Source organism: Apus apus, chromosome 1 (genome assembly GCF_020740795.1).
Source record: "Apus apus isolate bApuApu2 chromosome 1, bApuApu2.pri.cur, whole genome shotgun sequence".
NCBI classification, from domain to species: Eukaryota; Metazoa; Chordata; class Aves; order Apodiformes; family Apodidae; genus Apus; species Apus apus.
Window position 1 is genome coordinate 152,540,326 of NC_067282.1, and position 136,153 is coordinate 152,676,478.

Here is a 136,153-nt window from a genome sequence, read left to right on the forward strand (position 1 = left end):
CGGGGCTCGGAGGGACGCCCGGCGCTCACCTGCCCCGTCCCATTGGCCCACACACCTGTCCGTGAAAAATCTGCTCGTTCTCATTGGCCAGTCTGAACGGGTACCCGCCCACCAGGGCCGGCCTTGCCGGTTCCTGGCACGGCTTGGTCCCACCCCCTGGCTTAAGTCCTGTTGTTCGATTGGCCCTGAGGGCTGCCTGTCACAAATGCCAGCTCTCCTATTGGGCAGGGAGCGCGGGACACGTCGGACGGGCTCTGTTGTCTGTATATATAGAAAACAAGTCGAGCTGGCAGCCCTTCTCCCATTGGCTTCGCGGTCTCCGCGGGGGCGTGGCCCTGCCTCATGAATAACAATGACCCCGCCCGCCGTTGTCATGGCTACATGCTAATCGCCCGGCTCCCCCGCCGGCGATTGGCTGGCACCGCCTTGGCGGGCGGGGGGCGGGGCCGCCCCTGCCTCCCCGGGCGAAGGGGCGGGGGGGAGGCCGGGGCAGGGAAGATGGCGGCGGCGGAGCGGAGCCGATCCCCGGTGGGGGGCTCCCCCGTGCCGGCCTGCATGTTCGCCCCGGAGCCGGGCTCCCCGGGGGGCGGGCCTCGGGTAGCGGCGGCCGCCAGTCCCCTCCGCGCCGCCTTCGACGCCGAGGACGGCGAGGCGCTCAACGGAGAGCCCGAGATCGACCTCACCAGTAAGGTAGGCCTGGCCGGGGGGCGGGCGCCATCGCCCCGCCGGGATCTGCGCTGCCCTTTCCCCTCCGGCCGCCTTGCCCGCAGGGCTGCCCCCCGGCCCGGCCGGAGCGGGGCGGCCTGTCAGCCGGGTCAGCCCCGCAGCCGCTGCCAGCCCCTCTCCTCGCCGCCCCCCTCGTCTCCGGAGGGCGAGGGGCTGGGGGCCCTTCTGCTTCTGCCGAGGTGAGGGTCACCCTGCGGCTTCCCCGCGGGCTGGAGCTGGGGCCCGGGGGTTCCCTCTTTCCCCGCCCCAACACCCGCTGGCTGGGCGCGGAGGGCCGGGCGAGGCACAGTAAAGTTGGGCTGCAAAGAGGTGAGAGCGATCTGGTGTCCCTGCCCATGGCAGGGGGGTTGGAGCTGGGTGATCTCTATGGTCCCTTCCAACCCAAGCCGTTCTGTGACCTGCGCCCTGGGCAGGACAGGGGGGTGCTGGCAGGCCTGTCCTCCCTGCTCCTTCCCTGCCCTGTGTCCGTCCTCTCGGGGTTTGAGGCTGACAGCTGTCTTCATGGTCTCGCTGATGTTTTTCCTCTGCGCTGGTTCTCCGAAGTTATCTCTGCTATCAGTCGTATGTGTTCCTGGGGCTTTCTTCACAATCTGAAAAGCAGGTCAGAGCTTGTAACTTCTGAGCACAAGGGTTCGGCAACAAGGGTGACTTGCGCTTGCAAACCAGGTTGCGGCGGCTTAAAAAGGTTTGTTCGCGTTATTCGGTTCCTTGCTAGGATCCAAGTGACAGAACTGTGTGGTGGTCTTATTTCTGTCAAAATCCGTTCTCACTTCCATCTTGCAGGAAGATACTTGGTAGTAATATGTGTCTGCCAGAACCCAGCACAGACTACACTAGTTGCCTTTCCACGCTGCCTTCTATTTTGCCCTAGTTGGCTGGTGTCTCTAACACTGTACCTTTTGCTGCCAAGGGTTCAATATATCATGATGCCATCTCCCACTCTACAGTCTCCTGAAACTTGGTTCTGTCCATTTATAATTATGTGATCCAGAAATCAGCATAGCTGGTGTTTCCTCCTGGTTTTCTGCCATCCCTGTTCTTCATGCTTCCAGCTGGAGTCGTTCCAAAGTCTTGGATATTCTTGCCCTCTGTGGAAATAGAGGGAGAGGAATTGTCGTGTGTGGATGTGGAAATGTTAATTTGTATGGGGATGACCGGATATTTTACAAGGTGATTCTGTATTAAAACAAATGTTACGAAGATGTCTTATAAGAAAGTAAAGAAAATAAATCAAACCTGCAGTGTTTATTGAGCCACCTGTTCATGCCTTAATGAGCTGGACAAGATTTTAATACAGGATGCCAATATTGATCTGTGCTCTTGGATGTGGCTGGTGTAGAAGAGGGTGCAGGAGGACGCCGAGGGCTGTGTCTCTAATTCTTGACAGCCAGGAACCTGACCAAAACTCTGGTGAAGAGAGAGGAATGCTTTTCTCCCAGAGCCTCCATTTGTGTTATGAGCCTGTCTTCCACTCCTAGAAATCTGCAGGCGCTATGGAGGTGATAGGTAAGCAATTCTTGACATTTATTACAAGTTACTTTTCCATACAGCAGTGTACACCTGCTGTCTTTTCCCTGGACCTTTCATTTATCCCCGTGTTGGATGAGAGCGAAGACTATTCTGCCCCATCTTTCCAAGTTAGTTTCCCTCTCTGTGCTCAAAACAGCAGTCCCATTTGATGAGAATGCAGGAGCTAACCTGCCCCCATGCTCATTGATCCCCCATCTTTTCTGTCTTCCCAGTTGAGTTGCTGCCCTCTAATTCCTGTTTAAAATGGTGATTCCCACTGCAGTTAGTTTATTTGCGAGCTGCTTCTTCTGTCCTGGCCTGACCTACCCCCTCACTGTGTTATACACTTTTCTCCCAGTTCTCCTCCAGTGTGTTCATTTTGAGGTGTGTTCTTTTTAGAGAGGAAAACTTTGGTATTCAGTTATCAAATCACCGTGTCAGGTGATCAAGGATACAGTTCCATTCATCCACACAAATTCATTGTCATATCAATCTCAATGGGTGTTTTTTTCCCCTTCAGTACTAACGCACTGCAGGAGTAATAAATTTTCAGGTCAAAACCATATCACACAAGGCTGTTGGGGAAGCAGATACTTGTATCTACGTTGACAACAGAACCTTAATAGCACTTGAACTGTGTATATCCACAGGAAACAGGAAGTAACATATGACATTACAGAAGGTGTTAAAGTGAGACTGAAATATTGCAAGGCTGGATTGTCCTTCCCTGACTTCCCAGTGGCTGGTGGTGGCTTTCCAGCCATATAAAATGCCAGCCTGTGTTGTTCCAATAACGAGCAGCACTAGGTACCGCATAGTGTCTGGTGTGCCCTTGGTCTTTATAGTTTGTATGCCTCACAGATATGTGAAGCTTCTTTTGTAAGGAGTGTGGGTACTGCTGATACAACCTTAGCTCAATCTGTCTGGTGTCTTGAAATTGTTGTTGATTAATGCTATAGCCTCTTGCTTGTTGTTGGGCAGTGCAGAATGGCACAGACCAGCTTGTCCCCCTGGAGTAAGCTCAGACAGCTGGAGCTATTGCCCACTTCTGGTGTCTCATAACCCCAAAACTGATCAGAAGAAAGATGAGAAAAGCCATTTCCCCAGAGTCTGTGAAGGGACTTTAGAGATGGTATCTCTAACTTGTAAGATACCTTTCCTTCTGCTGTCATGAGAATAAAACAATAACTGGTTGTTACTTTTTTTGCCCAATAGTAAATCTGAGGTTGCTAGACTCACGTGGCTCCTACTCTTAACTGCTCAGTGCCTGGTGAAGTGGAAATAACATAAGTGAAAATTTTTTACTTTGGGAAAACCTCTGAAAAACCAGAATAGTGCAAGTGTGGAGGGGATAGCTCAAAGGTGAAAAGCAGAGCGGCCAAGATGGGTGTTTTTTTCTTTTCTTCCACCAAGGAGATGGCAAAGAACAGGCTCACTCTGTCCAGGACTCTAGCTAAAGGGATCTTCAAAACAGCAAGTAAAGTCTTGCAGTGACCAGTGAAACTGCAGGACTGGCTGAAGCAGCTGTTAAAAATACTGAAGGGCATTGGAAGGTGTGATCCATGAAAGCTGCTATTTGTTCTACACGTCCTTCTCTTGACATCCTGCTAAATCATATCAGCTGCAAGCTTCATCAGCTCCAGGGTGGTCTTTGGAGGACTTCTGCTGTTTTGGGGCAGCACTGGAACACCCTTCAACATCACCATTGCACAGCAGTGAAAGCAGCAGGAGTGGGGAGCAGCATTTTGATATATGCAGCCTGAATGTGGACAGGTACTGTGCTGTTTGAGCCCCCAGCCCTCCTGCCTGGCACCAAGAGGAAAGGCTTTAGCGAGCTGCTTGGCTGAAATAATCCCCTGGTACTTTCTTTAGTCAATGTCCACTCACCCTGCTGAAGGATTTGAACTGGAAGAAAAATGAAGACAGTGACAAGACTCAAAGACACTGCAGTTAGGGAGCCTCTACACTGGTGGCCCTGTTATTTTATCAATCTTTATGTGTATGACAGCATATTTAATAGAACTTCCTGAATCTCTGACCTCTGCTGGTGCACTAGCCAAAACAGTGAGCCTGTCTGCTGTGCTTCCAGGAGTTCCTGAAAGTGCTTGTTGGGCAAAACAAGCCGTAGTCATCAACACACAGCCTTCCGTTCTCCCAGTTCACCATATGAACAGTTGCCAGTTTCCCTCTCAAGGCGTTTACATCCCATGGTCTTCCTTAAGAAGAAAACGAAACCAAAATAACAACTAACAAAGGCAAAACCCAATTCTTTGTAGCACAAAGTAGGAAGACTGTCTGGCCTTCCAGATCAGAGTGCTTTGCTACCCTTTGCAGACAATGCCAAGTAGTTCAAAGCCTTAGGTAGGGCACACATCTGAAGTAGGCACATGAAGGTGATTGTCTCTCTCATAGCTGTCTGGCCCTTGCAGACACATATGTTCACTGTGTGACCCTAAACATCCGAGGAAAGTGTTGCTTTGACTGCCTTAAACCTTCTAACAAGCACTTGCTGTCTGTGCTTCAGTCTTCCAGGTGTATGCATCACTAGAGTTCTGAAAGATGCTTAAATTCGTGGAGGTTTTGGTTCCCTTGCACTCTTCATTTCTAGTAAAGGTCTTCCTCACCTGTGTAGTAGTAGTGGGTGGTGAAGGTGGCTCCTCCTTGAATGCACATTGTGTTAGCTGTGCCAGTGAGTCAGGCTCCTTAGATCTTTTAGGCATCTTTCTGTGCATGACTGTAACACTGAAGTGAGGAGAGCTAATGGAAGTGTGATTTCAGTGAGTGTTGTAGTGTGGCACAGGCCTGCCTGCCCAAAGGGCTGTTGGTGGGCAGCAGGCTTTACAACTCTTACTAAAAGTTCACTTTTCACAGCAATGCCTATCTCAGTTGCAACAGCTCTTGATCCACTGTAAAAGAATGTTCAGCAGATGTGTAACCATGGAGGCAGCCAGAAAGCAAGTAGTCCATCAGTCCTGAACAGGTGATTAAGGTCTCCTTGGTCTGCCACTGTCATGACACCACTGCGGTCACTTTGTATGAGTGTCTTCAGCTTCAATTCATTCAGTACAATTATGAGTGACACAGGTTTTTTCCAGAAATGGTGCTACACCATTTTGTTCTAAGAAAAATCCTTCCTGAAGCACTGCCTTGTCCTCGTTTTCCTCTGTTCACTTTTTTGATGCCTCTGCAGGGAAGGGCAAATGAAGCTGTGGTTGTTGCAGTAGCTGCAGTCAAAGCTCGTTGGTAACACAGTTGCTGGCTTTCAAAACTGCAGCTCTCTGCTGGTGAAACGTTCAAATATGCTTGTACAAATTGCTTTGTGTTACTGCCTCTCAGCACTGCGGCTTAAACTACCTGAAGTTTTGTTAAGACTTTGAAAATAATGCTTATTCATGTTTTCTCTTTCCCCTTTGCCCCCTCAGAAGACAAAAGGGGAGATCACAGAATCATTCTGGTTGGAAAAGCCCTTTAGGATTGTCAAGTCCAACCAGACCAAGTATGTGAAAGAGTTACGAGATGCTCTAGGTTTTGGTGCCTAGAGGTGCTCTGCAGTGAGGTCTGACAGGCTTCCTCTGACTGCCCTGTCGTACTTTGGGGGAGCAGCAGCTGTCTGTTTAGTGGTGGCTGTGGAATACCCATCTGAGGAATATCTTTGGAGAAAATGTCTACTCCCCTTTCTGTTTTCCTTTCATGGAAACACGTATTACACAGAGGTAGAAGTGGCATGTTGACTTACATGTGGCTTTTAAACATTGGTTACTTCTTAATGAGTTGCTTGGTGTTCTTACTTGCTTTGAAGTATATCTTCCAACATAAATTAACTGGGAGCTCAGGCTAATAACCTTATGTGGCGTCAGAAGGAAATAGCTGTCACCAAAGCTGGGGGGAAAAAAACAACAACAAACAAAACCAAAAACAGAGCACCAGAAAGTGGTCCTTGAAAAAAAGCCTTTCTCTTTCAATAAAGCACATGGATTGATTGTCCTTGTAACTGAAGCTGGTTTTGGAATTGCTTGCTTGACATCTGCAAATAGATATTTAAACTTTTTTCCAGCTGGTGATGGTGAGTCCGACTTCAGAGCAGTATGACAGTTTGCTCCGTCAGATGTCAGAGAGAATTGATGAGGGATGTGGGGAGACCATCTATGTCATTGGTCAAGGATCAGGTGAGTATAGCTTCCTCAGTTAAAAAACAAACACTAACATTGTAAGAAAAACCTAGTTCACCTAACTGGGCTGCTGCTGAAGGTAGTACTTACTTCTCCAGAATAACTTGGAAACCTCCAAAAAGTTTAGCAGAACATGTGGGACAGGTTCTTTTATTCTGTCCCATGCCAGCAAGATATGTGTAGCAGAGCTAAACATATTTTTTGTATAAATCATCTATAAAGTTCTTTTTGGATATAAGGCATAAGTTGTCTAGGCACACCAGGAAAAGAGGAAGGATCTGAAATTATGGTAACAGTTTGAGTACAGACATCCTGAATGTCTGATGGAGGTCTCATTCTGTCAGCTTTTGTTCACTTCTCCATTGTAAATAGCAATATTTACACAGGAATGTATTTGAGATATTTCAGATAGCCAAAATATATGCTGCTGACTTTCTTTGTTAATGTGTGTGTCTGTACTATAGAGAGACAGGCTTTCTTTTTCCCAACATGAGGCTGTCATAAAACTAAAGGCATGCTGCAAAGAGATATCTGCTGGATATCAAATCAGACATTCTACTAGTTACTACATTTGAGGAAGAGTACAAATGCCATGTCATCAGTGCCAGGGCTGGCTGAGATAATGGAGAGAGGGAGTTGTGGTACCTCAGAACAGTGTGCTTTAGGTTGGGGTTTTTTGGTATCTTGTGAAGCAGCCAACATAGAGGAGAAGCTGGGATTAGATGACCAATTGTTGTGCAGCCAGTATCACAGGGGTAGTGCCCTTGTGTCCAAGAGAGCATCCCATGTGTAGTCTGAATCCTTGATGTATGGGATAACCACGCATGCAGGGGACATCTAGCTGGTTGGGCTAGTGACTCCTTTCTCTCCTGGAATACCTTATGAGGGTGTTAACTGGTGGTTGTTAGGATGATGTACTCAGAAGTAGGCATTTGTTTCTTAAAACATGAGCTAAAACTTCTGACTTCATTTCAGCTTATTGCATAGTTGAGGAAGATGGTGATCTCTTCTATAAATTGGAAACAATAGCCAACTGAAATAAATCTTGATATCCCTGCCACCATCCCTCCTTCTCATTCACTTGGAGTGGCTGTGATTCTGATCATCAAGGATTCCCACCTGAGATGACAGAGAGTGAGCAAAGGCTGCCAGGAGGCTGGCTCTGTGCTGCATCAGCAGTGACCCTGCCCTTTCTGCCTTGGCTCCTACCCTCTCCTATTCTCTACTACTGTGTAGTAGAGCTGTGCACTAATTAAAAAGCTGATTAGTTCATGAAAACTGCAGTTACTGCTTACCAGCTGATGAGTCAGCCATGCATATGAATGCACACGCAGCAATGGCTTGTGTCATCCAGGTACTATGTGGTGTCCACCTTTGTTCTTGTGGATTTTTTTTACCCAAGAGATGATTCTGGCCTGAAATCTACCAGCTTCTCAGCACCTGCATTAGGAGAGAAGCTGAGAGCTGTGATGGCCTTTAAACGGTCTAGGTAGTTGCCATGGACTTGCTCTGACTGTCAGCTCTTTGCTTGGGAGGTCTGTTCAGAGGCCACAGTGCCTCCTTGGGTTTTTCTGGCCTCCTGTGCTGTCAGCATGTCTTCCCAGGGCCAGGATGAAGGCAGCGAAAGATGCCAAAAACATTGTTTCAACTGTAGTGCATGGAGGCTAGAGAAATTGCTGCGCAGGCCAGACTTGCAGCAAACAGGCACTTGGGATGTTGTTTTATAAAATAAGCTGATTTTTTAAGTTAGTTCCTCATTCACTGGTTAATTGTGGTGATATTTCAGTCAGAGCTCTCTTGCTAATGCTTTATTGCAATGTGAGAGGAGATGTTTCATCTGACTGAAGGAAGTCGCACGCAAGGTACCTTCAGCTTGCGAAGTAAGGGAATTAGACAGGAATGTGTCTTTCTTGTCAATCCCTAAGTATTTGCTTTTAGAAATCATGAAGAAAACTCCTAGATGTAAGATGGTGCTTTTCTAGTATCTTTTAACACTCTAGAGTGAAGACTACCTTTTTTTCTTTTTGGACTTACTCTGTGTAGATGGCTGACACCTCCAGTGCACAGATAAATCCCGATCGGTGTCCAGGTCCCAGGCAGAATGACATTGCCACTGGCCATTGCCAGGTGGTCCTCACTGACTGTCCTTTGTCTCCTCAACCTCACACTAGACGGGACTGAGTACGGTCTGAGCGAGGCAGACATGGAAGCATCCTATGCCACCTTGAAGAGCATGGCAGAGCAGATTGAGGCAGACGTGATCCTCCTGCGGGAGCACCAGGAGGCAGGGGGCAAGGTGCGCGACTACCTTGTTCGGAAACGTGTGGGTGACAACGACTTCCTGGAGGTCAGGTGAGGAGCTGGGGTGGAGGTAGGGTTAGTCAGCAGCCCAGCTGCATTTTTACCCTGTGAGCAGTCTGTTGTGCTGAGCTAGCAGCTCCAATTCAAGTCTGGGTGTTGCAGCCACCCAGCAGAGGCAATTGGGCTTGACCGCTCCTTGCTAACGAAATTGCCTTTTTGTTGTTGTTGCTGTCTCTACTGTGAACAAACTGACTGTGGAGATTTGCCTGTGTTTAGCTAAGGGCTGTTGCTCTCTGGGTGACAGCTTTTCAGTTTGGGCATCTTTTGTGAGCTGGAATCCCAGCAGGGAGTCACACGTGCACGTGGGTCTGTATGTGGGTGCACATGTGCACACTGCTGGTATACAATATTTTTGTACTAAGGGTTCAGCTCTATTCCAAGATTCTACTGATCCAGGTCACCTTTTAATGGACATATAATAGCCTGTGTAATACAACTTGAGAGACTGCCCAGTCCTGGACAGAATGAATTTCCAACATTTGCCAAAGCCGTCATAGCCGCCTTTATCAGAGACAAGGAAGGAGATTGCTCTAGGAACCGGTTTTCCCCTAAAACATTTTATTGTTGTTTGAGCTTTTCTGGTAACAGCAATATAAATTTCTGTGCTCTCTCTCTAGCAGCTGATGCTGTTGCAGTGGGACAAATACAAAAAAGGCAGAGCTATTCTAGAACAAGTTGGGATAATTTTATTTTTAGTTGCCACAGTATAAGTTGGATTGCAGAGACTGGAGGTTTGACGAGAGAGATTCTGTATGGCATCAAGCAAAGTCGGGTTCAGCTGACTGTGGTCTGGACACCAGTGACATTTACACAGCCTTCTACATCCCAGTCCCCAGAGCCTGGGATCTCCCCTGTAACCTAATCACTGTGAAAAGATCTTTGCTCTGCTTGTGAAGGTCTGACATATTTTCCAATTTCTCTTTGAAGGCTAGGGAGAAAAAGCTAGTTGTTTGCAGGAGCAGCAAGGTTTTTCTCAGTGTTTGTTTGTTTATTTCTTCAGGTATCAGATTTTACCAGGTTCCTACTTTCTTTCCCCTCCAGGGTAGCAGTGGTTGGCAATGTGGACGCAGGAAAGAGCACACTGCTGGGTGTCTTGACACACGGTGAGCTAGACAACGGCCGAGGCTTTGCTCGGCAGAAGCTTTTCCGCCACAAGCACGAGATTGAGTCAGGCCGCACCAGCAGCGTGGGCAATGACATCCTGGGCTTTGACAGCGAGGGCAACGTGGTGAACAAGCCCGACAGCCACGGTGGCAGCTTGGAGTGGACAAAGATCTGTGAGAAATCCACCAAGGTCATTACTTTCATTGACCTAGCTGGCCACGAAAAGTACCTGAAAACCACTGTCTTCGGCATGACTGGGCATTTACCTGACTTCTGCATGCTTATGGTAGGTAGTGAGAAAGAAGTACAGTACCAGCAGGAGTGGGGCTGTTCAAATCTATAACAGCCTCAGCTTCTTTCCTATGGCACAGTTGCTGTGGGGTTGTGGAGGGAGGCAGCATCTCCCAGAGGTGGAGAACAGCAGCCGCTGTGGGTATCTCATCAGGCCTGGGAGGCAAGTGCCCCAGGACTGCCAGTCCCAGACTGGCCCCAGATGTCTGGTTCTTGAAAACTGAAAGATTTTTAAACTCTACAAAACCTTGTTAAAATGGAGGAGAAATGAGTCCTCAGCCAATGTTCAAGAGCATTTGAAATTAGCTATGTCTGCTTATTCAGTCCCAATGAAGCATCTACAACCTAATCACAGCCTACTGCATGTCTGATGCAAGGCCTTCTCTGTAACCTAGCTCAGAGCAGGAGAAACATCTCCATGTCTTGTATCCCTGGTGTAGGTTGGCAGTAACGCTGGGATTGTTGGAATGACCAAGGAGCACTTGGGCCTGGCACTTGCACTTAACGTTCCCGTCTTTGTTGTGGTGACCAAGATTGACATGTGCCCTGCCAACATCTTGCAAGGTGAGTCCTACAAGCTCTCTTCAGGGCTGTTGTTCTCTGCTTGGGTTGAGGAATTACTAATGGAGGAAAGCTGCTTTATCTGGTTTTGATTGGATCTTAAATGCCTTCCAGAAATCTATCCTTTTCCCTTGCCCATTTTGCAGGCAGTTCATTCGTAGTCACTATTTCAAAATTACATGAGTTGGGGGACTCAGCAACTGGCTGAGTATCAAGTATCAACCCAAAAATGCTTGATACATTATTTTGCTTAATCAAACTCTGAGGGGAGAAACATACAGCTGTTGTGCCTTTGCTTTCTCTCTGTGTATTTAAATGTGGAGGGAAGGTCTGGAAGTTATTTTGAAAGCTTTTTTCCTCCTTGCCCACAGTTGGAATGTGATCTTAAGCTGTGATCAAACTTGTTCTCCAGCAGCCATTAGGTGAAGGCTCACCTGGGCACTTCTCAGATAGGCTGGCATAACTACAATAGCTCCTTCCTCTGTCTGAACACCCAAACAACAAACACTTAATAAATCATGGTTCAAAGCAGCTGCATATGTGCAGTGTGGCAGCAGGACTGGACTAGACACAAAGCAGGGATGGCAGTGACCAGCAGGGGCTAGCAAATTTTTTTGCTCAGCAGCAGTTAAAGGAGCACCTCTAACCCCAGCAGTGTCCCATTAACCTATGCTTGACATTTTTTCAGGCTGTGACCAACTCTCACCTTTAAAATTCTCTTGATGCTTTTCTCACACCTTCAGGAACATGCTGTGGTTAATTGGAGCAATGATTGTTTTGATAATCAGTCTTAAGGATCAGGAAAGTGAATGCTCCCTGTACTGTCTGTGGTTAGTTCATTATTGTAAAAATCCTAACTATGTTTCAGGTAAACAGATGCATGTGATCAGAAGATAATCTAAATGTCTCTGTAATAGATGTTTGGCACATACATGTAAGGCCCGACCATAACATAGTAACTGGGAAGGAAAGAGAACATTTGGCTTAGGGTGAGGAGAGAAGAGCTGCTCTTGGGGGAAGCCACTCCTGTGTCATGTTTGTTTACATTAAACAGACACAAGATCTGGCTCAAGTGTATCTGTGAAGAGCAGATGGCATGATAAGATGTTTGGGTTTCTGTATCCAAAACATCGCTTTCCCATAGGCAATAATTTGTTCACAAAAAACAGCTAATTGGATGACAATTACAGGATATTGATTTGCTCTTTAAAGCCTGTACTAGCCTTTTTTTTTTTTTTCCCCCTCATTTATTGTAAGGCACTTTGCAGGAGGCTGGTGCTAGTGTATCCAGTAATGCTACTGCTGGCTGACAGATATAAGACTTAGAAAATAAATTAAAAAGAGGCAAAAGATCAAAGCTGGGAGCCACAAGATTTGTCCCAAAATACTTCTTTCCAGATCTGGCCATCTACACTGTCCTAGTCTGTAATGGTGATCTTTACATCTTTCATGCTTCTCTAAACCTTCTAGGCCAGGTTGATTGCCGGGGAAAGTGTGTTGAGGTTGGTTTGGTCAAAATTTCTTGCTAATTCACATATTCCCAAATATTTCAATTCCCAAGTGCTGCTGATTTTCATTGAATTCAATACAAAAAATCCTTTCTAGGAAGAGGAAACACCTTGTAACCGCTTAAAGCTACTTAATAGAAAGCTATAAGATGTCTGCTTCCCAGCAATGCACTTGCAGATGCAAACATGTATGTCTGTTCACGTGTGGTATCGCTTGGCAGCAGGCTAGCTGGCAAGAAATGGAAGATGGAATGACTCCTCAGTCCCACCTGGGCTGTAGCAAACTCAGTCTCACTCACGCACCTTTAGCCATCTTCTCCTGTCTATTTGTGGCAAAAGCACCAGTCTCCCTTTTGGGGAAAGACCCCACAAAAGCAGTTTGTAAAGGCAGGAGATGCTGCCCTAACAATATTCATTTCACCCTTTAAGAAACCCTGAAGCTGTTACAGCGACTGCTGAAGTCCCCAGGGTGCAGGAAGATTCCCGTGCTGGTTCAGAGCAAGGATGATGTCATTGTAACAGCCTCCAACTTCAGCTCAGAGAGGTAACGGGAGTAGAGGAGAGTCTTTTCTCTTTTAATCCTATTTGGAGACCGGGTGAGAAGATTCAGAAAGAGAGTCCCTTTGTCTAGATGTGTGAAGGTTGCATCTGTCATGTGGTGTGTTGATTCCATTAAGAATGCGTTGATTCTGAGATTGACCTGCTTGTGTTCCCCTCTCTGAGGCAGAAATGAGAGGGTGCTTCTGGGCAGTCTGCAGAAGATGGCAGGGTTTTCGGCTTCCTTCAGCCCTGGAACCTTACACCTATTCCTGAATGTCATTAAAAGACAGAGGCAGTGTTGCAGGTTTTCAAACATGGGGTATTGTGCATCTGACTGCTTGCCAGGCTCTCCCTTCATAGTACTGTGTATTTAATTCAGTCCCAAGATTTCCCTACACGTGGAATTCCAGGCAGGGAGGTGAGCTAACTTCATTTTCATCATTTTTCCTTTACAGGATGTGCCCAATTTTCCAGATTTCAAATGTCACTGGGGAGAACCTAGATTTGCTGAAGATGTTTCTTAATCTCTTGTCTCCACGGACCAGTTACAGGGAGGAAGAGCCAGCAGAATTCCAGATAGATGATACTTACTCAGTCCCGGTAAGGGGCCTGGTATTTTCTACTCCCTCTTGCAGATTGAAGAGGCATCTTCCCTAGAGGAGGGAGTTCTAGAGTTCTTCTGCTAGCTTGGTCAGATAACCCCAATTACCTTTTTTTCTTTTTGGCATAGGGTGTAGGAACAGTGGTGTCTGGGACGACACTGAGAGGCCTAATCAAGCTAAATGACACCCTGCTGCTGGGCCCAGATCCCCTTGGCAACTTCCTGCCTATTGCTGTCAAGTCCATCCACCGCAAGAGAATGCCCGTCAAAGAAGTGCGGGGAGGCCAGACTGCCTCCTTTGCTTTGAAAAAGGTGAGCTGATCTGCTCTAGGCTCTCAGAACAGGAGCCACCCTCCCTATTTCAGAGTGCTCTTGGAGTTCAGCTGCAATCAGACTGCTTCTGCAAGCCTCGGCTGCATTCAGATCCCACAGAACCTCTGTGGGTCCTGTGTCCCTGTTGCTCCACCTGGCAGCTGCCAGGTAATAGCAGTGGGACCCCAGGCAATGAGGAACAGGGTTGAGGAGATGTGTTATGAAGCAGAGGCACTGCTAGAAAAGTCTCCTCTTGTGCTACAACTGCATTAGTAGCCTAGGCAGGGTATTTATACTCTTCCTCTAAACTTGTAGAACCAGCTGCATGATTTGGGGTTTGAAAATTAGCAAAATTTGATGCAATTCCCCTAGTGAAAGTTTTCTGTCAATAGAACCTGCATGGATTTTAAGGGGCTATAGTTTAAGCTCTACCAAACTTCCTGTGTTCAGTCTTAAAATTTTGTGTTAACAGACATCATCATGCTTTACCCATCTGTTTGGGTAAAGTGCAGTCAGGATAGATGTTTTGCTTTTAAAGGATTAGTGAGTTAAAACTTCTTTGTCAGTGTCCAGCATTCCCAGCACTCCAATTAAAGCTTCCTTAGAAACTTCAGCCAAACTTGCTTTTTGCAACCTTTGCAGAACATCAGTACATACTGCTAAACAGCTCTGGCTTTGCCTTTTGGTGAGCACGAGCTAGTGTCTGTGAAATCCCTTAGCATCCTTCTGGATGCAGTCAGCCACAGAAGCAGATTTCTTCCCTGGAGAATCACAGTAAGGTTTTTTGCTTCTCTGCTTTTCAGATCAAGCGTTCTTCCATCCGGAAAGGCATGGTAATGGTGTCACCCCGCCTGAATCCACAAGCATCGTGGGAGTTTGAAGCAGAGATTCTGGTGCTCCATCACCCCACCACCATCAGCCCACGATATCAGGCCATGGGTATGTGTCTCACTGTTGTCCCATCTTTGTTTCCCAGTGGTAGCAGTTTATATCAGCTGTAGCCTGAGATAGTTTTTCTCCTGATGGCTCTTGTCAGCCTGAATATAAGCCATAGTTCCTGGCTTGAGCTTTCCCAGCAATGTATTGGAGAGAAGAGTGGGAGCTGATAGAGGAGCAAAGGCTGAAGGTAAAAAGATGAGTGACTCCAAGTGTACTTGGAGCCTGTTTGAGCTGGATCTCCACGGTGCAAAGATTCCTCAGCTTCAGATTCTGACTGAGAGACTCAGTCTAGGTCCTGCCCTCTAGCCTGACTGCTTGGCTTGTAGGATTCTGTTGAAGATGCTTTCAAGATAGTCTATATTCCAAGGCAACTGTTGTAGCTCGTAGGTGTTTTCTTCCCGAGAACTGAACAAAGGCAGCCGTGTGACCCCTGGAGTCTTTGGTGCACAGCAGAGTTTTCCGTTCCAAACTCAGCACTGTTTGCCGCAGGGTAGCGAGAGCTGCCTTAGGTGTGCCTGAAGCTTGTTCCCCGGGTGGCACTGGCCCTTGACAGCCTCTGCGTGTTACATCCACAGTGCATTGTGGCAGCATCCGTCAGACGGCCACGATTCTCAGCATGGACAAGGACTGCCTGCGGACGGGGGACAAAGCCACCGTGCACTTCCGCTTCATCAAAACCCCGGAATATTTGCATATAGACCAGCGTCTGGTCTTCCGTGAAGGCCGCACCAAAGCTGTGGGCACCATCACTAAGGTAAAGGCTGAAGAGTCCAACTTTTTCTTTTTTTTGGCTACTTTTGGCACTGAGAAAGCCAGCAGGGGAATTCACGTAGCTCCTCCGGAAAATCGAGGGAAGAGAGTGTCCTTCAATCACAAATGTCAGCCCTGACGTGGGTTGCAGATGACTGGTGTGCTTTGTTGTGTGGTGGGCCTTAGCTGGTGGGAATGAAGGGATGTGAAGGTGGGGGTGAGCCTGATGCCTCTGGTTCTTGTGCCTCAGTCTCTTTCTGACAGCTTGTAGCTGGTCCCTTTGAGTCATATTGAGGTGGGCTTAGTGCCACCTCAGCCAAATGGCCCTTTCCACTCTGTAGAACTTCCTGATGGCAGCTCAGGAGCCTAGATTTCAACAGCTGCTGCTGCATGCTTCTCAATGGCTTTTGGTATCAGTTTTCCCAAAGTTTTTTGTTAAAAAGCAGCATTGAACCTTGCCATATTGGCCTGTTTTTTTTAATGCTGATTTTGGCTTCTCCCTTTGTAATCTGCAGTTACTCCAGACCACCAATAACTCGCCAATGAATTCCAAGCCACAGCAGATCAAGATGCAGTCAACCAAGAAGGGAGCTGTTACAAAACGAGAGGATGGTGTTCCCCCAACTGGGACAGCAGCTGGAGGTCAAACAGCTGGGGATGAGGCCCCCTCAACAGCCGCAGCACCGCTCACACCTACTGCCCTGCAACCGTTGGTAAGTGAGGAAAACACCATGTCTGTCCTGGACTCTTCTGTTGGAGGAAGGGTACTATAAAGTACAAGCATTATCCCCTCATACCCTTGAACTTGCCTTCAGGCTCCAGATGCAACAGAAACACATAGAAGTGTAACTAGTCTCACAGCAGAAATCAGAATTCTCTGGTGACTGGTTGACTCCTCGTGGCTGGTATTCCAGCACTTTAATGTCCTGGGACAATTCAGATTGGACTTCAGTAAGTGTCTAGTCTAACCTCCTGCTCTAAGTGGGATTAGCTGCGAGGTCAGACCAGGTTGCTCCGGGTTTTATCCAGTCATGACTTGAAAAGCTCCAAGGAGGAAGGCTGCACAACCTCCCTTGGCAACCTGTTTCACTACTTAACTGTGCTCACGGTGAGGAAGCATCCCCATATACTCAGTAGCTGAACTAGTGAAGCATCTAACAGCCAGTCACAGAATGGTTCTCTGCTGTCTGAGAGAGAGGTGGAACAACCCTACACTAGAGAAATTGCAACCTAATTAGTAGTATCAGTAGGTTGTCTATCAAGGAGGGAGGATAGAGATGTTGAAGGAGGAGGAGAGGCTTAGCTCTTTTGATAGAAATTTATCCAGGTTGTTTTGTTGGTTAGAACTTCTCAGCTCATCTTGTCCCAGACTGGTGTCTAACCTTTCTGCTCCGAAAGGAATGGAAACTGTTCTAACTGCAGTCTTTGGGAGCTATTTATCAGCTTTAGTACATGTACTTACCTAGTAAGTGAAAGGTTCAGGAACTGACTCTGTCAAGAGACTTTGTCACTGTTCCCTGTCATAGTTTTAGCTATTTTAGTTGTCATTGGTCAAATCTCACCCTCTTGAGCCAGGCTGGCTTCTGAAAGAGGACACTCTGACAGGGGTTCTCTCCTTTTGCATATGCCTGTGGCTTATTACTGATCCCCCATGTCCTTCTTGTTGTAGCATCACTTGTGGTTGTAAGTAGTGCTCCCAGCTTGCTTTTTGTTCTGTGTCCCCTCCCCAAGAGTCTGTGTTGCTTTTGTTCTTGCTTACCTCTCCCTCTCTCTCCTTGCTGCTTCCCTTCAGCCTGCGCTGGATGAAGAGCCCCACATCCGTGAGGGCAATAAGGTATTTGGCTGCTTTAAAAGAAATGGGTGGGCTGGCAGGCCTGAGGCTGGGAACAGAGTGAGGTTATCCAAAAAGCCCTGGTAGGGAGGTGGGGGGCTCCCCTTTCATTCTCCACAAAGCCAAGGGTGCTTGAGGCCTTGGTTTCCCAGATGCTGACCCCATAGCACCTGCTGATTCTCCTGGGAGAGCAAAGCATTCCGAAAAATTGGGAAATTGGGTCCTCCCCAGCTTGAAGGGCTGAACTTCATGGTGTACCTGTCTCTCCTCCTTCCTTCATGGTGTCTATCGGCCTTATCTCCTTCCTGCGGCGGTAGGAAGCTGATCAGTCACAACTGTGCTCCTGCTGTCTGGGTGTCTCTGTAATCCATCTGGACTCCTGCTGTGCTTGATGCTCTGATTCAGAGATTCCAGTGCCCTGAAGTGTGTCTTCTTGTTTTTCAGTCAAAAGTTGGAGGAGGAGGCCGGCGACGTGGGGGTCAGCGCCATAAAGTGAAGTCTCAGGGAGCCTGTGTGACTCCTGCCAGTGGCTGCTGAATTTCTTACTCCTCCTCCCTCTGAGGAATTCCTTCCCTTCCCTTCATTTGTTATCCAAAAGATCCAGAGCAGCTTGAACCAAAACCCATCCCAGCTGATTGGCTGCAGAAGAATCATCCCTCCTCCCTGAAGGAAGCGATGGAGAGGAGCATAATTTATAAGCTAATGAAGGTGATAAGACACCCAGAACTGAGTAACTGACACCTTCCTCCTTCCCCTGTTGACACATTTTTGTACATCATGGGCTTAGTTTTTATTCTTACTAGTTTTTATTATATTTTGTGTGCATGAAGATGAGAGGAGAGTCTGAATAGAACTGCGAAGAGCCAGTTAGCTGCCTCCCTCCTCCCTCCCCCCATTCTGTCTACAGGACTTGCTGCTCTCCTCCTATTTGCTATCTCAGATCCAGGGGTTAGCAAACACCTGGAATTCCAGATTTGCAAAGGTTAAAACACGTTGCTTAGGATGGCTCCATAGGGCATTGTTTCCTCACCACTGTTGCCCCGTGCCAAATATGTTTCTGGATTCCCTCCATCTTAAACTATTTCTAAGTGGGTTTCATTTAACCTAGTGACTGAAGTTTGAAAGAGATGGTAAGAAAGTTCATTAGCTGGAGATCTAAGAGGTAAACAAACTGGAAGGCAGTTCTTGATGCTAAGGTGAGGAATCCTATACTAAATATCCTTGTCAAATACATTGATAGCACTTAGTATTTTAATTAGAGATGGAATTAAGTGGGCAGTCATTTGTCCATCCTGTCCCCTCTTCCCATCATGCTGCTTTTCCTGTTGTTTGTGCAGTGCATGTTGGAGCAAATTGAACCTGTCCCTCAACGTGCAGCAGCTCCACTGACAGTGTTAGGAATATAGTGCAGGAACACTGGGTCTGTCCCTCGAGTCAGGCAAAGCCACCTCACCTCGACAGACAGAGACCACAGGTGGTGTAATATACCTTTGGAACAGAGACACTGGTCAAACATGACCTTCCCTTGATTTTTGTTTACTCCAAGAGTTCCCAGACTTCCTCTGGAATTTGCTGCCTAAACTTTGCCAGGGCAGAGGTAGGATTTGTCTTCTCCCTTCTTGTCCAAAGAGGGCAATGATGATTTGGTACCAAACGTGATGAAGGGCTTTCAGGTTTTGAAGTACATGGTAATTTTTCTGAGTTTTTAAGATGATTTTTTTTAAAAGATTTTTTTTTTTTTTTTAAATGGCAAATTCTGGCTTCTTCAGGAAGGCCCTGCAAAGATGGTCTATGAATTAACTTGATAAGTTATCATGTTTTTTTAACCCTGGGTTGTGCAAGTTCTCGATTCCCTGAGTATTTTGATCTCTCTTCTAACCCTGCCTCTTTGCTTGGCTCCGGTGAGGACAAGAGTCATCCTCTGCTGGCTTGTGGTGAGCTGTGGGAACGTGGTGGTGTTTTGAGGGAGGAGGTGGCAGCCTCAGCAAATCATGGCTCTCCCCAGCAGGTGTGGTCAGCCTTGGTTTCTTTGAGGGCTTCCTCCTCCAATGAAGGACTTTTAATTTTAGTGAGAGGGAGACTGAAAAGTTTCTGTCCCTCCTTAGTGGGCTGTTCCTGTTTCTTGCTCTGTGGCTCCTGTGTGGAATTCATTCCAGTTCACCTTGTGCTTCAAGGTAGGCTTTCAAGCTGACTGACTGATAGCAGGCTCAGGGGAGGAAGGCACATCTCCCAACGCCGGCACCAGCACTCCAAGAGCATTAAGCGGCATGGGAGAGGTGAGGAAATGGGGTTTGGAGTCGAGGGTACTTTGCCTTAGAGACTGCAGTGGCCTGAGCATGGGTGGAAGCAGGGAGGCCAGACAGTCCTTTCCAAGCTATGTGCCTAAATACCAGCACTCTCCTGGTGAGGGAGGAACTATAGGCAGCTACAACACTAATAGCACCCACATTGTGAGGGGGTGTGAAGTGTGGCTGAGCAGGGCACAAGGGCCTGGTTCCGTTGTCTTCTGGCCCTGGAGCAGCATTAACCTGCATCTGATTTCACTGCTTCCAAGGGGAGCAGGGAGCTCCAGGCAGTTTTCTCTTTCTCCATTCCTTGTGCTCCAAATGAAGGAGACTGCCAAGACTGGAAGAGGGTTTACTTCAGTTTGTGCAAAGGAGGTGGTGTGATCTCTCTCTTTTGTGACCAGCATTCAAAGATCACTCAAGCTGGTGTGATCTATAAAATAAATTTTAAAAAAGTTTGTTCCAAGTTAAAGGATGTCTTGTTGCTTTTTGTTCCTCAGGAAAAACAGCAGTTGCTGCTTTCACACCAGGCCAAGCAGGTTTGCCTGGCACCATTCTCCTTTGTTGGCCACCAGAGGAGAGCTGTGGCTGAGCCTCTGCACAGCCCCAACAGCTTTTACTTTGCCCAAGTTGCCGTGCTTCTTAAGCTTAAGGTGGGTGTGGGTGAAGAGGTTCTAGAGCAATTTGGGTCCAAGGCTATCAGAGATACTTTGCTAGAGGTTGTTGCAGTTTTACCACAGCACTTTTACTGCCTGAACCAACTTGTGCTTCCCCCTGCCCTTGCAGTGTATTGGAACTCACAGTGGGACTCTGCAGGGCTTGGAATGGGCCCTGTGTCCTCAGTTGATTTGAAAGGTGTACCAAGGCTTCTCCTGCCCTGCATAGCCCTTTCACATATTAAGTCTTGGGCTGAGAGCTGGGGCATACACCCATGCAGCCCCTCTCCTCCTCTTGGAGATGGCTGATCCAGCCTTTCCCTACGATGGCCTTCTGGAGGGAGCTGCAAGGGCAGTCCTCCACACAGGCCTGCTTCCAGTGCATCCTGGTTAAGCAGACACCAGTGTGACCTTCCTCACATTCAAGCCAGTTAATTTTCCCCTTTTGCAGCTTTTTTTTTTTTATGTTCCAGAGTAACCTCCTCCTGGTGAGAGCATTTCCTTTCTACTTGCTCTTAGCTGCCTGCTAAGTAATTTATAGCCCATGTTCAGAAAAAAAGAGCAACACACAACTACCCTTAATTAATCACTCCTCAGGGCCAAGCTGGGCTCTGCTCACAGCCATGATAAGGCAGAGGACAGACTGAAGCACAGAGATGCTTCAAGGTCATTGCAGAATGGACTGAGAACAGCCATGGTCTCACAGACCTGTAAGTCATAAAAAACTGACATATTTTGGTTATAAGTATCCTAGCAAGTTTCTAAGAGTAGGGCTTGTTTTAGTCATTGCTCTAAGCAGCTTTTGCATCCCAGAACCTGCTTGATGACAAGGTGAAAGCTGTTGGCTCTAGTCAGGTTGGAAAATAACTTGCCATGAGCTCCATAAGAAAGCATCAAGTAGCTCTGCATCATTCCCACCAGCAGATTCACCTGCAAAATACTCAAAAAGCTCACAGCAGTTTTAATGTAATTTATTTGTCTTGGTCTTTTTTTTTTCTTGCATAGGCATAAATTACAATCTGTTGATTAAAAAATAAAATGAACAAAACAGTGCAGCATTTGCAACAGGCTACAGCATCAAATACAAACTCATCTCCCACCCATAACCATCTGCTTCTGCAGGGCTAATTCACAACAGGTGTGTGGGGCAAAGCAAGGAGGGAGAATAGAGGAGGGAAATGGAGAAAATAAGAGAAATCTGCTCTGACAGCTGTTCCACATTTCTCCTGCTTCACCAGGCTCATCTGCATCAGCACAAGGATTAAATACCCTGGGCAGAGATGCACCATGCTGAAGGAGCAGTTTTAGGTGCCCTCTTTTCCTCTACAGCTCAGGAGAGCAGCACAGCAACACTGCAGCTCAGTACTGCTGTCCACTTGGGGAGCTGAAAAACTACACATGACCTCAACACTGCCTTCCTGGGGTTCCTCGTGCAGTCAGCACAGTGAAGCCTCCAAAACCACTGCTGTCCTCTAGAGAAGAGCATAAGACCCCAGGGTGACCTCTTACTTGTATCTCCAGGGGATTTGACCCCAGACCAGCAAAGACTTCCATCTCCAAAGGACAGAGCAAGCTCACAGTCTAAAGCCAAAAGCTCCATAGCTAGTGGTTAACACCCCCACAGAAGGAGCAGGGACCCCACTCCAATTCCTTTCTTGGGGAAAGAGGTCCCCCTTTCCCACCTCTCACTGGCATGCCTCATGTACCAAGTGATGATGCACTGATGGCCCAACCCCCCAGGCCAGGGAGACAAATGAAGTAAGAAAAGGGGTTTTCCAGCCTCATGGCAATGGCATTTGTTCCAGCAGCCAGAGAACCCCTAGGAAAGGGGGTGAGCTTCATCTTCTCTCTCTTCTTATCATTCATTTAAACACAGGAGCTGCTCAGCCGAGCCCAGAACAGGTCTAGACACTCATAAAAGCACAGCTCCGTGCATGCAGGGCACTCACGGACGTGACTGCAAGGCAAGCAGGCAGCTGTAGGCAAGTTTAAAATAACTTTGGCTGTGGATGCCAAGAATTAAGACTACACTCAATATAGGAGAGAATTTATCCTCACTGGATCTGGCTGTGGGACTGCCTTCTCCCAGCAGCAGGGCCTCCCAGCTCTGCAGGAGGCTCCAGGGTAATTTTAACCTGTTGGAGATGGGGTTGTGCCCTTTGGGCTTGCTTCCTTGCTCACTTGGAGCAAGGAGACCCCTCCAGAAGTGATGTGCTGTCATCAGCCTTGTCTATTCCAGCTGGCATGGAGAGAATCAGGGCTCAGTGTCTCTGCCCAACACACAATGTCTGAAGGGGGCCTACAGGAAACCTGGGACAGGGCTTTTTACATGGGTGAGTAGTGAGAGGACAAGGAGCAATAGCTGGAAGCTTGAAGAGGGGAAATTCAGGTTGGACATTAGGAAGAAGTTCTTTCCTGGGAGGGTGTTGAGACACTGGCACAGGTTACCCAAAGAAGCTGTGGATGCCCCCTCCCTGGAAGTGTTCAAGGGCAGGTTGGATGGAGCCTTGAGCAACCTGGTCTAGCAGGAGGTGTCCCTGCCCATGCAGAGGGGATGGAACTAGATGGTCTTTAAGGTCCCTTCCAACCCAAACCATTCTATGATTCTACAACAAGGCATGCTGAAGGGAGACATTTCTTCAGCCCCTCCTCTCTAGACCCCTCACCCTACAGCGCTTCAAGCACAGGCCAGAGCAGGAAGCAGTTTGTGGTGCTAGGGAAAGATGATGCCAGCATCAGACAATGTTGAAAGGCTAAACACGAGCCCTTTAGCTTTTCTTTCAACAAAATGCAAGAAAAATGTGGAGGTTCTAAACACCATCCAAGAACATAAGCCAAACTGATTTCTGGAGGCAGCCAGAAGGTGCAGTGGCCAGATGGCCCTGGCACTCCTCAGACAGGGAAGGTCCCTGTGCATCCTTCCTGCAGTTCCCTGCCATGGTTCCCCCCCATCACATGATGGGTACGTGCCCAATGCAGGCAGGACTCCCCATCCTGCTCCAGTATGGTCCTCAGCAGCCAGGGCTGGGGAGCAGAGAGATGCCAGTGAGGAAAAGGCAGGAGGGAAAGGGAGCCCTTCCAAGAGAAAGGAGGTCAGCCCATGCCAGCCATCTGCCATCAAGGACCAGAAGGTGACAGGGCTGCCACAGGTGCAGGGAAGCCCTGTTGCCCCCCCCAGGGAAAGCAGCAGCAACCCCTGGGGAAGGCAGCCTCCCCTCCACCCCATCTCCCACCCAAGAGCCTGCCAAGGCACGGAGAGAGTGGTGCAGAGCACCAGAGCAGCAGCTCCTGCTCACTGCCACCAGTCACCTATATACAGATGCAGCCTTGGGCAAGAGGCCACAGCCGCGCCTTGCGGTCTCAGAGGCACCTCTGGAGCAAGGACAGCAGGAGTGCACCCGGCACCCCACCGAGCCCACAGAGGACCTTGTCTCCCAGGTCCAACTACCAAGCTGCCAATTACACTTATTTTAAACAGCTCTGCTTACCTTGTTCTAGCTTATCCTACCGCACACACTATTCTCCTACTAAACGCAAGTTCTAGACCTCTCTGCATCTAAGCTGCTCTTTTGAGCAGCACCACATAAGCTTTCTCTGGTTAAGTAGAAAATGCATGGAAACAGTCTTTTTTTCCTTTGTTACTAAAAAAAAAAAAAACAAACAACAAACCACAACAAACAAACAAAAAAATCCACAAACAAAACCCAATACCCCAACTGGAAAATAACCCTCCCTCCCTGCCCCCCTTATTTAAAAAAACAAAAAAAGCCCCAACAAAACACAGAACAAAACCCAGAACAAAACCCAAAAGGGGAAGCAGGCAACAGGAGTTTTCAATAGCATCATGAAGCTTAACACTGGAGAGCCAGCCCAGAAGGGGGGGCCAATAGCATCACCAAGACCCAACACAGCCACCAGCAGCAGGAGGGCTCACAAGGACAGCCACCAGCGCCGGGGCAGGCCCCACCACCACCACGTGCCGAACTTCTCCCCTCCTGCTGCCCCGAACCATTAAGTTTTATGTTAATACTTCATTAATACTGTCTTATTTCCCCTTTACCAGCCAAGCGTCGGAGGTCTGGAGAGTTTTACCTAAACCAACAGCAAGGCAGGAGAAATGACCCCACAAGAAGGGGAGAGACTTGACCACAACTGGTGGCTCCCACCTACTCGGGCAGCACCGAGCCGGTCACCGCGGTCCCGTACGCCACAACGTGCCCAAGCCCACGTGAAGCACATGGCAAAGTTACATACCCCTTTCCCAAGCCCCGGCACCATCAGAAAGGAGCAGGACAACGGGGAGGACAAGGGGCTGCGCAGACCCGATAAAAAAGTTAGCTTAAAAAGTTAAAACGTCCGACAGGTGCTGAAGACAAGCCAGGCTGCGCTAGGACCCACGTGGATGCTCTTGCCTTGCCACCCTGGTCCATGGAAGAGTGAAAGCCTCACCCCTTAAACACCAGCTCTTCTCCTCCCCAGAGGGGAGCAGCTTCCCAGGGAGGCTGCTGGCACATCCCAGGATTTCTACGTGCGAAGCGGCAAACCGGATGAATCCCCCCCTCCTGCTGTCGGCACCGGCAGCATCCTCATCCCATGTGGGAGCTGGGGGTCAGTGTGCTGGCTCCCCGTGCACACGGAAACGGTAGATGCAGGTGTACTCAGGGTGACCCCAATTGCTCAGCACCCGGAGCTCCACCAGCTGGTATGTGTCCACTGCATCACCCTTGAGGAGAGGAGGAAGGAAAAACTTGAGCTTCTGAGAGCTCACGAGGGCTCGGAGACCCCAGGAGTCCCGTTATTCCTCTCTGGGTCAGGTGCTTCAAAAGCGAAGCACTTACCTCCAAGGAGAATGTTTGGATGGGGTTACCATCATGGCTGTAGGTGAACTGTCCAAGGAGATGCCCCTCCTCTTCACTCTCCTCTTTCAAGCCCTATGGGAGGGTCAGGGAGGCAGAAAGGGAGAACCAGGGGTGGTCAAAGAGGGAGAACCAGAGGCAATGAGCACACCCAGGGTGGAAGGAGACACATGCACACTTGGCCCCTGCTCCTGCTCTTCCAGGCCAAAAAGGACAAGTGGGAATGGGAGCCAGTGGGGAAGGATGTGATGGAAGACCAGGAGTTACGCCTACTCCCAGTGTGCCCCAAAACCCTGGTACTCCCCCCGAGTACTGCTTCTTCCTCCTCTTCCAGGTAACACCCACCCCCAGAGCACCCCACAGCCAGGCAGGGGGCTTGCTAGCCCTCCCTCCAACACAGCAACCTCCAACCATGTCCCCCCCCACTTCTCCCTTAGGTCCTGATGAGGGCACTCACGTAGACAGCGAAGTCCTTGGGGGCACTGGGGATGGCCCCTTGGGGTGAGAGAGCTTTCGGGATGTGCTCCAGTGTCACGGCCGTTGGGCGGATGATGGCAGAGAGGCGGATGACGACAAAGCCCTGGGACCCACGAAACGCCCAGCAGTTCCCAGGGTTGACGTCTGGCTACAAGTGTAGGAGCAAGACGCCAAAGTTTATCACCAGCACTGCCGTTTCTGCACGCACCACACACACACACACCCCCCACCCCCCCCAAACCTCAACAGCCCAAGAAAAGCCACCAAGCCCACGTGAGAACAAGCCCAGCCCCCTAAGGGGGGCGTGTCACCCCAAGCGTGCCCACCTGCAGGATGACACGGGGGGACTGTGACTGGTACCACAGGGGGATGCCAAACAAGCTCAGCAGCGCCGTCCGTGTCTCGTAAGTCTCAGAGCAGCGGGTGTTGATGACACTGGCCCCTGAGGTGGAGAGGGGACAGCAGAGGGTCAGCCCCATGGCAACCCTCCATAGGATGGCTGGCTCGTCCCAAGGAGACAAAGAGCTGCCCCCCACCTACCTGCTGATTCCAAGGCATAGTCAACCATCCCCACACGGTCCTCACTGTAGCGCTTCAGGGCTTGATCAACGATAAGGTGGACTTGCTGTGGTGGGAGCAAAGAGCCTGAGAGGGGTGAAGGGACAGGGCGGGTGTCCTGCTCCCCACCTGCCTCCAGTCTCTGGGGACAGGGAGGACTCAAAGACCTTCCCAAAGAACAGTCAGGGGATGAATCATCATGGCAAAAATGAGAGCACACGCACTTGGCTGGGAAGCCTCGTTAGAGGTTGCTAAAAATACAAAGCGCTGTGCAGTGAAGGGGCAGCACCCAGGCTCTCTGGGCTCGCCCATCCCAAAGGGCAGCCCAGCCCCAGATCTGCTGGTGGGTACCAGACAACCCAACAGCCCACCCCTATCCTCCCAGGCATCATCATCTGCTTGTCCCACCCTATCCCATGGGATCCCCATGTCAAACTGACACGGCAGTGGGAGCCAACCAGAGCATATCCAGGAGCTGGGACCCTGCAGCACTGCTCTGGGTCTAAACTTTACAGCATGCACAAAGCCTGCACAGGCTGCAAGGACTGCTAATCCTGCCTGATCCCTCCCTCCATAGGGAATTGCCAAACAACTCTTTCCAAAGCGAGCAGGCTCATTTTTTCCCCCTGGTGTCATTCTGTTTTTAAATGCTTTGTCCCACATGACTGCACAGCACTGCTGAAGGAGGGAGGTAAGCAAGATGCTCAACTCAAGGATGCCTTGCTGGCACCTGCCCCACTTCTGGGTGAAAGATGCACAAGCAGAAGACTGGATTTTAAGACAGCAGGAGCCTTGCAGACATGTGGATATAGCCACCTACGATCCCTTCCAGGGCAGGGTGCAGGGACAGCCCAGGAGAGACTAGTGGCAAAGAAGGGATAGAGGAGTTTCAGGGCTGTTCTTGCCAGATAGGACGTGAGCCCTGGATCAACGTCCCAAGCTGTAAGGGCTGCCCCCATGGCTCAGCCATTTGTGCCAGTTCCCCACCACCCCACCCCACACCTGTGGCTGCCACCATGTCCCCAGGGCTCAGCCCAGACCTCACCTCCTCTGTCACCCCTGCAGTCCCCCCTTGCTGCAGGGCCACTCCAATGCCACCCTGAGCATCCCGTGCCGACAGCCTCCGGTCCTCCAGGACTTTGGCCAGGATCTTGTGCTCCAGGGCCTGGAGCTCTGCTTGCAAATCTTCCCGCTGGAAGACAAAGCTGGCAGCACCATCCCGCTGGGGCTGCAACAGGAACCGGCTGATCCACGCCGGGAACTGTGCTTCCACCTGAAACAGTGGGGAGGGAGCTGAGCCCCGGGGCAGGGACCCTCGAGCCTCCCTCTGCCAGGGGAACAGGTTGGGGATCGAGGACTCACGTCAGCCCGCACCACCTTCAGCTGCTCCAGCATCCCCTCCACGTGCTTCCCCATCACCTCCTGGTCTGACTTGAGGCCAGCCAACTCTCTCCTCAGTGCTGCCACCTCCTGCTCCAGCTTGCCCACCTCCTGCTGGAAGCTGCCTTGCAGGCCCTCCTGCACCGAGCTGGACCAGGAGAAAGACAACAAAAGAGTGCACCAATAGCTCAGCTTCCCTCTGCAAACACGAGGGGAAAGCTTCATGCCCCATCACCTAGGCTCAAGCCTCTCTCCAGCCTCAAATGCTTTTACTTCCTGTGGCAATGGCCTCTTCTACTGCATCCCATGGGAGAGCATCCCCAGCTCACCCCTCGGCTGAAGGGCCACACTCCCCAGGGTGATGCAAATGTTGGTGGTGAATGTCATTTGCTGTGATGGCCCTTTGAGCCCTGCTACCAGCCAGGACACTTTCTTGCCGACATTCCCACATATCCATCCCTCTCTTTCCACCCACGACTGCACCTCTCAACCTCTCCTTTGCCCCGAGCAAACCAGACTTGGCAACCCCTCCCTAACCCTCGACCTGTCTCCGCCTGCACCCAACCGAGCCGTGGCTCTGCCCAGCCAGCCAGTGTTACCTCTGCCATTCTGAGTTCAGCTTCAGCACGCGCGCCTCCATCTCCTGCCAGAAGAAGGGACAGAAGGTGAGATCTGTGATGCCAGTGGCGAGGATGCCCTTCCCGCACGCTCAGCCCCTTACCTGAGAGGCTTGTGCCATCTTCCCCAGGCGCCCGTCTAAATCCCTCTGCACCTGGGCTCGGAGGGCATCCAGCTCACCCTGCAGGGTGAAGAACAGGAAGGGAGAACATCAGATGCTGACCCTGCATGCCCCCATCTCCCCACATGCCCCCCACGCTCCTCACCTGGATGAGGCTGGTCACATCAGCACGGAGATGCTCCTTCAGCCCCACGTGCCGGCGGCTCACCAGCCCCTCCAGCAGTGTCAGGATGTCCCCCGGCGGGGGCTCTCCCCCTGCCGACACTGCTGCTGCCCCCTGCCGCAGCTCCCACCGCGAGACCTCGGCCTCCAGTGCCTCAAAGCGCTTCTCCAGGGCCTGGAAGCGAACCCAGAGCCGGTGCTCCCCCTGCAGTGGCAAAGGCAGGGCATGATGCAAATCCCCAGGGAGCTGTGGAACCCCAGGGGGCTGCCTGCTCCACTGGTATCCCTGCAAAGGTGACCCAGGCCACACAGTCCCCAGGGTGAGTGGCACCTTATTAATCTGCTGCTTCTCGGGAGAGGGCAGATGTTGCCCCTGCTCCAGCCCTGGGACACCCTGAGAGTGAGATGGTCAAAAGGGGATCCATTTCCACCAGCATGCAGCCACTATCTGTACTGTCCTCCACCACTTGCCCATCCCCTGGAAGGGCTCCTTCAGCCATGGACCACGCTGTCCTGGCTCTCCACATGCAGTGCCCACCCCACCTGGGCCACCACCACCCCTTTGCTGAGACTTACCTGGTCCAACACAGTCAGGTCCCCTCCTGCAGGCACATCAGTGGAGGAAAGTTTTCCAGCTCCCCACCATGGGAACACAGGGAGGCTGAGTGTTGACAGCCCATACGGGTAGAAGTACCAAGCCCCTGGGCACACAGGGAGACAAGATGGTTAAACAGCAGGCCAGTAATGGATCATACCAGGGGAGAGGGCAGACTGCCAAGGCTCAGCCATCAGCATCACTTGGAGTCACCAGTAGGCCCCAGCACAGGAGTGCAGATGCACCAGGGTATCACGAGTCATGAGCACTTGAGTGCAGAGCCCTCCCATCCCCCCAGTATGGCACTGGGATGCTCTGCACTGCCCCCGACCTCAGGGCAACAGATTGAGCTGGGCCCACTCACCGTAGGCAGCAGCAGCAAGGAGCAGGAGGAGCAGCAGCAGCAGCAGCAGCAGCAGCGACCTCTTCAGCCACGGGTAGCGCCTGGAGTGAGAAGAAAGAGATGTCTGTAGGACAGCAGCCGACTTCCCCCACCACAGCACTCCCCGGGATGGGGGCCAGAGGGAAAGCAAAGCCCAGCTGGGCTTTGGCACAAGACACCCAACCCACATGTGCTGGGCTCTGCAGGGCACTCCCTTCCTAGAGTCCTGCAGGTTTTCCCCACACCTCCCCCATCCTGGTGTTCTGCCACCACACTCACCTGGAGAAGGGGACACTGCCAAGGCGGGGAGCTGTGCCGGTGAGGCGGTGCCAGGCAGCTGCCAGCCCCGAGAAGAGCCACCCCACGAATCGCACTGCCAGGAGAGAAAGCAAGCCTCAGGAGGGGTCCCAGTAGAGATCATAGAACGGTTTGGGTTGGGAGGGACCTTAAAGATCATCTAGTTCCATCCCCCCTGCATGGGCAGGGACACCTCCCACTAGACCAGGTTGCTCCAAGCCCCATCCAACATGGCCTTGAACACTTCCAGGGAGGGGGCACCCACAGCTTCTCCGGGCAACCTGTGCCAGTGTCTCACCACACTTGCAATCAAAAATTTCTTCCTCAAATCTCATATAAATCTATCCTCTTTCAGTTTGAAACTGTTCTCCCCTGTCCTGTCACTAAATGCCCTTGTAAAAATTCCCCTCCCCAGCTTTCCTGTAGGCCTCCTTCAGGTACTGGAAGGCCACTATAAGGTCTGCCTGGAGCCTTCTCTTCTCCAGGTTCAACAAACCCAACTCTCTCAGCCTGTCTCCATAGCAAGGGTGCTCCAGCCCTCTGATCATCCTTGTGGATGATCCTCCTCTGGACCTGCTCCAACAGCTCCATGTCCTTCTTATGTCCCCTTCATCCCCAAGGATGATCAAGCAGGGAGATAAAACACCTCCACCCAATTAGGGAACAGCACATGAGGGAAGATGCTGGCAAGGAAGAAAGGTGCTGCTAGAAACACCCCCACCAGCCCCCTCACCTGGGGAGGTGAGCACCTGCCAGAGGAAGGAGCCCACACGGGAGGCTGCAGTCCTCAGCCGTGACCCAGAGCTGCTCTGGCCTGAGTAAAAGTGACCTGGAAAGGAAGAAGCAAGGCAGTAAGTCACCAAACAAAGACTGCACACCTGTGCGTTGCACAGGGTGAAGGCTTTGCATGGTGGGTGGCACGCCAGGAGGGGAACTGGAAGCAACCCGGGGACATTCAAACCCCAGACTAGCCTCCCTGAGGACATGCCCCCCAGCATCCCTGCCACCACAGAGGGGCTAGTGCATCCCTACCAGCGTAGTCATCTTCTGAGGAGTACCCAGACGAAGAGGCGTATGTGTCGTACGTCTTGCTCTCCAGCAGCCCGTTAATCTTACTGGACTCAGTGTCTCCTGTGCCTCTTCTCCTCCTGGTGGAGAGCTCCCCACCTGTCCCCAAAACACAAGAGTCCTGCTGAGACACCACCCACTGTCAACCCTATGTGGGGCAACCTGGTCAACCAGAACAGGGAGCTGCCTCAGAACCCATCCTGTGCCCAGAAAGGTCCCCAGCTGCTGCGGGAGGGAGGGCTCACCCCAGTAGGTGCTGCTGTCCATGTCATCATCCAGCACAGAGTTGCCCAGGGCAGCGAGGCCCCGGCTGCCCCCCAGGTAGGACTCACTCATCACGGACTCGCTGTAGTAGGAGGTCTGGGTGCTGGGGGCAGGCGAGAGGCGCTTCGTGCTGCTCGATTTCCTCCTGATCGTCCTGCCAGGGGTGAGAACAGGTTCATCAACCACGCGTGGTTATGTGGTGGGGTGGGTGCACAGGGGTGCCACGGTGTACCCGTAGGGCAGAGATGGGGAACTCACCTCAATCCCTCAGTCAGCATCACTTCCCCCTGCCCTCCCTATCCCCCCACTGTACCGGAGGGTGGTGTGCTTTGGGGGGTGCAACCACTGCTTTGCGAAAGGCCCTGCCGCCCATCCCCGGGCAGCTGCCGGTACCGTTTCCGCCCGCACTGCTGCGGTTTTCCGGCCCGGCACTTGCAGCACACCTCCCTCCCACCATCAAGCCGGAGGCAGCCACAGCTGGGAGGAGGCAAGCAGCCACCCCAAGCCACCCACGGCAGCCAACTGTGCCAGGGCAGGGGGATACAGAGGTGCTGGGGGTAGGGAGCACAAGGCTTTTGCCAGAGCTGGGGCAGCCAGTGCCATGCTGCCCAGCAGCCATGCCAGACCCATCATGCTCCCTTCTGCAAACCACCCTTGTGCCCCCGCCCTCCAGGAAGGTGCCTGATCCATGGTGTGGGATGGAGGACCCTGGCTGCTTTTGGAAGGGGGGGATCCCCTGCACCCCACTAACCTGCCGGTGCTCTCTTTGAAGGGATGCTGCTGGCTCCCCAGCAGGGAGCTGCTGCTGGTCGGGGGATCATCGTCCCCGGGGTAATAGCGTGTGGTGACGAGACGCTGGCTGCGACGGGACATGGCAGCGGCGAGGGGGGCTCAGGGTTCACCTGGGGGGGCGTGGAGAGAGGAAGGGATCAGTGGCAGGGGACTCACCTGGAGGAACGCCACTCGCGGAGGACTCCACCCCTGCAGCAGGGATCCCGACACACACAGAACCCCCCCCCCTCCGGTGCATGCGGCCTCTGGGGTGCACGGTGAGGCTGGGTGTGCTCCGAGCCCGCCCACGGGTATCTACCGTCCCGGGGCAGCCGCCAGAACCGGGTCGGGATGGGGCTGCCCGCCCCGCCGCCAGCGCGGGCGCCTCCCTTATAGGGATATAAAGCCTTTTCCTTTCCCTTCCTTTCCCTTCCCACGGGACACGCACCCGCGCTGCCTCGCCTCGGCACCCCCCCCCCCCGCCCGCCCCGGCCCGGCCCACCTCATCTCCCCCCGGCCCCGGTACAAGCCGACCCGCCCGCAACTCCACCCCCTACCCCCCAACAAAAAAAACCCAACAACAACAACAAAACCAACCGAAAACCAAACCAAACCCCACCGTGACCCCCTCCCTCCCGCTGACCCCCACGCAAACCCACCGGCGAGACGCAGCACATACAGCAAGAAGAGAAGAGCCTCCCCCGTCCTGCCCGGCTGCTGCAGCCGCTCCGCTCCCTTTTGTTTTGCAGGGGAGGCGGCCCCCGCCCCACCCCCCCCCCCCCCCCCACTTCCCTGCCCCCCCCCCGCCCCGCCCCGCCCCGCCGCACCGCGCGCGCGCGCCCGCCGCCACCGCGGGGGGGCGTGGGGGGGGCAGCACCGCCCCCCCCGGCCTCTGGGGCCTCGTCGGTGCCGCCTTCCTTATTCTTACTCTTATGCTATTATTATTTTAATCATCATCATCTTCCTTGCTGTTTCGGGGGGGCGGTGATGTGGGCACCTGTCCCCCCACTCCCCGGCTGCTCACGGGGTCCCCAAACGCCTCGGCCCCTGGGGCACCTCTTCCCTTTGCCCCCCACGCCTACCGAGGGCTGCGGGCAGCCCACGCTGCCAGGCAAGGGCAGGTCCCACGGGTGACGTCCGCCCAAAATGGGGCCTCCCAGGTGCAGGGCTGCACCCTGGCCCCTTCTGGGCTTTTCTTGGGTGGCTGCTTTGCCCGCCCTGCTGGGGTGGGAGATGCCCAGCACCCCCTCCCACCACCACCACCACGAACTACCCGGCACAGCCAAACCCGTCCCCGCGGCGTGGGCAGCCCCCGCTCGACGCCCGGGTGCCCACGCTGCCTCGACTGGGCAGGCGGGTTCTGCTGCTCCCGGGGCCCGTGGCCTCAGACGGCCCGTGACCACCCCTCTCCCCCCGCGGATGGCTGAGCCGGCTCGGCGAGGGGGGGTGAGAGCCAAATCCGGCTGCTCCCGTGGGACCTTGAACGCGCGACGGCGCAGCCGGGACCGTTCGCAAACCCGCCGGGCTGAGCAAACAGGCGCCCTCCCACGCCGCGGTTCCCGAGTGCCGTGGCGCCTGGGAAAAAGAGATCTGCCCGGGGGAGCCTGGGGAAGGGAGGGAACCGGCCACCTGCGTCTGGACGCTGTCGTCTGTGGGGCACGGGGTGGCAGACGGCCCCGCCAGCTTTGGGTATGGCGACAAAGAGGCACTTGTAGAAAGGGTTAAAAAAAACACGAAGTCAGCAGAAGGGGAGGAACCGGTTGCAAAACAGCCGCGAAACCTTTTCCTTTCCCTCTGTGCCGGGGTTTGGTGGCCAAGCGGGGCAGCGGCAGGAGGGGGGGGGCACACTGCAACAAACCCCGATTCAGAGTCCCCAGCCACGTTGTGTAACGCAGACAGATCCTCTTTGTCTTCCTTTTTCTTTTCTTTCTTTTTTTTTTTTTTTTCCCCTCCCTTTGAGCCCATTTTTAATTCTGGCCTAAATCTCTGCCTGGCTTTTCCAGGGCAGCTCCATCTTCTGCTGTGCCAGCCACCCTTTTCCACCCTTTCCTGCAGCTTCCCATAGCTCCTCTGGTGACTAGCCAGGCCAGAGGACAACTCTCCTCCTTATCTCTGGCCATGCTGATGCCAACCCTGATGCGCCCAATCCTACAGACATCCGAGGTGGCCATAGGAGGGCACCTGCCCTGGCTGATGTAACTGCTGTGGATTAACCCCCCCGGGGAGGCTCAGGGGGATAAGCTGGGTGCTGAGCCACTGGGCACTAAGTAGGGTGCATGGCCCAAGATCAATCCATCCTCTCCCAAGAGCCACTTTTTAGGGCAGGGAGGAAGTTGGCAGTGGCTCCAGGGGGATTTTGGGGGATGCTGAGAGGCAGGGGGAAGTAGTAGGGTTTGGTCCCCCCCTTGCTGCACCCATGGTGCTGCAGTGGAGGCAGCCATGCTGGAGCTGCTGGGGTTTTGGGGTGGACATGGGAGGAGCAGGGCAGGGATAACCAGAAAGTTGCTAGGAGCTCGTGTCTCAGTTTCCCCACACCAGTAGTGGGGAGCCTCAGCTCTCTTTTTGGGGTGTCACCAGGGCATCACTATACTGGGTAGGGAGCTGCCAACTCGTCCAGTTTGGCAGCTTTTGCTGCTGACAAATGCTTTGGAAAAGCAGGAAAAAATTCTACCCTTTCCTCAAAGGGTTTGGAGGGGTGAAACATGTCCAGGCACATGAGGACAGGCCAGGGCTGGAAAAGCAGCCCCAGTGTGGGAGATTCCAGATCATGTGTGCTCCACTAGACCAACCTTTTTATTTAAATACCCTTCTTGTCCCGACTACCCTTAGATCCCACTTTCCTGGTGCATGGCACCACCAGCTCCGGTGCTGCTGACGCTGTGTGGAGTCAGGAGCTGCACACCCATCGGTCCCAGTATCGTGCCAAAACACTTCAACCCAGCGGGGTACCAAGCACGCCCATCACACCCGTGAGCCCAAGTCATGCACCAGCACCTCGTCCGGGCGGGTGGCCCTGGCCAGACAGTTTCCCACCACTGCCAGCACCTTCCCCAGGCGCCGGTCCAGCGCCCGCAGGTGGGGCTCAGCCAGGACGGGGGCCAGGGGGTCGGTGGCCAGTGCCTCCCGCAGCAGGTCGCTCAGGCGGTAGGGCTGGGTGGCCAGCAGCTGCAGCCTCAGGTAGGTGGACTTCTTGATGCTGCCAAAGGTGTGGAGGGAGAGGTCTCGGCCTGGAGAGCCTCTTCCCCCCACAGTGCCAGCTCCTGGGGTGGGTGGTGGGAGCCCCTTACCTGCAGCACTGCTGGAGGGGGGCCAGGATGGATGGTTCATCGCGCGAGTGCCTGCCAAATCTGGGGGGGAGAAGTCCTGTGGCTCAGAGCTCGGCCTGGAGCGTGTTTCAGCAAGACCCACGGTCTCCCCCCCACCCCTTTGCCAGGATTGCTTCCCTCCCACCCGGCTTTACCCACGACCGTTGTCTAGGTGGAGCAGAAAAGTGTCATTCCCAAATTTCTCAAAGGTCTCATAGTGATGCCGGTCCATGTTGCCTGCAACAAATTAGCCATTGGTTGGTGGGCCAGGAGGCAGGAATGAGGATGTGGAGGACCCTCCTGGTGTGAGACCAAAACCCTGAGGCTGGGGAAAAGGGCTGGGGCCACCTCTATGGTGCCCATCTGGTGGCCGTGGCAGTGGGGGGGACCTGACTTGAGGCCCCAGGGCTTCCAGGTCCCTTTTCATCCTGGCAACCCCCTGGAGGGACAACAGTAGCAAATGGAGCAGAAGTAACAGCAGAGGCATGGCTGGGTGGCTGGGGATGAGGAGATGGAAAGCTCTCCAAGTCATATGATGTCAGGGGACAGTGCAGGGAGGAAGGAGTGGCCCTGGACACGGGAGAAGCAGTGTGAGCCCCAGGCAGCACCACTGCTAGCCCTAGCTCTCTGGGGGCTACCCATGGGAGCTTGCAGGAGGTGCTTCCCATGCCTAGGGTGTTCAGATGGGATCTCCCTGGCATCTGTCACCCCTTGCCTTCTCCCCAGGATGTGTCCTAACAGCACAGCCCTTTGCTCTTGTTTTGGGTTACAGCACACAGCTCTCTGCAGCCTCAGCAATGGTCTGGCCAACAAACCTTGCAGGGTGTGTTACCACAGGACACAGAGCCGTGTGGGCCTCTCGGTCCCAAGGGGCCCCCACAGCCCCCAGGGCCAGCACGGTGGGACTCACCCATAAGGAAATCAAGGACTGTCATATCTATGAGGTCGAGGAGGCGATGGCCCCTGTTGTAGGGTGGTGTCTCTCGCACCTGAGCACAGTAGTTGGGGTTCAGCTCCCACCTGTGGGCAGAGGCCAGGAAAGAGGCTGGGGCCGTGAGAGCAGCTGTGGGACAGCCCCCTCCCATACCATGGCTCTTCTCCCCCATGCCCCCCATGCCCTTGCTCACTCAGCCTTCTTGCTCTTGTGGTAGGAACGGCGCCAGGGGCTGCGCCAGGAGCGGCGCTTGGCCAAGGTCTTGTCTGGCAGCAGGGCAGCCATGGAGCCCTCCAGCCGGTCCGGTTTGCCACAGAGGGCATGCTCAGTGGAGCAGTAGTAGGAGCACTCTCCGTAGAAGCAGACGTTTCCCGCTGGCCATGGGGACAAAGCAAAGGTTGAGGAAGGAAGGCAACAAGCCTGCTTCCCCCATGCAGGGTGGTCTGGCAGCCAGCTGAGTAAGGATGCTCCATGCACTGTGGCCATGTGCCACCAGCAAAGCAATGGCAAGGAAGGGCTTGAGGAGCAGAGCCCTGCAGCAGGAGACCTGGAGGGAGCTGGAACAGTTCCCAAGGGACAGTTTGCTCCAGGGCAGGAGCAGCTGGCTCCAGGAGAGCTCCACTTGGGCAGCCATGAAAGAGGATGGATGGCAGTGAGAGCTCACCTGGGGACATGAAGAAAGTCTTGGCCAGTTTCTTGTCCGTGGTGATATCACGAATCTCCTTTGTTATATTGACCAAACGGCCAGAAACTGGGGGGATTCGCCGGAAATCCAGGATCCTGAAACACAGAACTTGGAACCACTTCTTGCTGACCCTGGCTGGTTTTCACACCAAATTATTAAAACCACTATGAGATGCAGGTGCCCCTTGCAACAGGGAGGAAGAGGTGGGATGAAGGAGCACAGTCTGTGCCACTTTGCTGCCATGGGAGGGCAGAGTTGGACGCAAAGCTTGCACTAACCTGTCCAGGTGGAAGGCTGCAATCTCTGCATTGTGCCGCTCAAAGTCTGAGAAGTAGAAGAAGTCAATGGGGGTCTCCTGGTCCCGGGTCTGCCTGCGTGGAGAAGGGAGGGTGCAGGGGATGGCCATGGTCATCCTTGTCTCCAAACCACCCTCACCTTGTGTCCCTGGTGCCACTGGACACGCAGCCAGATCCAGTCTCCTCCAATCTCTCCCTGCAGGGTGGTGTGGCCCCAGGATCCCCAGCCAGGCCCCCATGCATCTCCTGCTCCCAACCCAAGGGCTGGAAAGCCCTCATTGGGGGTCCTGGATGGTCCTCATGAGCCATCTACTTCTTTCCACCACTGGAGGTCACTACCACATCACAAGCTGCACCCAGCCTGCTGCAAGCACCACCAGGGAAGGGGAGGGGAAGGGGACCATCGTGCTTGCCCTAGTCTTGGGGTGGGAGAGCTGAAGCGAGGCAGTGCATGAAGCATTTCTCCATTTCTCCCTCCATGGTCTCCTCTGGCCACTCCTCCCCACCTACAGGGACTGTACGGGTGAGGTATGGGGTTGTCCCCAGTTCTACTCACTTCATGGGCTTGAAGAGGGCCTGCCCATAATTCGGGAATGTCATGATGAGCTTGAGCTGGGTCCCGCCAGACTTCTGGACTGAAAGGGGGCACACAGGGGTGAGGGAGGTGGGCAGCAGGCAGCAGGGTAGGGGTGCAGGCAGGGGTGCAGGCAGGGAGGTGGTACCCGAGCTAACGATCCTCTGCGTGGCCAAGTCCCGGAGAAGGGTGGGCATTAGTGGGTCCTGGCGGGGGTACAGCTCGTAGCGGTTGATGCCAATGTGGAATTTGAGCCAGGCAGGGTAGGTGTCATAGGCTGTCTTCCCTGTCGGGAGGAGCGTCTCGGCTTTACTGCTGCTGACCCTGCAGCCCATCAGCCACCGCCACCCCAACAACAACAACAGCATTTAGTTGGTATGGGACCAGTCCTGCATCCCGAGGCCCTTCCCAGGAGCCAGCATATGGAGGGTGAGGTTGGGGGCAGGCCCAGCACAAGCCCTGCATAGGGGTGAAACTCCCTGCCCCATGGGCTCTCCTTGCAGCTCCTGGCACCTGGGCAGATCCCACCCATGGCTCATGGTCAAGGAGACCCACTGGCATGGCCAGAGGGGGCTCAGTGTCTTCCCTCACATCCCCTGTGAGAAGTCCCTAGGCTAATCCTGCTCCTCTCACCTGTGCCTTTATTTCCCTGCTGGAGCAGCTCATCTCATTTTTATTCCCCAAGGGATTGGCTCCTAGGAATACAACTGGCTGCACTCTGCCTCTTGCTTGCTGGGGACATACATGCATCCAGAAAACAGGGGTGGAGGATCCAGCCATCCCAGCTGGCTGGTTATCCCTTCCCAGCCATTCCCAACACAGACCTGAACTCCCACCCTCAAATGTCTAGCCCCCCTTGGATGGTTTATCACACACCCCTGATTTCCTCAGGGAGATAAGTTTGGATTAGCACTATCTCTGTCTCTGTGCTTCCTGCAGTTTGCAGGCATTCAAGAGGGGGGTCCTGCAGATACCTTCTCCCCCCCTCTGCACCAGCACCTGCTGGCATTGCAATGGGACAGTCTGGACCAGGGCATCTATAACCCAAATCCATGTCTCTCTAGGAAAATGCAAACTGTGCCCCAATTTCCTCAAACCAGACCCATCTCCCACAGTTATCTGTAGATGAGGTGGTCCTCAGAGACAAGGCAAGTTCCCATTTGTGGAAACGAGCTCTTAAACCAGCTTTTATTCTCTCCCAATTTTAGCAGCAACCACATTTGGAAGGTGTGCTTTCCATAAGGAAGCTGCTACGTGTTATCGACGCTGAAGCTTTTAATATCTTCCCTCCTAATTAGAGGTTAGTAGTCCAGTGATAAAAATAGGCAGCTGGCAGCCATGAGCTCATCGTGCTGCCAAGCCTAAAGAGGTCAGATGATGTCCTGCAAAATGCAGGACGGGCATGGTCTCATGGTTAGAGGTAAGCCACACTGCAGGCTTTACATCTCCAAAGTGTTGGGAGAGGGGGATAAAACTGGTTAGAAATCTACAGTGGGGACTTCCTCACAGACAGACAGAGAGAGACCAAAGGCTAGTCTGCACTGGGGAAGGAAAGGATGAGGAGATGACCTAAAAGATACCCTACATAATACTATTAATAATTCCAGTCTCCTTTGGCTTCACTATATGCTACAGAGTAGCAGCCCAGAATTCTGAGCTAAGTGATGATCTGAGGCACAAGAAGAGCGTGCTCAGCAGTTGGGGCCCCTCCACAGTAGGATGCTGACCTACACAGGGAAACAACGTGCTTGCTCCCTGCCACCTGTCCCCTCAAAACCACATATCCCCCAAAAGCAAGCCAGGGCTGAGCTTGTTCCTCACCATTCATCACTCCCGCTGCTGTGCAGGCTGAACTTCTCCATGGGGTTGACAACAAACAGCTTGTCTTTCTCTGTCACCTCCGGGATTGGAATGTTGTAAAGAGGATGCTGGAAGAGCCTTGCCAGCTTTGATCCCTCAGTCAGTCCTGCATTCTCCATTCCGTGCTGGTGCTGGATGCCCAGCTCTCCAGCCCTTGCAGGCAGCCCTGCTCCCTGTGGCTGGGAGCTTTTCTCCAAAGAGCCGTTGCTGCCACTGAAATCCTGAAGGATTCGCAGGCTTAGTTTTTTGGGGCTGGCCAGCACAGGGCTGCCTGATGGCACCCCAGAGGCTTTTGCATTGCAGCCGCAGGGCCTGCAGTCTGTGGGGAGAGCCAGATCCATCACCAGATGCACCAGGAGGGTCAAGAGCAGGAGAAAGAGGAGGCCTATCTTAAATTTCCTTTGGAAAAGTGTTTGCAGCCGGCGCCGCATCCTTCCTCGCCTGAGACACTCAGCAAGGGGTGAGCACCCACCTGAGGCTGAAAGAGCGTTGGTGCAGCTGCAGCCTCGGTGCAAAAGTAGGAGTGAGGTGTCCTGGGTTCAGAGCATCACAGCAGAAGAGCAGCTGGTGCAAGGGCAGAGTTGCAGGAAAGATTTGTCACCTCGGGGTGATGCCACCAGGCCAAGGTGGGAGGTTGTGGCAGGGCTTATCAGCACTGATACGGGGCGAGCTGGCACCACCAAGGTTAGCGTGAACAGGGCAAGTTCCAAATCAACAGCCACAAGGCTGGCTCGAGGACAGCAATGGTTGCAGATAACCCTTGCACCATCCCGTCCCTCTGGGCTGTCACCTGCACAAGGCAGCAGGACATTTCTGAGTGTACAGGGCACTAAAGTGGTTCTGGCCCTCTGCAGCACCCACCCTGCCCAGCACTACGCAGCCCCATTCCCAGTGTCTGTCAGATCTGCACACTTGTAATCTGGGAGAGTTGTTCTCCTGTTGCTCAGACAGAGCAATTTTATCACCCTTTCCATCTATTCAAAACCATTTGTATTCAAACCCCCTTACAAAAAAACCAGACAAATTAGGTAAAATGAAGATGTGTCAGCATCCTTGGGAGGGGAAAAGCAGGGCTGGCAGTGTAAGGAAGGGCTACCAGGCAGGTGAGGTTCATGGGCAGGGATGCTCCCAGGGCCTCTGAAGCAGGTAGGAAAGCTGGACAGGCAGGGATGCTGCCTGCTGCTCAGGCATCAGCACAGAGGGGCAGCAGGACCCACTGAGTGCCAGGAAGGACTGGCAGCTTGTGAAACGGCAGCCCATTTTTATGAGAAATTCATCTGTCCACTGACACCTGGATTCCACTTACACTGGGATTCGCTTTCCATCCCAGGCAAGGATACAGAGCTGTGCTGCCTGGGCAGTCACCAGTTGGTGACTTGTAGGGACGGAACTTCGGATTTGTTAAGGGACAAGGGAACATGGGACCACCTTCAACAAGCCTGGGGGCTTGGGTCCAGAGTCCAGAGTGATGTTCTTCCTCTTTTTGATTTCCCAAAGGATGCAGATGGCATATGAAATCCTGTACATCATGCAGTCCTACCCAAGCACAGCAGGGTAGGATGAGAGGTGGGAAGGAGGGGCTATGGAGGAGACCCCTTCCCTCCTCTGCCGCATCCCAGCACTACCCTCTCGCTCTCACTGCCCTCTCCACACCATCCCATGCCGGCTCAGTCCGTGCTGGGCTTGGCCCCTTCCCAGGTGGTGTGGCGGGAACGCAATGTTCCTGGTGTTCTCAGCTTGCCGTGTCCCACGGTATGACAGTTGCCTGGAAACCGCCTTCGGCTGACACCATCAGCCGCCCCAGATCCAGCCAGCTCCGCGTTCCCTTCCCCGTGCCTTGTGCTCACAAGATGGCCGAGGGGAGCCAGGGCTCGTGGGGAGGAGGAGGAGGAGGTGAGCTTTTCAGCCCGGCTGGTGAGCTCAAAGCTCTGCAGAAGGAACCGAGCAGAGGGGAGCAGATGGCTTCCCCGGGGAAGGGAACACAGCGTCTTGCTCTGGAAGGTTTGCTGGATCCAGTCCGGACGTACGGTTTGGAAAGAAGGCACCTAGGAGGGGTTGTAGCTGGAACACAGGATCGTTAGGTCATTGCTTAGCAGAAAAAAACACCAACAAAAACCACATGCTAAGTGCTCGCATCAAAGAAACTGGGCTCTGCTTCCACAGCAGGGCCACAGATTCCTTTAATCCAGAGCCAGTCCTGGGCAAGCGAGGGGAGAGGGAAACCCTCCCTCCTTCTAGTGCCCCAAACCAGCTCCACATTGGACTGGGGGAAATAGAAACCTTCCTCCCACACCCTCAAGCTAGGTGGCGACGGGGACCCTATGGGCTGAAGCCCCTCTTCTGACCAGGAGCCCCATCCTGAAGCTAGGGGAGTTTGCAGTCCCCCCTCCATCCTCATTTAGCTTCCCATTGGAAAGCAGAGGTGGGGGATTAGGTGGAGTGCTCGCCACCCATAGCACTTCGATTACGGCATTAAATATTAACCAAAAGATTTTTCAGGGACTCAAACATGAGCCCACAATAATGGGGAAGAGCTGGAGAGATTCAAAGCCTGCCCCGACTATGGAAGTACCTTGTTGCCATGACATCATGGCAGAGAAGCAGTTGAGCTTGCGCCTCTTTCTTTCCATCTCCCCCCCACACCAGCTCTGCCACCATTTTCTGAGCACCTTCCCTCCTTCCCAGCAGGCTCGAGTCACCCTTGGGGCGGAGGAGGAGCTGTACATCCGAGGACATTTCCATGGCTGGCATGGAGTCAGGACTCCCCGGCAGCTGATAATGATGTTGCCTATCTCCCCTCAGCAGGGAGGGATGAAGTCATGAAGCACAGCCCTCTGAGCTGCTATGGCAGCTTTCTGGGACAGGTGGGTTAGAAAGGGTCATTTTGGATGGCACCACTGCATCACCCTGCTCTTTTCATCTCCTTTTCTACATCTGACTCACCCTGATGCTTTGATGGTTAATGGTAGTCATAAGCAGGGGGCAAGAAATGAGAGGGAGAGGAGAACACAATAGCAAGCCACCTGTTGCCAAGTTCCCCAGCTTTCTGCTGAAAATTCATAAAGTAGAAACCTTCAGCAAGACTGCAGTTTTATAGGCAAATAAGACAGGCCCTCGGTATCTCCGAAGCATCAGCTGCAGAGAAATCTCCTGTGGGAAAACACAGGACCAGGGACCATCTCTGATCCATGAACCATACTCCCCTGAGAATTACAGGCATGCTCAAAAGCGTGCTGGTTTCATGGCAAGAGGATAGCCAAGGTCTTTCTTCTAACATACAGGGGCTGGCACAGCACGGCTCAACGTGCAATAGGCACGAAAATGGATCTGTCCTAGTGAACACTTGCCTGACGTGCACAGCTGAATTTTGGGAATCTGAGGTTTGAGCTTTCATGATGACAGGCAGGCAAACCAGTTAAGATGGTTGCTTCTTTGTGGCAACTTCTTGTGGAGAAGCTGTTACCCATGGAAACAAAAATAGCCTGCAGCTCTCCTGTGAGCCACCTTGCACTTGCCTTGGGGGAGTCACAGTGTGGGAGCTGCACATTCACACCTAGCTCACCTCCATCTGCCTGCACACTCATGCTTTGGGAAAGCTGGGGAGTGGTCAACAGCTGCCTATTGCCAAAGCAGGTCACGGAGACATTAGTTTTGGTCAGCTGGTGGCCAAGCTGATAACAGACCAGCAGTGAGGCCAAAAGATCGTGTGCTGAGGTAAGCAGCTCCCTATGATCACCTGCAGGTCAGCATGACCCTGCAGAGATGCCTGTGACCGGCGTGTCTGTGCATGTGCAGACAGCAGTTAATTATTCATTAGTCTGAAAGACGCATGATTAAAGAGAGTATGGTATGGCTGAAGGTATCAACGAGCTCCAACACGGAGCATTCCGAAGACACCGGCTTTACCTTTTCCTCTGAACCTAGAACAGCTTTTCCACCTGCCAGCTGCAGAAAGCACCAGTGAACAGTGCTGTCGTCACTTACAGGCAGCCAGCTGGTACAAGACAGAGTTCACCACACCAAGAGACAGCTCAAAGGATTTGGACTCTTCTGCACTGCACAATCCTCCTGCCACTGTGGACGACCATGCAGGGCAAGTATCATGGTACCAACTACCTTATGGTACCACTTACATGTCCCCCCACCTTGAAAGTCCCTTCTACCTGATCAGTAAGGAATTATGCGAGACAATGTGGGGCTCAGCCAGCACAGATGGTCCAAATTTGAAATAACTTCTAATAGTCTTCACATTACTGTAATTCCTTATCAAACAGCTCCTGACATGATGAAATGGAGGAAGGACATCTCTAGCATCACACTAAGGGTAAGAGCAGGAACAAGTTCGCTCCACTGTGGGCATTGATTCAGAAAGGTCCTTTGGAATTTGGACTAGAGTGTGGCCTCTCATAAAACATGAGGTGTCAGTGGTACTGCTGGCAATATTCTGAGAGTCTGAAAATCAAGGAAGTCACTAATGGGAGACACCAGAGGCCAGAGCAGAGGCATGCAGGCTGGGCAGAGGACACGGGCACATTCCCTTGTGTCTACTTGGACAACTGTGTGGACTGAGGAATTTGGCTGGCAGTACTGCAGGCCTGGCAACCTTCCTCAGCACCGTGGCTTGCAGTGGTGAAAGGAACTGAACAGGGAAGATGAGAGCACATCTCTGGAACCTACAAGTCACTCAGGAAATAGGCAGGATGGACACTTGTCACTGTCCTCTGCCTGAGCTACTGCATTGCTTGCTTACTTCCATGTGTCCTGAACTAGTTTTGCTTCTCATCCTCCACTTCAGGGTTTTCATTTTAGGACACACAAAAAAGGACATTTTACTTAACTTTTATTGTAAAAACACAGTTCCCCAGATTTATATAAATAAACCATATACGCAACATATAATTATGTTCATTTTATCCTCCAACACTGACAGCTTTAAAAAGAATGAAACAGGCTAAAAGAAGGCAAGTCCAAGAAGACGTTAGGTTTCTGATGACCAAGTGATATCTCACATGGAGCCTCCTTCCTCTACCAGCCTCCAAACAAGATGCTGAAAGTACACAGCACTTGCAACACCCCCGAGGACTGACAGGGAGGCATTCGAGCCTTATGAAGAGCTTTCACCCACTCCCCAGGCGTCGTCAGCCACCCGTGTTTTCATGCTATCTCAGTGTGTGGTGGGTGAGAAAGGAGGGGGCAGTTTGAATAGCAACCTCCTACACCCAGGCAGCTCAGCTGTTGCACCCTCCCAAAAGAAGCAGGGAAGGACAAGCTGAGCCTGCTTCCCTGTGGCTAACACCACCATGGGCAGGGAGACCCTTGGCACTGCCAGTTCTGTAGGGACATTTTAGAAAGGGAAAGAGAAGGTATTCAGAGAGAGGAGAGACAGGTGCTGGTCAGAGCTATACCACATGGTGGGGAGATGGCAGAGAAGAAAACACGATGTGGAACAAGTGGGAGGAGAAAAACCATAGGACTAGATAGCACCTCTTCTCTTCCTCTTCCCCCTCCTCATGCTGCTGTATGGACCTGCAGTGTGCCGTGAGATCACCTGCTCCCCACCTCCTTCCTGTTTCGGCTCAGGCGCCAAGGAAAGAGCCAGACAGATGAGAAATCCCACAAGCAAGGACAGGACAGCTTAGCAAGTTTACACACACACATACACACACACCCCCCCCAACTATATCTATCCCATGGAACTGTTACAACAGCATGAAAAAAAAAAAATCAATCTTGATGTTTAACTATTAAAAATAAAGCCCCACTTCCAGATTGTACAAAACCTGTTAAGAGAAGGAAGAAATCTCTTCTACGCAGCAAGTCTGGGACCCAGCCAGATGTCAGGAACATTTCCAGACACACACAGCCAGGCTGCCACCAAAGAACATGTACAGCAGATTCTTCACCTCGTGAGTGATCTCAAAGCCAAAACCTTCCCCAATCACCACATGCCAGGAGGACCCAAATTTCTTGTCCATCACCTCTTTGATCATCTTGGCAGCGCTCTGGAGAATGTTAAGAAGGAGAGCATGGGGTGAGATAGAGTAAGCACTGAGTTTTCATGCAAACATCCCCCATGTCTTCTCCTCCTCCTTTTAACAGATCACTCAAGCCATAGGCAACAGGCACAACAGCTGCACAGCAGGAACTGGGAGCTCCCCAGAGCTGCACCCAAGGGCAAACCTCTGTGCTTTCAGGAACCTCCAACACAGCAGTTAGGAGAAAGCAAAGAACTGCATCTAGCAATCACTTCTCTTGCTCACACAGTCTGGAGCAAGAGTTCTGGTTTAGATGCTGCTGGAGTTATGATGGGTGTAGTGAGCATGAGAGGAGATTCAGGTCACTAAGCTGTGCCTATTTTTACAGGAGTCCATTTTTTCTTCTCCAGCTAATTACCAAAACACTGAAACTAGGCTGACTTTTAAAAAGCTTGCTTCTCCCACATCACACCCTGCTTGATCTAAAAAAAGGAGAAGGGAAGATTTTGCAATGACATGCATTGTCTCAGGCAGGGGGGGACAGAAGGAATCTCTGCCTTCATTTCTCCTTGCTCCAACATAAAACTGCTCTGGCAACAAGCAGTATGTGCCCTGCTCACAGAACAAGGTGTGTTCACCTTTATCTTTGGCTCTCAAAGTTAAGAGCAACCTTTCCAAACACTCTAACTTCTGCATCACCCCCCATTTTTACCATCTCCATAACTTCATGCAAGATGCTGAAAGCCAAAGGGGAAGACTTAACAGGCTGTGCCTAAAGGTTCAAAGACTTTCATGTGCTCAGCCTTAAAACAAGTCTCTTCCCCACTCTAACAGGGATGGCCTAGCTCAGCACCGAAGAGATGAGAAGGGCCTGTCTCCACACAGCTCTGAACCAAGCCCTCAGGACACAAAGTGTTTCATGAACAGAAAGGAAGCATGTCACAGGCCAGGCAGGACCAGGAAGGAGATAAGGTTTAGAAGGCAGCATTGCAACCAATCTCTGCTTCCTGCAGGAAAGCAAAGTGCTATTAGGGATCTTGCTGACAAAGGGAACTGATTCTGAGATCTAGCCAAGCTCCTACCTTTCTTCTACCTTTGCTCAGTAAAGAAATAGAGTAATAGGATGTCAGGATCTGACTCCTCTCTGCCCCGCAGCCCTAGCCCTGCTCCTGCACGTTCCTTGAGCTGCAGTAACTGAAGGCTGGTCATTTTGGGATTTGGCTAGTACCTCGTTGTTGGTTGCATATTTCTCACACGCTGTGACACAGAGCTCCATGGCCTCCACACGCATCTCCTCCGGCATGTCGGAGTGCTGGAAAGAGCAAACAAGAGGAATGCAGCAGAAAATCCAAGAGCTAATCACAAGACAACAGTGAGTATCCCTTTTGTGCAGGCTATAGCAGGATCCTAGGCTGTGGGGCATAGGCAAAAGGCAGGTATTCCATCGGACTTTCAATGCTTGCTTCAAGGTGAGAAGCACCACCAGCCATGCAGGCTGGTCAGCACCCTGAGCACTTGCGCTGTTGCAGAGAACGGAAAATATGAAAACAGGGTATTGCATCACAAGTGATCCATTCAGTCCTTTGTCCCAGCCAATGCAGAATTCTCTACCTAACATTAAGACTAGCACTAAGTAAGCATAGCTTAAAGGAGGAGATAAATATATTTTGTTTTTCTAAGATGAAGAGAAAGCATGTTAATGCTGCTCCAACCACAGTCCTTAATTATTGCTATAAGCATAACAAAGGAGACTAAGTTACACTTCTTCCTCTTCTCATCTGGTTGGCTAGCGAGATCTTCTACTTCAGCTCCTCTAGGTAAAAAAACAAGCTGCACCTAGAACACAGAAGAGGGCTCCAAAGGCAGCATGATTAATCTATTGGATGGATCACTTTTTGCCCTAGGCTTTCCCTGGCTGATGGGGGGAACAACGATGTTATTCATAAAACAGTTTGGGTTGGAAAGGACCTTAAAAATCATCAGTTTCCCTGAGAGAGGTCAAGGACAGGGAGAAAGCAGTGGTAACAACTTAGATCACTCTACAGCACCATTAGTCTACACGTTCTCACAGCAGCTATTCAGTGGGGGAAATTCTAATTTGAAAGGTTAGTATAAATGAAGGTGACACTGGTAAACCTGTAGTCCATCCCTCTTCTTACCCTAATCAGTGGAAAGCTGTGAAGTCTTTTATAATCAGCCTCTTCCTTTTTCCCCTCCCCGGTGTCTGCCATGGTCCTTCCACAGTGACCCCGGGAAGGGGCAGAGGGGCTGCCTGGAGCTCAGCAAGGTGCTGTGGCACAGACAGCCAGGAGGAACACAGCTCTGTGAACACAGGCAGGGCAGCCTCAGCAGGAGGGGTAACTGATGGGCACAGAGAACACTGCTTGAACAAAAACAAACACGGGAAACAGAAAGAAAGCTGTGAATTAAAGCAGAGGAGAAATAAAACTATTACGAGAATATCGCCCCATCCCAGTCATCTTGCTGTTTCTCAGCACCATCTTCAGACACCACGCACTTAAGAGTGTTATCTCACAGACCATTAAGGCAAACAGATTTCAAAAAAACCATATAATTTTCCATAAACGATGCCTCAAGAGCACAGCACTTCCCAGAAGCACCAACGAAGCTTGAGGGAAGAGGCAAGTCAGGGCACAGCTTCTGACAAGGGAGGAGAGAACAATACATCAGCTGTCTATTGATTAATTCCAAAAGGATTTTTCCACAATGCTATTATCCACGAGGGTTTCAAACCCTGCATGACAAGCAAAGGGTAAGAATATTTTAGGAACAAGATCAGTGCACATGTCTGGACGGAAATGTTTAACAGGAACATTTGGTCTGGTGTTAAGCACTTGATCTTCACATCCCTGAGCATTTGTCAGCCAGGAAGGACCATATGGGAAAATGTTGGACCGTGCCTCTGGGCCTAATTACCAACCAGGCTCCTCTTGGGCAACGCAGAGCCACAGCTCAGTCCGACTGGCAGATTCAGAACATTTCACTGTGGACTTCCCCCTGGTTCTCTCATCCGGAACAAAGCACCTTCCTCTCCTACCCAGAGGAAGCAAGGGTGACCCCATATTGAGGGGAAAACAACACTACACAGACCAAACCCTTATGCCAAGTCTGCAGAGTTAGTGGCTAAAGGACCAACTCTGACCGACTCTGTCCTCACGCAGGGGACCTGCAGACGTCCCCTCCACAGGACACAACCGCCGCCTGGTTGGCGCCGGCCCCGTGCAGTGGGGCAAACCCCGGAGGCAACTTCAACAGCCAGCTTCTCCCAGAGACCGGCTCGGGACCACAGACGGGGGCTGGCCCACGGGCCGGCGGCGGTTTCCCCGGGAAGGAGCCACCGACGGGCGGCTGCGCCGGTGAAAAGACAGGTCAGGGAGCTGGTCTGGGGGCAGCCCGCCAGCCCCGAGTCCGGAACGGCACCTCACAGCCCCGGCAGCGGGCTAAGAGCCACCAGGGGGGAGGAGCTGCCTCCTCCGCCCCTGGCGCCGCTCCATGGGGCAGGGGGATGGGGGAGGAGCGGCGGAACACGGTCAAGTGTGCAGGCCGCACACTCCAAGTACCCCCTCACACCGGGCCGCCGCCCTTCGGCTCCGCGGGAGGTGCGAGGGGAAGAGGAGGATGAAAAGAAGGGCTCAACAAGCAGCCCCAACCGAAGCAGGGAGAAGGAAAGGGACGAGGGGGCTCGGGGCGCAGCCTCACCTCCCGCCGCCGCGGCCCGCACCGCCGCCCCAGCGCCGGTTGCTAAGGAAGAGCCGTGGCTGTCGTAGCAACCGCTGCAGGAAGTCCCGCCCACCTCGCTCTCCATTGGCTGCGAGCCCGCCGAGCGGCGCGTCTGACTGGCTGCGCGCCTTGTCGGCCGCCGGGCGGGGCCTTGCGGCGGCGGGTGGCTGCGGAGCGCCTGCCTCGCAGCGGCTGTGCCCTGTGTCCCTGGCGGGAGGCGAGGGGGAGGGAAGGAGGGAAGGGAGGAACGAAGGCAGGAAGGCAAAGGAAGGCAGGAAGGCAGGGAAAGAAAGAAAGGAAGGAAGGAAGGAAGGAAGGAAGGAAGGAAGGAAGGAAGGAAGGAAGGAAGGAAGGAAGGAAGGAAGGAAGGAAGGAAGGAAGGAAGGAAGGAAGGAAGGAAGGAAGGAAGGAAGGAAGGAAGGAAGGAGAAAAGAAAGGAAGAAAGGAAGAAAGAAAGAAAGAAGAAAAGAAAGGAAGAAAGGAAGGAAGAAAAAGAAAGAAAAGAAAGAAAGAAAGAAAGAAAGAAAGAAAGAAAGAAAGAAAGAAAGAAAGAAAGAAAGAAAGAAAGAAAGAAAGAAAGAAAGAAAGAAAGAAAAAGAAAGAAAGAAGAAAAGAAAGGAAGAAAGAAAGAAGAAAAGAAAGGAAGACAGAAAGAAAGAAAGGAAAGAAAGAAAGAAAGAAAAGAAAGGAAGACAGAAAGAAAGAAAGGAAAGAAAGAAAGAAAGAAAGAAAGAAAGAAAGAAAGAAAGAAAGAAAGAAAGAAAGAAAGAAAGAAAGAAAGAAAGAAAGAAGAAAAGAAAGGAAAGAAAGAAAGAAAGAAAAGAAAGGAAGACAGAAAGAAAGAAAGGAAAGAAAGAAAGAAAGAAAGAAAGAAAGAAAGAAAGAAAGAAAGAAAGAAAGAAAGAAAGAAAGAAAGAAAGAAAGAAAGAAGAAAAGAAAGGAAGACAGAAAGAAAGAAAGAAAGAAAGGAGAAAAGAAAAGAAAAGAAAGACAGAAAGACAGAAAGAAAGAAAGAAAGGAGAAAAGAAAAGAAAGACAGAAAGAAAGAAAGAAAGGAGAAAAGAAAAGAAAAGAAAGACAGAAAGACAGAAAGAAAGAAAGAGGAAGGAAGGAAGGGAGGAAGGAAGGAAGGAAGGAAGGAAGGAAGGAAGGAAGGAAGGAAGGAAGGAAGGAAGGAAGGAAGGAAGGAAGGAAGGAAGGAAGGAAGGAAGGAAGGAAGGAAGGAAGGAAGGAAGGAAGGAAGGAAGGAAGGAAGGAAGGAAGGAAGGAAGGAAGGAAGGAAGGAAGGAAGGAAGGAAAAATGGTGCTGTGAGGGTGAGGATGGGTCATGAGTTTGTGAGCAGCTCCTGTAACACGAACCCCCACCCCTTGGTGGCCTTCTGTGACAGGCTTGCCACCAGAGCTGGTGGGTAAGGGAAGAGCAACATCTGTCTGGAGTTGTGCAAAGCGTTTGCCACCGTCCCACCTGGCATCCTTGTCTCTTAAGCTGGAGACACATGGATTCAGTGGATGGACCTCCCAGTGGAGAAGGAACTGGCTGGGTGGTGGCACTTGAAGAGCTGCAGTCAATGGCTCAATGTCCAAATAGAGACCAGGGGCAGGCGGTGTTCCTCAAGGGTCAGTGCTGAAACAGGTGCTGTTGGATATCTTTGTGGGCACCATGGACAGTGGGATGGAGCACCATCAGCAAGGTTGCTGACCACACCAAGCTGTGTGGTGTGGCTGACATGCTGGAGGAAGGGAGGCTATCCAGAGGGACCTTGACAGGCTTGAGAGGTGGGCCCATGCCAACCTCATGAAGTTCCAACAAGGCCAGGTGCAGGGTCCTGCACTGGGCTGGAGCAATCCCAAACACAAATACAAGCTGGATGGAGAATGCATTGAGAACAGCCCTGAGGAGACAGGGTGATGTTGGGCAAGAAGCTCAACATGAGCCAGCAATGTGCACTTGCAGCCCAGAAAGCCAAACACATCCTGAGCTGCATCTAAAGAAGCATGGGCAGCAGGTCAAGGGAGGTGATTCTCCCCCTCTACTCCACTCTGGTGTGACCCCACCTGCAGTACTGTGTCCAATTCTGGAGCCCTCAGCGAAAGAAGGACATGGAGCTCTTGGAGCAAGTCCAGAGGAGGGCCACAAAGATGATCAGAGGGCTGGAGCACCTCTGCTATGAGTACAGGCTGAGAGAGTTGGGTTTTTTTTTAGCCTGAAGAAGAGAAGGCTCCAGGGAGACCTCACAGAAGCCTTCCAGTACCTGAAGGGGCTACAGGAAAGCTGGGAAGGGGCCTTTTACAAGGGCATGTAGTGATAGGATGAAGGGTAATGGTTTTAAACTGGAAGAGAGTAGATTTAGGTTAGACATTAGGAAGAAATTATTGATTGTGAGGGTGGTGAGACACTCAAACAGGTTGCCCAGAGAAGCTGTGGATGCCCCTTCCTTGGAAGTGTTCAAGGCCAGGTTGGGTGGGGCTTGGAGTAACCTGGTCTGGTGATGTGTCCCTGCCCATGCAGAGGGGCCTGGAACTAGATGCTCTCCCAAGCCAAACCATTCTGTGATTCCATGATCCCCACTGGACTCATTGTCCCCCTGCTGCCCTCCATGGCTTCATAACATCTGTTTGCTTTGAGGTTTTCCTTGTCTCTCAGCTTTCTAGGAAACCTGTTGTCTCTGTATCCTGCTACCCAAACACCACTTGCTTTTACACCGAGGCTTAAACAGTTTCCTGGGGGTCTAGGATTGTATTTGTAATTAATATAGGTGGAGAACAGCAAGCTGCAGGACTGTACTGCGGGGAACGACTTCTCCTTGGCCAAGCCCTGGCTGGGGGGCGTGATGCCTGGGTTTCCATCAGGGCCCATCCTTGTCTTGCAGGATGGTTTGTGGGCCAGACCTTCCGCGTGGTCTTCTGGCTGGCCTGTATTTGACATGTCCTCCTTGCTGGCTGGCTGCTGAGAGGAACTACTTCCTAGCTGCCTGAGAAGGAAAAGAGTGGGGGAGGACCAAGCTGGGCACTTTCCTGCCCTCTTCCCTCGCTAGAGCCTCTTATAGCTGTAGGGAGGACATCTTGTTGCCTCCCCTGCTGATGTAACAGTGAATCAGACCCCCTGCTTCTCATTTGCCTGACAAAGCCAGTGGTGGAGGCAGCGAAGCCGGCTCTGGGCTCGGAAAGACAAGGCTACAGTGATGGTTTGTCTTCCCGTTTGCCTTGGCTGCCACCGGTGATGGCAATGAAACACTGCCTCCTGTCCCTCTCCTTGTCCTGCTGCTCCACCTCCTGTGCCAATTCCTTCCCCTTCCTCCCTTAGGCCGGCACCAGCCTCTTGCAGCGAGACAGGCAGGGAGCGAAAATTGTCAAGAGACAGATAAAAGCCGAGAGATAGGCTTATATACATTTTTGCAGGAGAGATAATTAGGACTAGAACCTCTGCAAGGAAAAAGATCTTTCCATCATCATTACTTTAGCTCCAGACAGCTACTCTAATCTCTCCAGGGACATGGTGCTTTCAAGCATCGTGTTCTTGCCGTGGCTTTTTTAATGCTCTAATCCCTGTGTGGTTCACCCACTTTTGCTACTAAGCAGCAAGACGGGGTGAGCTGGAGTGTGTGTGTGTGTGGGGGGGGTGTGTGTGTGTTTGTGTGCATGTGTGTGTGTGAGGGGAGCAGGCACAGGCACGTCTGATTCTGGGTTCAATTAAACAGGCTTCGGTTTTGATCAATGTGTCCCCAGGGAGCGTTTCCCTCGGGAAATGCTGGGACTGGTTGTGAGGATCATCAGTGACTCCTAGGTGAAAAGCTAAGGCAAAATGGACAAAGCCAAAACTGCAGAGGGCTCAAAGAGAGGAAAGCCGGGGGGTTTTTTGTGATTCCGGTGGCTGCAAGGTAGAGGGGCCTCCTGAGGAAGGAGGGCATCCCTCTGGCCTGTTCCCACCTGCTGTGGCTTAGCAAAACGTGGGCAGTTGGTTTCTGGACCCTCAAGCTCAGAGTCTCCATGAGCTGCCTCTCTACAATGCCTCAAGCCAGTCAAAGCCTTGTTGGGCCACCACAGGTGACACATCCCTTAGCTGCTAGTGCAGAAGGCAGTTAGACAGCTGGCTTCACATCCTCTTGTCTGTAGTTTCCATACAGAGTGAACAGGTGCCCATCCATGGGTGAATGCAAGACCGGAGCACCTGATTCACACCTCTGGATCTGTAAGGAACTGTCATCATTGCTCTGCTCTGGCAGTTCCTTTCTTCTTCACCATGAATCACAAGTGGAAACTCTTTCAGCCCTTCTTGGCAGCCATGCTGAAATGCATGAAAACAAAGAAGTGCCGTTTGCCACACGACATCAGAGTGTGTTGTACTCCTTAGCTGAGAAACAAGTGTAACCACCAACTGCAAAATGTGTGTTTATACAATATATATAGATTGCCCTGCTCTTGTTTTTAGCCATCTCCTTGTGGTAGGAGACTGGATGGCAGGCTGGACTCTTCATCAGGCACAGGGCACTCACAGACTGTTTTTCTTGGCTGCTTCTGGCCAGATTTTGGGACTTGCCCGTCATCCCTGCAGACGCAGGCCCTGCTGTGCCCTTCTCCTCTCTGTGATAAAGGTGAAGCTAAAGGCCTGCTGTCCTGCCTGTTGCCTGCAGCCCAGGGGCTGGATGCTGCTCCGCACCAACTTGGGCAGCACCGACGGACCTGGGCAGGGGACTTGGGACATGCCAATGTCTACCTTGTAGCTGCCCTGAAGTGAGTAAAATGGTTGCAACTCTCCAGAGGCTGGAGCAGTGCTCAGGATGTCCAGAGGGGATGCTGAAGCCAGATTTCACTGGGATCAGCCCTACCACACAGCCTTGAGCTCAGGGAAGGGGACGCTGTTATGCAGGAATACGTGATGGCTGAAAGCAACCCAGCTCTCTGCTCTGGGGGAGAGAGCACCCAAGCTGGATCCCTTGATCTGCTGGGCAAGGCAGTGTCACACGTGTGCCCTTAGCTGCTGCCTCCAGTAACGTCTGCTGCCGCAGCTCTAGAAGCCATTCCTGTACCAGATGCTCTGGAAGCACGGCACGTTCCCTGTGCGAGTCTTAATGAGCCTTCCTGGCTCTGGGAGGCAGCAGAGGAGGCTCCCGGCAGGACAGAGAGGCTTGGGGAGGCAATTAAGGCAGCCCCCCATTGCTAGGGCAGCACATGTGGTGGGGGCTTCGGAAGTGTCACCTCCTGGGGTTGAAGCACAGGCTGGCGTGACCTGGTTTGAGGGGACTGCAAGGTTGAAACGCTGCAGGGAGCTGTGACCCTGGAGCCCAAAGCTGGTGTTGTGAGTGTCAGAGAGCACAGAAGCTTCCCAAAACCCACACTGAGGCAGCGGTCCCAGGACTCCCCATGTCCCCAGAGCCTGCACTGCTGGAAAGCCAGACAAGGGCTAGAGTGCTTGGGGAATTGCAGCATTTTCTTCTCAAACCTGATAATTGAGAGCTGTCAGGCCTTTAGGTTTCCCATTGCCATGTTTGACTTGGTCTTCTTGTTCACACCCCGCTTTTTGGCAGGGGCTCTTTGAGTCAGGCTAAGCCCTCAGCCCAAGTGAAGCCCTGCAGCAGTGAGTCCTGCAGATTAGAAAAGGCAACAGCAGACCCCTTCCTCCCCTCAAAGCACATTCACCCCCCCCTTGGTGGGGGGATTGAGGAGATGCATCTGCCTCCCCTGCCATCTCCTCTTGCACCAGCCCCTGCTCAACTGCTGTAGCTCGATGCTGCTTCTGGCTCTGCTCTGCCCACCTCTTGGGTTGCCCTCAGCTCATTCCCTCTTTTATCCCCCTCCCATCTTATTTATCCAGACACAACACAGCATCCCAGCTGAGTGCACCTACCACAATTGCAAAACCTTCTGCGCACTGTCGTGAAAATTTTCCTTCTCTGAGCCCCCTACCCCCCCCCAAGGGTGATGATGTTGTTCCTCATCTCTTCTGTGCACAATGCGCTGTTTTCCAACCAGCTGCCCTTAGAGAGAGACACAGGTCTTCTCCTGAGTGCTGCTGGTTAATTTAGAAGCAAGCAGTGTGTATAAGTCATGGTAATTGCTCCTTCCAGCCAGCAATGCCATTGATTTGTTGTTGTCTCCTCCTCTCAAGCCCTGTTGCAGGTTTGCAGCTCTTGCAAGGCTCAGCTTACCAAAAATGAACGGTCCCTTCTTGCTCTTCTCCTCCCCAGATTGGTGAGAAGCAGCTGCCACTTCCCGCAGAGAGCCAGGGAAGGATGGAAATAAAATATTTATTCCTAGTCATCACTTTCTGTCTTCCAACCAGTTTCTAATCTCTTTATAATGCCTTTGCTTCCTGAAGAGCCTTATACAGAAGCATTTGCCATGCGCTTTTAAAAAGTCTGGATAAAATATATCAAGTTTCCCTGCACTCTCTGTCTACCCTACAGATCTGCCCAACTGGCTGTTGCCCTCTTGGGGGAGAGGAGGACACCCTGCAGAAGCGGTGCCACTGGGCTCCCCCCATTTCTCCTGTCCCATTAGTGGCAGAGCCACGTGTCCCAGGGACATGGCTGGGGTTGGGATCATGCCAGCATCATCCTGGGGAGAGGTGGAGAGCAGCACTAAACTCCCTGCCTCAGCATCTCCTGGCATCCCTTTGTTTCTGCTTTTCCAAGGGGAGTTCACCCAGACTTTGGCATGGGCTGGGTTTCTGTGCTCTGGAAGCACAGGTTTTATGGCAATAGCCCACACCTGTGGCCAGGATGGATGTTTCCATCCTTATTCATCCTTCAGCATGTCTTCTCCCTTGGCTGGCAGCCCCAGAAGTCCCCTTGCAGGACTCCTGCAGTTTTAATAGGAGGGTCTTCCAGACCAGTCCCCCTTTCTTTATTTCACCTTCTCCTAAATTTGGGACCCCAGGAATTGTTTCGGAAATTTCCTCCTCCAAAAGGTGCCATCCTTCCTAACTTCTGCTGTTATTTGCATGCACAAACAGAGGTCACCTTATGAGCCCTCTTCTGTTAGTGAAGGTGAGCCTCCAGTTCAGCAAAGCTCTTGAGCTTATGCTCCAGCTCAAGTACGTACTCAGAGGTGGTTTTTTTTTTCTTAAAAAAAGACCTCCTTAGCTTTGAGGAGATGTGCTGAAGAGCTGAAGGTGAGAGCCCCAGAGCTTGTTTTATGGCACTAAATACCCTCCAAAAAGAGCAGCAGGAGCCTTGGAGATGGTTCTGGCTCAGCAAGGAGACCCCACAAGCAGGCGAGCAATGACAGGGTCCTGGGGAAAAACTGAGCCCTCTGGCTTTGTGGTCTGTTTTCCCCAAATATTGCAGAGGTTTTGCCTTTCCTAGGAGGGACAGGACCCACTGAAGGGCAAAGCATCATACAGACCTGGCCACAGGTTGCTCTAGAATAGGTGGCTCCAAGAGCTGTTCTGAGAGCTAACCAGCTCTTGCCTAGCAAGTTCAGGAACTCGTTACTAGTACTTAATTAGATTTATGCCCCACGTGACCTCCTCACCATCACAGTCTGACCCAGAGGCCATGATTTCCTGCTGACTTCTGCTTCCCTGTTGTGAGGATGGGGGTTCCTCCTCCACAGAGAGGTGCTTCTCCCAGCCCCAAAGCAGCAGCCTGTACCTCATGCTGCTCCACAATGAGGTAGACGAGAGGTGCCCACACACCTTCTCCCCCAGGGCAATGATACTGAGATGCTTGCAATGCTATGTCTGTAATGCCATCTCCCTCCAGGGAGCACCCTGCGGAAAGACACCTCAGCCTTGTGCTGGCCCGTTCCCTCCGTCCCCACAGTGACCTTGCACCCCACGGGAGGCTCGAACAGAAAATGTCACATTTATTGTCCACAATCAGCTTTACAAAAGAAACATCCCAACACAGGCGCGCGTCAGGGGCCCCTTTCACAAATGTGCATTCGGGAAAGCGCGTGAGCAAGCAGGGAGAAGGGGCAGCTTGGCGGGGTACACAAAGGTCACAGTGTTTCCCACTTGGCACAAGGGCTGTGTCCTGTCCTCCTGCTGTGTCCCCCCTGGCAGGCAGAGCCACTCCGCCGCCAGAGGGGACCCCGCAGGGTGGCAATGCTGGGCAACAGGGCCGTCCCCTCTGCCCACTTCGCCTCCCCCGGGCTGGGGGGCCGTCATTGCCGAAAGCACAAAGAGGGACTTGGGGTAGCGGGGAGCACTGGAAGCTGGACACTGCATTGAGCAACCATGAGACCCCTGAAATATCCCCCCCACCCCCCAGACACACACACACACACACACACACTCAGGTATCAAGATGTCAGTGACCACAGAGCGTGGCAACAGCGTGTTCTCAGGCACTGCACAGGGAAAATACAGCCCACCCCACAAGCCCCGCCTAGTTCCAAGGCTGGTGGCAGCCCCATCCCTGGCTGGGAGCTGCTCAAAGCAGGGAACCCAGGTGGAAGTGAGGGCAGCATCCCGATCCAGTGCCCAAAAGGCCAGAGGAAGGATGCCAGGGCTCCTCTGACCGCCACCATCTGCTGTCTCATTTTTTTTTTTGCCTTGTTTTTGTTCCCTTTGCTGGCAGTGCTGTGCTCCCTCCTCCTCAGCCTGGGCTGAGGGGAGATGCTTTGCCCCTTTCACCCTGGTCACTGACTGATGACCGTGGCTGAGGGAGTCCTGTCTTGTTTCCCTCTGCCTTAAAAACCTGACATGCTTTGGGCAGCCCTGCCCAAACAGGCAGTGGAGGCAGGGGAGGGGGCAGGCAGGGAGCACCGCTCCACCAACCCTCCCCCATCCCCCCTCATCCTTCCTGGTAGGGAAAAGCAGGGCAGCAGAAGAAGAGGGGATGGGCCAGTGGGGAAGGTCCCTCTCCTGGTCAAGCCTTTGGGCTCATTTGGAGTACAGGCTCACTAAACCAGATAGCAGGATGTGAGAAATAAATAAGGAAAGGGATGTGCTCGGGGGATGCCCACACTCTGTCATCCCACTGAGGCCAGACCACGCTTGGGGGGATGGAGGTCTCCTTCCTGCTCCCTGTTGGGGCCAACAAGGCAGGGACCCTCTCCATACCAGAGACACCAACAGGCATGGTGAGGTCCTCCCAAAACAGAAGAAGGGTAAAATGAGACCCAGGGGCAGATGTGCTGGGAAGGGGGACAAGCCACGCTGCTGGTCTGGGGGCAAGAGGGAGGCTGCCAGGCCTCCCCTTCCCTCCCAGAACACCAGCACTGGGGGATTGAGCATCACCCCAGTGCAGCAGCGAGGCTCCCTGGTCTGGGAGGGGAGTGAGGGGCTCCCTGCTTCAGGGCTGCTGCCGGGCTCCTTGGCACTGGGGAGGGGGCGGGGGCCACTCACGCCTTCCTCCCTTCCTCGCAGGCAGTGAAGCCCCCCTTGCTGGCACCCCCGAAGACTTCCACTGCCTGGTCGTCCCATTGGATCACGTTGCCTTGGAGGTGGGAGGTGCAGTTGGCCAAGCTCAGGATCTCCACCGGTGCCAGCATGTGGTCCCACACGCTGAACTGTGCCAGCTCCCCCACGAAGGCCTGTGTGGCGTCAAAGCGGCCGCCCAGTGTGTCCTGGGAAAGAACAGAAGAGATGATGGGACAGGGGTGGGGACAGTGGAAGGGACAGGCACCCAGTGGGCAAAAAGGGCAAGGGGGAGAGGGAGAAGCAGAGTGAGACGCCTGACGGCAAAGAGGGGATGGACACGTGGAGGAGATGGAAGAAGACAAGGTGGGGAGTGAATGAAGGACAGAGGGATGGGGAGAGGAAAAAGAAGACTATGACTGCACGTGGCCCACCAGGAGGTTGGAGCAGGCAGGAGAGCCCCCCACCCAAGCTGCCAACACATCATGCTGAGCGCTCCTGCCCCTGCCCTCACCCCATATGGGGGCTACTCCTCTGGCTGGCTTCTTGCCAGAGCGATGCAGACCAGCAGCCCTCAGCTGCAGGCCAACACCTACCTGCTCCTGGCCCAGGATGATGACGCCCTGGGGCTTGATGGCATGCCAGGAGGCCAGGTTCTCACCAGCGCCCCGCTGCTCGCCGTCCTGGTACGCCGACCACTTGCCATCCCGGGTGGTCCAGGCCACACAGATGTGGTGCCAGGCCTTGTCCTTCAGGCTCAGTGGCAGCTGGGCAACCTTTGCATGAAGAGTAAGAGCCTGGTGCTTGGTGGGACTGCTGGAGGACCCCAGCAATGCCCCAGCCCCTTGCAGAACAAGAAGTTCACCCCCATAGCAGTGGCTTCCCAAGTTCTATGGACATCTGGATGTGCTGCTTCTCCCTCTCAAAACCCTCCCCAGTGAGACATCCTCCACATTCTCCTCATCCTCCTGCCCCTCCCCCCAGGTCCCTTCCCCCCTACTCCCCCACACTGGTTCCCCCAGGAGCCTAATTTCCCAGGGGGACTGAAGCAGGCGAGATGTGGGCAGGGAGTTTCCTCTCATCCCCCCTGTGGCAGGGCTGACCTTATCATTGATGAGCAGCTCCAGGGGGTTGGTACCCCACTCCAGGAGCACGATCTCATTAGCTTGGCTTGGGACAGAGTAGGAGAAAGGGGTGCCAAGTCCTGTGGTGGCCTTGGACTTCAGCCACATGCAGATGGTGAAGGCGTAGAGCTCTGGCAGGCTCTTCTTCATGCGGGCATACATGTAGTTGTTCTGCACTGGGATGGTCACCTTGAAGGCATCGGGAGGGCTGTAGCCTGGTGGTCCTGTGTGCCAAGGATGGGGAGGAAAAAGAAGGGTCAGCATCCATCGTTAAGGTGAGGGTGGCTTGTCTGAGGACCCTCCCTGTGCCACCACCATCCCTGTCGGGCAGGACTCACCATGCTCCAGCTCCATCACCCGGTTCTGGAGGGAGTTCAGCTCCTTCTCAATGTTGTGCTGCTGCTGGCTGTGGTCTGTGCTGGCAGCCTGGCGCTCCTTCTGCAGGGTCAGGATCTTGGAGAGGAGCTGCTCCTCCAGCTGCTCCATCTTGGTGTGAAGAGCATCGCGGGCGAGTGCCGGGGCGGTGGGCACTGAGCCATTGGTGCGGGCTGGCAGCTCCTGCTGCACTCAGTGACAGAAGCAACGGAGGAAGAACGGAAGGAGGAAAGAGAAAGTTCAGTGTGGTGTCAGCATAGGAGGTTAAATAAGGACATGCCCAGTCTGCACCACCATGGGGAGCAATGGGATCACAACACCACACCCACAGCAGGGTCTTCTCCAAGAGCGTCCAGCTGACTTTGTACCTCCCCTCTCAGAGCCCCCATTGAGTTCATTACTGTGAAACGAAGCTTGGCTGCTCTTAGTGACTTTCTCCTGCTTCAGAGACAGAGCAAGAGTGGGACACACAGGTGGTCAGATCATCACAGGCAGCCTCTCACAAGTAGGGGATAACATGGGAAGGAGCTTGGAGCTCCCCTTCCCCACTCATGTGAGGCTGCTTCACCACAGCCAGCACATCAACAACATAAAATGGGGCTGTAATCCTCTTAGCTCAGCTCAGTCAGCACACAGGGGTGCCTGCACATGTGCCAGGTTGGGCAGGTAGCTCTCTGTAAGCATCAGGAAGCCTCTCCTGGGCCATTGGAATGCCACAGAGAAGTGAGGCTAGTGGTAGGTTCTCTGGTCCTCAAGACATGACCCACCACTTGTAGATATCAAGCACATCTTGTCCCATCGGGGTTAAAACCCAGACCAAAATTCTTCCCTTGGCTGATCCAAAACCTGGTGCCTGGTTAGGATGCTCCCAACCACTACTAGACCCTGTGAAGAACCGAGATCCCACCTCATTTGAAGACGCCCTCCTGGCTAGAAGAAAACCAGGCTGGAAGGGAGAAGGTGGCCCTTTGCTATGCTCCTGAGGTTTCTCCGTATCTGCTCCCTTACCTTCCCCACATCCTTGGGGTATTAGGCTCTCTGTCATAGGTTTGGAAAGATGGTGACCACCTTCTCTGACTTGCCAGACATTCCTGAAGGTGCTGGAGCTGCTGTGGTGGTCCCTGCTTTAGCCTCTGCCAGACCTTTGGGGCTGGGGCAGGGGCTACCACAGCAGCTCTAGCACCAAGAGGGGGCTGCATGTCTGCTTTAACCTTGGACATTTGCATGGCTTGTGCTGGTGGGACAAGGGGTAATGCCATCCCTGCTGATCTGGATAGCTCCCCTTGGCCTTGGAGCTGGCCTGGAGGAGGTCACCACCCTCATGTACGGTAGTGGCTTCCAGCTTTTTCTTCTTCCCTACATCCCATTTTTCCAGGATGGACAGGACCTGATGACTATGCACACAAAGGTGAAGAGGGGGATGCCCGCTTATGTGACCGTGGATCTTTGCTATCCATCACAAAGAACAGAGGGGAGGGGAAGGCCAGAGGAAAGCCAGGTTTGACTGGGCAGGATGCAACTTTGGAGGGTGGGAACAGCAGGGAGAGTGTAGCAGGGAAAGGGAGAGTGAGAAGATAATGTTGGCATGAGCACAAACGGCCCCCACTGGGCAGGAACACACTCAGGCTGCAAAAAAGAGGGAGGCTGTGACGCTCCGGCATCCGGAAAAGTCTCCAACAGGATCTGCTGGGATAAACCCACAGGTTTCGTGAGGAAAAACAATGTGGAGATTCAAAACCCAGCAAGAAAAGGGAGGTTGTGCAGGGGACATCTGCCAGCCCTAACCAAACGCCAGCTCTTCCTGCCAGCTTGATTCAACAGCACAGAGAATGCTCTCAAAGACAGCGAAAACTTCTCTGGGAAGGGAAAAGCACCCCTGGCAAAGTTCGCCTGACCTTTGGTCTCTGTAAAACAGGGAGGGATTAGCTGATGGGGAGGGGGCTTTAGACAGTTCTCTTGGGAAGGGGTCTTGGGGACCCATCAGTGTAGCTGGTTGAGAAGCAGGGAAGGGATGGGTAGCTGGAAGGAAAGGCCAGTGGAAAGGATAATTCCCACCCCGGGGCTGCCCGCGCTCATATCCAAGCGGAGCTGACAGTGTTGGCAGGGGCAGTGCAGGTGGGATGGGGTTGCCTTCGCCTCTGTGTCTGCATCCCGTGGGCTCCGAGAGCTTTTCACATCCCTTTGGGCTCAGGGCTGCAGCGGAGGCTGGCGCGCTCCTGTCTGCCGCACGCTTTGATTGCTCGAGCTGCAGGTTTGGAGCCTACGTCCCTGCTTTCATGCACGGCTCCATCTGTTAATGACAAAAAAAGAAAAGGCTGGGAGCTTTTGTCACTCTTACTAGCCCCCAGTAGCCTGCCCTACATTATTCAGTAGTGACTGAGTGCTTTTTTTCCCCCCTCCCTTCCTCCTGCTTTTCTCCCTGCTGCTATTTTCTTCCCTTTCTAACTTTACTTCCTATGGCTTTTTCATTTCTCTGGCTTCGGAGCATCTCCTCATGATGCTCCCCTCCACACACACACATGCTGTCTCTCCTCTTTTGCTCAATTCTTTCCCTTTTCCTAATTTTTTCCAGCTCCATCCCTCTCCCCAGCTCTTTCTGTCTCCTCCAGCCCAGCAGCCGGGGCACCAGCAGCCAGACCCACAGGACTGGCCAAACCACCGCTGGACCCATGTTCCTCATGGCAAGGGATGCAGCCACTACCCTCATCCAGCAGAGTTTGGGAGCCACCCCATCATCCCAGGAGCATCCCAGCAGACACCATCTCCATCCCTGCAGCCAGACCATGGCTGGACAGGAGACTGGACCTCCTGATCCCACCTCCTCACAGCCAGGATATGATGGGTGATCCTTCCTGGTACCGAGCTGAGCTGCATCCCCTAACCATCCTCCGCATCTCCGAGCTGTCACTCGAGCATCTTTCTCCCCAATCAAATTATTGGCACAGTTATTAATGCTAGCTGTGCAGCTGTTATCTACCAGTGACCTTTGGGGAGGGGAGAGGGGGGGAAGCGCCTTCTCCCCGGCTGTTCAGCAGGCGCCTGGCTTCCCATCTGCCGCCGTGCCGGCAGCAGGGGAGTGGGCAGTGGGCGCGGGGGAGGCTCGCTCGATGCTTTTTGGCCACCAGAGCCGGGGAAAAAAGATTGAAAGATGCCAGGTAATATTAATCACATTAAATGTCAGCGGCTGGTGGGGGGACAGGGAAGGGGAGGCGGGGGGCTGGGGCAGCCATGTCAGCAAGTGCTCTCTGGGGCTGTAGCCCTTGGCTGGCAAATTCACTTTGATTTATGTAAGGAGATCAGAGCCTCATTTACTAATGCACCAGCAAATCTGGGCCCCCCCACTCCCCCTCGGCCACTGGCATGCAAGTGCCCACCTTAGCTGCTGCAACAGGGTGGGCAGGACCACAAGACCATGCCCATGGGTTGATAGCCCCATCATGGATCACGATGCTGAACTGGATGTGTGCACACAGCAGCCCTGTTCCCTTCCCAGGACACACAGATCCTCCCAGCCTGCCCATAGCTCCTCCATGGCCACTGCCACAGGATGCTCACTGCACCAGGGTGGCACACCTGCTGTACATGGGTTTTTTGGACCCTCCTACTTTCTTGGACCCTTTTTGGACCCAGGCAGGAGCTCAGGGGTCATTAAACTCAAAGAGGGACTGCCTGAACTGGGGAGCTGTACAAATCTTGTTCAGGGCTGTCACAATTTGGGGCTCTCCATTCCTGACCTGGTGAAGAGGGAGGCAGGAAGGAGGCAGCTGGCTCACTCGTGTTTCCATGTCCTTACTGTGGGTTTCCTGCCAGCAGATGGGTCACCAGCCACATCAGCACAGCCAGGCCAGCAGAGCCACTTGCAGGCTGAGAAGCAAACAGGTTGTTACAGCCCTGCGGAGGCTGGGTCCCTTGTAGGGCCCAGCGGGCTGTACCCCCTCTCTGTCAGCTCCCCTCCAACAGATGATGGGGACAGGAGGGCATCTGCACCCCAGCACAGCCCACCCCCCCCCCCCCCCAAATAAAAAAAAACCTGCTCCCAAACCATTTCCATTTGCAGCAGTAATTAAAAGCATGGAAAAGGAGCACCTGGACCCCACAGCTCCGCATGCCAAGATGCACCTGAGCATACAGACATGAGCACGTGTGGAGTGCAGGGGGGAACCCCTCAAAAACAGGAGAAAAAAGCCCAGCCAGGCTGATGGACACAAGGAAAGCATGAGCAATGCCTTGAGGGGTTAAGAGGAGGTGATGGGAGATGTCCCCATGTGAACACCATGATGGAGCTTGCCCGTACCCACCAAAACAGCGGAGGGCAAAATGCAAGCCCATGGCCACCCCCTCCCTCTACACTCCTCCCTGGGAAGCCTTGTCACTGTGCCACCAAAATTAAGAATCAAAGGACTTAATAGTTTTTTTGGCACATTGATAAATCCTGTTATGGACAAATCCTGATGGAGCTGCATGGGATGGAGAGGTACAAGCCTCCTGTTTTCAGGTTTTGGGGTATCTGCTCATAAACATGGGTGGCAAAGGCAACCGAGGGAGGGGAGCACGGGCAGTCAAGGTGAGACCCCAGGGCTCAGCTGGCTAGGCTGTGGCTGTCAGCAAGCTGACCCAAGCCACATGTTACAGCAGGCTGGAGCCAGGGCAGCTGAAGTCCAGCCCCTCTGTGACACGCTGCCCTATTTCCTGAGCTGTCAGGGCTCACCGAGCCACAGGGTGCTGCTTCTCCCCTGCAGAGTACCCTCGGGATCCTCAGGTCCCCAGCAGTGAGAAAGGGAACATTTTTGGTGACATAGCGCTAATCTTCCTCATCAGTATGTGTGTGTGAAAAGCCTTGGCTCAGCATCACTTCTGGCTCCCCAGGTGTGTGCAAGAGCCTGCTCCAGCCCTTGTGATCTTCACCCTCCCCCACCCCAAACCTCTGCTATCACCAGAAACCCTAGAAGAGGAGCCAGGGCAGCTCAGAGGTGACAAAGCCCCCCGCCCAAGAAGGGGGAGAGTGTGATTGGAAAGCAGCTAAAGGCCTGATGCTCCCCAACGTTCAAACTGATGTACCAGGCACTGTCCCATCATGCGTCACCTGGTCCTTATGCACACAGGTGTGCACGAGCAGGGGCTTATTTTCCCCCCTTTATTTCTGAGTGAGCACATTTGCTGTCTGCATATGCATTTCCTAGCCTGGCTGTGGGATCCTGCTTGTGGGAATCTGTTTGTTTGGGGCTGGAGGGGGACTTTGGGGTGGTTCTGTCCCTCCCTCTGGCTGCAGCAGGCTCCAAGCACTGTGCTCAGCCGAGCATTCCCCCTCTCCCCACACGTGCCTGGCGTGCCTCTTTGTTTGGTTTTGCCTGTGTGTTTGTGTGTGTGCGTTACCCTGGCAGCTCACAGGTTTTTCTTCCAGTCTCCAGCTCTTTCCCTTTGCCTGTGCCTGTGTTTACTTGCCTTTCCCTGTCTTTCTATCCCCTCTTCATCTCTCCATCTATTATTACAGTGATGGTCTCTCCTGGTCTCATTTCTCAGCCTGTAAACTTAGTGACTCTGGATTTTCTGCTGGTGGCCTGCCACTACTGCACTCACATGGCTGCAGTGAAAGGAGCAAAAGAGCAAAGCTGAGGAGAGGGATCTCACGGGGTGCTGCCTGACCCAGCTCCATGCTCCAAGGAAGAGTAGAGAGGGCAACAGGGAACCAAACAGGAAGACGAGAAAGTTGAAGACTCACAGGAGGCTCCTTGCAGGTCCATCTGGCTCCTGGCAAACCTCAGGGGACAACGGGACAACACATGTCCCAGAAAAGATGGGATATCTGAAGAAAAGCCCGCAGAGAAACCGGACAGCTCCACTCCAGCAGCTCTCATGTGCCCAAACTATTGTCCCGGCAGTACCCTGCAAATTCTGCTGAGGTCCCTGTGACTGCTGTGCCCACATCAGCCCAAATAAATCAACACACGTGAGCCCTAGGATGGACCCCATCCCAGATATGACCACAGAGCCTTTGGTTCCACTGGCTTATGGCTGGGCCAGGTCTCAAAGCACCAGGCACGTGTTGCATGGATGCTACACAGTCAGGAACAAGGATCCAGGTCCCCACTGCCAACAGCCCAATGTCACAGTGATGGGCACAGGGGGTGGCTCTGGCTGCCCCCTTCTCTAAGACCTGCACAGGGAAGGGGTGCTGGGTTCGTAGCAGGTGGCTCCACTCTTTGCTTTGTGAGACATCCCATCCACAACTGCAACGGGATCAGACGGGATTCAACTTTCTGCTGAAAGGCAGGATCTGGCTATGAGCTGAAGTCCTGCTGCCCTTGCTGTGCTGGAGGCCTCAGCATGGCCATGGGGTGAGCAAGGTGCCCTACACGGGTGCAGGCTGGGGCAAGAGCAGGGCAGCACCAGCTCATTGGGAAGGAAAGGAGGGGGGCTGAGGGCAAGAACTTGCCCCTGGGCAGAGACTCCGGGGAGGAGCAGGGCAAGGACAACCCTCCTGAAGCCTCCCAAGGGGGATGAGCCAGTTTGGGGTGCAGGTGGCAGCAGGCCTGGGGAACAGTGTGTGTGGAGCATCCCCCTCTCTGGGAGCAACCTCCCCTGACCCCTGGGACCATCTTCCCCTCGGAGTACTTCCCACACCCCCCAACCTCTGGACGCATCTTCCCAAAGAAACACACACCCCCCCCCCCCCCACGGGAGCATCTTCCCCTGAGAGCATCTTCCCCTGGGAGCATCCCGCTCAGACCCTCCGGGATCATCCCTCGCACCTCTATCCGGTCGATGCGGTCCTGGAGGGCGCGGACGGCCTCCTCCAGCTCTCGCACGGCGGGCGGCTCGGCGGGGGGGTGGCCCATGGTGCCGGGGCGCGGGGCGGCGCGGAGCCCGGCGGCCGGCGGGGAAGCGGCGGGGGGACCCGGGGGGTTTCGCAGGCCGCCCTCGCAGCGGCTGAGCTTGCCGGTGAGCTCCCGGATGGTCTCCTGGTCCATACGGATCTGCTCCTTCTGCTCCAGCGCCGTGCGGCGCAGCTGGGCCGCCGCGCTCCGCAGGGCCAGCAGCTCCTCGGGGCCGGCGCCGCTGGCGGGGCCGGTACCGGTGGCCGGGCACTCGGAGCTCAGGGGCGTGCACACGAAGCGGCTGAAAAGCGGCGGCCCCCCCGGCAGGCGCGGCCCGGCGCTGGCCAGAGCCTCGGCGGGGCCGTGCAGGGCTCCCAGCCCCTTGTCGGCGGCGGGCAGGAGGGAGGCGGCGGCGGCCGAGTCATTGTCGGCGGCGGGGGCGGCGGGAGCGGCGGTGCCGGCCGGGTGGACGCTGGCGATGATGCAGATGATGGCCCCCAGGAAAGCCAGCATGCCCGCCGCCAGCAGCACTGCCAGAAACTTCAGGGTGGCAGCGGCGTGGGGGGCCCGAGCCCGCGGACGGCGAGAAAACGAAGCGGGAGGGGATGGAGGGATGGACGGAGGGACGGAGAGCCCGGAGGGAGCCGGCGGGGAAGGACGGGTACCGGCAGCAGCCCCGGAGCCAGGGCCCCGCCGCGCTTATATCTGCCGGGCGGCGCCGCACGCATCGCACCGCACCGCCCCCGCCCCGGCCTCGGCTCGGCCCGGCAGCCCCCCTGGCCCTGCCCCTCTCAGGGACCCCCGCCACACCCCGAGCATCACCTCCCCGGGCGGTGGGAAGTGAAAGGGCAAGGGACGCCCGAGACGGGAAGGAGAGGGGGAAGGTACCTCGGGGGCACCCCGGGCCGGGGCCAGCCTGGGCTCGCTGAGAGCGGGTCTGGCCGGAGCCTGCTCCTCCGGAACAGCCCGAGCGAGGATTTTCCCTTTGCGAGATGCTTAGGCTGGAAGTAAAGAGCCTCTCATTAGCCTGAGGATCAACAGCCCGCAATGAGGCACCCCCTAGGAGGGTCCTTGGGGCTGCTGCTGAGCCTTCCTGCGTTTCTCCTAACAATTAAACCAGCAGCCTTCCAGCTCTTGGAAATGCCACCCCTGGGATGGTGGCTGGGTGGCTGTCCTGCTCTCCTAGCCAAGACCCAAGTGTTGCAGCCATAGGATGCCTCACCCCCCTGCCCTGCACACCGATGCTACCCATTTGGAAAATAAATATTTACATTTAATCTTCCCCTACCATCATTTTATCCTAAACCACTGGTAAAGAAGATACTTCAGACACCCTCTTTCTCCTTGCCCTGACAGTGCCCATCCGACACAAGCCATGCTGTGCCTTCGCTCCTTCCCAGGAACACCAAAGCCTTGGCTTTGCAATCCGGGTGAGCCAGGAGGGAAAGCAAACAAAACCAGCTTTAAGCTCTGCTCGGAAATGGCAGGAAATCCTTCCCAGCCAGCAGGGAAGCAGCAGCATGTGTCCTTAAAACAGCTCCAGAGCTGGATATGAAACACTGGTAGAGATTACATCTTCCACCCTCGGGACATATTTGAGTGGATCGTGAGCCAGAGTTACAAAGGCTCCTCAAATTCGGCTTCATTCAAGCACAGAGTGGGATCCTGCCCGTGGGGCATGGCCACCCTCTCTCCTTGCAGAGAGCATTGTACCCCAGCCCCCCAAAATCATCACCCTCATCACCAGCCAGGCCTGCCTGGCTCACAGTGCTAGGAGGCTGTGGGGAGGAAGTCGGATGAGGTGGTTTAAGGAAGAGATGAAGGAAACTGTGAGGAGAAAAAGCAGAGATGGGCATGGAAGGGACTGAGAAGGTGGATGTGAAGAAAGCCCAGAGATGAGGGTCTGGCCCTGGTGGTGAGGCCAGCAAGTGCTCTGACAGATGAGAGATATCAAAGTGCTGGGACAAGTGGGTGCTGGTGTAGGATGCAAAGAAAATGGAAGCCTGCTCCCTGGAACATGAAGAGGATCACTGACCTGCCTCTTCCTGGCAGTGGCAGGGGATTGTACACCCTCGTGTCACCCCCTGCCTGCAGCCTGCCCATGAAGGAGCGGATTCAAAACAAACCCATGTAGGTGCTGGACCAGCCCACACCACAGTGTGCAGGTCAGGCTTGGAAAGGCATCCTTTTCCTGAACCCCTGCAAAAAAAAGTACCCTACACCTCTACTAGGCTTTTCAGGTCCCTGGCTGGTGGAAGTGATGCTGTGCTGGGGATTTTGCACTGGCCCAGCCGTCCAGATTTTAGTGCCAAAGGCTGCAGGATTGTGGTGGTGAGGTTTGTCCCTCTGGCTGATGCGACTGTGATGGTGAGTGGGGTGGGTGAGCACCTCCACACCAGCCCTGACCAGCTCACCTGTGCCAGGAGGTGGAAGAATTGAGTGCTGCAGCAGGGCAGGGCTCACTGCTCCTGGGGTCTCGACCTCTCCCTTAGCAAGGATCACAGCTTCTTCCTGGAGACATCGAGGTGGCAAAAATAGATTTTTGCAGGGGGTGATGACTCAGATTGGTGAGTAGCCAGAGCAGCCTCCTCGCTGTCCCATGAATAGCGATTCAAAGATCCTGGCTGGGCAGCCAGCTCTGCAAGGACGCAGTGATGACGAAACCCCGCCCTCCTGCAGGTGAAAGGGTGGGGAGAGGTGAAGAGGGAGGCTTTAGGGAAGCCTGATTTTGAACAGAATTGGTGACAGAAGGTGGTTTTAACAAGAGGTCATGGATTCAGCCTGGGGGACAGGGAGTGAGCGATTAAGGGATTTTATTCCATCTAATTAATGCCCAAACATTGTCTCAGGCTGGCAGCTGCCCCTAAGGGATGGCTGCAGGCAGGGCAAAGCAGGCCAAGGGACTCCTCTGCTGCAGCCCCTGGGTGAGAGGGACATTTGGGATGGGCTGCTGGCATAGGAGAAAGAAGACTATGTGCTCTGAGCTGGGCAGTTACACTGCCCGCCATACAACCTTCCCTGTGGGAACAAGGCAGCTCTGGGCCATTCATGATGCTCAGGCCTGCAGGGTGCTGGAGGTGATGAAAGGGGAAAAGCTTTTCCCTGGGGGGAGTAACTCAGGGCCTCTGGAGTGGCAGATTTTCCCCCAGAGCTATCACCAAGCTCAGGGGCACACCCAGGGCCACCTTAGTGAGACAAAAGGGCTCATCTGCAGCTGCCACCCTATGAACCTGGCTCCACCTTCTCCAGAGATCAGGAAACTTCAGTCCATCTCACTTGGGGATCTGTAGACTCCATGCAGTCTGCAAATACTGTCTTCCTTCATTTTCTGGTCTCACAGGCCTTCAGATGTTTCTTTCATCACCTCTGTCCAGTTACAGGGTCTGTCTGCACCAGCACACTCATGTAGGACCTTGCTGGATGTGTCCAGTCAAGGCTGGTGTCTGCCTCCTTCCTCCATCTTCCAAAAGTGTGGGTCAGAGGTGGCTTCATCTACAGCACTCAGATCCAGCCAAAAGCCTACTAGCCTCTGAGCAAAAGGGAGCAAGGGAGAGCGCTTGGCTTTGGTGGGCAGCGTTCCCTGCACCCGGCCAGTCAAAACACGTCACCATTGGAAAGGGCTCTCCTGTGATTTTCTGAACTTCAAACACTGGAGAAGCTTTTTAAGGCACCTGCAGCCTTCACTAACAAAGCAGCAACTCACACCCAGGAACACCCAGCTCAGCCCACTCTCTCTCTCTCTCTGGTCGAGACCCAGGTCACAGAGCAGAAGGGCAGCCCTGAGGGTGTTTTGTTGGGAGCCAGCTCGATGGGGGCAGCCCAAAGCTGTGCCCAGACACTGCCCTTTCCCAGCACCCAGAATTGCCCACTTCCCACTCTTCTCCCGTATCGGCCTAAAGAACACCTCTTCACCCAAACCCCATCCACTTCCCCATCACATCTCACATCAACAGCACTTTTCCCACCTGAAATTTTGCTGTAGCCTTTTTACACAGTTTCTACAGGGGAGAGGCTAATGGAGCAGATGTGGGGCTTTAAGTACACACATCAAGAGAATTTTCCACTCTATTTCTTAGATTAGCATGTCACAAAGTGCACTTAGGCCCACATTTTGGAGTTGGGAAAAGCTGAAAAGCCTAAAGCATTTTTCAGCCATGGATCCAATTTCGTTTTTAAAAGAAAAGGATGCAGGAGACCCATGGGAGGTTTGCAAAGCACATTGGAGGAGGGTGCTCAGGTTCTGCTTGCTACAGTTTGGCCTTCCCAAAGTGCCCCCCTTCCCTCAGCATTAAAGAGGTCTCCCTTGTCCTTTGTCAGAGTTTCTTGGTCCAGAAAGGTCTGAAGACTCAAACCATGGTGTGTAAGAAAATACTGAGGCATGTTGACCACAGAGCTGATCGATGCCAGCTTAGGGCAGGTTTTTCTGTATCCCCACTACCAGCTCCACAGGTTGCTCACACGCAGAGCGGGTCACAGCCCCCCCCCAAGGAAGAGAAGACAACAAGCTTTGGAATGTAACAATTTATTGGGGTTAATTTTTTTATTTTTTTTTTTAGATTTTTAACTCCCCATTTCTGGCATTGATACAATATTCAAGAGCAGCAGAAAGAACAAAATGTACAAGAATACAAGAGTAATTAGCACAACCCCCACCCCCCAACCTGGAGCAAACCATTTTCTTGTGGGAAGCGCCAGGGGAAGGGGTGATTCGATCACCCTTCCAGTGGCTAAGCCTCCCACCCATCCGCTCTAGACAGAGTTTAGCCAGCTGGGAACTGGATTAAAAACAAAACAAAACTGAACAAACACTATATTTAAAATGAAAATTGCAAGACAAAAAAAAATATATAGATATACAATTCATCCGTGCACAATCCTTAAATGCATTTTTTTCAAAATAAAAAAAATTACAAGATACATATTTAGGTTTATTTTAAATTAAAAAAAATTACCACCTTCACTCTGTACGCCAAGTGAGGGGAAATAAAGAGACAGATGGGTTGCACCAGAACCATCAGCACTCTAGGAGTTAGGTCTGACCTTCTCTAAGAGAAAGGATAAGGCTCTGATGCTGCCAAAACTCAAGCACAGGCAGAATCTGAAGCACCCAAGTACCACAGAGCTCAGTGGGATAACTCGCCTGCTCAAAGTTCAGTATTTGCAGGAATCTGCAGGATTTGAGCCTAAGCTTGGCACTGGGAAAGGTGAAAGGAAGAAACAGATGAGGCAGGCCCCTGTCCTCCACCACCACCCAACTTTCTATCCAAAAATAAAACAGGGGGGAAAATATCACAAAATAGAGAGTTCTCTATTCTTAAGGAGTGTACAAGGCTTAATGGCAGGGGAGAGGAGAAAAGGAGGAGAGGACAGCATCAACATGGGCGTAACCATTTTTTTTTTTCCTACAAAAAGAGTAACCATAATGAGTTTTGGTTTTTTGTTCCATTTGAGAACTTGACCTAAAGACTATGTCCCCCTTTGCAGCCAGGGGGGCTAGAAGCAGCAGGCTCCCTCCAGGACAGCTAAAGAGCAACCTACAAACAAAAGAGCACCTACCTGCTGCTCTGCCCAGAAGGGTTCTCCCAGTCTTATGAGGCCCTAAAGCCCCACAAAGTGCTCTGATGCACCTGCCGCGCCCCTGCAGTTTAGTGCAAGCTCTAAGTGCTCAGCTGAACAAGGAATGAAGTCAAGAATTCTGCAACAGGAATTAACACTTCAGCTGCTTGTCCTGACCTTGACCCTTCCCTCCCACTAGATGTGTTTTCTGAGCCACTGCTGAAGCTGTCATCACCCTGACCACATCCTGCTGCTCTTCTGTCACCTTCCTACTTCCCTACGCTGCAGCACCATGCTGCCCGCTACCCACTTCCCTGCTCTGCTCAGCTCAGGAGCACAGAGGGCATCCCCACTCCTCCATCTCCAGTGCCATCTCTGCTGGCACTCTGGGATGGGTGCCTGGAGAGAGAGGGCTCAAAAGCATAGAACCACTCACCCACTCACTCACCTTCAGCCCAAGGACTGCGCTTTCCAACAGTCCTGGAGACATCTTGTTTCCCACCATGCAGAAGCTGGAAGGAACAAAGAACTACTAGAGAGAGTCCAGCGGAGGGCAGCAAAGATTGTTGGGGGATTAGAGCACCCCTCCTATCACAAGGAAAGGCTGAGAGAGCTGGGACTCTTTAGCCTGGAAAACAGAAGGCTGAGGGGAGAGCTTATTAATGCCTACAAGTATCTAAAGGGTTGGTGCAAGGAGGATGGAGCCAGACTCTTTTCAGTAGTTCCCAGTGACAGGATGAGGGGCAACAGGCACAAGTTGGAACATTGGAAGTTCCATTTAAATATGAGGAAAAACTTCTTTACAGTGAGGGTGACAGAGCCCTGGAACAGGCTGCCCAGGGAGGTTGTGGAGTCCCCTTCTCAGGAGATATTCCAAACCCACCGGGATGCAGCCCTGTGGAATGTGCTCTAAGGGATCCTGCTTTAGTGGGGGAGTTGGACTGGATGATCTCTAGAGGTCCCTTCCAATTCTGACAATTCTGTGAACAGAAGAGCTACCAGAGGCAGCCCACCACCACGGGAAGGGCAAATTGACTACACCTCCCTTCATTCCTGGAAGGAGAAATGTAAAGAAAGGGAGAAGGAAGAACTTAGGGCCCTGTGACATCAGTACAGGTGAGGCATGTGGAACACAGGGCACTTCAGATGCACCATACAGAACACATGTGAAGTTGCTTGTGCCAAGGCTGTTGATGCTGCACAGACAAGGGTGCAATCCCCACTGGACACAGTCTGACACAGGGCAACAGCAAAAGGGGAGAGAAGCAGAGAACAGAAGGGCAAAAGTGAGGCTGGAGATAAGACTCCAATATCTCCTCCCATCTACACCCCCAAAAAGAAACCATACACATTGCGCTCTGGGGAAGGACCTGAAAAATAGAAGAGAAGAAAATAAAGCCACTAATTTGCTCAACCCCAAAGCATCGATGAAATGAAGATACTTGCTGGAGTTGCCTAGGGAAGGAAGCACGGGCAGGGAGAGGGGGATTTCTGAAGCAATACTCGGCACTCCTCCGGCTCTGTGCAAACGCCGTGGGAGGCGGGCTGCCAGCACCCTCAGCAGGATGGTCCCCTCCACCCACTGCCCCCTTCACACGAGGGAGACCAAGGCACAGGGCAGTGACACAGCTGGCAGAAAGGCCACAGCAAACCAAGAAGGAACAGAACCCAGGAGGCACCAAATCCCTGGCCCCAAGTCAACCCTCTGGAGCACACCACCTTCAGAGCAGAGATCGGGAAGGCTGTGTGCAGGGTGGCAGGTGAGACAGGGGGAAAGAGGGGAGGGTTTCTTTTATATTTATATATTTATATATAAAAAGTAAATAAGATCCCAGCTCTTGCATGATTATTGGGCAATTGAAAAATGCAGCAAAAGCAAGCGACATTGGAGTAAAAGGATGCGCCAGGCAAGGAGGAAAAGGTCTTGTTGGAAGGTGGGGAAGGAGGCGAGAGGGTAAATAAGCACTTAGCCAGACACGCACTCCAGGTTTGTTACACCTCCCCGGGAAGAAGAACCTGAGCAGCCCCACTAATGCCACAACCTGGGGTGGGCAGAAGTGTGGGGGACTCGGGACACCATCCTTCAGCACAGTAACCTCTTTCTGTCAGGAGGTCCCCAGGAAGGTAATCATCTCCAAACAGTGGGAGCTGCCAAAACCTCCCCTACAAAGAGGGGCTGGGAATGGGAGTGAAATCCCTAGGAAGACTCAGCTCAGAGACAGCTCCTACTTGGTAAAAAGCAGGACTGAGTATTTTTTGTTTAGTTTATTTCATAAAATCTCCCTGGGAAATTCAGTAATGGGAGACATGGAGAAATGCTCCCTTTCTCTTTTTGAAAACAGAAATGAAGTAGTGGCTCACCACAGCTGGGCCTGCTCGCCACTTTCTATTTCTCCGTTTTCCCTCTCAAAAGGAGCCTGCATCTCATTAGCTTCACGCCTCCCCAGCCCCGCTCTGCTCAGCAAGAAAAAGAGAGCACGAGACAGGAGGCTGCCACTCCAAGCTGAAGGCTGTGGGAAGCACTGACAGAGCTCAACGGGCAGAGAGAGAAGTTCCCAAGAGCAGCCCAAGCTATGAGAGGCATCGAGACAGCCGTCACCTGCCACTGCAAAGCCAAGGGCACCAGAGAAGTCCAGAGAATAGAAGCTGTCCTAGCATTCCCTGCCTGCCACCTTCTGTTAGACACCAACATCTGGTGGCTTCCCTCTTCCCTGCAGTCACTCCCACACACCAGATGAAGGCCCAGCAGAGACATCTTGGATGGGGAAGCCAGCACGCAATAACCGCCTCCTTGCGTTGAAGAAACATTCAGGCTACTCTTCCCTGCCACCCCCCAGGAAGCTGGAGCAGAAGATGGGAGCCCTACTCCAGCATAGTCCTGTCAGAGTGTTCCTCTCCTCTCTCCACCTCCAAAACCTCCAGCATTTGCTGGCCTCAAGAAGAGGGTGTACTTCACTCAGAAACACCTTCAGAGCACACAAGGCAGCTCTCTCATCTGCCCCTGAAGACCCAGCTACTGTGAGAGATGGGATGCTGGACTACATACAGATGAGACTTGGTTCTCTGTCCTGATGGGGTGAATCCTATATGGAAAAATGCCACTCCGTACCTGACGCTGGAAGAAGCTAAGAGACCCTACGGAGGGGAGGCATATCTGCTTCCCGGAAGATAAGCCCACTGTGTTTAATCCTGCTTGGATATAGGGAAAGGAAAAGAGAAGAGACGGTGACTTGGCAGGAAAGGTACATGCCAACCCCAAATTTTAGCAGCTTGCTGTGCATGCAAATTAAGTCAACTGTTTCCATGTTAGTGGCCCGATCCACATTCTGGCAGAACATGACTGGCCATTTCTGAGGGCCGCTCGGCCGGAAAACCACTTGGAGACTCCACCTTAGCTCACAGGAGAGGTATGGGAGGGACGGGAACTCACTCCAACGCTTGGGAGGCAAGGACGGGAAGGGTTTGTAGACGGGGTTCCTCCAACATACAACTTGCCTTTTCAGCTCAGAGATGGCTGATTAGTCCCAGAATGCCTTTCCCTCCAGTTCAAGCAAGCCAAACACCATCCCAGACACACACGCTTCGATACTACAAAATACTCTTTTCTCTAAGGACCATCTAATACCACTAGTTTGTGCAATCACTGCATTTATTATTAATTTTTAAACTCTCTCTCTCTCTCTCGCTCTCTCCCTGTAGAAATTTTTTTTAAGCTTTTATTTTTTTTATGCAAAACTAATCATTTCACTTTTTCCACTCCATCATAAAATCTCCTCTAAAAACACGACGACGAGAACAAACATGGCACAGACACAGAGAATATTTCCCTGTTTTGTTTTGTGTTTTGTTTTTTTCTAAGGGTTATGGGGAAGGGAAAGGGATACTTTCAAATAAACTCCTCCCTCAATCCCATGCCCTTTCTGAAGGGCATAGATGCATCTGCTTTCCCAGCTCCATTAAGGAGTAAGGGCAAAAATTCAGAAGGAGGAGTGTAACCCACATGAATACAAAGGTAGGTTAGTCAGCCTCAAGTGGCTTGTCCACCTGTGGGAACTTGAGGCTGCTGCTGTGTTTAAGTTAACAAATATGTAACTCAGAACAGCACAGGATCCTCATTTCGGATCCAGAAGTTCAGGGTTTAGTTCCCACCTGGTGACCCACCCAAGGAGGGATACGTCACACAAGCAGTCGAGCTGTGTCTGCAAGCCGGATCATACTCCTTTCCTCCTCCACAAAGAGGAGGTCCTGCACAAGTTCCTTTGACACAAGAAGTCCCCTCATCTCCTCACCACAGGAAGAAGGTCCTCATGGAGTATCCCTACAATGACCCACTGTTTTGCTCTTCACAGACAGTTCCCTCCCTTGTCACTCTGGAGAAAGGCAAAACCCCTTCAATTAAACAATTCCTGTCCCCTGCCCCCAAAGAACACCATACAAGAGACACTGGGGAAAAGAATTCTGCCAAGCAAACACACACCTTGGCCAAAACACATCAAGAATTTCCTATTAAAGTTCCCTTTTATCTCCCACTTAAACGCTTCTATTTTTTTTTTCCAGAACCTCAATACCACAAAACAAAACACATCACCACATACACGCCAAACAGTAACTCAACAACCTAAAGTGACTGGCCAGTTTGTATCCACCCCACAAGGAAGCTCCTCTTATCTCACAGCTGCAGAATAGTTCTTGTTGAGATGGGGGTGAAAATAAAGAGAGGAATCTCCTCGCTGTTTCCTTAAGAGCGAGCTTTCTCCCTATGCCTACAAACTGCTCATCTTTGAAGCTGCAGTCAAATGGATAGGCTATGCTAAAATAAGGGATCCCTGGGTGTGCCAGGCACAGGAAAGATGCAAAAGTAGAGACACGAAAAATACAGGCAGGTATTAATACAGACACGCACACAAGTCCAACAAGTTATAGGAAGCCTTAGCTTGGTGAATGGAATGGGGAAGTCTTTCTCCCTACCCCTAGCTTCAGCTGCAAATGCAGCTGCATCCCCAAAGAGTCCACTAAGCTCTTTAATCAAGGAAAGAAACAGAAAGAGGTGTGGAAAGGGTGGTGCTAACAGCACCTGGAATCCCCCTCAGACTCTCTGCACAGACACCGAGCAGCAGCTGGTGTGAATTCACCATGCCCCATGGCTTTGAATTCCACCCGCTGCGAGGCAAGGCTTGTGGAGAGGGCAGCAAAGATTTTATTACACCGACCCAGGCACTGGAGGCAGGGAAAAGACAAGCTCTGGGCACAGAAGCCCTAATTAAGGTCAGAAGCTGGTCTATCCCTCTGCCGCCCCAACAACATCCCTTGGGCAGAAAAATATTACCTCTCTCCCACAGACTGCCTCCCTTCTACCCTCAGACCACCATGACCACAAAATCACTACTCCACACAAGAGCACTCCTTGGAGCTGGCAGCTCTCGAGCATCCTTGCGTGGAAGCACCAGAGGGGTTGATTCCACTCACGTTCACCCACCCAGGTCAGGTTTGTAAGCAGGTGAGCCCTGGCATGGGGGTATTTTTTTCCACCCTTTTCACCTCTGCAGCAAATACATAGAAGTGACACTCCTCTGCCCCATCCCAAATATGTGGGACAGGGTTGAGAGGGTGAGGCTCTCCCACTGACTGATCAGCACCTCTTTAACTTGCCCCTACAGGCTGAGCCCTGTGCAAGTAGGGGGAGAAGGGAGAGCACAGGAATGGCATCTCACTGTGAAGCTTAGGACTCAGGTAGAAATGGAGCAAGCCAGAAATGGCAGGAGAAAGAGAGAGCTTATTCTGGATGTGAACAAGGGTGGTGAGGCAAAGAGGAAGCTGTGGGCAAAGAAGGGCAAGCTGTAGTCTTGCCCCCTCCTATTTGCTAGGGGGGAAGAGAAGGAATTTGTAGATCAGCTCAAAGGAGCTCTGGGGGAAGAGATCCAGCACACATGCAAACGATGCAAGAGAGCTATTTCGTATTAGCACCTTTGGTTGACAGTTGTAAGGGCTGTTTCAGATGCTGAGAAGACAGAGGTGAACCCCTTCCAGGCCATCCACCACAGGGAAGGGAGAGCAGGAGATGAAAGGAAGCAGGAAGAGCAAACTGACCCACCTTAGCAACCACCCTTCCATCTCTCACTCCTTCCCAGGGAGCAAGAGGAAACAAAGAGCTGGGGGAAGCCTATGTGTGAGGCAGGAGACCAGCCTCAAGCTGTTGGTGTATCTTCCCCCAAACTGAAGGATGGATGCACAGCCCACTCCCACTTCCACCACGGAAAGGCCAGGGAAGGGCATTTCATGCCCTCTCCCCATAGCAAGTGCAAGTGATGAACACCAGGAGGAAGATCTGGGCCAGAGGCAGACTCCCCTTGTCTTCCCTTCCCCCAGCAAAGCTGAGACAGTTGGAAGATGCAGGAGAGAAGGAGGGACCAGGCCACCTGAAAGCACCCATACAACTGCCAAGGTAGCACCAATAGTCAAAGGAAATGGGAAGCCAATATGGGGGGGCATGCTGCATGGGGCAGCCCCACCACCCCAGCTTTGTCTCAAGCACCTTCCAGGCATGACACTTGACCTGCCCCCCTCCTGTTTGCTCTGGAGGTATCTGGATCAGCCACTGCCACGAAGACAGTGCAGACCCAGGTCACAGGCAAATAATGGGAATGATGGCAGGACTGGGGTCATGCCAAGGGGGAAACACAGGAACGGAAGAGACTGCATGCACATTGTGGGACAAGGCTCAGGGGGGAGTGGGCGAGGGCTCCAATCCTCATACATCCTCCCCTCGAGGGTCTGGAGCTTCTCTTCAGTTTTTGTCACAGATGGAAGTGGAAGGAGGGGGAAGAGCACCTTCCCCACCACCCCCACAGGCACACAGACACACGCTCACCCTCATCCCCAAAGGCTCCACCACCCGTTGGACAACACCACATTCAAGGACAAATAACCAAGCCCCAGCCCCACCATGACCCTCCCTGCCTCCTCCCAGCAACAGCGACACCCGGAATGGTGGGTGCCCCTGCTCCCTCCCACTGACACTCCAGCCTCCAGGCAAGAGGAAGCAGGCAGGAAGAAAGGAGCAGGAAGGGTGCCAGTGAGGGCAGAGGGACAGCCAAGGGGAGAAGGAGAGAACTAAGGACAGCCATTCGCACCACAACTTCTTGCAGGTAGAGCTCCCCCCACTCCCCTGGAGCAGGGAGGACCTGGCTGCTCACTTGCTGCTGCCTCCTCCGCTGCCGCCGCCTGCCGCCACCTTCTCAAAATCCTCTGCGTTGCAGAACTCCTTGATGGTGACAGTGAGGAGGTTGCTGGTGACATCCGTGACCACCACATTAGAGCAAGGGGACATCTCGGGACGCCAGTCGCCAGCCTCCTGCTCCGGGTCAGAAGAGGAAAGGGACAAGGAGGGCGTCTGCCCCCCACTGCACCCTCCCGTGGGAGAACACTTGCTGGTGGCAGCCGACTCAGGTGGGATCGACAGGTCAAGGACCTCTGACTCGCGCCAGTCGGGTATGGCTGGGCTGAGGGTCTCAGGGAGCAGCTTCGGAGGGGAATCATCTGGGTCGGAGGAGGAGTGAGGGGCGGGCGATGGGCAGCCGGAGGAGCTGGAGCTGGGGGCATCATAGGGGGTAGAGCCCATAATGAGCCCACAGGAGGTGGCCTGGGAGCCTTCAGCCTCCCCTTTGCTCTCCAGAGAGGGGGCCGGCGCAGTGGACGGCTTGTTGTAGAGCGAAAAGGCGCCGAACTTCATGTGGCGGATCTGGGTGCGGAGGACGCTCTCGCTGAACTTTTTGCTCTTGCCGATGACGCGGTTCCGGGAGGGGATCTTTGGCCGAGCCAGGCCCCCAGCCCCGTTGGCTGGCTTCCCACCTTTGTCAATCACCTTGAGGTTGAGGATGATGCGGCTGCGCTTGGGCTCGCGGGGTTTCACCTTGCGGTTGATGATGCGGACGGTCTCCGAGAAGGGCGAGACGGGAGGACGGATGCCAGCCCCGCCACCCACGCTCCCGCCGTTCTGGGGGTCTGGACGGGGCAAGGGGCGCCGGGACATGCGGTGGCAGCGCCGGATGTCTTTCTTGAGCCGGTGCACCGCGGCGCTGGAGTGGAGCTTGGGAGAGGAGGTGCTGGAACCAGGCTTGACAGAAAAGTGTACATCCCCAATGTGGAGGGCCTCGGCCTGGGCCCGAGCCTGCGGTGGTGGGGAGAGAGAAAAAAAAAAACAGGGTCAGAGAGGTAGCCCAGGTGCAGCCAAACCTCAAGGTGGGCATTGCTCGCCTCAGGACAAGTGCTTAACAGCAATGACACCTCACATTTGTACCCATGTTAGTGACAAGCACACATACACACCTATGGACTATTGATAGCTATGGCACAGCTGCCACACAGGCACGGGACACAGCCTAAATCCTTACTGGGCAGCTAGTTACAGCCTAGGCTGTGCCCCTGTTGATAGGTGCTGTTCCTAGGAGGAAACTGCCACCCTCTAGCCACATTCCAGGGTCACAGTTCACGGTTTCCAAGGCCCCCTCTCAGTCATCACCAGCCCACGTGCACAACCCTTCACCGTCAGCGGAACCACCAAGTCCTGGGCTTTGGGGCTGTTAGCGTTGAGTTAGCACCCAAAATTATGTACTAGTCCCAAGACAGGGGGCTGTAACTGGTTCTCTATGAAATCAGCAGGAGAGGAGGGGGAAAGGAAGAGTAATGCATCCAGTTTGCTCTTCCCTTCCCACAGCCAGACTCATCTGCTCTGGAAAGCATGGTAGAAGAGGGTCTTGAGGAACACAGATGGAGATGGGTGGGGGTGGTGTGACAGAGCTGTTCCAGTTAAGCACAAGAAAGTCAAAGACCCAAAGCTTAGCTTTAACTAGAGTCCACAACCAAGCTATCCTTACTCTGCTGTGGGAACAAGGTCTTGTGCTTAAAGGCAGAGAGCAGGCCAGCTGGAACTCAAGTCTAACTGCATCTCCAAAGAAGAGACTACCTTGTCCTTTTGAACATCACACTTGTTTGAAACGTACAAATGAAACAAAGCAGGTTCAACTGCTTGGTGCCAGCCTTCCCAGAGAGCCAAGGCAGGGGAATAAGACTGTTAAACTCTTCTGGTGCTTGGAGATAGTTCCAAAAACTGCCCTGGTTCATGCAACAGAGACAAGAACATTTTCTGGCAGCAGGAACAAGTTTCCTTAGTAAGCTGAGGCAGTATGACCTGAAGACCCTGTGGGCATGGAAACTCAAAGCATGTTCTTACATCACCCTTGTGAAGCTCAGCCTCCCACACGCCCCCTGGCTCCTTGTCCAAACAAAACCCCTTCCTTATTCCCTCTCAGTGGTGGTCACAGGCAGAAGTCTCCCAGGCCCGGAGGGTACAAGCAAACCCCCCTGATCGCCCATCTAGTGAGCAGCTTTCCCCACCTCGTGGGCACTAAAAGAACTGCAGTGCTAAAAGACAGCTGCTTTGCCTCCCCAACTTTTCCATCCTGTTGCCCCTTAGCACACGCCAAGACCGGGATGGCTCCTTGCCAGCTCAGAGCTTAAGCACTCCAACACCATCCCTTTTGTCACCCTGCAGGCTGTGCCTCCTACCAGAGAAACGCTTGGGGAAAAAAATGCGCCTGCAAAGGCAGGGATCTAACAGACCTAAACGAGGGGCCCCGGCCAGCTCTTGCACAATAAACTCAAAGCCTTGGCCCTACACGCCCACAACTCTGCTGTCACCCAGTGCCCCTCTTCTCCCACCAAGATCCCCATGGGAACTGCAGAAGATCCTGAATGAGCAGAGAACAGAAACACGAAGACATTTTGTTTCTCCCTGGCTAATGCTGGAGGATCATGTCCTGCAGTAACTACTTGCATCCCGGCTTTAAAAGGGCTGCAAAGATGAGGCCTCTCCTTCCACACACCCCCCCCCCCCCCCCCCCCCCCCCCCCGGGTATGTGAAAACGCAGACTAGAGGCTCATTGGAACCAGGGACTCTAGACTTTGTATTAGCCAACTGACAAAGAGACAGGGATGAGTAACATGACTGCCAAGGCAGGCACAGATACTCCGTATCCACCCTGGACCATACAGGACTGTTTCACCTAGCCAGAGGGAAACGCTCCAAGCCCAAACACACCACGCTGTAGCAGGAAGCATACCAGTGTCCACCTAGTTTCTCTCTGCTCAGCCCCACACATTACTCCATGCCCAAACTGTTCAGAAAATGAATAGCTAGGCACAGTTCCTGTCCCAGGCATCCTACAGGCTGGAGCACGCAGCAGCACCAGATGAACTCCCAGCACCATGCATCAGCTCTCCTCCCATCCCAATGATCCACAACTTAAGAGACCCCACAAGAGATCCCATCAAGAAGTCACAGGCATAGACAGATGCACATCTAGGACTGCGCTTGCTCTGTCTTCACAGGTCCCTCTGAAGCAGATGGCAGACCACAACACAAGCTACAGTTCACTTTCTGACATTACACACCAGCACAGTCTGGATTAACAACTTTATTCTTCCTTTCCCCCACTGCATCACCATCACAGCCAGTCTTTCCAGCACTGCTGCTTTTGTTCTTTGGGCTTCTTGCTAATTTACCACTGCTCGGCCAAGAGCAAAGTGCAACACAACGTCCCCTTCCAAACAGCAGGACAGGGAAGCTGGGCAGAGGGTATGGACAGATGAGCTGGTAAAATTCCTTGATCCACAGCTTCAGCAGATAGACACAGGCATCCTTCAGGGCCCCGCTACTGCTGCCAACATTGCATGTCTTCTAGATTAATTCCCTACCCTATAATCATGCCTTAGAGCAACAAGCTCTGCCCCCTCTGTTCAGAGCAAAGTCTAATTGCCGCCTGCCCACAGCATTGCCTTCTATCATCACCCAGATGAGGAAGCAGGCCTCCCCCACATCTCCCCTATGTCTGGGGGAAGCAGTCAAAAACACCCACAGCAGTCTTATACACCCCAAAATTCCTTAATGAAGCTTCCCATCAATTATGTTAAATGAAAAGCAATAGTGCTGGGACAGTCACCACCTGGTCGCCACTTCCATAGTCCTGCTGATTTTACTTTCTCAGCCTGAGCACATTAATCAGCTCCTGTCCCATTTTTACAGACTCCCATCTTGGTTTTGTGCTAGCACAGAGCCCTGGTCCATGTCTAGGACTGTTCCAGTGTGCCAGAACCACCAGGCCTCCTTTACTTGTTATGTGCCTACATTTCCAGTTATTTCCAGGGTACTTCACCAAAGCTGAAGCTGTTTCTAAGTAATTTTTCAGCTCTCTGCATTTAATAAATTCCAGTTTCAGTAGTCTCCAGGTAGACTACATGCACCATCAATTTCTTTGTCGAGATTATTAAGAGGGTAAGCTGTGACCCGACAGTCCCTCCCCCAGGTGCCACACTGTTGTCCCCAGTGACCAGTTCCAAAGAGCCATATGCAAATATTCAGCTTACCTTGAGCTTCTTTTTCCAGGTAAGGTTTCAAGAAAAATAGTATCAGATGCTTTATCTAACACCAGCCCCCAGAGCCCTCTTACTTGCAAAGCTCAGTATTCCTACCACAGGATCAGGTTTATTCAGGCATCAACTGTATGAACTCAAGACTCTTCCCTGCAGAGAACGGCATATTTTCTGGGCTCTCTTCTCATGCTTCCAACTTGACATTAAGTAACCTGCTACCTCTGGTTAGGAAAAGACTCAGCATCCAGTTTTATCTGCTGGAAACGCACTTCTCCCTGCTACAGATCCATTAATTGACCACACTCGCGAGCCATATGAGCATGAGGTCTTTGAAAAACAAACCCATTTAATCCTTTCAGCTGTGTCACCACAGTTTGCTGCTTAACTCAGAAGTTTCCCAAATAGAAACCACCTCTCTGGGTTTTGCTGTTTTCACCTGCAGGACTTTCTCACTGCTGAAGCAGTACTCAGCATGTATACGAAGTAATTCACTCTGCTTACAGCTCAGCCTACATCAGGATGCAGCTTCTGGAGGCTTGCTGCAGTGCTCTGTCACGAGAGCAAGGCAATTGCTAGGATTGCTTCCCTCCCCCCACCTTCCCTTTTGGGATATGTATCACCTTTATTTAGCTTCTACAGCTCTCCCTCATTGCCCCTGGGAACTAGTTTATCTCCCCTGTTCCCTACTATTTCTGAATAAATGTCCCTTGAGGCCCAGCAAGCATATTTGTTCATTCATTCCCTTAACTCACTGAGGCACACAAGCACGTACATGGACACGTGCCTAGAAAAGCCTCTCTTACCTGATTTGTATCAAGCCCTCTGCAATTTAGAAGAAAAACAAAAAAAAAACCAAAAAAAGACTTTGTAAAGCAATGGGTTTCTAGTTAATTATTTCAAAATCAAGGCATTTTCAGTAGTGCTGCTGCACCACAGTAGTGCTGCTGCACCATAGTAGTGCTATTCTCATAAATTACTGGTTCTGCTTTGTTTTTTATTCTCCACCTGCATTCCCACAGTCCATGCTCCAAAGAGCATTCGCGAGAGCTCTTCTTTTCCCCTTTTGGCTGCCATTCTGCCTTTTTATCACCCTCTTTCTTCTGCAGTCTTCTAAGTGACAAGGCAACAGCAAGCTAGTTCATAGCACCGTTCTCCCAAGCAACACTGCCATAAACTACGGTTTCCCTACTGGACGGGGAACAAAATGCTACAAAGGGGAACAGTCTGTTTTCAAACCGCTGGGGGATAATTTACGAACAGGGAGGAGATCAAAAGAAACCCAACTCCAACTTTAGAGTTCAAGGAAGGGCAAAGCAGCAGAACATCACGCTGCTTGGCCCCTTCTTCCCCCCCTCTCCCACTAAGGCTCTCCCTTACTTCTTTCCTTCCCATTAACCTTCTCCAGCCTTTTCACCTTAGTATTTACAGCCACCCCAACTAGGGGGCTTTGCTAGCCACCCACTGAGCCTGCAGATCGGGCTCTGTATCTTAATAGCACTTGCAAGACTTTATTAGATTAGCTGGCAAGTTTTGCATTCCTCTCAGCAGAGTGCCGAGGGAACAGCAAAATAAAAAGAGCAAACTGAGTGGGGGGGCAAGAGGAAGATTACTATAGCATGTGCTGTGTCTCTCTCTAACCTCACACCAGCTTCCATTCTGACCTCCAGCTGAAGGGCCTGTCCTCAAGGATGACTTCAGCTGGACACCTAAGTAGTAAGGTAAGAGCCTGACATACAGCGCTGCCCATTTCAGAGCAAGGAGGACTCCACTTCCCGTACACTTCGCACAATGCTTGCAGCATACCAGCAGCTTCCCAAGAAATACAACCTCCCGCCAAGCTTGAGCTCAGCTGTGGGAAAGTTTGCCCCTAGTATGCAGAGGATAAAGACCCATTTCCTGCCCAAAACTTTGCAGTTGAAGTTTGCAGGGGTCACTTTCAACACCAGCCATCCTGGTAGCGATATTACAAAGCCTGGACTCTAATTTCTCTTTGCAGTCTGATCGAAAGGGCAAGTGCTAGACAGCCCTCAGCTCTGCCTGGCTTACAAAGGCAGCAGGTGGCTGAAAATGCAGCTTTCAAAGCTTTTCCAAAGACGTGGGCCACTAACCTGCTGGAATGCCTTCTGCAAATCCTCCCAAGTGCCTATCTGCAGCTTTTGAGAATTAATCCCAGAAGAAACCTAGCCCAAACTGCAACCTGAAACACCCACACAAGCCAGAGGACTGAGGAGTGTAGCAGGACACTCGTTTCAATACCTTACTGGAGACTCAGAAGCCCAAGTTTAAGCACTGATACACTTGAAAAATCCTAGGAAGCCACCAAGTCAAGGGCAGACTAGTCTACCAAAGCAGTCCTAGGCCAGACTCCTGCTTAAGCATCATTGCATCCAGGCCTAATCTGTTCAGCTAGCAGATAAAAAAGAACATTGTTCTAACTGCTAACTCCAAAGACTCCCTCTGGGATGCAAGCATCAAATTTCTTGCCCTGCTTCCGAAATTCTCACTGGCGAGAGATTCTCCAGCTGAAAGAACTGAAAACATCATTAGTGATGCGCAAGGCAGAACTGAATCCCACTCCTCCTGCAGCAGCACCAGTGTTGCAGGGCTAGCAGAGCCCAAACCCGCATCTTCAGCGGGTCAGAGGAATTGACCATATCGATGCATATGACGCCAACTACCACGCTGGCCTCAGTGGTGTCTCAAGCTGCAGTTGCTTTGCTAGCAGTTTGCCTGAGCAGAGCTCAAACAAGTTTAGATAGGGCTAGCTGAGATAGGGTTACTTCTTGCTGCCTGGCCTGGAGTGTTATTTTTAGGGTAGGATCCGAAGTCACACAAAAACATCAAGTCAGAGCACTAACAGTTTCACCAGCTCCATTTCCCAGAGATGCAAACCAAGGGGAAGTGGCAGCACTCTGCCCTGCCAGCCTCTCCCACAGCATGGCAGCAGCCTTCAGGAGAGCTCCTCTCACTCCCTATTGTGATCCATTTTCTACAGGGTCCCAAGCAAACTGTGCAAAACCTCCAGGTTCTCGGTTGCACTTGAGAAGCTGGCAAAAGGATGATGTGCCACAGAAACATGTCAGGGATTTGATTCAAAGGATGTTGTTGAATAATTCAGGTTCCAAGTTTATGGGGGTTTTAAAGGGCAAGGGGAGATGAGAAGGAATTAGCAGGTTTTACTTTTGAGTATGGGGGTTGGTTTGTTTTTTTTAAATGAGTGAAAAATTGGCAGTGTATTTTGATGTATCACCTTCAGAATCAAAAAGAAAAGAAACTGATTACATCCAGGAATGTTAAAAGCACAGTATAAACATTTCTCTAACACTCTAAACAATGTCAGGTGTTAGAAAAACCAGTATTTTTTAACTCAAGCAGAGAACTATTTTAGGCCGGTGGTTTCCCTTTAAGTGCTCCTCTGCATTGTTGGAAACCTAAACACAAGGGTTTCATTTAATGCTTGACTGCCAGAAAGAGAAAAAACCAACTAATCTAGTTTCCCTGAACAAAGAGTAAGAGGTTGTACATATCAGTTATGATTGTAATTCTGTCTGCAGACACAGAAAACTGTTAGCAGAAGAGGCAAGGAGGAGAACGACAGTTCCATCAGCAGGACTTTCTGAGGATTACCACAGTCCCCTGGGTTTTACTTGGAGCATCCGAACACCCCTGTTCCCACATTTCTTCCATGTGCTTTGCTATGTCCTCTTAGAGCAGAGGAGAAGGGACACCTGATCCCTCACTGCTCCTTCTGGTGCTCACACAGTTAAAAGTGCTGCGCTGACTTGAGTAAAGCTCCTACCGCTGTCAGGCAAAGGAAAGTATTAACCTGTTTCACAGATGGGGAAACATGCACAAAGGCTAAATGACTTGCCCAAAGCCACAGGATGACTTAGTGATAGTGATGCTTTGCCACAGGGTCCACCCTGGCTGTTCCAGGGCTCCATACTGAATCAAACCCAGGGATGCTGTGAACTCACTCATCTGTCTTAATCGTACAAAGGTGCGTTGCGTTCTTACGTTCATTTGAAGTCTGAAATTGAGATAGTTTGAGTGGAAGGAGGGGGAAAAGGGGAGCAAAACAAGGAGGAGTTTTCTCTGTAGACTAGTAATTCCGCAGAGCTCCCATAGTGGTCATCCAGCTACCACATTTCTTAATTAAAAAAAGAAAGTAGAAATGTGGGGAAGAAGAACAGGTTCCCACATCTACCTTCCTCACTGCAAGCGAGCAGAGATACTACGACAATACTTTAATGCAGAGATGGTGGTTTTATCAGAGGGGAACTGGAAACTTCAGCTCTTCAGCTGAAACACTCCTCCTCCCTCCAAAAAAAAAAAAAAAAAAAAGCTAAACAAGACTCCACTTTACAGCTAAAACATGAACCCTTCATGAAATTCCCATGGAGGACCTACATCCTGAAACATGATCAGAGGAGCACAAGTGGCAGCGGGACTCCGGCCACAGCTGCCCCATTGCTCGGCACGCTGCTAAAACTGCAGGGCAGGGGCTGGATGGAATACGCTGCTGAAGGAAGAGGGAGCAGGGCAGGCTCGCACTCCACTGCAGCAGCAGAAGGCCGTAAAGAGGGAGAGGATATTGGAGAAGAGATTGCAGCCTCACCAGGCACATCCGCGTGTACCGACCATCCTGCTGGGGCACCCGTCGCACGCACGCAGGCTCTCCCCTCGCACGCCTCTGCGTCCCAGCCCCCCTCCCGCCTTCCTGTCCGGTTGTCCCCGCGCTTCCAAAGCCCAGCAGCAGGCACCAGTCACTTGAAAGTCCAGTCCTTCCAAGGACACACACCGGTGAGGTTTGAGAGACACCCGGCTAGGCCAAAGTTATTTGAATAAGAGTTACCTTCAGGAGAAAAGTTTTGGGCTTAGGTCCTCTCTTCTTTGGCCCGTACAGCTCACGCTCTCGTTCCCTTTAGGGAGTCAAATTCGTCAAGAAGTTAAAACTTTTCTCAGAGGAGAAACAGAAGCAGAGAGTTTAAAAAAAAAAACAAAAACAAAAACAAACAAACAAACAAAAACCCAAAAGCCCACCAAAACCAGAAGGGAGGCTGGATGCCCACTCCCGCTCACCCGCCCCAGCCCAACCTGCTGCAGCCCCCCCAGCCCGGGGCAGGGGACGAGCACTCACTTCTGCTCGAAGGCGGCGATGAGGCGGGAGTCCAGGATGTTCTCCTCGGGCTCCCAGGTGCTGTACCTGACGAGGGGCAGGAGGCGAAGGGGCGGGAAAGGGGACACACACACACGACACAAGCGCAGGGGTTAGCACCCAGAGCCCCCCAGCCCCATCCCGCCCCGTCCCGTCCCCCCGACCCCCGCAGCCCCGTGGGCGGCCCCCGCAGGGCGGACGGGCGGCAGCCCTCCCTCCCCCCCCCCCCTTGGAGGGATGCACTCACTTGATGGCCCAGCCCTTCCATTTCACCAGGTACTCGATGCGCCCCTGCAACACACGGGGGAGAGGAAGAAGGGAGATGGGGGGGGGGGGGTGAGGCGGGGGGCCCGGCGGGCCGGCCAGCGGTGCGGCCGCGGCCGGGAAGCGGGAGAGCCCCGCGGCCGCCCGCTCCCCCACCCCCCCACGTTCCCGGCCCTCACCTTTCGGATGCGCCGCTTGATGATGGACTCGGCGGCGAAGACGCGCTCCCCTACTGCAGACAGCTCCATCTTGCTCCGCGGCGGCAGCGGCGGCGGCGGCGGCGGCGCCCACAGCCCATAATAATCCCGCCCGCGCGCGCCCCGCCCCCCGCCCCGCCCTCCTCGTGCCGCCGCCGGCTCGCGCACGCCCGCGCGCCCCCTCCCGCCGCGGCCGCGCCTGGTCCCCCCGGGGTGGGGGGGGGGGCGAGGGGCCGGGGGCGCGCGCGGGCGCCGGTCGGTAACGGGGCCGCGCGGGGCGGTGCGAGGGCGGGGGCTGCGCTGTGTGTGTGTGTGTGTGTGTCCCAGCCCCACCGGGGGGACACTCGCCCCCTGCCCCGGGGGGGGTTCGAGGCCGGGGGGCGGCGGCGGGGAGGGGAGGGGAAGGGCGGCCCGGCCCGGCCCGGCCCCTCCGCCGCCTCAAGCCCTTTTCCCGCGCGAACGGGGCCCTGTGCGCTTGAGTGACAACAATGGCGGCCGCGGGGCCCGCGCCGCCGCCGCTCCTGCTGCAGGCGCAGATGCGCCGTCCCCCCCCCGCAGGGCAGCAGGGAGCCTTGAAGCACCTCCCGAGGCAAAGCCCAACGCTAAAGGCGCTTCGGGATTTTAATTTTTTATTTTTTTTTTTTTTTGGGTCTTGATTTCCGTTAGACCGGCGCTTGTGTATGCCCCCATTTTTTTGAGCCGGTGCAAGGTACTGCAGGGTAAGTGGGCCAAGCGTGCTACATAAACCTTAAAAAAACAATAGAAAAAAATGTTAAGTCACTTAGAGGAATTCCCTGCCCAGCGTGTTACTGCAAAATCCTATTTAATTTGCAGCGCGCTTTACATTCCCTCACAGGTGCTGAAAGGACAGAAGAAACCTCAGCCCTGGTCAGAAATAATTCTCTGTGATTCAAAATGGAAGCTGGCGGCCCTGCAGCTGCCTTCACGTGGAGCTCACCGTCCTCCCCTACCTGGGGGTGCCACCTGGCACGCAGCAGCACAGCACGTGCTCCTGCCTCAGCTCTGTTTTTATGGTGAGGAGTGGCCCCTTTCAGGATGATGCCCTCTGGAAGAAGGAGCTGTGACACGGGCTGTAGGCAACAGTGAACTCGTTTTTGCTGCTTTCTCAAGCCACCACAACCTCACTAGCTACCTGCTTCTCAGCCAGCCTGGCAGGGAGTGCTCACAGCCCCTGTGGCCCTTTCTCCATTTGCATTCACCTTTCCTTTCCACCTCTGGCTCGGAAGTTCCATCCAGAAGGAGGATATTCTGGAAATGGCTACGTTTATCAGCACCAGCAGGGGTGGATTTCCCAAAACCAAGGCGGGAGAGCTAGCCATTTCATCACCGCCTGTGATTCAGGCGAGATCTGTCATAGCATTTTGCTCTTTTTCACCGTAGCAGCTGAAATGTTGCAGCCACCACAAGCTCTCTGACCAGAGAAACAGTGACTCAAGAGAGGACACATTCCCCTCTGCCTTGTCCTCAGTTGAAGGCAGGAGGACAGAGAGAATGCTGACAGAGAAGAGACAGCAAAAGACAGTCACATGGACCCTGCTTCAAGCGATGCGAACAATTCAGAGAACAAGGTGTTTCTGTGGTCAGGGACTGAACCCAGTGTACTTCACCACTGACAATTCTGCATTATTTAGGTCATATTACTTGCTTTGATGAAAGGCTGTAAGAAGCCCTTTCTCAGGTATTTAGCATCACAGGCCAACTGAAAGCAGAACCCCAGACAGATCACTCCAGATTCTCACCTAGAATGGGACAAGTCCTTCTGGACTGCCTTGTATCCCTAGACATTACTTTTTAAAATCTCAATTCTTTATACACTTGAAGGTGACTTCAAAAGAACAAGTGGATCACACCCATTGTATTTTGCTTTTCACTTTTTAAACTGCTTTCAACTTTGCACATTAAATGTTCATTAACACCATCCACATTTAAATTGACGTATTTATTACTGTTCACTTTGTTTAAACAACTGCTTTTACACTTGTGCCTGAGTGTCAAATAACTGAACTTCCAACCATTGTTCTCATCCACCTCAGAAATCAGCTCTCTGCTGATGCAAATGCACAGGCAGCAACTATGACTGTCTTGTCCCCCGACGTGCAGGTCACGAGCAGCACGTCTTACCTCAGGGCAGGAGCACAAGGCACCCCCCATTCATGGACCAGAAGGGACAGCAGTATTTCAGAGAGCTCCATGTGCTTTTTCCAGTTATTTTCTCCTCTGACCTGTCAGCAGGACCTTCCTCCCAGCCACAGCAACTACTCAAATCACTGCAAGCAGCCACTGTACAGGTATTGCCCGACCCCAGGCTCTTTCATCCAACTTTTACTCTCACAAAGCAAAATAGCAGCAGAATATCCAGCTGTTCAGAGCATTGTTGGGTACTTCCTTTGTTTCATTCACATTTCCAGTTAAACACTTTTAAAAAAACAACAAACCACAACCTGAAAAGACGGCTTTCCCAGATCAGCTATTGTTCACTACAGGCACTGATATAATTTTTTTGGCACCTCGTTGCCCTCCAGACCGTGGTGCTGTACGCTACAGTGTAGCACTTCTTGCTAAGGCGGAGAAGGCAGCACAAGGAAGCAGCAAGCTTTGGGGGAGCAACCAGACCTTTCCCACCAGAAACACTGGCAAGCGGTGCATGAGCATAGGGGGAGAGCAGAGCAGGAGCTGCAAGAACATTTTTATTTATTTTGTAAATGGCTCTTGATAATGGGAAACTCACCTGCTCGAAGCCCTTGGCTGCCTCCAGGCTCATTTTTTTGCAGACCCGTGACCTGGCAGGAGCAGCAGCACTTACCCTCGCCAGAACAGCTCCAAGGGTTGACTCTGTTGCTGTTTGCTCCAGGGAGGTTGCTGTCAGGAGTGGCAGATTTCTGTAAAGAAAGGGTCATTCCCTCTCCAACCGGGAGTTGGTGCTGCTGCACTCACCCCAGCCCCTCAAGCAAAAGCTACACTGGTTTTCAACCAAACCCTCGGCTCTGTGATCATCCATGTAAAAATGTGGTGAGATTTCCCAGCTGCAATGTTGAAAGACACAAGAGCAAAGACAGACCCCTCAGAGCTGGCTACCTACCTCCTCATGCAGCAGTTATGGGTGGCTCTCAGTGGCCCACGCAGTGGTTGTAACAACCACCCCTCCAGCCAGCTAACTCTTTGATGTAGTGGAGAGAGGAGAAGGCCTGTGGGGTTCATGCAGTGCCTACAACACCGGAGTACTACAATATCCCTGGGGCCTGGCTACAAGTTTCCAAAGCCACCCAGGCTGCCCGTTGATCAGGGTGATTACATGAGTCCCTCAGGTTTCTTGCACCCTGGCTTCAAAGACAGTTGCTTGGCGAGCAAAAGTGAAGGACTAAGAGCAGAGAAGACCAGTGGTGCTGAACAGAGAAGGGGTGACCGTTCCTCACAGCACTCACCATCCTAAGCGCCACACACGCTGTATTTCACTCCATGCTTTTCAGAGAACACCAAGCTGCACAGCCCATGGAGTTTCCCTTTTCAGGTGCTGCCTGCCACAGCGGGGCCCAGGGGTGGGGCCCAGGGGCACGTCCAAGGGTGCAGCTGAGTGCCCTTGTCCTCAGGCAGCATCCTATTGGATGTGCAAGGGGAGCTGGCTGCACTGCACGGATCAGAGGGGCAGCGTAGCAACAGATTATAAAAAAAAAAAAAAAAGTACTATCCAGATTAACCTTTAATCCTACCAACACATGCATGTGAAAGGACAAGCCGTTATGAGTTTCTAGTGCCAGCCAGCCTCTGCAGCATTGGCAGGGGTAGGAAGAAACAATCCCTGGAGTAGGCTTTCCTCTAGCTCTGCACTGCAGTTCCTTACAACTTCACCTGACTCGCTGGCTGCTGCCAGAACATAAGTGGCTGGCTGGAATCCTGCTCTGATGCCCGTACTCAAATCCAGCCTCCCCGGCTCAGGGCAAGCAGGCTGACTGTGCTTTGGCAACACAGGCAAAACCAAACCATGCTGCCTTGAGCCATGAACGACTTGGGAAACGCATCCCCACCCCCTCCGCTTTTGCTGCGTGTGCTTTTGTGATTGACGTCATAGCTGTGTTTGGATGCAGGGCTCTCCGCCACGTTACATCTGCAGAAGACAGCCAGCCCCATTTGCTGCCTGAGGAACGTCAATTAGCAGCTAGACCCCCTCCACAGAGGATGGAAAGGCCCAGGCACTGAGGGAGCAAGTCAGAAACCAAAGTGGACTAAATGACACTGTGGAATTCTCTCCATGAATTATCAGCAGTCCCAGGATTTGGGCTCCTCAGCTAGGCCCCGCATTACCTGCAGCGAATCAGGGGCCAGACCCCACCCAGGAGCTGCTGTGCTCCTGGGGAGCTCCGTGAAAGCCCTGCAGGCCAACCCACTGGAGGCTTTGGCTTGCAGGAGAGCAGCTTCCCACTGGCAACTGCATTTGGCAGCCCAGGCCTCACCTCAGATTTTTTCCTGTCCCACAAGAGACACGGGATATTGGGCACATCAACAGCCTCCTGGTGCCAGCAGTGCTGTCCTGGCACCGTGGAACTGACCTAAAGAAGGACTTCCTAAACCCAGAGCAGTAGTCACCCTGCCATCGGCATTCTCCTCTTCAAAATCTAATCCATCAAAGACCAACCATCCCAGGTCACCTCTGTTTAGCCCTAACTTACACACTGGGTTAAAAATTAATAACAACCTAACCTCCTCAAATTAAAGTAATGAGTAATGTCAGAAGCAGCCTTCTGCAGGCTCCATTCTTCATCGATCCTTCCTTACTGATCTTTCTCACGCACGCACACACATTTTCCATTCTTTTTCCAACCACACTGCATGTTTATACCAACAGAAGTGGCTGGTGGAAAATAACTCAATTGTAGAATTAAAGCAAGGGGAAGTAAATGACCACACGAGCAGACCATGAGGTAAATGTCAGTTCTCATATTTAATATTTTAATAATTTTGTTTGCAACATTTACCACATAAATCATCTAAATAAATAGATGCTATACAGTCTCTTATCCGTATCAGTACAAAAATAAAACCACACTTTGTGTCAAATTGTACTTGAACCTGCCCTCCCTTTGCTATTACAATCTCCTTTTACAGCACACACTCTCTCAGAAAAGGCATTATACTCCAATTGGTTTGTTTGGAATTGGTTTACTCCATAGTTCTCCCCCCCTCCCCAAATACATTCAGTTAGTCTGTACAAAAGCTAGAAGCTCATTCTGTGCAAAAGAAAGCTTTCTGTGCAAAAACTGGGATACTCTAGCGTGCTGACAGGAACAACAGCAACAACTGAAGGGACAAGAACAAAAATATTTGGGGGCCCTCCCCTCTAACTGACCCCATCCCTCATCTTCTCCCCTCCCCCAGCAGAAAGGAAGCAGACCAAATCAGATGAGTCAGTGTGCAAAGGAGTCCAAAGGATGTGAATGTGTTGAGGGAAAAGGTTGTTGCTAAAAACCCAGCAACAGAATTGGGGTTCCCCCAGCTCTAGAGCTTGCTAGTTGAGGAAAAATTACTCTCTCAACTTAGTCCGCTCAAAAGGTTCTTGAAACTTCATCTAAATTATTTTAGTTCTTTTGTTGCTGTTCTGTTGGAGATGAGGTGAGAAAATGGCCTCTGGAAAAATCCAGCAGCTACTAAAGGCAGCCTCTGGTTCACCCTCCCTCTCCCAATCCTACAGAAGGAAGTTATCTCCCCATTCCTCAACTAAGCTAATAAGGTGCAATTTCTCAGACAGGAAACTATAAGGATTTGGAAGAATTGGTCGTAGTTCCAGACTAGGACCACTCAAACTGAAACAACTTCATTTTTCGCTTTCATCAGACAAAGGAAGTGGGGAGGGAGGAAGCCAACCCGCTCCCTGAAGGTGAGCCAGGGACCCTGCAGGTCTCCTCTCCTCCCTTAGGGAGCCCTCCTTTACTTGGCACGGTGGAACAGACTCCCCCTGCAGCCATAGGAGGGAGGCAAAGGGCTGGGTGGCAGCTCTGAAAAAAAGATAAAGAGCAGCCAGAGGCCTGAAACAGATACATCTTTTGCTTTTTAGATGCCACTTTTAGACAGATAAGGAGTGCTTAGTACTCCTAGTGCTTTGCATTTCCAAAGTGCTTCAAAACATACTTCAGATTTAAAAGCAAGAAAAAAAACAACAAAAAACCTGCTTAACATTTTGACAGGTTTGCAAAAAGCTTCTTTGTGCTGACACTACATTTTCTGGTTAAAAAAAATAATAATAAAAAAGGCTTTCCACCTCCTCTTCCTCCAAAATCCCCCTCCCAGTCAAAACTCTGCTACCCCAGGAAGAAGATAAGCTGTGACAAAGGTTCTGAACAGTCTCATGAGCTCTCTCTTTCCACATCCGACTGGCACTCTCAGACATCATCCACACTAGTCTCAGACAAGAACCCCCAGCTTCTTTGCAGAGCAGCCCACAGCAGATGGAAACAATCTCAGTAGCAAAGCTTCTACCCTATCCCAACTCGGTAGCAAACCGTCTCCCCCTGTCACCCATTATGTGTTCCCACTGAACTCTGCTCCTCTCTACAATTCCCAGTTACTAGGGATCATCTCCCACACGGTCCCTGCTAAGCCACTGTACTTTCAGAAATTAAGGGTGCAAGGGAAAGAGAGCTGGAAGAGAAAAAGGAGCCATCATTCCAGGACATGCTTTTTACAGGAAAGGATTCAAAGGGTCTGAATTAATTTTTAAGTTGATTTGCTTCTCCCTCCTTCCAATCATACTGGGGCTGTTTTGTAGGGCCTTCCCATCTTAACCAGCTGCTTGGGTGGAATCCTGGCAGTTTGACACCCGCAGGCTTCACATTTTCTCTGTGAGGACAGTAGGTTCAGCAGGCAGCGTACAACATGATCTCCTGATCATAAGCTATTGTCTCATAACAAGTTTTCCATGCCCTTGGGGACAACTGTTTTGAAGACAAGCACAGCAAAAGAGACACATTCCCTTTACCTGGGCATGCTAATGCCGCACATTCCCAGGTAGAAGTTACCCTAACCAAACTGTTAACATACATATATCCTGCTTTCCAAATGGTATAAGACACATGAACGCAGCACTGACCATCTCCTCTCCTCAGGGCCCGCTCAGAACTCTGAGTGGCATCCACTCACTGATGGAAGAGATCAGTTTCACTACCAGTTATTTGCATGTCTAACATGCTTTGTATTTCAACTACTAGCTCACCCAAAGGCCTGTCCTCAACCACTGAGCACAAGCAACTCCGAGGCAATTTCTTTCTTCCCTTCCCTGATAAGCAGCTGCTCTGCTATTTTCATAGAAAGACCCACTACCCTCTTCTTCCTAGCCTGCAGGTAAGCAAGGGAGGAACAGAAGATGGACAGACACCAATTTAGCTTTAGAAAAGGAAGTTTTTGCACTTTCCTGACTTTTGAAAGCACAAACTTAAAGCCTGAGAGGAGAGGAAGGGGTGGAGAGGTGGTGGTAGATTTAGCTTTGCTGAAATACATAGTTGTGGTGGCTGACAGCCCTCGCTGCTGTCTTCCGCACCCCAGCCTCTGTTGTGGCTAGCACCAAGGGTCTTGCTTCAGCTACCCTGCCTGTTTTTTGACCTGTGCAAGGCCTCCCTTCTCTATTCCAGTGAAGCCATCAAACAGCACTAGCTGGCGTACAGCAGGAAACAGTTCTGGGGCCAAGGGCCCCCTGTGAGGTGAACAAACAATTTTATACATTCAGTCACAAACCACCAGAAGAACAATTCTGGACAGTTTCACAATACTAACAACAAAAAAAAGCCATTCACTTCTCAGGAAGCTTCTTTCTGTCTGAGGCTCCAACATAAGCAAGGGTCAATACACTTCAGATTTGGGCTTATTTTGGCAAATGGAACTGCTTTTGGGTGTTCTCACAATAATATCCTGGCTTTGCTTGAAAAAGAAAAAAAAAACCACAACCCACCTTGGTCTGACTTCACAAGCAGAAAGGCCCCCAGGCAAATGCAAGACAATAAAGAGCATGCAGGAGCTACAAGGCTATTTAATGCCACTATTTACGTGTTAAAACTTGCTGTTCCAAGGCATCACTTATATATCAAAGCAATAACATCTAGTTTATAACGATCCAGGAACAGAGGCAGTCCTTTCCATTTATTTTTTTTAAACACAGTGTTAACAATGAAGGTTTTCCAGTCTCGTGAAGTCCCTCAATTATGTCATATATACAGTGAGTTCACTGTGAGAAGATCTAGGAAATAAAAAGTTCTAGGAAATAAAAAGTTCTGTCCCCTAAATGCGGCTGATAAATTCTCACATGGAAACAGTTAAAAGAATGACTATTAGAACAGTTCTTCTTCGAGAAGTTTGTTTCTTGTGTATCATTCAGTAATTTCCACTGGTTGAAGTCTGGTTTTCTTATTTACAGCAATGGAGCCAAACAAGGTATGGGAGAGTTAGCCCACTTCTATTCTCAGCTTGTGCTTCAAATAGAATTATTACACTCAGCTTCAGCTGGATGCTATTCTGGCTCTTCTAATCAAACAGAATGCTTAACAAAGCACTGAGCACAGCATCTGATTTTCATGTTAGCCCAAGAGGTCCCAAATCAATTTTCAGATTTTGGATCAAACTGGTAGATGGGCAGTATTGGGGAGAAGAGACAAGTAAACCCAGACACCCTCTCTTGCCATCGCAAGTAAAATCCCCATTCATCTCTACACCTGCAAAAGTCAAATAAAGCTAATTTTAAAGTCCCTGAAGACCAGCTCTACCAAGGAAGTTTACAACAATATGTCACTAGCAATATGGAACACAGCCACATTTTAAAAAGACCAAGAGAAAAATCTTCTCAAAAAATCTTTAAGATAAGCAGGAATTCATGAATGTCAAACAAAAAGTCCACCCCAACACAGTGACTAGCTGTGTTTCCTACCAAACTCCTCCTCACACTCACAAAGCAAACCCACGCACAGGCAACCTGCTGCGTCTTAACCTGAGAAGGGTTAACTCCTCATTGACCTGTACACAAAGCAGCATGATAGCCAGGTACTTTGTTCAACATTTCGTGTAGCAAGATCATTAGTCACCAGCAGAACACAAGCTAGTCTGAACCAGAAGATGATTAAGATATGAAGCTGTGGGTGGATCCTCTCTGAAAGACCACCACAAGTCTTTGGAAACTCGACTGCACAAGAAAGAAACTAATGAACAAAGAAATGCCAAAACAAAGTATTGAGAAGACTCAGCTGGTGAGTGGACAGAAAAGCAGAGGATGGAAATCCAGTTTATTAGGATAAGCTCTTGTGCAGGATTGGTATTGCTTCCGATATCAGCCAAAGCCAGGAACCTTAGTAAATAAAAAGCTTTTTTGGTCTATTTGTACACTGAGATTAAGACAGGATAAAGGCAGCAGCGGTAGCTGCATTAGAATAAAGAAGCCAGGTCCTGTAAATGCCATGAAGATTTAGCAGGATGAGCTGGAGTTCAAGACTTTTTTAAAAGTAAGCATTTTAAAATATATGCTTCTGCAATCACAACTACCCGACCTACTACAACCCTGAAGAATGAACTCAGCCATACGGTGTGTCTACTGGTCACAACAAGCAAGAGATGCAGGTATTCAGCATATTTGGCAGGTGTCAGGAAGAGGGGGTGTGTGGGTGTGTAGGGGGGTGGCAATGACAACACTGTCTGACCCCACATCCTGCAGAAGAGGGTGATCCTGTTTAGACAGTGCAGCTCCAGATTCAGAAGCCTTGTTCTGCACACCTACATTCAGCAAACATCCTGAGCCTGTATGCTTCCCTCATCAATTTGGCCTTGCTAGCTATGGCAAGCTTCTTTCCCACTCACTCTTCCTCCCACCACATAATTCCTCCTTTCCCTAGCTTTCACTTATCACCCCCTGATTTCTCCATAATAAAACTCTCATGTCACTTCTTTGAGACAAAAACAGTTAGCCCAGAAATTCAAGACCTTCCCAGTGGTCCTGAAACTGCTGTGACACAGTGGAAGACAGGCCTGCTCAAACAGTGTTGAGATGGAAGGGAAATCCTAAGTCTACACTGAGCTGCCATATCCTATCTGAGGTAAAACCTGCTTTTAAGAAAAACTAAAGGGGCAGTTCAAGCACTTCATAAAAAGTAAATGTCTGGGGAACCAGAAGTCCCAGAGGTCCCAAATTCTGCAGGCCAACAGCCAAGCCCTTCAAAGGAAAACATTGAGGATTTCCACAGCTGTCTTTACGGCAGAGCTCAGAAGGCTAGTAGCTTCATTTAGAATAAACATGTCAGATAAGAGATGCTTCAAGTGGGTGGGGGGAGAAAACAAAGGATTTAAGGACAGTAATCATGACAATAGCCAATGTTACCCTGCAGCACTCTGTCCTGCAGTTCCCACCTTAGACTCTTAACTTACTTTTCTTGCTTTCCATAGGAAAAGGTCTATATTTAAATTTTTAAGTTATTTAAATAAAATTTGCTTTTAGAAAAAATGGAAGAGAACATGCTTGTGCAAGAACAGATGCTATGCTAAACTACCAACTCAAAATACAGCAATTCTTTAAAAACCTCAAAGTGTCACAGGCAGTCCAGCACAAGGCATTTTTAAGTGCAAGATCAGGCAAGGTCTATTGAAATGGAGACCGCTTTCCTTGGCAAAGATTTTGAAGCCTTCCAAGGGGAAGTTCCCATCAGTAAAGTAGTACAGGATCACAGAAATTGTGAGGAGACTGGAGTCAAGGAAGAATATTATTCAGGCAGTACAATCCAAGAATCCTCATTGCTAAGAATTAAGATTTTTTTTTTCCCCTTCCTCAAAAAAAAAATAAAATGCCTTCCCCACATGTCATTTACATTTGATCTCTCAATGGGATCCAAGAACAGAATTTGCTGCTAATCAAGGTCCATTTCTAGCTGTTCTGTCCAATTCCTGTGTCCTGGGCCTGTGCCAGTATCTTGGATATCTTTGCAGTGCTAGGCAATGTTTCAGTTGTCCTATTAGCTCCTCCTCCCAGGGGAGAGGAGTCAGTTTTCAACCAACTTATTACCAGAGATTCAGGGCAGCATTTGTTATTAATACTGAATTTGGCAAAGGGTAAGAACACTCCACTTTCCATAAAGCATTCCTCACACAGCAGAGATGAGCCTGGAAGCCCATTTAGCATATACAGAATGGTATGTCTGACCGCGCCGGGATTCTGAGCTTTTAATGAGGGCAAATTGAATTTATGTTGCCAATCTAGATTTTAGAGATGCATTTCAGTCTTTCTGCATGATCAACAATCAAAGGGAGAAACCTCTGTTGACTGTATGGACCTGTGCTGCAAAGACTGACTTACCACAGACAGGGAAACAGGGATCTGAAGTCCTGACAGCAGGCCACAGGGAAAACAGCACTGGAGAGAAAGTCTTAATCTCCTGGAGTTATCTAGACAGGTAGGATCCATCGCCTCTCACTGCTGCAGGAAGAGAGGGAGGAGGAAGGTGGGACGAGCAATGCACAGAGAAGTATCTTTATCTAAGGGATATCAATTGCAGAACGAGGCGGCAGGCTAGAGATCCAGCTCTCTTTCCACCTCCACATGCCCTCTCCCCACAAATGCAGCTGCTGCCACTTAACAGGATAAAAGGAGAATTGTTCAGCTTGCTGCTTTCACATCTAGGAGGGGAGTCTTTGCCAGGGAAAGGCTGTCAGTTTTTCAGATGGACAAAGCAATGACACAAGCCCCCCCCCCCCCCCCCCCCCCACTGCCCTTTTTTGCGTATCTGAAAGGGGAAAAAGGAAAATAAAAAAAAAGGTCTCTGTAAACATTTTAAGAGGAGACAGTTTGGATTATTTTTTTTAAGGGATAAAATAACCCTTCTCTAGCCCCACCCTAAAAGCACTCGTTTTGGGGAGCACTGAAAATGGAGATTCAGAACTGTGCACTCCGGTCTCGAAAGAAGCCCTCAGCCACTTGTGCTTCTCTGAAAGTGACGGTAATGGAGTTTGCCGTGATGTCTGTCACCGTCACCTCGCTGGGGGACACAGTGGGAATCCAAGGGAGACTGCCATCCACATCTGCTGCAGGAGAGGCAGATAAGAGCACATTAGTGAGAGAGAGGGAAGGTGAGGGAGAAGGAAGGAGGAAGAAGAAAGGGAAGGGAATGATGGAAAAAGGGCCTCCTTCTTGACAAACGGTGGGTGAAATCAGTCTGTACTGAGTTGGCACACGCAAGGCAAGAAAGAGCATGGGCAAGCCCTCCCCTCAGAGGACTAAGGGAAAATGGAGGGTTGCTGCAGGATATAATGGGAAAAGGAAGGAGAAGCAAAGCCGTCCAGACACACACCAGCATCAGAGCAGCCTACACAGAGGTCAAAAGACCCTATAAACCCACCCAGTCCATCCAACCATCCACAATTCCCCGAGACCTGTCACCCCATCTCAGCCTCTAATTAGACTGTGTCAGCCAAACACACACACCCGGGTGTGAGCTCAGCCCTACCCTGCTGAAAAGTCAAAAATCACAAACTCTTAAACACACTCTTCAGAGAGATCCAAAATGGAGGGTCTTCCTTGTACTGAACCTGCAAGGCAGCCCAGGTGCAATTCTCTCAAAATTCCATCAATACTGCTACAAGGAGAGGCTGTTCTCTCTTTCTCATAACCTTTCTTTGCTCCCTGATCGTTCCATACAAGAAGCCCAAGCATCCCTGCGCTTTCTCACTATAAGGAAAATTATCAGTCCCTCTGCAACCCAAAGCCCCACATCCTCCCAACCCCCAAGGAAAGCCACAAAAATACAAAGAGGGAGGAAGGAAAACATATCCTCTCCCTGTTGCTATACCTGAACCATATACCTTGTTGCCCCAACCTCAGCAAGGAACAAGGGCCCTGTAAGTGTGTATTTCCTCGCCTCTATCTCAAATACCTGGGGTGCCTACTTCCACCTCAGAAAGAGTGCAATCGCCCCTAGCACTAACTGGAATTCCACACAGGCTGTGTGTCAAGGGAAGAAAAAAAAAAAAAAATCAAAAGAGTTTCACACTTCTGTAATACCTTTCACTCTTCCGATCACCAAGTGCCTTAGAGCCCAGTGATTCTAGAGGGAACAGCACATTCTCCAATTGCCAGGATGCAACTCTGGATTCTTCTGTGCTACCCCCATTGCTGCCTCCCTGGATTTTGAGCACTGTTGGAGTCCCTCTCAGAAAGGAAGGGATAGTGTTGATTCCCAGAACACAGCCCTCTCCCCAAAATACTGCCTAATCCAGCCTGACTAACGGCTACTCCTAGCAAAGAGTAACAGGATTCCCTTAGCTACTACAAGCAGTACAAGCCCCATTTTCCCACTCCTCAGGAAAGCTACGCCTTCAGAAGCTCTAATAATGCACGGATAGAGTTTCCCTGGTAACTCAGAGGAACACACACATCCCACAGCCCTCCTGCACAAGATGCTGGCATCCCTCCCCAAAATGCCGAATGTGCTTGAAAATCTCCCATGCCTACACTCATGCTGTGTGCTCAGTGGGATCAGGCAGGAGTTACCATCCCCACTTTATCCTCTCCCATCCCCCTCTCAAATAGCTCTATAGCAAGAGACCTTAGAGGGAACATGGGGTGTGGGGAGGAAAAGGAGGCAGAAGAAGAAACCCTGGGTTACTAGAGGCATTCCTGTATGCTCCTCAGAGAAGCACTATGAGAGGAGCGCTGGTGTCCAAGCTTGTCCACTTTAGCAGAGCAGCAGGCTGAACACAATGTGGGTATGTGGACAGAGGCAGAGTTCATCACTGTCACACCTGCATGTCACCTCTGCTGGGAGGAAACCAGAAGAGGGGAGTAACTTGCAGTATCTTCTTCCGTATGTTTTCTAACTGGGAGAGGTGTCACTGACATAAGACTATAGAGAGGCAACAGCACCAAAAAAGAAGATTAAGATGTGCTCTTCATCCAAACAAGAAAGAAACTTGCAGACAAAAGGGCCACAGTGTGAGCCAGCAGGAACTGCTCTGAGGACCTGACCTAAACCAAAATCCCAGGATGAGGCAAGCAAGGAGGCAGCATGCAGAACAACCTTTGCATGCCCCAGAATTTCACAGCCAAAGAATGTTTGGCCTTACCTTCTTTGCTGGTGTGCTGCATGGCCTCCCAGTCCTCAGAGCTCTGCCTAGCCTCCAGGCCCACTGCATCATTCAGGAAGAACTCACGCCTGCAGTTTCGGCTCTCCAGGCCTGCCATGCGGGGGAACTTCTTCCTTGAAAGTCGCAGGTACTTCTGGTTTTTGCGTTGCTTCCGAAGAGAGAATGGCAGGACTGCTCCCCCAGTCTTCTCTGAGAACTCTGCCTGCCCTGGCTTGGCTGCTGGCAGGGTACTGTCTCCTCCTCCAAGCCTCCGTGCAAGAGAGAAACAGAGCTTCTCCTTTCCCTTGTGGGCACTCCTCAAGTCCATGCCATACAGCCTCTGCCAAGACATGAACACAGCAAAGGTCAGAGCAGAAGTCTGATAATACAGCCAGAGCTCCAACCTGGGAGACAGGAAACATATTCTTTGTTCAGTCTCTGAACAGCTAGATGAGCTAGAATAAGTTGTGCTGCTTCTACAAAACTGTTTCTCTCACCTCTTCAGCTGCCACCTAAGCTCTTCCTAATATGTGCTTCCTAGCATTGACTGCTTTGCATGGCAACAGTAAAAACATGCTGGAACTCCCCTTCCAACCTCTAAGTAACATGATGGAAAGTCCAAGCACAATGCAAAACTAAAAGATCACACAAAGGAGGTAACCCGCAACCACTCAACCCAAAGTTTATAAAATCCTAATTCAGAAAGCACGAACTGTTCTTGGTTTATTTCTCCTGGTTTCTTTTGCTTTTTTAAAGACAAATTACCTGGCTCTTCAGGTAACAGGTTAAAACTATCTGCCTACCCACTGATTTCATACTGTTGTGTTAGCTTGTTACCTCTGATTTTGTCCAAGCAACAGCAAAAGGACATTTTGCACCTTCCTGTGAGCAGAGAAGCAGCACAGCTGCTAACAAATTAGAAATACACAGAGGAGCAAGAGGCTACCTGCAGTAGGAGGCGCTTTGGTTTGGGGCCTCTTTTCCTGTACCCCGATGCACGGTCTCTCTCTTCCCTGAGAAAGAGGAACACAAATCAGACCAAATACTAAACACCACAGCACAAAGCCTAGTCAGGACTTCTACCTTTTGTAACACAGCTCCCTCATTTCCTTCATTAAAACTCAATGGTGACCAGTGTGAGCTTGGAAAACATCCCAGAATTGCTTCTTGTAGGAGTGAAAGACTTGCAATAAGGGATTTTCTCTGACTCAGCTGAGCAAGGATGCATTAGAGGAACTTATCCCCTCGCATCACTCCACTCCAGCCCTAGACCCGATTAAAACCTGAAACTGATTGCTCTTTGGCCGAATGCTGCTTGTTCTTGGCCTCATTTCCTGAACAGTGCCAATCAGAATTGGTTTAACCCTCTCTTGTCCACCTCAGCCAACAGCAGGGTACAGAGACCAAGCAGGATTCATTGCTGTGCATCTCATCTTTGGCTGAAGCAGGGACAACAGAGGCACTTTATGCACACTACAAAATAAAAGACTTTATTTCCTTTTCCTGTGTTCTGGGAGAGAAAGTACAGGCATCCTTACTTTTCTTCATAAGCCACGACCAGGCGAGGGTCCAAGATATGATCCTCTGGCTCCCATGTGCTGTATCTGAAGAAAAACGTAAGGAATATAAAGTAAACAATACTTTAATGAAACATTCTCTGCAGGCCTGCAACCAGTGTGCTGCAGCCCTGGATACTGTCTTCACAAGGGTCAGCAGGGCCTGCCACAACATTGTGAGAGCTCTGAGGAATCCCAGCCATTCCTTTCCCAACTTCCTGCAGACACCACCTCCCCTTCCCAAAACAGGCAGGGCCAAGCATCAAGCTGCTCTTTGCAGGAGAACAGAGAAGGCTTTCCTCCCCAGGGCCCCCTCCATGCTATTTGCAAAGCCTGTGCAGACACTTGCAAATCGATTTAAAGTCAAAAACAGGTCTCATCTGCAGCATTCCCTCAAATTCAACCAAACCCTATGGAACAGTGAGACGTGATCTGATCCAGCTTTCTGAAAATTAGGTCTCTAATGTAAGAGTGCTCAAAGAGTAAGTATGCTTTCTCACCTGCATTATTAATTACCTCTAATCATTTGAGCTGAAAGTATTAATTTAAGAAGAGTTTAATTTTTCTCCACTGATGCCATTCAACTAAACATGTTTCGACCTGGGCCCTGAGGCACGTTGATGGCAACTTTCCAAGTACTCCTCCTCGTGTTTAACTCCCCCTGCAGGTTATTTCTGTCTGGCAGAGGTCATCAGTATTTCTGTACTAGTGCAGGAGGAACCCATCTGCATTGTGGTCCGGGTTACCGAAATTACTCAAAATAAGCTTGAAGCTCTGAAAGTGGCCTGTGAGTAGTGTCACTTGGTGCCCCATCTCCCTCCTCAGTTGCCAGACAGCTGTGAGAGGAGTCAGACACTCAGGAAAGGACTGAACAGCAGGCACTGCCAAAAACTGCTCCCAAGGGGCACACTTAATACCAGGGAGAACCAGCCAAAAATCCCCCTTGTGGAAGGTTAGAGGATCTCAAGATGGTCTTCATGACATGTTTGTTACTAAGGAGTCATGTTTGCCCAGAAGAGGTGGGTAGCATATCTCTTCCATACAAATTCAAAGGCAAGAAAGCAGGTCTGAAACCCCAAATGGCTCAGAACAACAATTTTCCTAGAATGTGAGGTCAGGGGCCTGGAGGCAGGGCCCCTCTAAGCCCCTGGGGAGGAGGGCCAGAGAGGACCCACATGCAGGTGGCAAGGGTGCATTTGTATCAGTGTCTTTAACCAGGGGGAAAGCATTTTAGGATGTTTAGATTTCTGGATGAAGCACGGACTGCACATGAGGGCATGTGATACATGCATATATGAACACAGGGGAGGTGGTTTGGGAATGCTTTTCCCTTTCATCTCTCTATTAGATAGAAGAAAGGTACTGAAATGTAGGAGCATTCCTGGAGGATGGGTCTTTTCTACAATTCTTTTATAGAGAGAGAAACAAAAATAAGAAATTCAGAAAGCCCAAGGTGCACTGTGCATCAGAGTTACGGACAGATGTCTTCATAACCAGCTGATCCCTCCCTCCTTTGCTCAAGCCTCCTGCAGCAACCTGACTGAGCTGTCAAAGCCAAGATACTATTTGAAAGAGGAAGGTTTCCTCCCACCTGCAGGGATCCTGGCACTTATTCCACAAATTTAAGAAAAATAGTAACACAAGGGGGGAAAAGACATTGGATTGCTCTTCATGGACAGGAGAAGAAAGGCAATTTGCTTTAAAAAAAACCCCAAACAGCTGGTGGGTGTTGCCTTTTTCTCTGCAGCTCAGTTTCTGGCTTCGCTGCAGTGGCAAAACACTGCATATAAAAAAAACCATGGTTCAGTTTGCCACGCGCGCGCGCACACAGAGCTATATATACGGATACACACAGCCCAAGCTGCAGCAGAACTGCAGAGAGCAGGCACTCTGGAAAACATAGATCATATGATCTTCCTTCCCCCTCCTTCTACTCCTCCTCTTCCCCCTCCCCTCTTAACTCCAACATAAGTTGTAAACAAGCTTGTAGCTAGAATCAGATTGTAACTCCTCCATTCCCTGACTCCAGCAGTACAATCCAGAAATTTGAGCTGTTGGGGATAAAGAAGAGTTTTTTTAATTAAAAAAAAAAGAAAAAAAAAGAAAGGAAGAGAGAGAGGGAGAGAGAGAAGTATGAATTATGTGAGAAACTAGCAAACTACTGACCTGTCCCTACTCCCTTCCATGAAGCCTCCAATGGGAATGGTAACAGGTTAAGAGATACAGAGAGCAATGTGACAAGGCTGGGGAGAGGAAAGAAGAGAAATACGATGTGGGCTGAAGAAACAGAGTATGTCGGAAGCAAACAGATGGAGGTGCTGCATGCCTCCATCATGTGTATGTTTAGAACATACACATACAGGCATCTGTATGTTTAGAAACAAGGAAGAAAGACTGGTAGCAGGATGAAAGTGACTTCGATGCTCAAAGCATCTTGGTTTTAAGCAATTCAATCCACTGAATTAATAGTTAAAATGGAGGAGGAAAAAAAAAAAAATCAGGGCTCTTCGTATTTGGAGTTTTGGAGGAGAATGAAGGTGTTTGGATATGTCACAGCATCAGAAGGAACTCTGACAACCCCTTGCTTTCTGCACTGAATACTCCTCTTTTAATTCTCAAAAGAGGGTTTCTGGCTCCTCCAGAGTTCCAAGGTGCAGGGCAAGAAAAGGCAGTATTAAGAATAAGGGTTGCTCTGCCCAAGGAAACATTACACCATATCCCAGCCCACCTTCTTAGCAAGTAACTTTACAAGAAAAGGGCCTCAATATATTTGCTGAGAGGAGAATGGGACAAACATCAGTATTCTGGCCAAAAGGGGATGGTGCTTCACAAACTACAAACACATTTCCCAACCTCTGTCAGTGATTAAATTAGGCTTCGCTACTTAGGAAGCTGAAGCAATCCAGGAACACTGTATGGCAACTGGTAGTCAACAAGTGCACAAGTGGCATTTTGACAGCAGAACTTAGATTGAAGAAAAAGTTCACCCTCTCCTACCACCACCACCAGAGAGGGGACGCTGCTTATATTCACCCCCAACCTATAAGCAAGATGATTAGGCACAAAGATTAGGCATACAGGAACACGTTTCAACTTCCTGGACACCAGGTTCAATCTGTCAGGACCATCATAGCACGCTGTTTTCCAACTGCAAGCATAGAATCATGGAGTTGTTTTGGTTGGAAAAGACCTGTAAGATCATTTAGTCCAACCATTAACCCAACTCTACTGAGTCCAGAGCTAAACCATGTCCCTGAGCACCACATATATACCGTTTTTAAATACTTTCAGGGATGGTGCCTCCACCACCTCCCGGGGCAGCCTGTTCCAGTGCGTGACAACTCTTTTGGTGAAGAAATTTTTCCTAATATCCAATCTAAACTTCCCCTGGCACAACTTGAGGCCATTTCCTCTTGTTTTATTACTTGTTACTTGGGAGAAGAGACCAACACCCACCTCATTACAACCTCCTCCCACGTAGCTGTACAGAGCAAGGTCTCCCCTGGGTGTCTTTTCTTTTCCCCAGGCTAAGCAACCCCAGGTCCCTAAGCCCCCTTTGCTTAGCAGCACGCAGTGCCACTGCACATGTAATGTAGTTGTACCCATGCACAATGTGTATGTACACACAGAGAGCTACAAACAGGAAAGCAAAGACAGGTCCCCATATGGGTTTGTCGACTAGCTAGACTGCTAGCTAAGATAGTAATATTCTCCAGTTGCCTAATCCTTTTAATCTCAAAGCATTTACAGACTGTTTAGGCACAGAGCAATCACTCTTCAGAGGCAGCTGCATTTTAATAACAGAAATATCTTTAAACAGCGCACGGCAACGCTGCAATTTTTTTTTTCCTTCTTGCAACATATCAACCAAAGCAAAAGCACTTAAAATAGCAGGTTTCAGACAAGGAAATGGGCATGGAGGTAATTGTCAGGGGACAAAGATCACCTGCATTTGACTAACAACCAATAAATCTGAAGCATTGCCTCTTTCTGCTTGTGAATTGCTGAGGGGAAGCAGTAGGACAACACGACAGTGCAATCAACTTGCTTTCTTCTTCAAAAGACTGTGTATAGCCCTAAAAATAAAGTGGGGTCCTCTTGGTGCTGACTCAGAAAAGCAGGTGCCATTTCAAGTTCAGAAGAATCAGGGTTCTCTCTTGAACTCATAATGAATTTTAAAACATATCTAGAAAGCATCTCAATGGAATATTTCAGTGGTGGCAAAACCCAGTCAGAATAGATTGGCACATGGTTTGTATCACTCAGATGCCAGTCCGGAAATAGACTTGGTTTTGGTTTGTGGCTCTTCGTTTTTATCATTGGAGGGATGAGACACAAAAGGTTACCCATTAAGAATGAGATGTTCAGTTGGAGAGATACAGTACAAGCTATTACTGAGTATTAGAGAAAAAAAGAAAAAGACAAGTAAAACACAACTTACTTTGGGGGCCATCCTTTCCACTTCACCAGGTATTCTACTTTACCCTAAGGGCAGAAAAAGGAAGATGAAAACAGGTGAACTCTGCAACCAGAAATGGGCTACAGTAAGAGATGCAACCAGTCAACAAGACTGAACTCCACACTGAACAACTAATTACCCATGACTTTACTCTCAAAGCAAAGCCACTTCCTCATTCAACTACACTTGCTACACCTTTTTCTCCAGAAAATGGGCATGCAGGGGGATTTAAGTGTTCTTCAGCTACCATCAGCTTGGGATCATACCTTGGCAGAAGCCTAGCAGGCAGAACTCCAAAAGCCAACTAGAGAGCAAGACTGCAACCACTCCTGCATTTACAGGCAATCCTACAAGAAGTCAGCATGCATAAACATGAGAGGGAGATGTATGCCAGGAGCAAGTGTCAGAGGAATTTTTTCAAGCAGAGAGAAGAAATACAATATTTCAGAACCTATGAAGCATCTCTTTGGCATGTTCCCTTCCAGTTGCTACATGCTTTACTCAAACACTGTTCCATCCATCACAGTCACTCAACCTTTCAACCCAAGCAAAGAGCAGCTCACAGTTGAAATTCAGTTATCCTTTTGTTTGTTCACTCTAAGTACAAGATGTAAAAAACAAAACAAAACAAACAACAACAAAGTGTAGTGAGTGGAAAACATGTTCAAGGGCTCCTGAGGAATGTGCACAACTACTAAAATCTGGACTATTTTTATACCGAGGGGCTTGTTAAGCACTACCCGAAGTATTACCACCCCTTCAAGTACCACTATTGCAGCTGCAGACATCTTTACAAGACAGCACGGTGAGCAGTGTGCTCAGGTACATGAGCCAGAGGCCTAGTTTCATTTTCCTCAAGGGGGGCTCCCCATCAACTTCCCAGTGTTTGAAAACACTGCCCAATAAGGAACTTTTCCACCGGAGGATCTCTACGTGCTGTGTGCTTATGGGTTAATCCCCCTACCACCCTGTGGGGACGGAGAGCATTTTCACAGATGGGGAAACTGAGTCACAAACCTGGCTGCCAAATCCTTCCAAACCCTCTCTCTAGATTTGGGATGTCCAGTTTGCTGTCATCGACACTGAGTTTGAAGAAGCTGCAACCCCTGCCCCTCCAGCAATTACACACACACACACACACACACACGTACACCCAACCCCCACCCCCGGGGCCCCCACCCCACTTCGCCAGCAACTCCCGCCAACAGGCGCGTCCCTGGCCCGCAGGCCCCGGGCAGGTGCCGGCGCCCGTTACTCCGCGGAGCCGGGGGCAGAAGGCAGGACGACCAGGCGCTTGTGCCAGAGAGACAGACAGACAGACAGACAGAGGGAGGCGGTGGGACTGGGGGGGGGGGTTTGGGGAGGGGGTGTCCGGGTGCTCCCTCCCCCCCTGCCCAGACGGGGCCCGCCCCGCCCCGCCGCAGCCCACCTTCCGCACGCGCTTCTTGCGGATGCTCTCCACCGCGAACACCTGCTCCCCGATGGCAGACAGCTCCATGCAGCGGCCGGGACGGCGGCGGCCCCGCCACGGGGAGAGCCGGCTGTGGCGAGGCGGCGGGTGCCTCCCGCGGCGGCGGAAGGGCGGGAGGGAGGCCCGGCGGCCGTTACCCGCTGGCGGCCGTTACCGCCGCTCCCCCCTCACACGCCCCCTCGCGCGCGGCCGCGCCCCCTCCCCCCCCCCCCTCCCCCCCCCCCCCCCCCTCCCCCGCCTCGCTTCGCTTTAGAACCTGCGCAACGTTTTCCTCGGCGCGCGCGCGAGGCGGCGGGGAGGGGGAGGCGCCGCCGCTTGGGCGGGAACCGCCTGCGGGGCCGCTCCCGCCTCAGCCCCCGCTCCCGGCACCGCTCCCGCCTCAGTCCCCGCTCCCGGCACCCAGCCCTCCCCTTCCTCCCCCTGCGCTCTGCCGGGGCCAGGGTTCCCTGCTGCCGCCCCGCTTTCCTGCAGGGGGAAAGGGCCGCCACGGCGAGGGGCAGCGCCCTCAGGAGCCTCTGCCCGCCGCCGGCGCGGCCTCCGGCGGCGTTTGCGAGTGTTTCCCCCCCCAGGAACGGACCCCAGCGGTGGCGGTGTCCTCGGCGGCGGGCGGGAAGCCACCCGGTGACCCAGTGTGGAGGCGCCGGTGCGGGAGAAGCCCGGTGTGGCTTCCAGTGCCTCCCCTCGGAGTGCTGGGGGTTTCGGGGGCACGGTACCCACGGAGCTACTCGACACCTTGCAAGAAGCAAGGGCCTAAGGCCACCCCGTGAAGGTGGCCAGGCTGGCTGGGGCACGGCAGGGACAAACGGGAACGCCGTGAGCAGGCACGCCTGGCTGGGGGGTCGGGGCTCCTCGGCGTCCCGCTCCGGCGGGCAGGAATGTGCTCTTGCTTCCCGACCCCCTGGCTGCATTAAAAGGCTGATTTTCATTTATTTGTTGTTTTGTTTTTTAAGTCTCCCAGGAGGTTTGTTTTCATCGGAGCAGGGACTGACTTCTCCATGGGTAGTAGCTACCTTCCCTCCCACCGCTGTGCTGGCTTGTTCCTCCAGCGTGACTGACTGCATCGAGGGGTGCTGTTTGGGTGCAAAGGCTGAGACGGGATAAACTTTCCTATACAAATGGAAAATATCATATATAATTTCAGTTATCTGGTTTGAAAGTGTTAATTTTCACACGATGTACCCGATCCACACATGTGGCTGCAGTGCTTACTCTTGCCACAGCCATTTAAGAACTCAGAAGTTCACAGCTGGGAATTGTGGTTGCTGGGCTAACCATTAAGTAGACCTAGCACTTTTTATCACACGGTTTTGGCTCTGTAACAGCAGCAGCCGTTGAATAGTCAAGGTTTTGTTACTGTGTTGGAAAACAATAATCAGGAAAAAAAAAAAGCTTTGATCTTTTTAAATCTTCCCTTGCTCATATTGTGCTTCCAAGTTTTAGAGGGAATAGAGAAAAATATTTAAGACAAGATTTACTTTATATCTCAGAATGAAGAACTTCAGAAAAATTAGTGGCAAAAGAAGGTCAGAACATTTCTCTGAATTGCAAAGACCTGTTTTTAGTCCCTCTCGTTGCACTTGAATCCAGTTATACTGTAGTGATGAACTGGAAAATAGAAGAAACTGTTCTGATTACCACCTGAGGACACAATAAAATAAAGCACATAAATCCCACAGTCCCAACAAACTTGCAGAGGAATCCATTACTGATACACTTTTGCACTTCTCAGTAGAGGATATTTACGACTTGTTATTTAATGTGTGTCTTTTTAGGGTCAAAATTGTTTTCTTTTTTCCAAAGTTACAGAAACTTTATTAATGAATACAAAACGAATTCACCTGCAGTTTGATCACAAGCTGTAATAGTCTTCTTACAAATCGGGGTATACAAGAAGAACATACATGGTCAACATTATCAGTATAATTTCTGTATTATTATTCCCTTCTTTCTGCTTTTCCCTGTTCCCACACCAACTGATCCAAGTAAAGTTTAATCAATATTGGCATCAGTTACATCGCAGCTCCCCCCAAAAATGGCACTCCTTTGCCTGGAAGGAGGGTGAGTGATGAAATCTGTTTACGAGATGACATCAGCATGCAGCAAAGTTCCAGGCAAATCCCACGACGCAACAAAAATATATTCCTTGTTTGGTTGGAGATTTTTCCAGGCAGGTTCTCCTTCCTTCACAGTAGCTTTTCCTCCCACCGTGGCTGCAGTGACACCCGTGTGGGTCAGGACTGATACCACGACAACGCTCACCTGGACCTTCCAGTGCCTTTGGTGCCAGAACCTGCTGCTTGGGGCTCCTTTTTAGTTCTCAGAAAATGCTACTAAGTGTCTCACCACAGTCCGGTCATTTTTTATTATTGATTTTTTTTATTATTTTTTTTTTCCCAGAGGTTTGAGGATTTCTGCAACATTTTGGACAAAAATATTACTTTTTAAAACTGTTACACCACAGCTGGTACTTTTCATTCTAATAACGGTTATAATGTAATTTGCATAGGGTTTGGTGTGGGGTTTTTTTTAAGCTGACAGCTAAAAGCTGTAGAGGGAGAATGTCTGCCTTCATCCCTCCCCATCCCAACCTCTGAGTTCCCAGTAAGTGAATGCTACTCAGCCATTCACAGGGACTAAAATAATTAAGACAAATAATTCAAGCAATCCAGTTTTTCAGATCTGACAGCCTTGTTTTAGCAGTAGTTTAAGAGCCATTCTGTGACAAAAGACCTTTTCTAAAGTCTGTCAAGAACTAAATTACAGCAGTCTTTATTGGAGTTGTTCTTGTTACCACTAATTGTACAGTCACACTAATATACAGCAGCGAACTCAATGTGCAGAAAACCGAAGCAAATATTGAACCCTCCGTAGTACAAATTTGGACATCCAGATCCAGGAGCCTTTAATCAAAATTCTAATTAACTTCAAAGAGTTTCACTTGAGTAAAAAATTGCAAACAGAATCCAGTGCAGAAAAATTACCATTTAAATTGCTACTAGTCTGATTAAGCGATTCAGCCTCCAGTTGATACAAGCACTATAGAAATACTAAAAATGCATTAATGGTCATTTATATTCTGCAAAGACTAATCCTGCCAAAGATACTGTGGGGTTTTGGTGGGGTTTTGTTTTACGCTTTGTTGGTTTTTTTGGGTTTTTTTGCTTTTTTTTTTTTCCCCAGCGGACTGCGGCAAAGATCAGCCTCGCTTCAAACCAACCCAGCGCATCCCTGATAGAAGTACTGCTTGACGAAGCTTCAAGAAGCGACCTTGCAGCAGAAGGAAGCCTTGGTAGCTCGGGAGCAGGGTTGCTGCCACGCCGCCGGAGTGCCACGGGAGGCGGCAGCCTGGAGGAGCAAGCAGCGCTGCCGGTGCCGCTGGAGACGTGTCACCGACTCGCCGGGTTCAGCCGGCTGCGCTCGCTCTCCGCGGCGCTGTGTGCTGCGTTATCAGCAGGTGGCACCCATCGCGCTGCTCTGCCAGTGCGGGTCCGCTTTACACGCAGCTCACGGCTTGGGCAGGCGGCCTCATGACGCATCGCAGGAATAAAGGACAGCGAACGGGCACAGCCAGCCGTGCCCCGGCCCAGGAGAGCACCTTGCTCGGCCCCCTGAGCTGGCTGGAAGCACGGCAAAGCATGGGCAGGGTGCATGGGGTGGGTGTCTGTGCAGTGAAGCCTAAGGGTACCAGAAAAATTACCCTGTGGGGTATGCCCAGGTCAATTAGTACTTTTAATGTTAGTTTCTTAAATCCCATGGAAAGAATGCAGCTGTCCCCTGCTGCCAGAGGCAGCTCCTCATTTCACTCAGAGCCCTTGAGACAGCAGCCAGTGAACAGTGTATTTAAAGCTGCACTTTTGCTGTGTGTTCCTCACACGTCTCTGATGCACTTGCAGGACAGGGATCACCCAGCAGTGGTGGATGGCCAGCCAGCCACAGCCCCAGCACAAAGTAGTGCTCTGCCTCCAGGACCTACACAACACATGCCATGAAGACAAACATGGAAGCCCCCTTGTCTTGGCCAAAGAGTTAGTCCCAGGGGGTAGGGGCCAGATCATCTGGCCAGAGCTTAAGTCCCTCTGAGAGCTCTGTTTGGGGTTTGCCACAAAGGAAAATGCCTCCTGTGGGTTCTATGTTGCTTCATGTCCACCCTCAATCCCTTTTTGCCCAGCATGGGGTTTCTCCACCCCTTATAAGACATACATGGCAATTGCCTTCTTCAGCCTTTCATCCTCTTTACACCAGAGCACCCAGCATTTCTCTTTCATTGTGGCCATACTTTGGGCACACATCTGAAGCACTGGGAGTACCATCTAAATGGGATGGTAAGCCCTGAACCCCAGACTGTGACCCTTTAAACACCGCACAACCGGCACTTGTCCCTTAGTGTCACCTCAGCTTGGTGGGCAGCTCAGTTTTCCTCTGCACCTTGGTTCACACCCAGGTGTGAGTGGGAACCACCAGACCAGTCTTCCCAGAAGATCAGTGCTGAAAGTAGCAGCTATCCTTTTTCTTTGAAAATACCGCTGGAGGAGGACTTGTTTTCCTACCTGTTAAACAATAACTCAACAGTTACAGCACACACCCAGCAGTGCTGGTGGTCAAGGTCCAGTCCTTCCTTTGTCTTCAGGGCCATGAAATTCCAGCTTCTGGGAGACTGCCCCAAACACCAGATCATTATCTATCTTTCTGAGGAACAAGGGGAGCACACACTCGCTCACTGAAGTTGTGTTGCTCTGTGCAAAACAAATTCAGAGTTCACTGGGCCAGGGAACAAATAGCCATGTGGCATGCTCAACTTCATGGTTATTTTCCTGGGCAAGAGGAGATCTGTGTCCTGATCCAAATCACTGATGGTGTGTAAGTGTTATCCAGTGCCTGACTCATGCAGAATACCTAAATGGGTCCTAGTGAAGGTGCTGAGATGCCTATCTTGGCTTTCCAAGATAAACACTTAACTAGGGAACAGTCTTCCCTCCCTCTGGGCCACTTTGCCTATTCCTTCTGTGTCTCAGCAGGAGTGAAGTACACTGGTTTGGTACACAAAGTACACAGTTCAGATAAATTCCTCTATGGGAACCTGTAGTCAGATTTTCCCTGCTCTGAAGCCTAGACTTAAAATGTGGGTGGGCAAGGGAAAATAAATGGCTTTTGTGGTTTGTTTTTTTGTTGCTGGTTTGTAGCCTTTATATTATTATTATTATTACTACTACTAATAATAATAATATTATGGTTTCAATGAAATTGGGTTTTGTTGTTTCAATTAATTTGAATTTTGTTGTTTTAGTGAAAGCCTGCTCATCTGTGGACATATGATACGTCTTTGAAAAGCCTTGGCTCCCACATGCTCTATAGCGATTTCTTCAGCTGTTCATTGCTTAAAACTTCCAAAGACTCCTACTCTCATGTATGATCCACTCATGGCACCTCCTGCCTGTAGAGCATCCAGCCCTAAAAATGGTTCTTTTCACAAAGGATTTTTTCCTCTGTCCCTTCCACTGTGAAGAAGCCAGAGTTGCCATGCTCACTCGCTTGATGCCTGAAGCCCCCTACCTTCACAGCAGGATGCATCTGTACACCCTTTAGATGCAGAAGCTAGGAGGTGCTCTTCATCCATATTACAGAAATACCATCTAAAATCATGCCCAGCCCTGCCCTGCCATGCAGTGTAGGACAGACTAGGCTGGTGGAAAGAGTGTGTTAACGTCCCTATGGGCTGAGGACAACACTCCTCTCAGATCTCCTGCTCTCTGTAAGAAGGCTCTGGCCACATGACTGCCACTTACACTCATGCCGTGCTCTGTGACAGCACCTTTACAAGCGTCTTCTACTCTGGTGTGTGCCTGACCTGAGATCACAATAGAGGCTTCAGGGACGCGTTGAGCTTTTGCACATTTTCTGTCTCTTTAGTCCAGGCAGCTCCCTGCCCAAGCTGCTGGATTGCCCTTTGGGATGCCTCCTGGTAACAACAGAGGCCAGAAACCTATGTGCTGTCCTGGGAGGAACCTCAGTGTCTTGCTCTTTGGACCTGAGAAGACAGTTGTGTCCAGCACTAAGCTTGCACTTTGTGTGGAGCATTTGTTCTCCTTTTAATATTTGCTATGTAAAAACCAAGCACCAGCTGATTTCTTGCCAAGGCAATGTCATTTAGGCCCTTTACAGCCATTCCTGCTCTTCATGCCTGACCACTGTCTTCACCAACCAAATGGAGCCCAACTTCTGCCTCCTAAAAAATGGGAGTTCATGGCTTGTCACTCAGGAGGGTCCTGCTGGTGCACAGGGAACAAGCCAGAAAGTCCCAGGAGTATGCAGGTTGCAACACTGCACCCTGTCACCTCTCTGCCCTGTCCCTTGGAAGCAACATTTCCAGAAGCAGTGCAGAGAAAGGAGTTACTTTACTACTGTTGACTTGTCGTGCATATTTGGGCTTAGCAAAAAGCTGCTCTGTGACTCGTCCACAGAACAGGATTAGTGTCATCTGCTGCCTAACAGCTGGGTTGTAAGGATTGAATAAGTAATTTTTGAAGCACTGGGAGAGGCACGAGAGGCATCAGAGAAGAATTAAGCATCCTAAGGAGCCCCTTTGCCTGGTTTCTCTGCACACAAGGGCACAACTGTGGACTCCAAACGGCGCCTGTTCATTAGGTGGCACTACAGGCCCAGGATTTCACAGGAGAGCACAGTCTCCAGAGGGCTCCTCTGGGTCTGAGCAGAAGTTTGCAGGCTCGGGTGCTTCGTTGCACTGTTTGCATACTTTTTTTTCCTGAGAAAACACTCTGTCCTGACAAATCTCGGTGGAACACAGAAGTGGTATTGCAAAAGCAAAGCAGCAGCAATCGAGACTTCTGATAGAGCCTCCCGGGTCTGAATTTTCCAGGAACTGCACAGGGGAGCCTGGAGCTGCCTGGGGTAAAACTTGGGCAAATGAGCTGCAGCCCACTCACACAGCCTGGCTGCACCAGGGCAGCACAAAGAGCAGCGCCGTGGGGCTGTTCCTGTTCCCTGAGCTGGAGGAAGCAGAGCCAGTCCTCTCAAAAACCTCTTCCTTCCTCCAGTGGCCCATGAAGGGGTCTCTAAGGCTGCTGGTGATCCGGGGATGTGCTCTTCAGGGCACCGTGCTGCTGTGTCTGCGCCTCCCGCCTCTGCTGCGGGGCTGGCAACAATGGCCTGGGACCTCCGGTGCTTTTTGAGGAGAAGATACCCAGCACATTTCATGTTGTGCCTCTTCCACTGAAATGTCCTGATCTGAACTGAGGTAGGGGAGGCACCTATGTTCCTCTACAGTCCCCCCTGCCACCTTCTGCCCCACCTTGCTTTCCTTGGCATTTCCCTGGGTAAATGTTTATACAAGTTTTCAAAGCCAGGGAGCACATGGGCAAGATCGGGGAGTGCTTCCCTTTAAAAATTTGTTTTGAGGTGTTTCAACTCCTTCCCCCAGCACTGCCAGTTGCGCCTGGCTTGGCTCAGTCCTCACAAAAGCCTGACTCTACCAAGGCACACCTGACTTGGCTGGCAACTGGCATGGCTCTTCAGTCCCAGTGTCCCAATAGAGCTGGACCTGAGCTCCTCCATCGCAGCCGGCAGCTTAGTCATTCTCCAGCCCTGGGTCAGTAACCTGCAGCCTAGTCAGTGCCCCTCTGTCTGAAGCTGAAAGATAAATGCCCTTGAAATCTGAAGTAAGCACGATAATTTTATTCTGAACAGGAAAATGGACTGTTTTTTCCCCTTATCTAATTGATTAGGAATGTCAAATATTCTTTTCTGTACACTGCGCATACCTCTTATTTATGTAGGAAGCAGCTGGTCTAGGGACTGAGCCAAACACTTTTTTTTAACTAGAAAAAATTAAGCTTTCTTTTGAGGCTGGGGTGGGGGATGTCACTGTATTTCATATTGAGCTGACAGAGAGAATCCATCTCTCTGCTTTTCCCTCTGCGTCCTGACATGTCTCTGGGAGATGCTTGCCATGTCCCCACTTCAAAGAAAACTGCAGGTGTCTGGGGGAACAGGGGCGAGGAGGGAGTGCTGGGACACGGTGAGGCCAAAGGGATGTTCACAGCTCAGGAGCCATGTCTGGACACCCAAATGACATCAGAAAAAAAATCTTGGCTTTTGTCTGGGTAGACTTCTGTCTACTTCTATTTCTGCACGTTGCTGAGCAGTCCTAGATGCAGCAGTTACTATCTAGAGGATGATATTAACTTTGCTTCCGCGTGACTCTCTAAGTAATTCCTTTCTGTAATGGGCTTAAAATGGAGCGTATGTTCCCGTTTTTTCTCAGCAGGCAGTTACGCTTCCCATCTGAAATTATGCAGCCTTAGACTGTATTTCAGAAAGTTCTCTTAGGAAGAGACCGAAATTGCAGCGTAGTTAGATTTTTTGCTGAGGAAATCTGTTTGTTCAGCCTGATTGATGGATACAGTACTGTCTACTTGCAAAACCTGACAGAAAGATGGTACAATTCTTGGCAAAATTTGGTCAAAAGGGTAACTGCACCCCCCCTAAAATATGTAGGACGCTGTAGAGTAACTAGTCATCATAACACCCACAAGTTAATGCTAAGGATGTTGTCAATCAGTAGTTCTATTTTGTAGGATAATCACGCAACTAATTTAAACATGAGGAAGAAGACAATCAGCTTTATAGGTGTCACAGTGAAGCTGTCACTATGGATGTGCCTCATCCCAAAGCAGCTCTGCAAGACCATGGACAGTGATTTTGGGAGTGGGTAGTTTGTTAAAGAGGGATGTACAAAAGAAAGGGTAATGGAAATGACAAGTAAAGCCACATATTGCATGAGAAAAGATATCTCCAATGACACGTCTATTCACAGAAAGTGAGGGCAGTGATGGGCCGTATATTGGTGGATCATTGAACTAGCAATCTTTCATTCAACATAGACATGGCATCATCTGCAGGAGGTTCATACCTGAGTGGAGAGAGCTGGGAGATACCAGATAAATGGGGTAGTGTCTTACATCTGCTTTAAAAAATGTTCACATGACATTCCATCACTCAGCCGTGGCTGATGTCACCACCATTGCTTCCCACTTTCTGTGATACTGATCAACTTGGATAGTTGCCATCACACATCCCAGATAAGTACCTGCCTCCATAACCTAAATGGGATCTTGTAGGACTTTGCCTTTGTAGTTAGGAGAGCAGCCACAAGTGGGGTGCAAGTGGGGGAGTAAATAGAGCTAGAGATGGACTTTCCCACACAAAATAGCACTTAATCCCTGTGACAGGTTGCTATGGGAAGTGATCCTTCTGATAGTCATCTAGAAAATACCTCAGTGTGATGAGTTGGCATGCCACTGATACAGCTTTCAATAGGCTCACATGTGAGATATCCCACCACCAGCCAAGCCCACCACTTATCTGCATAGGCCTCCAAGCTTGAGTCTTGAAGACCATTAAAAATGCTTTTAAGGGCACATTCACAGCAATATTGACACAACATGGACAAGCCTGACGTGAACATTCCCCTTTCTTTATCCTAGTTGTATGGTGTTTCCAAGAGCCATTTCAAAGGGGAACTTGTGGTTCTCATTAGGGCTGTGGCCAGAAGGACACTCTGTGCCTTAAAGATGAATATTCAGCAGTAATTGAGCTGCTGAATGGTGCTTGATGAGCTCATAGGGACGAGGCAACAGAAAAGGCTCGACTTCACCTGGTCTGGCAGGAACACTGGGATTTGTTTAATCAGCTATCCAAACAACCTCCAGCACCTGCTCCCTTAGCAGGGGAGGCCAAGCAACAAACATTTTCCTGGACAAAAGTTTCCACCAAGTTCTCACTGGAAGAGGGAAATCTGCCAGCAGCTCTTCTGTCCATCACCAAGACCTGTTCACAGAAGCCGACCTGCTCCAAGAGGGAAACACAGTCAACATGGTGGCTCCCACCAGGTGTGAGGACACCTATGCCCAGTAATTTGGGCTGAATGTTTGGGTTTTGCTATTTCAGGTCTTTACTTGTGTTATCAGGAGCTGGTGAATTGCCAAAGGTTTGGCAGCTGATAAAAACAAGTGCTGTGCCAGTTCCAGGGAAAACCCCACACTCAGAAGCAAGTTGCTAGCCCCAGCAACTCTTCCCTGTGTGTTTCAAGGTCCCCGAGGAACATATTCTTTGACAGCCTTGTTGGAGGACAAGGCATGCTCTGCATGTTGAGCAAGCTGGATTTTGCTGAGGCAGTGGTTCCCATGATCAAATTTTAGCACTAAATGTAGTCGTTAAATAAATCAAAACAGGAGCACTGTTCCTGGACTTGCTGCTGCTTGTCATACACTGGCACATTGTTCTCCTGAAGTGGGATTCACTGTGCTTGGTGTTTGCCAGCTAAAAATTAAGCACCTTAAATTGAGCTGACTGAAAATGAAGTCAAACACTAGCAACCCTTGTCTTCTTCTCTAGACAAAGGAGAGTGCTGAGCACTGTCACAGCGTGATTCATCCCAACCTTAAGAAAACTAAGCCAGGGAATTGAGTTATTTTCTGGACGTGCCCATCTGGCTCTGTTGATTCTGAAGGGAGATGAAACAGCTGGCTGAGACTTCAGAGCCAACTCTTGAGTTGAGTTGAGTTGAGATGTGTGCTGCAAGACGAATCCCACTGCTGGCCAAAAAGGTGAGCTTTCTGCCCCAGTGAGTGACCAGAGTTACCACCACACATGGATGGGTATGCATGGAGGACACAGCAAGCACAGGGGAAGTACAAACACACAGCCTTCTGTGGGGCTGCATGCTGTATCTCCAGTTTCCTTCCTAATGAATTCCCACTAATTCACCTCCGAAATCTCTTTGACATGGCTGATGTCTGGTCAGAAACCAGCTTTCACTGACCAAGAGGTTACCTTAACTACTAATGTGACTGACCATGTACAGCTCACAGCAGGGACAGGTTTACTTTCTGGGTGGGAGAAGAACAGTCCAAAACAGTGCCAAGAAGATGCCACCTTGGTAAGGAATTTATTATTACGGAATTTATTATTACCCAGAACAAAAATTTGTCAAGGGGAGGACTTGACATTTGAGCCCAGACAATGCAAGTAGGTGGCTCATGGGATCTGGCCTTTCTGGATTGCCTCAGGAAGGTCAGTGCACCAACCTGATCTTTGAAACAAATGAATTTGCTCAACTTAGGGCGTCAGTGGACGTCTACGTCAAATGCCTTCTTACACCTGCCACCTGCTCCCCCACTGCAGAGCCCGGCCCTCTTTTCTGATGCCAGGACAAGGCTGGCCACTCGTGCAGGCTATTGACTGAGCGCTGAGCCTTGTCGGTGACAGAGATGTACCATGTCTTGTGAGCACCCAAGAACGACTCGGTCCATCCTGCCCAGCAGCTTGTGTTCTCATGTAAGAACGCGGAAATCTGGGGTGACACGTGTGCTGCTGAAGTAATGCCATTTTGTGTACACAGACCCCATCTGGGTTTTAAAACGGGCAACTCCTGTCTTTCTTCCACCTGCTATTTTAATCAGAATTCCCTATAATACTCAGACAAAGAGGTATGGATCTGATCAGCTCCTTGAAGATTGCTGATTGACACTGCCAACAAACTAGGGGCGTGGCATCTCAGATGCTGAATTTCTCAGGGAAGAAGTTAGAATAAACAAAAACAGTTTTACTTGGATTATTCCACAACAGAGACATTTAAATGCAGTCAGTTGGGTGCCAGTGACACTGTCATTAGGAAGAGAAATCCCGAGGAAAAGAAAGCTGACTGTGAGCCAAATGGGAACTGAAGAGCCAAGGTGCAATTAACAGGGGTTCCCCTGGTCCCAGCCTGGAAGCCTGGCCAGAAGTGTCATGCAGCTCTTCATCCCACCAGTGATGTGCATTGTTTTGGTTTTCTGTTTTATTTGATCTTATCATAAATTGGCATATATGATATGACCACCATGATTAGCTTGTATGGATGTCTTCATAGCCTGGGCATGGCTACACAGTGGTGGCTTTTTATGGCCACCTTCCTCTACCTTGAAGAGATACTATCCTGCCAAGCTGCTAAGCCTGGACCGGGTCCGTGGGTGGGGAGAAGTGCTGAAGAGCCCCCTGCTCCCTGCAGGAAAGCTTGGGGTTGGCAGGCAGCCCGAGCTGAGGGCCCTCACTCCTCTGCTGTGCTGGGGACGGGGGAGCAGCAGCAGTGGGGACCAGCAGCAGCCCCCAAGTGCCAGTGCTGCCTGGTGGGAGCCACCCGTGCTGACCGACCCCCCGTGCAGTGGGGGAGAAAAACAAAAACCAGCCCAGGAGGGCCTTGTTGTGAGAAGGAAGTATTATTTAACGTGCATTGTGTTGGGAAAGGAAAACAAGGGTCCTGGCGCCGGGCCAGGTCCATTGGCCTCTTTTTTTTTTTTTTTTTCTCTCTCTCTTTTCTTTACTTCTGGGCAATTGTTCTAGAGAGGCCAATTTTTTTTTTTTTTTTTTTTTTTTTTTTTGGTGGGGGGCGTTGTGTTCTTTTTTTTTGCTTTGTTTTGTTTTCTTTGGTGTTTCAGGAGTTGACAATGCTCAACTTTCTCAGCGCTCTTCCTGTGTTTGGGCACAGGGGCTGCCCGAGCACTGAAGAGCCGCGTTTCCTGAGGCACAGGTGCCACCGCCACCGCTGCTACGGCCACCACGGCCACCGCCACGGTCGCCGGTGCCCAGGTTGCATCTTGAGGAGTGCGGGGGCTTCTGTCCTGCCCCGGGGAGAGGAGCGGGAAGGTGGGGGGGTTTGGCAGGAGGGAGAGGCGGGAGAGCGGGCAGCGGGGGTGAGTCAGTGTGGCGAGGCAGCGCACATTGCTGCGGGGTGACTCACCAGCCCTGAGGAAGAAAAAAAAAAAAAAAAGAAAAATAATAATAATAATTTAAAAAAAAAAAAAAAATCCCAGCCAAATTCTTTCAGGGAGGTAAACAAGGTCACACAGCGCGGCGAGATCCTGTTTACCTGAGACAGGACGTCTTTGCGGAGCCCGTGCTGGAAGTGGGGACGTTGTTGACATGACTCGGGGTGGCCGAGGTTGGGGAAACGGGGCTGGGGGCACCGCTCAGACCGAGGGTCCCAGCCCCGCTGTGGCGAGGAGGGGGTGGCCCCCCCCCGCCATGGGGTCGGGGGCTCCCCTCGGTAGAGGCTGATCCCACCGCCCCGCAGCACTGCCAGGAGGGAGGGCAGAGAGGGAGGGACCCCTGGGAGATGGCAGAGCTGTGCTGGCACGCCTTTCCTCCCGTCCCAACCATCCTGGCGGCCCCCAAGGCTCTGACCCGGTGCTGCCCTCTTGCCAGTACCCCATGGCCAGCGGGTGCTTTCCCTGCAGCCCTACCAGGCAGCCCCGGTGGCCACACAGTTAATCAGAGCCCATTCCAGACGCTGACTGAGTGTTTTTTCCTGATAACAAGACGTGTGCGAGTGTGTGTCGCTCGGGCGAATATCCTGTTCTTGTGACGGGCCGGAGAGGCAGGGGGCGGCCCGGGGGGAGGACGACAGGGCAGCGCGCCGGGATTTCGCATTCCTGGCATTCCTGCCTTGGCTGGAGACTGCAAAACAGCCCAGCGGGGGCGGAGGGGGACAGGGCACCCACGGGTGACCACCCGGGCCACCTGTGCACCCATCCGTCGCTGCCTCCCCAGCGAGCCTGGCCACGGCATTGGGGCTGGGGGTCAGCCTGGGCCACCCCTCCGTGGCCACTGGGTGCCCCAGATGGAAGCAACCTGGCACCTTTGGCATATCCTCCTCCTCTGGCTGTTTTGGCCCCTTTTCCAGCACCTGCCCCTCAGTTTGACCTTCCCAGCTGTGTCCAAGGAGTGCTTTTTCCAGCATGCTCCCTGTTCTTCAGCCTTGCAGGAGGACATGCCGGCACAAACCTGCACCAGGGGGCACCTAGTGCAGGTTGAAAGGCTGCAGGGCCTCACCAAGTCTGTATGTCCTGCCCTTGGCTACCGTGGACAACCAGCAAAGACATGCTGCAAAGACTTTGTGCCTGGATATCACAGTCTGGGCTTTCACTGGTTGAGAAAGCCCCATGCTCTTCTCTGCTGGGTGCATGGGATATCCATGGAGAGAGATATAAAGGAGTAGAAGTCCCTGGTCTGCATATTTGAATTTACCTCTCAATAAGCATGTTTCTTCTGCCCCCTCCTTTTCCTTATTCCCCATCCATTAGCCAGACAGAGCTTCTCACTCAGTCCAGATAGGCGTAGGATGCTTGAAGCTCTCCCCTGCTCCCAAGCTGCCATTGGGAACCAGTACAGTGACGGAGGAGCCGGGGGGGTACCACCCTTCTGTCAGCACCACTTCAGCTCTTGGGCATGCAGGAAAGCACCTACAGGTCTGCTTCACCCCCAGACAAAGTGCAGAGCCTAGGGGTGCCCCTCAGCCAGCTGCCTGGACCTGTTTCCAACTCCTCCACCCTAGAAGAGGTGAGCCAGGATCTCCAAACCAGCTATTCCAAGAGCTGCAGCAAGGAGAGCTCTTTTCTTTCTTTCTTTCCCATCCCCCTCACCCCTTTTTTAAATTATTTATTCTTCAATTGACACAACAAACCACACAAGGCCAATGCTGACCCTCAGCCAGTGCTACGTCATGATGGTTTTGTCTCACAGGCAATTCAAGATCCTCAGGGTCTTGCACAACCAGGTACTTGGGAAAAGAAAGATTTCTTTCTTTCTTTAAGGCACACACCCCTGTTCTTCCTTCCCCAGCTTCCCGCTTTCCCCTTTCACAACCTACTGGGCTTTGGTAACTTTCTCAATGAAACTAGCACATGTTGTATCCCCATTGACTGTTAAAAAGAAGGAGAAGGAGATTTACCAGCTTCCATCACCAGCTGCACACACGTGTATTGGTGGAAGGGGAAGGGACCAGGAGGAAAGAGGACTGTGCCTCTGGTCACATGCAGGACCCTGTTTTTGAGGAATTGAAAGCATGTTATATCTGCAAGATTTAAAAAAAAAACAACAGGGGTGCTTCTGCATTTTAGGAAGTGGCCAGTGCAGTCATGTCCCAAGGCAGGCTTGTATGAGGGCTCTCCAGGGAGTCCTGGTGACAGTCCTCCTTGCACCATCAGGGAGAAAATTTGGGCACACTGGGCGCAGGTTCAGCCCACAGCTGGGAATGCCGCAGGGATCTCAACGTCTTCCCAGCACCTGCTTGCCTTGGCCCTGGCAGCGGTGGGGTGGGGAGCTGGTGAGGTTTGGGGTTTGTTTGGGGCTTTCCTGTTTGTGGGAGAACTTACCACCAAGCTACTGCAATTTTGGTAGATTTATGTATTTCTTTGGTGTACCACTGGTGGGGGAGTCTGCTGGGATACAGGGTCAGGGCATCTGTGAGACCACAGTTAGCACCAGATAAGCTGCCTTTTCTCAGTGGAGAGCCAGGTCCTCGCTGTCTCAGGGTCTGTCTCTGCAGACAAGAACTGCTGAGCATTGGTCACAATTTTCTTCCCAGTGCAGAGGGCCTTTTTCCCCACCTCTGGAATGAGACTAAGCCATGCTGCAGGAAAAGGCAAATAGGCCTTCTGCACTTTGAACTCAACTGCCGGGGCTGAAGTTCCGTTTATTTCCAAATCCATCAAATTTAACTACTTTGTAAACAGCCTTTTATATCTGCAGCTGAGGAGAGCCCTGGTACTGGGGAAATGTGGGAAGATTTTGGACATGTTGACAAGTGCCTTATAAACACATGTAATGACCCCGGGCCCATAGGAGGAATCATGCTGAGGTCTGATGCTCACTGGCAAAGCCCATCCCAGCCCAAGATGGCTTGGGAAGGGGCATGCATGAGTCCCAAGATGCCCAGAGTAAAGGTGCAAAGATGAGTAGCTTAATCCAAGGTGTAAAGCTCCAGTTGCTCAAGAACTTCAGCCCTGCCTAAGGCTCCAAAACAACCCAGGTCCTCAGGAATGGGAAAACCCCAGCAGGGATTTGCTGGACTCCCAGAGTTTTACAGCCCAGATGACTAAACCGATTAGGTCATTCAAATGATCTGCTTCCTTTTATGGTCAAAATGAAGTGTCAGAATCACAGGTTTCCTCTTTCTTTAGAACTGGGCTTTCTTGATACCACGAATCCTTCTTGCAATGCTAAAATTAAATGTCTGAAAGCACATGCATAGTGTTGCAATCTTGGTGCCTTGCTTACTGGTCTGGGTAGTGCATGAGTTGAGTAACAAACAATAGAGGTTAGAAATAGCAGGGACCGAGATTTCCTCTTTCAATTGCAGAATTGTTTCCTTGACTGGTGCGTGCACAAGCCAGGTGGCAAAATGCTTGCCCCAACCAAGTTTCCTGGCAAGCAGGAGGGGTCTTTGGGTGAGGGGTGGAAAGAAACTAGAGGAAAAAGCTCTCCAAAAAACCCTCCTGCCTTTCTTGGGCTTAGCTTCACCCTGCTACTCCTTTACAAGTTCACTTGGTCTCTCAGTAGCTGGTTTTTGCAGCTCCTCACAAACTTCTCAGGTCCATTTTCAAACCCGTGGATGGGAATTATTGCCACCTCATACAAGTGATGGAGATCTGAGGTGCAGATGCCCATACCAAGAACACCTCTGATACTGCTAAAACCTGTCACTGGGACCTCTCCCATCTAGTGACACATACACCAGGCAGCCAGGTCCTACCAGCCCTGGGGAGCAGCAGAGCTTGTTGCTCTCCCGAATGCAAGCACTGCCATGTGTGACTGCTTCCATCTCCACCTTAGCCCACAATAGGTCCCAGCTCCAGCCAAGCACAGGCATACAGGTCTCACCAGGCTCTTGTTTCGCTCAGCTCCAATTCAATAAGGACTCATCATACTTGATGTTTGGGGCTGCCAGCATTACCCATGGCTCGGCGGGAAGCCTGACAGGAAAACTGTTGTGTTCTGGTCTCCGGAAGATCCACTTGCCCACAGAACCCATGTAGGGAGTTTGCTGTGGAGCAGCTTTCCTGGCTGCTGTGATCCAGCTGGGTGCTTCTGATCCTGGTTGTGCAGATAGTCACCTACAAAGTATGCTTCTGAAAAGCCCAACTGTTTGAGGTTCCTGCTTCTGAAAAGCCCAAATGTTTGAGGTCTTCTCCAGACCCTGGTGTCTGTGCCTTATCTGACTAAAACTCTGTCTCTGCCATGCTCAACTGTTGTGACTCAACAGTCTGGGTGCCCAGAAAGGCACCCTGGGCTGGGAGGTGTAAAGTGGCTGTCTGTCAGGCTTATGACACTGTGGCTTTGTGGCCATGGGTACCCCAAAAGCCAGGGATGCTGCCAGCAGCAATTACATCCTTCCCCAGCTGTACCCACAGCACAGAAGAAGCACGGCAGCGGGCATGGCAGCACCATGCCAGCTCCCACCGTTTGCTGCCCGAGGGCCTCTGCTTCCCGGATGGGTGTTCACATGCACCCAGATTCCTTAGAGGTATTTTTTTAAATCCAAGTTCATGAATATTCAAGTTTTCCAGCTGGCAAAAATCCCGTCATGCTGGATGGCCTTCCTCGGGGACCAGTTAGTGTATCAGCACCTGGTCTCCCTTCCCGTGGCAGTGGGAAGCCTCCAAGCTCCCAGGGCTTCTCTTACACCCATGCTTCTAACCTGACCATCTCTCCAAAAGGAGAAGCATCTCCTTAACCTCTCCAACCTGCTAACCTCTTGTCTGGAAAACACATCGGATGAACTTGCAATCAAATAACCTGTTTTCTCTCTGCAGGCTGGGTCAGAGCAGGGAGAGAAGCGAATGGGGCTCAGCTCTGGGTTTGGGGGCTGCACCTGGCTCCAAGTCTGTGTTCATAGTGGGAAACTGGGGCTGGTTTTCTGTCCCACGTGGTAGCAGCATCTGCTGCTCCTTCCTGGCCATGATCTTTGAAACCATCTACAAAACCTGAGTAAATAAATAAGTACAACAATAGGTTGCAGCATACCCAGTGGGACTATCCATGGAAAAGGGAAAATACATACCATCAGCAAAAAACCACAAATCCTGTTCAGCTGCTCCTTTCTGTTTCATGTATCGCACTTGAAGGAGGCTGCCCGGGGAAAATGCTTTATTTGATTACCAGGCTGTTCACACCAGCCTCAGCTGAGCCAGGAGAGCCTCATCCCTGCCAAACCTGAAGGCAAAGAGGGCCCATTTCAGCCCTTTTACAACCAGCTGACAAAGCCGGCGGGATGCTCTGATGAGTAGAGCATCTCCCATCCCTCCTCACTGAGCTTTGTGCATCCTTCTGGGAGGGGGCTGCCCCTTGCCCAGCCCGGGATGCTCCAAAGCAGAGTCCCCTGCAAGGGATGGTGTGCTCCCACTTTGCTCTGCTGGCCAGAGCTGCCTCAAACTTTCCAGGGCAAGGCCACGCTGCTATTGCAGTGTTTTGTCCATGGCCACCAGGTTTATGAGACACCAGGGAGACCCCCCCCTTTTCCTCCCCTCCCCCTCCCAGCACAAGCGTTTTGTTTTTCTTCTTGATTAGCGGAAAAAATTCCTGAACCTGTTAGAGGGAAGGAAGGTCTTTTCTCTCTCTCTCTTTTTCTCTCTCCTCGGTCAATTAGTGGAATACAAACAATTTCCATCATCACAGTGAAGCACTTTTTCCACCTAAATAACACCTCTTCAGGCTTTAAAGGCACAGACCCCTTTGCTCAGCCCCCCTGCCCTGAAAGATGCCCTCCCAGGGCCACACTGCAGCAGCACAGGGATGGCTGTTCCCTGCCCTGCTTTACCCAGACACGTGCAGGGCTTGGGGCAATGTGGGCACCTCACACAGGCACCTCCCAGGGCTTTTCCTCATAGGCACCAAGCCAGAGTCTACCAGGTCACAGTAAACCTTTCTGGGAGCAGCTAATGTCCCGGCATGCCCAAATGTCAGCTCTCCCAAGTGGGCTGATGACCCACCGTCTGTAGAGCCTCCTGACATCCCCAGCTGAGGCCTGGGGGATGGTGAAATCCCTTCCAGGTATGCAGCTATCCTCAGGACCTCCTCCACACCCAGCTCCATACACCTGGCTGAGTTCTGCTGCCTCCTGTGCAGCCCTGCTTGCTCTGGGAAACCCTGGCCCCTACCTGCTAGAGGAGAGGAAGAGCATCCCACCTGCCATGTGCCTCCTTCCAGCCATTTGCCTTATTTTTCATCAGGTGCATGGTGTGGTTCACATGTGACCCCATCTGTGTAAGGCTGTCAGTGTGCTGGACCCTCATGGGGGACATCTGATATCACCAGGGGAGAAGATCTCCTGTGGGGCATCCAGAGCCCTCTGGCCAAACATCTCCTGGGTGCCCTGGGCTGCAACTACATGTTTATGTCTCAGTAAGGGCTTCTCTGCTGGAGCACACTTTGGTTCATTAATCATCCCTCTTCCTGCTCTGACCTCATTTGATTTGTCACTGACACCAACTCTTGCCACCAGCTCTGGGCTGCAGCAGTAGCTATCATCTTCTCCTCTGCTCTCCTCCAGGTCTGTGCCAAGATTTGTACTGAAAAATAGTTTTTCTTCATGCAGAAGACACCCAAGCAGGGCCTGGGATTGGGGAGCAGAGCTTGCTTTCACTGACTGCATCAGCCAGCAGTGGCCAGGGCCAAAGGTCAGGGCATTTGGGAACTCAGGAGTTTTCCAAAGCTGCTGGGGAAAGACCTGCAGTGGCGATAGTTCCCTGACATCTCTGCACCATCTTTTGTTTTTGCAGCATGTGCAAAAAAAAAAAACCTAAAAAAAAAATATTAAATCACAGCAAAGATTTCGAAACATGCATCGACTGTCAAGCCACAAACCTCCCTGCTGCCCAGCTCCCCGCCGTGTTTGGGTTGCTGCTTAATCACTTGCAAACAGCTTCTTTTATTGAGTTAGTAATTACAAGGGAGTTGCTTCCCTCCAGGCTGCTTTCCTCCCAGTTTCCCTGTGGCCTTCATTGGGAACACAAGGCAGTCCATCAGTGCCCAGAGAGTCCCGTTGGGTGTCTGCCTGGCTGGAAGAGGAAAAGGGGTATAGGACTCCATCCATAATTTTACATTTTGATCTCTTTCCCCTCCTGGCTCCTCTGCCAAGAGCCCCACAGACCCACCACTGTGAATGGGGCTCTCAGGTTAACCCAGTGCCTGCACTAGCTGCAGGGAGTCCCCCAGAGTCTGGGGTTCCCTCCACTTCCCACCCTCTTCCTGCTCAGTTTTTGGAGGGCCCTGTTGTTCCTTTAATCATTTTAAAGCCCAGAACCGCCGAGGCTGCCTGGCTTCCTCGCCATGTCTTTTAAGATGGGAAATTCCCAAGCCTGCAACAAGTTCACTTGGTCACGGGCAGATCACAGCTTGGAGGGGGGCCACACCATTTGGTCATGGGCTGCATGAAGGCAAGCAGGGAACAGCTGCATGCTCGGGCAAGGGTTTTTTGTCGGATATTTTTTGGTGGTTGGTTTTTGTTGTTAGTGGTGGTTTTTTTTCTAAACAGCTTTTAATTCTTCAAATTTTCCTCCCTTTTGTTCCCAACTTTTCCCTTGGCACAGACAGCTTCTCCACCCCCAGGGCCCACCAGGCACTTGTACATGGATAGTAAGACAAGACCACCCTCTGACACATCCCTGTCCCACCCCAGGATCCCACGGGATGGCAGTGGCTCCAACCAAGCCCTCTTCTAGCTGCATCCAGAGTGTGGGCAGGTCGGGCAGCGGGACAGGGTGGCTGTGGTGGGGGACACGGCTGATGCCAGGAAGGCATGAGCCGAGTGTGGGGAAGGGAAGGCCTGTGTGGGCTTCGTGCCACATGGCTGGGCTGAAGAAGGCCCTTCCTTTGCTCCGTGGCCAAGCGTGGGGGTGAGCTTAAGCCTTTCACTGAGTGCCAATAAAATAAGCAAATGGTCAAGGGTTTCCCTGGGCCTGGTGATGAAACTCTTTCAAACTGATTTTTTGCTTTGTTTGATCATGTGACAGCTTTAGCATTGCAAAGCCTCAACACTAAGAAGCTTAAACCGTGGCTTTAAAACATGGAGTTTTGCTTTTTACACCTGAATATCCCATCAAGATCACTCTCCTGTGCGTCTGCTGTTTTTGGGAGCTGTGTTCTCACAGGAAGACCCATCACCAAAGCCACTCTGCCACCTCAAAGGCTGGATGCGTTTCCTCCAACACCAAGCTCAACCTCCAGTTGAATGACTTATCCTGAGGCTGGTCCTTTAGGTAAAGCATCAGTCGAGCCATTAAACCAGGGAGAGCTGCCAAGCCCTGCGGCTCCTCCAAGATCTCCGGTAACACTGGGCAAGCCCAGCTGGCACCCCTGCACAGAGGGAGATGCTCTCCAGTGGCACGCTGCAGCCCTCCCAGTGCTTCTTCCAGGACTTCTTTCTCAAGCTTGGCTCTGTGGGGTGGATGCAAACCAGCCTGGAGAAGAGGGGCGGGCACCTGCCCTCCTGCCCCCCGGCTGCCCCGCGCTGAGCGCCGGCCGAGGCGCGGCGAGCGAAGGGCGCGGGAGGCGCTGAGGAGGTGTGAGCTGCAGGCGCCCGGGGCCCGCGCTTCTTTCAGCGCCTCTTCATTTCCAGCTGTTAAAAGCAGAGGCAGGCGCTTGAGGGTGGGTTTTTTACACCCCTCCCCAGGGCCAGGCTGTGTGCTGGCCCCCTGGGATGCCCAGCCCTCCCTCCCACCCCTGGTCCAGGCTGATACACCCTATCTCCTGTGCCTTTTGCCCCTCTTTGCAGTCCTTGCTCCCCAGATTCCCTGCTGGTAGGCCCTCAAGTTCAAAGAAGTCTCACGCCAAAAATCTTTCTTCCCAACAGATTATCATAACAAAATCAGAGTAGGGATGTGATCATTATCCTCGCTGTGATTTTGCCTGTGCTTTCCATCCCTGAGGGCAGATAGAACTCACCCCTCCTCCAGCTCCCTTCAGAGGATCAGGGGAAACGTGTTGTCATCCCACATGAACCGTGCCGGAGCGAGGCGCACACCTGGGAGTGCTAGGCTTGTTCACTGAGGACAGCCTGGAGCACACCCAGACACCCAGCTGGGTGCTGTCATAGCATCAGCACCCACGTGGGTCTACGCTCTTCAGAGCTGAGCCATGGACTGGAGGTGCTGTGCATGTGCCGGGGGGACCCCAAAATCGAGGCACAGGCCAGCAGCTGCCTTAGCTCCCCAAGGCGTTGTGCCCAAGGGCCAGATATGGGATACCTCCCTTGCTCAGAGGAAAGGGAAGCACAGTGGCCTTTCCAGCCGAGGGAAGGGCTGCAGTTGTCTAGACAATGTGACTAAGGAGGGAAGGGGCTGGCTGTTTGTACAGCTTTGGCGAGTGTAAACAGTGCCAACTGTCCCAAGCTCTTCAAAGCAGAGGAATCTGGAGATCAGATGAAAGCACAGGGAAATTCTGGCCGGGTGTCCGAACTGAGCAGCTAAGGAGAAGGGGACCTCTTTGAGGTGAAATCCCCAGCACCTGAATCATCTCAAACCAGCCTGAGTGCTGGGTGACAGGCAGGAAGGAGGAGTGCAGCACAGCTGGCCAGCTGTGGGCAGGGCTGTGCATGGGCTCTGAGGACTTTCCCAGCTCCAGTTGCTTCTCTCTGCAATCTCGGAATAAGTGTCCTGAAAATGAAACTCGAGGCCCTGGGAATCCCACTCTGCCCCGCACTGAGCTGGTTTGGCCTCTGCATTCTGTTTAGTTCACAAAAGAAAAAGAAAATGGCATTTGAGAGGTTTGGTTTCCTTTTTTTTTTTTCTTTTTTCTTTTTTTTTTCTTTTTTACAACTTTAAATACAGTACTGAGTATAAATTAATCTTACATTTAAAAAAAAAGCAAAAAAAAATTAAAATAAAATAAAACCTCACCATCTTTACAAACCAAAGGAAACAGATCTTGGAACAGGAGAACAAAGTGTCTTAAGACTTGAGGGCTCGGGGTTGGTGGGAGGGAGCCTCGGCAGCGGTACGAGAAGTGCTCTGGGCTTGCAGGAGGTGAGGGCTGGGTCCCTCCACAACTCGTTACAACTCCCAGGTTGCAGCTTTGCCTCATTCCTCCAGCTCCTGCGGGGGCTTTGCCCTGACACAGAGGTGTGTGTGTGAGGGGAGAAGTGGCTGGAGGCAGGAGGGAAGACTGCCTGGCTAGCTCGAGGCAGGCACTAACTTCATGTGTCACTCTACACCGCCCAGCACGGCACAACCCAGGAGCAGGACTCTGAGGTGAAGCTGGAAATTCCCATCATGTGCAAGACTTCTGCAACTGGTGACTGAGTATTTGGTGTGTAGAAGTAGCCCCTGCCTGCAGAGTCCTCTCCTCCCTCCTCTGGAGCAGTCAGTGGCCTGGGAGGGACTCTACAACAGACCCTCCAGTTGTCCTCTGAGCTCTCCTGTCTCAGCCAGCTGCTGCCAAGTACAAAGGCCATCCTAATTTCTTTCTCTATATCTATACTGAGCTGCCCACATCTTGGACCAACTTCCAAGTTAGGTGGGCTTGGAACACCTAATGGGCAGAATTCAGAAGGAATTTGATAGTGAAAAAGTGAGGGGAAAAAATGGGGGATGAAGGAGCACTGGCAGGGAGAGGGCAGTGAAGGCACAGTGTGCAGGACACTGTGAAGGGGTTAAAAACCCCGGGGGGATGACATGATTCTGCTTCCAGGACCACAGAGCAGGCAAGGGAGCTCACGGAGATTAAGTCATGCTTCTAAGTTTGGCTGTTGTTGGTCTTGTTGTGGTGCCACTTTGCCTCCTGTGAGGAAGTTGTGCTGGGGGGTTGGTGGAGAGCGAGAGAAAAGGGCAACAAGATAGAGAGAGATCAGATGATGTCCCTGCCTGCCCCATCCCAGACCTTGTAGGCACGTTACAGTAACAGTGTTCTTTTCTGCCAGCCCAACGAAGCGGATGCATGCGCGTGCCTCTGAGCTTCCTGCCACTGGGGAATGAAATCCATTTAAGAACATATATATATATATGTATATATTTATATATGCATGTATAAATACACATACACACACACACTCACACGTATATACACACAGATATACACGCGCACACATACAGAGCAAATTTAAAAAATACTCTGAGTCCGAGCCTGGAAAGTTGAATTCTCCACCAACATGTGCAAAGATGGCTCCTCTTGGCAGGGGCCGGGGGCGTGGAGATGATCCTGCCACCACCTCCTCCTTCCCCACAATCCAAACACCTTCCAGTCAGCACCAGGAGCAGGAGGGGAAAGGGAGGGGGGGAATGCATTTGGCTTCTTCGCTTTTTTTGTTTTGACTTTTTCTTCTTTTTTTTTTTTTTGTGTTCTGTTCCCCGAGATGTTGTGTATCTTAGTGGTTTTGGTTTTTCTTCTTTGAAATAAAATGTACACACGCACATTAAAAATATATATCTGTCCAGGTAGCGTGATAAAAGTCCTTAGTGCATTTTCCATCGTGGGTTGCCGCTCACAATCAGAGATATGCCTGTTTTCAAAACATAGGTCCAGTGCAAGTGTTGATCTCAGCTGGGCCCCCCAGCCTTACCAGAAACATGAGGGGAAGAGAGAATATTCCCCTTCCGCTCGCTGACCATTCGTTTTTGTCCTCCCCTCAGAAGAAATTGGACCCACTTTCCTTTTCACATTTTCCATCCTGTCCTCTGGAGCAGGGAAGGCATTATCCTGTCCTCGTTGCATGTTGTGGGTGTCTGGGTTCAAGGTTTTACTTGTACTTTGTTCTTTTCTCATACATATATATATATAGATCATGTTTGTCCTTTCCGTGTTTGTGTAAAACTTTAAAAGTATGCTAATAAATGAAAGAAGGGAGAGGCTTTGGTGGGAGAAGGTCCACTGATGGAAAGGGAAGCACCAATTGCCGTCTGAATCAGACGTCGAGGCAGACAGACAAAGAGGAAAAGTTATCACTCCAAGGACCCCATGGGGGCAATACAGCAAATATATTAAATAAACCTGGAAGAGAAATAAAAACAGACACAGTATTAGAATATGTAACCCTCTGTTCCTGCAACTCCTCTCCTCTCCCATTTTCTCCTCTGGAAATGTTTGAGTTGAAGTGTCAGACTAGAAGCCCAGGAGAGCTTTTGACCTTCTCTATTTTTTCTCCTGAACAGCTTGAGCCAGAGCTGAGATTTGCATTTCTACCCTGGGAACCTGGGGCTGGCCAGGAAGATCCTGGGATAATCAGCATCCCCATAGTGCTAAGCGTGGGAATACCAATCCCAAGACACTGCCTGGAGCCCCTCATCCCCAGCTCCTGAAACGCCCTGCTGTGGAAGCCCATCGTCCCCCTCTTCCAAGGCGAGGGGAAGAGAACATGAAGTGAGCAGCTCAGGCCTGTTGAAGGGACAGTGGCAGAAGCTGGAACTGCTGAGTCACAGGCCAGGGCTCTCCCTGTTAACCTCCCCCCTCTCAGGTCGGTGCCCTGGCTACT

The 136,153-nt window shown here is 51.5% G+C and overlaps 8 protein-coding genes across 20 annotated transcripts in view; 1 reads left to right on the plus strand and 7 right to left on the minus strand.

Annotated features, from left to right (window-relative positions):
* Window positions 1-470: 470 nt before the first annotated feature.
* Window positions 471-19,959, plus strand: GTPBP1 (GTP binding protein 1). 3 transcript variants are annotated; one of them, XM_051630785.1, is made up of 15 exons: window positions 611-690; window positions 1,270-1,411; window positions 1,510-2,232; window positions 6,290-6,401; window positions 8,576-8,756; window positions 9,807-10,155; window positions 10,601-10,724; window positions 12,659-12,773; window positions 13,225-13,369; window positions 13,500-13,682; window positions 14,486-14,621; window positions 15,197-15,375; window positions 15,887-16,084; window positions 17,164-17,205; window positions 17,647-19,959. In XM_051630785.1, the coding sequence occupies exons 4-15, from the start codon at window positions 6,296-6,298 to the stop codon at window positions 17,737-17,739; spliced, it is 1,851 nt and encodes a 616-aa protein (XP_051486745.1). In that variant the 5' UTR covers window positions 611-690; window positions 1,270-1,411; window positions 1,510-2,232; window positions 6,290-6,295; the 3' UTR covers window positions 17,740-19,959. The 3 variants fall into 3 exon arrangements, with proteins under 3 accessions (XP_051486734.1, XP_051486736.1, XP_051486745.1); XM_051630774.1 differs by lacking the exons at window positions 1,270-1,411; window positions 1,510-2,232 and having other exon boundaries at window positions 471-690; XM_051630776.1 differs by lacking the exons at window positions 1,270-1,411; window positions 1,510-2,232; window positions 17,164-17,205 and having other exon boundaries at window positions 471-690.
* Window positions 19,960-23,933: 3,974 nt separating this feature from the next.
* SUN2 (Sad1 and UNC84 domain containing 2) lies at window positions 23,934-33,373 on the minus strand. 3 transcript variants are annotated; one of them, XM_051638198.1, is made up of 18 exons: window positions 33,322-33,373; window positions 31,673-31,823; window positions 30,903-31,075; window positions 30,622-30,756; window positions 30,323-30,418; window positions 29,572-29,665; window positions 29,275-29,354; window positions 28,892-29,016; window positions 28,299-28,520; window positions 28,136-28,213; window positions 28,014-28,057; window positions 27,397-27,562; window positions 27,080-27,307; window positions 26,017-26,101; window positions 25,803-25,918; window positions 25,457-25,624; window positions 24,982-25,074; window positions 23,934-24,866 (listed from the first exon to the last, which is right to left on the minus strand). In XM_051638198.1, exons 2-18 carry the CDS (start codon window positions 31,792-31,794, stop codon window positions 24,753-24,755), a joined length of 2,139 nt encoding a protein of 712 aa, XP_051494158.1. In that variant the 5' UTR covers window positions 31,795-31,823; window positions 33,322-33,373; the 3' UTR covers window positions 23,934-24,752. The 3 variants fall into 3 exon arrangements, with proteins under 3 accessions (XP_051494158.1, XP_051494148.1, XP_051494141.1); XM_051638188.1 differs by lacking the exon at window positions 33,322-33,373 and adding an exon at window positions 32,372-32,448; XM_051638181.1 differs by lacking the exon at window positions 33,322-33,373 and adding an exon at window positions 32,352-32,441.
* A 1,175-nt stretch (window positions 33,374-34,548) lies between these two features.
* Window positions 34,549-39,777, minus strand: LOC127388145 (extracellular serine/threonine protein kinase FAM20C-like). The gene is made up of 10 exons (XM_051627282.1): window positions 39,308-39,777; window positions 37,635-37,810; window positions 37,469-37,547; window positions 36,895-36,987; window positions 36,596-36,711; window positions 36,125-36,305; window positions 35,908-36,017; window positions 35,153-35,234; window positions 34,980-35,039; window positions 34,549-34,888 (listed from the first exon to the last, which is right to left on the minus strand). The coding sequence occupies exons 1-10, from the start codon at window positions 39,775-39,777 to the stop codon at window positions 34,654-34,656; spliced, it is 1,602 nt and encodes a 533-aa protein (XP_051483242.1). The 3' UTR covers window positions 34,549-34,653.
* A 4,392-nt stretch (window positions 39,778-44,169) lies between these two features.
* DNAL4 (dynein axonemal light chain 4) lies at window positions 44,170-49,097 on the minus strand. 3 transcript variants are annotated; one of them, XM_051608026.1, is made up of 4 exons: window positions 49,042-49,097; window positions 47,481-47,701; window positions 46,550-46,633; window positions 44,170-45,348 (listed from the first exon to the last, which is right to left on the minus strand). In XM_051608026.1, exons 2-4 carry the CDS (start codon window positions 47,550-47,552, stop codon window positions 45,184-45,186), a joined length of 321 nt encoding a protein of 106 aa, XP_051463986.1. In that variant the 5' UTR covers window positions 47,553-47,701; window positions 49,042-49,097; the 3' UTR covers window positions 44,170-45,183. The 3 variants fall into 3 exon arrangements, with proteins under 3 accessions (XP_051463986.1, XP_051463988.1, XP_051463987.1); XM_051608028.1 differs by having other exon boundaries at window positions 47,481-47,643; window positions 49,042-49,090; XM_051608027.1 differs by having other exon boundaries at window positions 47,481-47,704; window positions 49,042-49,087.
* Window positions 49,098-56,848: 7,751 nt separating this feature from the next.
* Window positions 56,849-67,367, minus strand: NPTXR (neuronal pentraxin receptor). The gene is made up of 5 exons (XM_051608515.1): window positions 66,615-67,367; window positions 59,829-60,051; window positions 59,470-59,714; window positions 58,963-59,142; window positions 56,849-58,575 (listed from the first exon to the last, which is right to left on the minus strand). Exons 1-5 carry the CDS (start codon window positions 67,191-67,193, stop codon window positions 58,351-58,353), a joined length of 1,452 nt encoding a protein of 483 aa, XP_051464475.1. The 5' UTR covers window positions 67,194-67,367; the 3' UTR covers window positions 56,849-58,350.
* Window positions 67,368-71,186: 3,819 nt separating this feature from the next.
* Window positions 71,187-89,387, minus strand: CBX6 (chromobox 6). 2 transcript variants are annotated; one of them, XM_051608514.1, is made up of 5 exons: window positions 89,265-89,387; window positions 89,069-89,112; window positions 88,804-88,869; window positions 88,519-88,585; window positions 71,187-80,403 (listed from the first exon to the last, which is right to left on the minus strand). In XM_051608514.1, exons 1-5 carry the CDS (start codon window positions 89,331-89,333, stop codon window positions 79,426-79,428), a joined length of 1,224 nt encoding a protein of 407 aa, XP_051464474.1. In that variant the 5' UTR covers window positions 89,334-89,387; the 3' UTR covers window positions 71,187-79,425. The 2 variants fall into 2 exon arrangements, with proteins under 2 accessions (XP_051464474.1, XP_051464473.1); XM_051608513.1 differs by having other exon boundaries at window positions 71,187-80,349; window positions 89,265-89,372.
* Window positions 89,388-89,894: 507 nt separating this feature from the next.
* Window positions 89,895-111,030, minus strand: CBX7 (chromobox 7). 5 transcript variants are annotated; one of them, XR_007888423.1, is made up of 7 exons: window positions 110,818-111,030; window positions 109,371-109,414; window positions 104,912-104,977; window positions 104,320-104,386; window positions 103,374-103,713; window positions 92,032-92,182; window positions 89,895-90,029 (listed from the first exon to the last, which is right to left on the minus strand). XR_007888423.1 is itself a non-coding variant. In XM_051608519.1 (6 exons), exons 1-6 carry the CDS (start codon window positions 110,884-110,886, stop codon window positions 92,166-92,168), a joined length of 603 nt encoding a protein of 200 aa, XP_051464479.1. In that variant the 5' UTR covers window positions 110,887-111,030; the 3' UTR covers window positions 89,895-92,165. The 5 variants fall into 5 exon arrangements, 4 of the variants coding, with proteins under 4 accessions (XP_051464479.1, XP_051464478.1, XP_051464477.1 ...); XM_051608519.1 differs by having other exon boundaries at window positions 89,895-92,182; XM_051608518.1 differs by lacking the exons at window positions 89,895-90,029; window positions 92,032-92,182 and adding an exon at window positions 94,221-100,731.
* Window positions 111,031-133,445: 22,415 nt separating this feature from the next.
* Window positions 133,446-136,153, minus strand: part of PDGFB (platelet derived growth factor subunit B) — a 17,500-nt gene continuing 14,792 nt past the window's right edge. For both annotated transcript variants that reach the window (XM_051607922.1, XM_051607921.1), the window contains exon 7: window positions 133,446-135,672. The gene's annotated coding sequence lies outside the window, so the exon portion shown is untranslated. The remainder of the gene's footprint in view (window positions 135,673-136,153) is intronic.

What these genes read in the sequence shown, in the direction of transcription:
- CBX7 (XM_051608516.1), bottom strand. Translation starts at nt 110,886, where the DNA reads ATGGAGCTGTCTGCCATCGGGGAGCAGGTGTTCGCGGTGGAGAGCATC. An exon ending in TGGAAAGGATGGCCCCCAAA is followed by an intron (nt 104,978 to 109,370) that starts GTAAGTTGTGTT and finishes GTTTTTCTTCAG; the next exon opens with ATACAGCACATGGGAGCCAG. An exon ending in GTCGTGGCTTATGAAGAAAA is followed by an intron (nt 104,387 to 104,911) that starts GTAAGGATGCCT and finishes CCTCTTTCTCAG; the next exon opens with GGAAGAGAGAGACCGTGCAT.
- NPTXR (XM_051608515.1), bottom strand. Translation starts at nt 67,193, where the DNA reads ATGCTGGCTTTCCTGGGGGCCATCATCTGCATCATCGCCAGCGTCCAC. An exon ending in ACCGCATCGACCGGATAGAG is followed by an intron (nt 60,052 to 66,614) that starts GTGCGAGGGATG and finishes CACTGAGTGCAG; the next exon opens with CAGGAGCTGCCAGCCCGCAC. An exon ending in GGTGATGGAGCTGGAGCATG is followed by an intron (nt 59,715 to 59,828) that starts GTGAGTCCTGCC and finishes CTTGGCACACAG; the next exon opens with GACCACCAGGCTACAGCCCT.
- GTPBP1 (XM_051630774.1), top strand. Translation starts at nt 499, where the DNA reads ATGGCGGCGGCGGAGCGGAGCCGATCCCCGGTGGGGGGCTCCCCCGTG. An exon ending in CCCACGATATCAGGCCATGG is followed by an intron (nt 14,622 to 15,196) that starts GTATGTGTCTCA and finishes TTACATCCACAG; the next exon opens with TGCATTGTGGCAGCATCCGT. An exon ending in CTACTGCCCTGCAACCGTTG is followed by an intron (nt 16,085 to 17,163) that starts GTAAGTGAGGAA and finishes GCTTCCCTTCAG; the next exon opens with CCTGCGCTGGATGAAGAGCC.
- CBX6 (XM_051608514.1), bottom strand. Translation starts at nt 89,333, where the DNA reads ATGGAGCTGTCTGCAGTAGGGGAGCGCGTCTTCGCCGCCGAGTCCATC. An exon ending in TGGAAGGGCTGGGCCATCAA is followed by an intron (nt 88,870 to 89,068) that starts GTGAGTGCATCC and finishes GCCCCTCGTCAG; the next exon opens with GTACAGCACCTGGGAGCCCG. An exon ending in ATCGCCGCCTTCGAGCAGAA is followed by an intron (nt 88,586 to 88,803) that starts GTGAGTGCTCGT and finishes GACTCCCTAAAG; the next exon opens with GGAACGAGAGCGTGAGCTGT.
- DNAL4 (XM_051608026.1), bottom strand. Translation starts at nt 47,552, where the DNA reads ATGGCAGACACCGGGGAGGGGAAAAAGGAAGAGGCTGATTATAAAAGA. An exon ending in ACAGCTTTCCACTGATTAGG is followed by an intron (nt 46,634 to 47,480) that starts GTAAGAAGAGGG and finishes TGCTCTTTCCAG; the next exon opens with CACTCCGACATGCCGGAGGA. An exon ending in AATATGCAACCAACAACGAG is followed by an intron (nt 45,349 to 46,549) that starts GTACTAGCCAAA and finishes AACATTCTCCAG; the next exon opens with AGCGCTGCCAAGATGATCAA.
- SUN2 (XM_051638198.1), bottom strand. Translation starts at nt 31,794, where the DNA reads ATGTCCCGTCGCAGCCAGCGTCTCGTCACCACACGCTATTACCCCGGG. An exon ending in CTATGCCTTGGAATCAGCAG is followed by an intron (nt 25,919 to 26,016) that starts GTAGGTGGGGGG and finishes TCTCCACCTCAG; the next exon opens with GGGCCAGTGTCATCAACACC. An exon ending in TCCAAACATTCTCCTTGGAG is followed by an intron (nt 24,867 to 24,981) that starts GTAAGTGCTTCG and finishes CCTCTCCTCAAG; the next exon opens with GGTGATGCAGTGGACACATA.
- LOC127388145 (XM_051627282.1), bottom strand. Translation starts at nt 39,777, where the DNA reads ATGCGGCGCCGGCTGCAAACACTTTTCCAAAGGAAATTTAAGATAGGC. An exon ending in AGCAGCGGGAGTGATGAATG is followed by an intron (nt 37,811 to 39,307) that starts GTGAGGAACAAG and finishes GATGGGCTGCAG; the next exon opens with GGTCAGCAGCAGTAAAGCCG. An exon ending in GACTTTCTTCATGTCCCCAG is followed by an intron (nt 36,306 to 36,595) that starts GTGAGCTCTCAC and finishes CCCCATGGCCAG; the next exon opens with CGGGAAACGTCTGCTTCTAC.